This window comes from Colossoma macropomum, unplaced genomic scaffold (assembly GCF_904425465.1).
Source record: "Colossoma macropomum unplaced genomic scaffold, Colossoma_macropomum, whole genome shotgun sequence".
NCBI classification, from domain to species: domain Eukaryota; kingdom Metazoa; phylum Chordata; class Actinopteri; order Characiformes; family Serrasalmidae; genus Colossoma; species Colossoma macropomum.
The window spans coordinates 17,553,992-17,680,243 of NW_023494800.1; the positions used below are offsets into that span (position 1 = coordinate 17,553,992).

Here is a 126,252-nt window from a genome sequence, read left to right on the forward strand (position 1 = left end):
TACAACAGACAGGAATGGATAAGTTGGTCTCAGGAAGAAACATGTAAAAGAAATAAATATGAAAAAGGGAAAGAGGTTAACTCTATCTCAACCCCCTCACATCTGTACAATTTTTTGTTGAGTTTATTGTAGTGGTACAAAAATAATATCACGCGACCACTTTAAACATTCGCTCATCTTCCTCTTCGCTTTGCCTGCTCCCTGTACTGCTTGAATATTGGCAGCTTTTGTCCTTTAAGTTAAAATAAGGCTGTCCTTTGATGAATTTGGATGATTCTGCTAGAATAATACAGAATACTACAATGTGTAATGACTGTCACTAGTGAAAAGCACATGATTGTCTATTAAAACATAAGCCATGATCCAGAACTACACTGTCCAGTTGCCACACTAATACAAACCAGCTTGCAAATCCCAAATTGAAGCTTACTTGCATGAACACCTAACGTAGGTTCATTAACAAGCACAACTAGTCATCTGCTTTACAAACAGTGCAGGGGATGCTCTGAACAAAGTGAATGCTGTCAAGCTGATCACAGAATAAATGAATGTACCAGTAGAGTCCTGCATATTCAAGAAGAACCTGTTCTACAATCTGGGACAACAAAAAACTCAAAGCACACAGCAAATGCATCCCTATTTTGTCGGCAGAGTTGCTGCTTATCTGGTAATTGCCACTACTCCAACTAGCACTGAACATTAATTTTTCTGTGGTGATGATGACAATGATGGTTATGGTGGTGGTAATGGAGGTCATATAAATAAAGTCAAACTATTAGCAGTCTGTTTGAGTATTTCTTTTGTGAATTGCCAGAGTATGAGACATGTATTATCATACTGTATGGCATACAATACCTTGGATTATTCAACTGGAGTCCCAATGAGTGACATCACAGCAATGTCAGTATGAGCTGTTCATTTTAAATAGTCATACCTTTGTGCTTACATCATTTTTGTCAGGACACCTCTCTCTTCTTTTCATTTACGTCAAATGGACAAATATTAGTGGTCTAAAAGAAAAAAATATATCACATTATCTTAAACAATATATTTTTATGGTCCATAAAGTCTTTATGTTCAGATTATCTTAACAATAATAGATAATTCATAATAAAATTCACCACAATATTCACTACAATATCTTTAACAGACTTTTCACAGTTTTTTGACAAATATTTCAGTGTTTCTTTTTAATAGAAATCCGTGATTTCTATTAAAAACAGATTTCTGTGTGGACAGAAGGAGAGTCGGGAGTTTAGTACAGTTGTTAAGAGCTGTTTTTAGGTTTGGATCAATATAGGGCACTGACAAACACCTACACTGCATCTTGTTAGCCAGCTGTATTTACTTTTATTTTTTGCCTTCACAAACTTCTCTCTGAATGTTGATTTGTACATCATTTTTCAATATGTGCCTTCATTCTGTTTACATAACTCTTTTTCATAGTACATAAAATGCATTTTCTGTCTGGAGGAAGTCTCAGTTAAACTATGTATGTTCTTTTCTTCAATAACATTGATAGAATATATTTTGATGTAAATGTGTATTATTTACAAATCTGGAAGCAAACTGCGTTTTCCTCTTCAAAGATGAGCAAGCAATTCAACATTTATACTTTTGTTTTTATTGTTTAAAGGCTATTTTTACTGTTTTTTATATGAAGAAAGCAGTTGTTGTGCTGTCTTTTACATTGGCAAGGCTGTCTTTGTGAAGAGATGTGAATTGTTTTTACAGCAGGGTTTCTCAACCCTCCCCTTTCACCCATCATTGTTCACTAGCAGCTCAACACAAAGTCACAATTTTACTCACAGAAATCAACAGTATTGTAGTTAATCTGATTACATAGTTATGAGGAATTTTTTTGTGTATATATTAATTAAACTAATATTAATTAAACTGGTGGGATGGCCACTAGAGGGCCGGTGGAAAGAGGCTGCAGACATTACTAATACACAGAATTGCTGTACTTTTACTGAAAAGGCCCAGTAGCTGGACTGTAAAGTTTTTTTTTCTGAATGAACTGATGGATTGTACATAAATAGAAATGACCTAAATATTCCTTCTTTACAAACCTGTGAAGACAGCACAGACATTGTTTGAGGTCATTTATTTGAACATAAACATAGATGCAGAAGAATTTACTTATTTTATTTTTTAGTTTACTAAGGAAATTGGGATAGTCATGAAAATTGTACTGTATGTCAGTGGCTTTCCTCTCTCCCTCTCTCTACTCTCTTCTCCCTCTGATCATAATCTGTGCATGAAGGACAGTGCCACTATAGTCACAGCTCTAATGACAAATGAGATCAAAAGAGAGAGAGGGAGAGAGAGAGAGAGAGAGAGGCAAAGAAGGACGATGAGAGAACGCTTGCACACGTGGGAGAAAGAGCAGCTCAGCTGCACTGGAAATTATTAGTGGACGTGTGGAGGACAGACAAGGACGAGAGACTGAGGCAGTAAAGCAGCACTGCACATAGCGCCTGTTCTCTGGTAAGTGACTTCAGAGTCATGCACTCACCTTTAAAGGAAAGCTGTTACACACTGGGCAGTCATATGAAGGAACATAATAAATACTTATAAATGTCCATATTCAGTTTATTATGTTCATATGAATATCATGTTCAGTATTTTTAACAAGCTATTGTAAGATCATATGGCTTAATTTGTATTAGTTTGCTACCTATGGTCAAGAAGAATGTATTGTATAGACAAAAAAGGAACACAATCTGTATTGAATTCTGTTGAATATTCTAAATCAGTGTGTTCAGGTTTGTGTAAATGCCATGTTCAGTACAGTAACCAGACATTCTAAGATTTGCTCATATGTCAGTTGGAAGTTGTCAAGTTGTAAAGTCTGTACAAGTACAGTCAGGTGCACAAATTTGGGCAGCCCTGGTCAAATGACATGTTTTGTTGATTGTCAAGTGAAAATAAGTAAACATCCTCTACAGAGAACATACTTCTGCAAAATGTATTGCACAATTACTGTTTACACTGTTTATGCTGAACATGTTTGGAAGAAAAAATAAACATAAGATGTGGCCCACACAAACGTCATGGCACATTGTTTTATGTTTTTTCCCCAATTTACTAAATTTTGCAAATAAATATTTGCAGCTAAATCCCATACTTACGTTTGTTCCCTGTAAAGAAAGTGTTAACTTATTTTCACTTAGAAAATCAACAAAACGTCATTTGACCAGGGGTGTTCAAACTTTTGCATGTAACCATAGATAAAATGGACATAATGTCCGCTTAGATGGTAATAAGCTGGCCTCTATTTCTTTATATATTTTGTATAGAGATTAGGTGTTTCCTAGGTTTGCTAAGGTAAGTGTCTGTGTGAGGAGTTCATTAGTACAAAGATAAGATTAGCTTTGAATTAAGCTGCTTGCTCTGGTGATTCAGGCTAGCGGTGCCATCAGAGAATTAGGTCACATCGTCACTGGGAGTACCGAGCTTGTTTACCTAGTAACAGTAATAATGAGGGATCACTGTAAATTTAAACTGCTTGAGTTCACAGCATGCATGGCACCACAACTCATAGTACCAGTACTACACTGACATAATGTACAATTTCATATATACAGTACATCATTATTGCGGGTACAAGTAATACAATCCCTGAGTCAATGTATTGTTTTCGTAGTTAGCCCCTTGAGGTTGATATGTTGTTTGTGAGGCACCAGGCTTGGCACATAGCCCATGTAGCTCTACAGGTCTTCACACTATGTATTTGTGCTGTCCTTACAGAACTCAGCAGTGAAGCAGTGAGGATGTCCAGGGACCAGCTGGACTCGGTGGCAAGCCATATGGAGAGTCTGCTGTCGGTGGCTGTACAGCTGCAGGCACAGTGTCAGGAGCAGAGTGTGCAGCTGGCTGCTCTGACTGCCCAGCTGAGGGAGGAGGCCCAAAACCTCCGCCAGCAAACGTCACTGGCTGAGCAGGACATGGCCGAGATACATAAAACCCTGGAAGAGCTGATGGACACTAAGATGGCATTTGAGGCCAAAGAGAGGCAAGCCCGCAAGCTTAGCAAGCAGCTATAAGCTATGTCATGGAGAACACCAAAGGTAGAGGTCAGCCTGTTTTAGGGGATTTTAACAAGAAGAAGCTACAGAACAAGAAGAAGGTACAGAATAAGACACTTAAGTCAGGGGTGTCCATCTTCAGTCCTGGAGGACCAGTGTCTGGCACAGTTTGGTGATTTTCATGCTTAGAGACACCTGATTCAATTATTCAGGACCACAATTAGACACCCCTGCATTAAGTTAATGTTTAAAAGAGCTCAGTGGAAAAATATTCATCTTGAATTAGAAATTCATGACAAGCTTGAACGTTTGTTTTTTGTATATGACACAATGCTTGAATAATTGTGTTGTACTGTATCATCATGACTGGTGGATAAAACTCTAGCTTATTATACAGTACCTGATGGTGAATGTTTACACAGTGGGCACTGAACTGTTATCATTTCCATTCAGTTTTGTTTACAGGTATTCCAATAAATCAGAACAAGGGTGCCTTCAGCACCGAATAAACAGGACCTGTGTTTTTATTTTGGGTTATTTCTCTTGGTCATGTGTTGCAAAGCACCAGAATACAGACATTCTTAAGAGATTAGAGGTAAACAAGCAATATCAGTATACAGTGACTGGGCTGATATGTAATATAACTGAAGAGTATTCTCATTTCCACTGTATGAAGTCATGGTGGCCAGTTATTCTATAGGCAATGTTCTATCCAGTCATAGGTACGTTACATCACTTTTGGTGGGCAGTATTGTTTGAATTCCAAGTAAAATCCTCTTGGATAGAATTAACAGTCTTTATATTGACCTTCTAATTAGTCCCAAAGCAAACAAGACAAAACAAAACTTAAACAATTTAATACAAATGTCAGTTATAAAGGAACATTTTAGCGTTTAAATAATTGAGCCCTTGCGACAAAAAAAAACAGTATATGTGACATTTTCTGTAAAAATCATATGTGGCATTGTATAATGCCCTTAATTTAAAATGAAGGGGACATTAAATAAATAAATATAAGTAAATAAAGCATAGCTGGCTTTTTAATGTAAAAGATTGTACAAAATAAAACAGAAAACATAACTGATTATCCAAAAGGGTGGAATAATTAATATATGTTGTTTTGTTGGAGTGGCTCAACTATAATTATATTACTTTCTTTATGGGAAGAACACTTCTTGAGCATGTACAGCTCTCCAGAATTATTAGCACCCTTGGTAAAGTGTTTTCAGTTTGATCCTACTCTGGAAACAGGAGCAATCCAATCTTTTAGTTAATTAAAATGTTAAAAGAAAAAATATTCATATTTTTAAAAATAAATGTTTTTCCCCCTCAAACAAGGTTAAAATTATTGGCACCACTGCATTTACTTTGTACACTCACCCTTTGTCAGGATAACACTAAGTCTTCACTAGTAATGCTGTTTGATATGGGAGAACGCAAAAGACCACAACATATCTAGATTTTCAGGTTTTGGTTCTCACTTGTAGACTTTCATTTCAAAGTCCAGATATGGCCACTGAAAGCTTGTTTCTTTGGCTAGTGAACCAGTTTTGTGTGAATCTGAAATTATGCTTTGGCTCATTGTCCAGCCACGGCCCATTCTTTGCTTCCTGGCAGAGGCAGTCAGGTTCTGACTTTTCACTGGGCATTTGGAAGTTTAGCAGACCAATAACATCACTGATCCACCACCATACTTCACAATAGGGGCATGATCTTCAGTCTTTGTAAACCAAACCACCTCGGTAGAGATCATACAGTGTCCTGTGTGCTTAAAAAAGGTTCAAATAATAATGGGGAAATATGTACATTTTACTCACATTCATATTGAAGAAGTATTTATGAGCAAGATGTTTATTTTCTTATAACATTTGTTTTTCTTTGAGTAATTTTAGCTCATATTTCATATTTTCAGTGTAAGATCAATCTGACATGGCCATTGTGCTGCATTTGGGCATGTCTGTGTTGTGGCCGTAAAACATGTCTTTCTACAAATACTGTTTACAGCTGGGAAAGTTATTGATCACAGTGCACTCACCACTTCATTATTATAGCTTTCAAAATAGCTTCCCAGAAAAACCTTATTTTATGTTCAGATGAACGTGGAGTGACTGGAAATTGCCACCTCACTGATCACAGCATCCGACAGACGTCTTGTCAGTCTGCGATGATATGTGGCAGATGATACAGTGTGGCTGTGAGGTGGTTTCAGAGGGTGCGAGACGGGCGATGGAAGAAGGGTTCAGTCTCCGCACGACTCCATTCAGCGTCCTCGCCCGCAGCCTGCCGTCTCTGCACCACCACCACTGCCATGATTAGCATCCAGAAGAAGAAGCTCACCCACACAGACCTCTGAGGAGAGAGAAGTGCAGCAGTCTGGACTAATAAGATAATAGAAACGTCTAAAGATGGAACATGATGGAACCCTTAAACTCTAAGGGCCCACACTTCAGTTCTTCACCCTCATAATTACATAACTTAGATATTAGTTTCATAGTGGTTACTGAATAATGTCAAGATTAAAAACTGTATAATAAGCCTGTAGTTTAAAAAGTTAAACTGTTTTGTCTCTAATATTCTTTGGTATTAGGGGTGCTTTCTGGAGTTTTCTCATGTTTACAGAGCTTCCCCAGGAGCTGTTTTCAACATGAACTGCTCCTCGTTTGTGTATGATAAGAAAGCTCCTTTACTCCTTTTCATTCATGGCTGACAAATATTTTATCACTGTCCAAAGAAAAACAAGTATCTCTAAAAGGGAAACTTTACAAAAGAGGGCAAAAATGTTCTTTACTTTAATTGTAAGTTAACATAAAGACATTTTATCCCAAGCTATTTTGGAGCAATTCTGTTGGTCTATTCATCATGAAATTTTCACACTGTGTAAATGCCAGCTGCTGGGTTCAGATGATGGAGAAAAATAAAAATCAACAAAAATGGAGATACATGTTTTTCTTTGGACAGCGACAATTTGTTATCAAACATGTTGACTCTGAGGTTTGATGCTGTGTGTGGTATGGAGTGATACCTCAGCACTGTACAGTCCTGTGTAAAACTGGTTTCCTGTGTTGGGACTGGCCCACGTCTTATTCTGTGCTTCCTCACAACTGAAAAGAAAACATATACATCAGTGATATGAACTGATTTGATTTCTTCATCAGATCAGTGTTGAAGTTAATACATTGTCTGAATGTTCATGCTACAGAATTACCAATTTTCAAACTGGTTCTGTATAGAACTATATACAACACATTCTCCATCAATCTAAGCTACTAAGCTGAACTCAGAGCTAAGGTTTCATATACTGCAGTTGGCTCCAGACACCGTCCCATCATCAATAAAAAAAGTTATTCTTAGGACAGGGAAAATATTTATTATGTAGTGTATAGCAGAAGTGTTGAACAAGGGTAAGAGAAAAGCAGGCCTGCCTAATTGTTGTGGTTTATAACGTAATAGTGGCATCAAAAGCTGACTTATGTATGATAGTTGACGTTGTAATTAAAAGTTCAACTTTTAGGGGGACATCCACCCCTTTTAGTAGGCTAGCTACACACCTGACATATAACAGTTTGTTCCTAGATACACGTACAACATGAAATCAGGCAAGGAACAAGAAAAGTCAACCATCATAAAGCTATAATAAAATCATTTAAAACACTTACGAACAATTTGGCTCACTTTCCCTTTTCAAAGAATACCTTTCAAATAATTCAGTGATACAAGTTCCCGCAATTTTAAGTCTTTCTGTAAGTCTGCTTGCTTTCTTAATTGGCTTCATACAGTAAGTATGTTAAGGAGATACACATGAGAGTGTAGACTAAAATTCCCAGTTCTTTTTTGATAGATAAAATTACCTAAATAAGAAGGTATTAACCAATTATGGCTTTATATATTAATGTGTACCAATAAATAAGCCAACATGTAGTTAATAAGAGCAAAACTACTTTTTAAAAAAAACCCTTCCACTTAATAATGAATCTTAGGGCACCTCGATAAACAGCGCATAAGGTGTGTATTAAATACATAGGAACATGCATGTAAATAACAATTAGCATTATAATCATTCAAAAGAGGAAGAGGACAACTAACAAGACGGATGGAGACGATCAAAGGAATCATGAACAAGCCATGAATAAACCTAAAGATCCAAACAAACAACAGGATATTCTGGACTCACTTGCTAATGGATGGAACATTGTGGAGGACAGAGAGACACAGGCTGTCTCTCCCGATTCTCAGAACACAGCCTGACACCAAGAGGAAAAACAGCAGGAGTCCACAGATCCCCAGAGACACGTTCAGCAACACACTTCCCCTAAAAAACAGGCAGACGCAACAAAAAACCTGTTTTTCTGCTGCATAACAGTCAAATGAAAAAATGTAAATTAAACAAATGTGATTTATCTCAAAAACAACAAGTTTGCATCTGACATGCAGGCTATACTAAATAACCTAAGAAGTTCTCATTGGCCTTTTTGCACTGATCTCTTCTTGAGCAATCACCTTTTCACTTCATCCTCCACACAGCTTGAGTAGATCCAGTAGAGAATCAGGGAGATGCAGTAAATAGCCATGCACACTGAGATGGCTGAGACAAAGTAGCAGAGCGAGGTAGAACTGGAGTTTTCTAGTATCAGGGAATTGCTAGATGTGTTGTAGTGGACACTGCCATAGAGGATGCACTGTCCAGCAAAGTGGCCCTACAAAACAGCATGTTACATCTGATTTTCACATAGTAGTACACTATAGCAAACAAAATTATATTATTGCATACAAATAGAGATATATATGAATATACGGTAAACTGTTTCTTTCAGTGTAAATTTAATTGGGAAATAATAAATCCTTTTTCACTGCAGTGCTCTCTCTCTCTCTCTCTCTCTCTCTCTCTCTCTCTCTCTCTCTCTTTCTCTCTCTCTGTCTGTCTGTCTGTCTTTCTGCTGTTACTAAGTAAGAGGGAGGGGAGTTTTTCTGCAGTTGCTTCATCATCTGACTCCAATAAAGTCTAATGTGGAACCGTATGTTAGTCACATGATCAAAACCAGATTAGGACATTTTTGCTTTCTGGCTTTGTTAAGATTTTCTCTAGAGAAAAAAAGTAATTAATAATATTTAGTTTAAGGTCTCATCATTTAGTAATAATATTTATATTTTCTAATATAAATATTATTATGATGAGAGTGAGCCTAATCAGACACTAAATAGTTATTTTTCAGAAATAAGAAAAAAGTCTCACACTGATTTCAAACAGGACTCAATCATGTCTAGGAGAAGCAAGACAGATAGAGAAGTGATATCATTTTGAATATTTCTTTCCTCTGGGTACATCAACATTGTTCAAAGTAAAAAAAAAAATAAAAAAAAAATTCAGTTTATTGTTGTTAATCAAAATCTGAATCAGTACAATCAATAAGCCTGTCCAATATGACATTTGAAAGACATAATGATAACACATCTACTCACAATATGAAAATCTCAAAAGTGATAAGACTATGATTCTTTAAAATAGTATGTTAGACAAGATAGCGCAATGATTCTTCAAAAACTTTGAGAAAAAGATACTATGGGAATTTCTACAGGATTAGAGATTCACAGTAAATTCAAAAATTACTACAGTTCACTACAGGATACTACACGAGTTTTATAGATTACTATAAGTCTGTACTACAGGAATATTATGCAGTGAAAATGTTATAGATTACTATGTAAGTATTGCAAAGCATGTAGCATTACATATAGTATTTTGCTATAAAATAGATCTTTTCTGTAAAGGAATAAATCTTTAAAAATAAAACCTAACTGTCTCAGCTAGTTTTGAAGAATGGATCATCAAGTTCGACAGATCACAGCTTGATTCCTTTTTTAGATGTTTCTAGATGTCAGATGTTTCTCCTTGAAGCTTGAGTTTTAGTCTGAGTAGAGAACATTAACATAAAAGGAACCTTGTTGGTCAGAATGGAAGTTCAGGTGTGCAGTCCTACCTGCGTGAAGGTGAGCGAGGCAGCGGTGATTATGCCGCAGATGAAGCAGCCTGCGTGCAGTACAAGCTCCAGTGTCAGCAGCCACGACAGCCCCATCACGACCATGTTCTCAGTGAGGCGAGCCACGGAGAAAAGGCACACATTCCGGAGGAAAACAGCCACACGGTGACTGTCACAACACGGCCTGTAACGCCAGCCCTGTCTCCAGCAACAATGTTGCTTTTCACAAATGGTGCGCAGTTGGGGAAATGCAGCAGCATAGCTATTACTGCAAGAATGCATTGAGTCCAGGCAAAACAAATGCCTTGTCTGTGGATAATAATCTCAGCCCATTTAAATGAGTGACAAACACCACGGACACTTTCCCAATTCCACTTTCCACCTCTGAGTTGTAAAACTTCTGCTACTGTTCATGTGGAAAGTGGAAGTCCAGTTTTCCACTGCATGACAACCTTACAACCACTAACAAGGTTTACAGACATGACAGAGACGCCCACCCCCACTCTTATAGCACAGAGCTTTAAAACGACCTCGGAAATAGTCAAAGGAATAGTTCACCAAAAAAACAAATTTACACAATTATTCCTTTAATCAGGATATAGTTGATCAGCCAAAATATGGTGTCTGGTGTTTGCTTCTTTAGTTTTGCACCTGTGGTACGAGGCTAATGAAGCTGAAAACTAATGAAAATCACTTTGGGTGACATATACATTGCAACTCCAGTTCAAAACTAAGGAAGCAAATTTTAAACAACATATGTGTCTTGGCCCATTAGGTATGGTTGGGGTAAGGGCAGAAATTTTTTGGGAAAGCATACCTTTAACTGGTCTCAAATGAAAAAGCATTCAAACACAACTCAGTCAGAAATGTTTACGAGGATGGAAGTGAATTATATACTATTGTCATCATATCTTCATCAGTATAATGTTGATTTTACATCTATATATACTGAAAAAACTTCCATGAAATCAGAGCCTTACTCTCCGCCGTGTTGTCTCCAGCCCAGTAGATGGCGCTGTGAAGTCTGCAGGCCGTAGCAGGAAAAGGCTGAAAGCCTGTTTAGCAGAGAGGGATCCGTTTAGAGCTTTTCGTACACTTTTCTACGCTGAACCTTAAGTGTGAAATTAAAATGCTTCCGTTTTACATGTTTTAAGCACAGATGAAAGACACACGTTCGAAATCGTGTTTTACTGTCTATGCGGATTTACACAGATCTCTGTACCATGGCTGTGATGTGTTTAAATACAGTGGTCGTTACATTCCTGTGGTCTGTGTTGTGTGTAACAGGTAAGTTGTAACGTTATTCCAGATCACAGCAGCATAAAGCTAACGCGCATATTTGAACAGGACCTTTATTAATTATGCATGTTTCCGGGTATCTCATAGCCGATGACAATATGGTGATGATTCCTGGTGGAAATATGAAGATGGGAACCAATGCTGCCGATGGCCGAGACGGTGAATCACCGTCTCGAGCTGTGACAGTAGCCTCATTCATGATGGACAAATATCCTGTGACTAACTCCGATTTCAGGTGATTACTGCTGTCTTTAAAGGGTAACTTTGCAATGAGGAGAATGGACCATACAAATGACCAGTCATGTGATTTTGTTCTCGTTTTGTTGATTATAGCCTTTCTAGAGGCAACATTCCTTTAAGTTCATCCACTCTGAGCTACACTGTTGGCCCAACAGTTTGCAGACCCCTCCTCATTCAACAAGGGTATTAAATAAGGAGTTTATACCCCATTTGCTGCAGTAACAACCGCTTCTCTTCTGAGAAGATTTTACACTAAATAGTGTTGACTGTTTTGCTGTGAGGATTTGATTGCATTTAGACTCAAGAGCATTAGTGAGGTCAGGTACTGATGTTGGATGATTAGTTCTGGATCAGAAATGTCACTCCAACTCATCCCAAAGGTATTGGATGGGGCTCCAGAGAAAGCAGTTCCACAGCTCCACAACCCAATCTGCTAATTAGAAGATGGTTCCCCAAAGTGTTTCATAGCCCAAAGACCACAGTGTGGTGACAGTGATAATCTCTTTTCATTCTAACAGAGCAGATGATCAAAACATTGAGAAAGTTTTTGGGCAACTAAACTAAATGCAGAGCATTATTTATAGTTTTCTCTTTTGTCTCCAGGGAATTTGTCAGGTTGAAAAAATATAAAACAGAGGCTGAAACATTTGGCTGGAGCTTTGTGTTCCAGGACTTTGTGTCTGATGAGCTGAAAAGCAAGATTACTCAGAGAATTGAGGTATGAACACAATGTCAAATTCTGAGTTTGAAATGTAAAATCTGTTTTCATTTAAACAAAGTTCTCATTTTCCTTTTGTTCCTAGTCTGCACCCTGGTGGTTGCCAGTTGAGAAGGCATTTTGGAGACAGGTCATTTGCTCATTTCTTCATACATGCATAAATCATCGTAAATTGTATATTTAATAGATATTAAGAGTGATTCGAGTATTGAAGTCTGACTGGCTACAGTCTTTTCTGATTGATTCTAGCCCAGTGGGCCAGGTTCTGGTATCAAAGAACGGCTAAATTCTCCTGTGGTCCAAGTGAGCTGGAACGATGCACAAGCCTATTGTAAATGGAAGAAGAAGAGGCTGCCCACAGAAGAGGAGTGGGAAATAGCTGCCCGTGGAGGACTTGATGGTAAATCAAGAGTTTCCCTAGATGAGTGCTTGTTCTTCATTAACACTGCTTTCATATTATTTGGAAAAAAAAAAACAGTAATACAAATGTATTTTTCAGGAAGGACATACCCTTGGGGTAACAAATTTCAGCCGAATCGCACCAACTTATGGCAGGTCAGTGTTATGTAAAATTTGTAAAATATTGTTCTTTTTTTCAATCTTGATATATATTTTCTCACTTTTATGTTTATGGTAAACTTCTTGTCTAAACGAATCCCTTAAAACCTTAAAGGGCCTCTGTGAAGACTCTCATTTCAATTCCTTTCTCTGATAAGTACATAACTTACATATTAGATTCATAGTAGTAACTTTGTGCTTAAAGTCTGAAGTCTAAAGCGTCTATATGATGTTGGATGGGGATGTCGTTATTACAGGGATCATTTCCAGATGTGGACAGAGCAGAGGATGGATATCATGGCGTAGCTCCTGTTACTGCATTTCCTCCACAGAATAATTATGGTACACAGCATGTACATCTACTTTTATATGAACACAAAAGTTAAAGTAAAGTACAATATAAAGAGAACCTTTTGCCAGCAGTAAAAATGAGGTTTTCTGTCATTCTATCACAGTGTAACTTGTTACTCTTGTGTTGTCTCATATTATACCAGGATTTTACGACATGCTGGGTAATGTGTGGGAGTGGACCTCCACACCTTTCCGTTCTGCTCAAACCATGTATGTGCTGCGTGGTGCATCCTGGATAGATACAGCTGATGGATCAGCCAATCACAGGGCACGTGTTACCACCCGGTCAGTTATAACTTCCTCTTATGAATTGTCTCTCAGACACATTATTTATTACAAATGATCTGCAGTACTGTGCAAAAGTCTTAGGCCATCAGAGAAAATTATATGTAAAAATATGGGAAGTAAGTATTTATTTGTTCAAAAAGTTACACAAATAACTATATAAACTACATAAAATATATAAATATATGTTTTACTGTATTCTAATGTTATATATTGTTAATACAATACTGTACTTCCTCTTTGTCCTTTAACGACAAAAAAAAATTTGCTTTTTCACTCTGTTGTGCCTGTCTTGGTTTTTCCTGTAGAATGGGGAACACACCAGATTCAGCATCAGACAACCTGGGCTTTCGCTGTGCTTCAGACTATAGTTCCAAGCAAAAGAAGAACAAAAGGAAAACTGAGCTGTGAGGACCAAACAGTTAAAAACATGGTCAGTCATGCGCTGTTGCTTTAATAATGCATATCTCCTGTGGAGACCAGGACTAGACGTTGCTTAGCGGAATTCTTTCCTCTTAACACTGTGAAAATAAAGACAAGTTTTTAACATATACTTTCTTTCTTAGGATTTTTTTGTCCATTTTGTTATGTAATAGCACTATACATTCATACAGGAATTGCTCTAATATTACTACACATTCTTATTTTACTGATCATATGGTAGACATGCACTGTGCATATCTGTTTCTTGTTATTTGAAGTTTTTGTAGTTGCGGCATTTAAAGTAATTTAAAGTAGACCGAATATACTAACGTGGCTAATAATGTACAGGATTTAGTAGCCACTGATCAGCATGATGTCGTTGGCTTTATGCTAATAGTTGGCTATATAATTTCCTTCACTGTTAGCATTAGTAGCATTTTTGACTGACTGGCCTGCAATGATTTTCAGGCTTTAAAAGTATTTTGTGTGAGTTGGTGCCCCCTAGTGGCTGAGCAGTGTATTTCAATACAATATCCTCTGTCATGTTAACCAGAAATTCCACTGATTGTTCAAAATCTCTGCATCATTTAATCGTTGTGATGTAAACAAAGTGTTTTCTTGTAAAATGGTACATAGTAGAGAAATGTACCACCTCAGATTTATTTACAATGGTAGCGATAGAAACCAGGGATCTTAGTGTCTGCAAAGCAAATATTTGCCATCAAAAGCAACGAGTGAACCTAAACAAGTCATCTTTGCTTTTATATGTATATATAGTCTTTATTTTAGTCCCATCATCACTACTGTGAACAATTCTAACTCTGCACGTTTCTCTAGAATGGAACATTTAACATTAAACCACGCTGAGTGACTTTGTTTACATCTTAACTATATATTGCTGCAGAAATTTGGAAAAATCTGTGTGAGTCCCCCTTTAACTTAACCCAGCCTAGGGTAGTTCTAGTCCTACCACTGCAACGTTTGTATGAAATCACTTTAGATCTGTTTGTCATTCTCTGATTGCTGATTTCTTCTTTGAAATCTGCTGCATGTATTGTTCTGTCTTATCATAGTCTTGAGGTAATGGTGCATTCTGATTTGTCCTGATAGGATACTACAGTCATGTTAAGACAGATTGTGTCATAAAGTCCTCAGGGCCATTTCATTCTCTTCAGCAGCGATAGACAGCAGGATGAATTTGGGAGTGTTCTCAAACAGGGCTGCTCTGTTCTGAGTCTGTCCTTTCTTCACCCAGTGGCCATAGATCTTAAAGGCACAGGCGTCAATCATCTTCCGCACTGGTTTGATGGCATACGGGTCACTGCAAATCACTTCCTTGCTGACAGGTTTGACGCGACGGTAGTTGCAGTAGATGCGCATAGTGGCCAGTACGGTCAAGCAGATAACCTGTGAAATCACACAGTGGTCATTTGAAACCGTAATGAAATAAAAACAATGTAGAAACACTGGAATTTTTAGTATTAGTCAGTATTAGTCTGTACCAGGGGTGTCCAATCTTGGTCCTGGAGATCTACCACCCTGCACAGCTTAGATCCACCACTAATCAAACACACCTGATCCAATTACTGAAGGCCTTCAGGAGCATCTGGATATGAGAGGAGGTATGTTGGATCTGAGCTTTCCAGGGTGGTAAATCTCCAGGACCAGGACTGAGCACCCATGGTCTATACCAAAGGTAGAGAAGCAAGTGAGTCTGAATGCAGATTGTGTTCATGATCCTTAAAACTGCTCTGCATAATTTTCAAGTAGTGGTTTTTACTTGACTGATGGAACATTCAAAAACATCTCAGTGGCAGAACATGCTTATGCAATATAAGGAAAAGTTAAAAGTGATCAGCTTTCTCTTTTTCCTTCCTACCTTAAACTTCCTATAAGGACTGAAGTGGCGGACCTCTGCGACCTCATACTGCTGAAAGAAGGGATGATTCAGAGCATCTGTGGCTGTGTAGCGACTCTGTGGATCTACCACCAGTAACCTGGCAATCTGTGAGAACACTGTGTTACAGGACCATCAGCATATCGAATTGCAATAGGCTATTCTTAGCACCTAAGAAAAGTGCCACATCATATTGCTGATTCAGAATTTACCATTCAGCCGCTGAGACGTACCAGGTCTTTCACGGTGTCTGAGCGGTCGTCCCACTCTGGAGAGCTGAAGTCGTATTTCCCAGCCAGAATCATTCGCAGCATCAGCATCTGCTTCCTGTGCCAGAATGGAGGCGACCCAGCCAACAGAGTGTACATAATCACCCCAGCGCTCCAGCTAAAAGAGAGGTGTCAGGAAGTTCAGCTACCATCTACAAAACTTCTAGAAAACTTCTCTAAGTGATGGTCTGACCAAAGATACACAAATTTCCACCTATCACAAATATACTCAATCAGCCAAGACATGTTTGGTTTCCAAAGTTTGATCCTTTAGTTATGCACAGAAGCTAGGAGGCTAATGTAGCTTTCAAGTATGGAAGCTTATGGTCACCAGTTAGCATTGTGCATGCCTCAATCAGTACACGCCTGCCTCAAAACATGTCACTATTATTCTCAAACAGAAGTGATATGTGAACAATTTGGCAATTGCTGCTCTCTAGAAAAATGGACAAGTATGAAAAACGTATGGACAAAATTGAAGCCTCAAGATGGCTGCTACTACTGTTTGTAGCTAGACCATGTGGCATACTTTTTAAGATGACAGTTAAGGCCTTGTAGCTCAAGTGCAAAACTAAAGAAGCTGTCTTCAGACACCATAAATGTCTTGACTGAACAGCTACATTCGATGGTAAAGTTATGTAAATTTGATTTTTCCCTATTGTCTAAAACCTCTGACATGTTGGGGGATGTATATTTGTTCCCAGGGTCCTGTGTTCAGCTCTTTATATAATACATCATATACAATTTAATAGGGAACCTAAGAAAAGGTTCCCATGGTAATTTTTAACACCATGGCCATGGTCACATGATCATTAAAGGTCACATGAAGAACGCACTGTCCTTCAGCTAAGTTAGCCTCAGTGAGCTAATTAGCTAAGCAAAACGGGTAATTCATATTTTTTGGGAAGTCAGAGTGTAGAATACATAAACTTTGTGAATAATTGTTTTGTCTGGTTTATTGTAGCTCTTAGCTTGCTAACCGGAAAGTTAGCAGAACAAAATAACAAATTTGAGCTGAGGGCAAATTAACAAGCGCAAGTTAAGAGTAAGTTAAAAACAGTATTAAAACAGGGTAGAGGGTAGATGTTCTCACCGAAGATGTGCTCAAAGACTGTATTATTAGGATGAATACAAACTTTTGTAATACTCTACGCTGATAAAAAAGACAGTTCTTTTTAGTAAAGAAAGTGGTTCTATATAGAACCATGAACCATCAGTGCGCTTAAATTGTTTTTTGCTCCGTGAAATTGTTCTTCAGATTGATGGAGAATGTGTTGTATATGGGTTCTATATAAAATCCTTTTGAAAAGGGTTCTACATAGCACCAAAAATGGTTCTTCTATTGTTATGACGTCAAGCTTGTAGCAATGAAAGAACCTATTTTGGTGCTATATATAAAACATTTAAAAAATGTTCTATATAGAACCATATACAACACATTCTCCATCTGTAGAATGATTTCATGACGAAAAGAACCCTTTAAGCATGCAAATGGTTCTTTGAGTGTTCATGGTTCTATATACAACCATTGTCTTCACTAAAGAACGCTTGAAGAACGATCTTTTTTTAAGAGTGTACAATGTTGTTAACATGGTGAAGTTCAAATAAAATTATCCCTGAAAACATATAAATGCTATCTAATAGATTCTCATATTTGTTTGCAGAAATGTTCATTAAGAGTGTGTTATAACATCTATTTGGGATCTATTTGAAAGCAGCGTGAAAATAAACACGATATTTTATTTACTAAACATATAACATTTGTATATTTGTAAATATACTAGAGGTGTGGATGTTACTCTAATTTTCATGTCGAGGAAATATGATTGAGGTAACATGGGAACATACAGCTATTTCCTATTAACATTTCAGTGAGGGAACATAGGACCCTAGGAATATAGGGCTGTTCCAAAAATTACAAAGAGGGAACATGGAGCTTGGGGAACAGTGGGCCCTGGAAAAACACAGGGCAATTTTCTAGAAATTCCAATGAGAAAATGAAGGGCCTGAAGATCATAGGACACTGGGAACATAGGGATGACGCCATATGTTATACTATTACATATGTACATTTATTTCTTTTGGTACTGCCATGGCTGCCATTGTTTAAAGAGCTTTGTATTACTCCAAAGGGATTGACTGATGGCATTGTCTAAAGATCTTTACATCACTTCAAAAGGCTTTGTACACTTACAGGTCAACAGCAAGCCCGTAGCCTGCATGTTTGGGATCCATGGAGCACTCAATGATCTCAGGAGCTAAGAAGCCTGGGGTCCCGCAAACCTCTGAGGACAGGCAAAATTAAATATTCATAACATTTTATACTTTAGCCACCCACACACTGAAACTAAGAATATTTTGGCTAAGCTGGTTAGATATCTAGAAATATTATGCTCCATCTTTCTTTAACAACAACTGGTTGAGGATTGCCAGTGCCTTCTGATATGTTATCAGAAAGACTCACCATTCATCCTCTGTCCTGGCTCTATCTGGACAGAGAAGCCGAAGTCTGTCAGCTTAATGTGCATATCATCATCCAGCAGGATGTTCTCTGGCTTCAGGTCCCTGTGGACTATGTTTTGGGCATGCAGGAACTGCACCACCTCCAGAAGAGCATGCATGATCTTACTGTGAATGACAGACATTAATGAAATATTGAACTGAAATATTGAACTGTAATAATTTGAAGTACAGGCTTGTAACTTCCTCAACTGATCACAATAATTTAAACCACTGCCACATGACGACAGCAGGTAGGGCAATGAAAAACCAATGAAAACATCAGTGTCTTTCACTGAAGGACAGAGACAGAACTTGAGGAGCAATTCCACTGATTTTTCTGCATTATTCAATTTTTAAGATGTAAACAAAATCAGTCAGTGGTTTGCTGTGAAATGTGCCATTGTAGAGAAACTTAATGAGTCAGAATTGTTCACAGTGGTGGTGATAGGAATCAGACATTTGAAGATTTAAGTGCCTATGAAAGCTACTCCACAGACAGTTACCTGAAACTGTTACAAATACGCTGCCTGAGTCATTGTTTTGAGATAATGTTCTATCCTAAACCGTATTTTTTAACATGTTCATGGTGGAGGCGTACACACAAAGCATTGTAAGGTAAAATAGTACCCAAAGAGTTCTTCATCTTTACCATTAGCAACATATTACATAAAAAAGTCAGAAAACATATAGGTTCACTAGTTGTTTTGGATAGCAAATAAAATGGCTATATTTGTAGTCAGCATGAACCCTGGTTCCTATCACCACCACTATAAATAAATTTGAATCAGTAGTTTTCTCTACAGTAAACCATTTCACATCTAGCCACTCTCAATGACTTTGTTTACATCTCAACATGGAGTTATGCAGAAATGTAGAAAATGTGATGGTATTCCACTTTAATTTAGTCCCTACTGAGTGTCTGCATTCCAAACAACCAGGCCCAGAAAGACTTTTGTTTCTGATCTCTGAGTCTGTAATGAACTGTTTAGGGGTGTGAATATATTCTTTAATTACTTGTATGTATTTGGAGACTGCTAAAATACTGTTACAAATGGCAGAAAATGAACTGGTGAATGATTTGAGGTGATATCTGACCGTGTCTCTTTCTCACTCAGAGTCACTTTCTCTGTGAGGTAATCAAACAATTCTCCTTTCTTCATCCTGCCAAAGAGGAGTACAAAACACACCATCAATGTGAGGAAAACAGTCATGCAGAGAATATGGATGCTAAATCGTTTTAAATCTGCTCATGTGGGGACACCAACTATGTGTGCGCTTAACATGGAGAAAACATATGGGAGAAGTCATGTGGAAGGACTCCCAGTAGCTGTGAGTACACTGGAAGGGAGAATGAGAGGAGAAACTTTTCTAAGAACTAGTAACTAGATCTGTGCTATTTGTGGCTAAGGACAAGTGATAGTTGTGGATACCATGTCCCCCCTGTGGGTGCAACAGAGAGGAGGAGGGAAGGGTGAGATTTTTGTATGCACGTTGCTTTGGAAATGAAGACTATGTTGGTTCTCCAGCAGACTCCCTGGCATAAGGCTGGTGTTTGGGCAGTATGAATAGCTAAGCTCTTATTAGTATGCTAGTATGTCCACAAGCACAATACAGGGAATACCAAAACATTTATAAAAGCCCAGACCTAGTGGAGATTCTGAAACTGAAAGCGCAGTGTACGCTGACCCAACATCCCACAACAAACACTAACTTTCTATTGCTGGCATTACATTCTGATACTGTTCCAAAATAAGAACTAGCAAGAACCAATGTGAATGAGGGAGAACACTCTAGAGCAGTGTGAAAGAAACAGAATATTCTAGGACAGCAAGATTGGGGATGAACATTATAATAACTCCCAACAGTCACACCAAGCTAATGTTTGGGTTGGTCGGTGTTTGTTGGAGAAAATTGGGTGCACTAGGCCCTAGAAACGTGCGGGGAGAGAGGAGTAAGATACTCACAAGTCAAAAACTAAAAAGAAGAAGGCCTTCGACTCAAAGCAGTCCTTCAGCTGTACTATGAGGAAAAAAATAGAGAAAATCATTAGTACAGACTCTTGGTCATGTATTTTGTCAAATACTCATAGAATAACATGCAGTTTGGGAGGAGGACCATGCAGGGTTGCCACCTTTACAACAAAGCAAAACCCGGACCCTCCTAGGCCCCAAATACACATTTAAATTAAAAATTCCACTAGACACACCCCTAATGTTTCTTCCAGCTGTCCTTTGTTTTTGGCTTTGCTGCTGTCAGCAATAGCTTGTTTTTCAAAATATAAGCTCACCAAGGTTTTGTTGAATTGAAACACAAACAAGTAGCATATTGATTATTAATCATCCCTCTGATAATGGTTAATTCCAAGATACACTAATGTTAGTTCTCCAGCTGATGCAATCTTCTTTGCCATTGGGTTTGTTTTTTATTTTTTGTTGTTTTTTTTTTTGTTGTTTTTTTTTAGTAAGAATTTTAATAAATGTTGGCTGGACAAACAGTGTCAGATGTTGAATGTTCTTCATTTTAAACAAACACTGTGACTTTTGGTAGCTCTCTTTATGATTGGCCATTGCACAAAAAAGGCTAACAATTTAAAATGACCCAGTAGGCGTAAAAATGCCAGTGTAAGAGAAGAAGTGGGGTGTGACAAATGAACTGACAAACATGACTTTATTACTTGTTTTTTTTCCCCACACAATTGGGGAAACACAAAAATAGACAAATGCCATTTGAAACCGTACACATGGTGCATAGCCTGAAAACTGTCTGGGTGAAAATTGGATAGATGGCAACCTTAGGACAATGCCAGAAACTCCACCTCTTCCAATCAAGCATCCTATAGATTTCCCATTTCTACCTGCTCTTTCCTGTGACAAAGTTTTTGCACCCCCTATCACCCTGTCTTCTCTATGTTCCTCAGCCCTGTCTGTGACTTCTACCTCTGTCCAACAAAAGTGGTTCAGCCTTCTAGCTTAAAGCAGAAGCCTCCCAGAACTCCAGTCCCATATGTTGAAGGCCTGTTTATATTTTTTTCCTAATTGACACTGAATGTACAGTAGTCTTCAGGATGTACGCATTTTTTTAAACAAAAAAACAGTTTGCACATCTAGAAAAAACACTGACTGACTTTAGCACGCTTGGTTTTATTTGATTCATTTTCTCTGTTTGCAGATATGATGGTCTGGGATAGTCATACTTATGTTCTTTTGTCCAGAGACTTTTTGGAGAATGTCAATCTCTTTAACGGTGGCCTCTTGAATCTCTTGTATCTCCTGAGGGGTCATTTTGTCTGATGGTGTGATGTCTATGATCTTTACTGCATACTCCTGGCTGGTTCGCTTATCCACACAGCGACGAACCACACTGCTCACCCCTCTGAGACAAAACACAAAGAGTAGGCCCCATGACAAAGGACTGTGCGTTCGCTTGTACTTTTTCAATTTAAGCTATAGACGACTGATTGAAGGCAAACTTGTGCCTCTTTTTCTTTCCTGTGCCATAAACATTTACCTTCCAAGGATCTCTTTGGGTTCATATTTGTCATAGAACTCCTGTCCACCCACCCATTCTGAGGTCTCTTCTTCTTTAGTCATTCTGAAGGCTCAGAGAGGCTGGGCTGAGGATGGGAGCACATGATAAACATGATAAACACAGTACATACATTAACACAATCAGTTGGACGGTAGTCAACAGATCACAGATATGACAGAAAATTTATTTACTGTAGTGGTCAGTGGCACGTGGGCACACTACAATGTGACTGTAAAATGTTGTAGGGGAATTAAGCGTGGAGTGCTTTTAGATTATGAGGATCTTCATGCAAAAGTTCAAGGCTTCAGGGTCCTACCTTTTTATTTTGTTTTTAAAGGATATTATAGCCAACCATGCCTTTTCAGGATATCAGTCAGCAATATATCAATCAAAAAAGATATAGATGATCTAGTCTAATCTTAAAGTTGAATTCATCAGTTCCACCTATTAAAAAATGTTGGGAAGTAAAAGTCATTCAGAGTAGTTTGATGTGACATGGTTTATTGTAGAGAAACTTACAGACTCAGATGTTCTTTACAGTGGGGGTGATAGGAACCAGGGGCTGCGATGTATTCAACACAAATACAGATACTGTACTGTACTGTATTGTACAAAACAATCACTGAACCCTGAATGTGTCTTCTGAGTTTGATGATGGTTAAATATTAGTAAATCAAAAAAAAAAAAAAATCTTTGGGTACTATTTTATCTACATGGTATATACCCCTGCAATACCCCTGGATTTTAAGCCATTACTTAATGGCATAACATTCTCTCAAAACTGCTGTAAAAACAATGTCTTAGACCTCAAGTAACATTCACAAACATTTTGCATAATGTGTAAAATTGGTGGTATTACACCTACTGACAAGAGTGACTGCAAGAACTGATTTCCTATATTGTCATACAAATGACTTACCTACAACTACTGGTTCTTCTGTACGTCTTGCGCTTCCTAAAGAGCTTGTCTGAGCCCAGTGTAATGCTGTGAAGCTACTGTGGACATCTGCTCGGCCAAAATCATGTCCTTTCTGAGGCTTTCAAAGCTGTCCCATTCTTCGTTGTCCCAGTAACTAAAATTCTGCTCAAAAAAGCATAAAAGTAAGTCCTTTCTTTGTTGATTCTTCACACTGCCTTTCAATGCTACACCATTGCACAACTGGCATCGAGAAGTGTTTGCTAAAAATAAGCTGGCAAAGTTATTTGAGTAAGGGCAGCCTTCAGGGGCACAGGCAGGCTTTACATTCAGTTCCCAACTGCAGAGACAGAGCGGGAGTTATAAACGGAGAACAGTCTTAATTGAACTGTATTAGCATGATTGTTCAGTATGGTGTTTTTCTAAATGGTCGTGTTAGTGCTGATAATACAGTGAATGCAGGCCTCTCTCCCAGCAAGCCAAACAGAAAAAACCTGTATGGCATATTTACAGGGTGATATATAATAAGCCTGCATAAATGCATCAAGGTTATGTCTGCTGGTGTTAGGTTGTGATGATTTTCTCACGTCATGCCCAGTCCTATCTTATAAATGTGTCTGTGCATGTGTGTCCTAGATACAGTCTAAATCATTCACATCGTTTCACCCTGGAGGAACAGGTGACGTCCTTTTGTGACGCCACATATGATGAGCTTGAGAGCGCACATGCTGCTGCCTACTGTCAGAGAGCTGGAAAAACAAGTTTGTCTGCATTTAGTTCCATCCCTCTCAAGTCAAGTCTCGCTTGTTTGGTCTGGGGCATTTTGTTACTGAGGCTTCTGCGAAGTAATGGAGGCTCTTGATTCTTTTTCTACCCCAAAAAGCAGATCAGACACCCTGGCTACTTTCCGAGACCTGCTGCAGACATCTCTGCCCATCGAGCAGATACATCTGCGAATTACCAGGGAGGATGATTCAGATCCATGTCATGTTTCCCCTGAGGAAGAAGCAGACTTCCAGGACATTGACACTACAGAACTGACCGCTCTGGATGAAGAACAGGAGCAGTTAGAAGAGGTCAATGATAGTTCCAGTATGACAGATCAAGCTGATGGGATAGAGCAGTTGACCCTGGACTCTGAGCCAGATTCATCTTTGAACAAGCCTGTCCGGTCATACGTTGATGAAACTTTACCGGACCTGCTCAGAGGCGAAAAACCCCTCTGCAGACGTGTGTCCAGCCCTATGTCAAACACGGTGAGTGAGAAAGTGTAAATGTTTATGATCGTTGAGCTTTAGAGTCACTGAAAAAAGGAACACATTCATCTTAATGCACTGATTTGTAAGGCACGGTCAGTCATTCTTTCACTAATTCATTCATCACCTGGAAACTATGCAAACCGACAAGCAGATCTGATAGGGAATTCATTTCTTGCCTGTAACAATAGAGCACCTTTGTTCATGATAATGTGTATGGAAATTTTACAGCCAGGCCCAGAATGACATAATCAGTCTGTTTTATGCTGGTACATCTTTGTCAGATGGGGATCTAAATTTTAGCTAAGAAAGTAAATGGTGCAAACCATAGAAATGAAATTTTCAGTTACAACAGTCTGAACACTGTTGAAGCTTCCAAATTTACTGTTAATTCTTCAGTCCATATGGGCCATATATGACAACTAAGCTACATAGGCAGCCCATTTTGAATTCATTGTTTTTGTGAGAAAGCAACATATTTACACATGTCTACACCTATTCAGCCTACAGCAGTTTTGTGACCATCCCCCCCCGCCCCACCCCTAGATTATAAATAATATACTGTAATGTTTTATTTATGGTCATGTCTTTTTGTCTGCCTGAGACTGTGATCATGTTTCAAATGATAATTTTTAGATTTTGAGTTATAATTTAAATATAGCAACATTCACTATGTCAGCCAGTTTTCTCAGTCATTATGGAATCATCTACAGCTCTGTTTCTCTTTCTGGACACATAAAAAATTTGTTCATTGTTTGCAGTGTATTACAAATTAGTTGAAATTGTAAATTAATATCATCAAAACAGACTTATGTCATGTATTTATCTTTATTATTATTATTATTATTATTAAACACAGTTATCCCAAACTTTCGAACACTAGTATATAAACATAGCTGTGTATTAGCTTCTGAAAAATTCATTTTGGTCTGTGTATTTGTCTTTCTTTATGGTGTCTGAGGAGATAAGAGGAAAAGTTAAATCAGTTAAATATTTTGACTTCCGAAGTCTTCCGAAGTAGTAGGCTGTAGGTCATGTGATTTCAGTCATTGTATGTATTGTATGTAAACGTATGCAGTTCAGCAGGTGTGATCTTCTTGAATTCGGTTTCTCAAAGTTCGGCTGGAGCAACAAGATTCCACTAATGGAATCTGGAATTACGAGGTGTCAGCTGGCACACACATTTGACAGCACACTCTCTGGGCTGACACAGAACAAGTCCAACCATAAAGTAAATTACACTGTAATTCAGGAATCACAATTTTTAGTATAGGAATAAGTTTCATTTGTGGCTTGAAGACCCTCACTGTATCTTTTGTGTTGCCATGTGTTTGTATGTTGTCTGTTTGTGGCTATATGGCCTGAAATATGGTTTCACATTCACACAAATGTGTAAGGTGAACAGTTAAAATTTGGCTACATATGGTACACCAAACAGTGAAGACTGAATATTTACATGTATGTGATGGCTCTTTCTGCGGGACGGTAGCTGAAGCAGGTGTGCAGGGAGGTGGAGCTGTCTCGGCGCAGGAGTCTGAGGCTGAAGGCTCAGGTGGATAAACTGCAGGAGCAGAGTCAGGATGGACTGGCCTGGAATCAGCAAAAAAATCGGGTGAGACTCAATTTGGGCACTATGCACTATATTCTTGTGTACACTGTGTACTTCACTGTTTAGTGTCTGGAGTTTTACATGGTCAATTTTATATTTAACAAGATTAGAGTTTATTGGGTACAATTATATTTAATTATATTTAAAAGTACACTGAATATACAGGTGTGATTAGAGGAACTAAAGTCAGGGGGAAACAAGTATTCAGGCACTTTTTGTTACTACAGTGCAAAATTCACTTCATATTTACACACATGATATATTTTGATTGTGTACATTTAAATATAAACAAAAAGTATGTATTTAGGAGAATAAACAAAGCTATATTTAGCCAATATATGAAGCCACTAGAATAAAATATACACAGTTGTAAATGTGAAAAATAAAAATAAATCTAGCTATACACATTAATGCTGCAAAAATAAAGATGTTCTTGGTCAAATTGCACTGTGTGTCATTATAAAAGATTTGGGAAAATTTCAGTAGCAATCATGGTGAAGGTGAAGGAGCTTACTGAAAATCTCAGGGACAACAGTAATAAACACTCAAATGGAAAAAGCTGCAGAGCCATAGCCAAGACCTTAAACATCCCTGTCTATACAACTGGTTTGATATTTTGCAAATGGAAAGTTTGGTGTACCATACAAGATTTCTCGCAGACTAATGATAAGGAAGGTAAGAGAGAAGCCAGCAGTGACCCAAAAGGAGTTGCAGGATGACCTGCAAGCAGCAGGAACAACAGTAAAAAATGTTTCTGCTGAAAAAGCGCAGAAATGCACATCTAAAATTTGCACCTAAGCATTGAGACAAATCAGAACTATTTTGGAACAATGTGCTCTGATCAGGCAAAACAAAAATATATTTCAGTTTACCAGTTTATTTCACCATACCCACAGTGAAGCATGGAGGTGGGAGCATCATGATATAGGGTTGCTTCTCTGCAAACAGTGCAGGGGCTTTACACATCATCAAAGGAAACGTGACTGGAGCAATTTACCGGGACACAAAAAAAACAAATCTGGTTTCAACAAGAAACTGACACAAACATACAGCCAGAATAATCTGAGCCTGGTTTCTAAAAAAGGTGAAGGTGCTTGCATGGCCTAGCCAATCTTCTGACCCGAATCACAGTAATAATTTATAGAGGATTTTAAAAAGGCAAGTATTCATATATATAACAAAGTACTAATGTTATTCACTTGTGGTGTCTGAATCCTTTTTTTGTTTTTTAAACATATTCTTGTTTATGCTTATGAATACTTTTGAGTTAAAAGGCATTAAGTAAATGTGAAGTGGATATATGCACTGGAAGTATATTAAATAACAACAACAAAAGTGTATGAATACTTGTTTCCCCTCACTGCATTAACACAGTAGGGGAATATATACAATAATACATGTAGGTTCTTTAAGTCTGAAAACAACTCAAGACCTATATTTTGGCCAAAAAATAACACAAACTTGTTTTTGAAAATTATTCAATTCGATCTATTATAGCATCTTATTATCTTATTATAAAATCTATACACCTCCACTTCGATGCCTCAGTGCATTCTGACATCCTAATTGTTACCTAATTACTTTGTAGGTGACGGAGGAGATTCAGTCCATTGTACAGCTACTGCTGCCTCTGACTGATTTGGGGCAGACAGCTGATCCAGTCCCTCAGGGCAGCCCACTGGACACTGCGCTGCTGCAGCTGCAGAATGTGGCCCGCACACTCGCGCTCAACCACACAGCTCACGTGAGTCTTCATCATGCCCACCAGCTCAGCTCCAGCCACAAGTCTGAATAAAGATTCGGAAACAAATCTTGATGAAACTCACTTTCATTCACAGAGACAGTCCAGAGATGGGAAGACAGACAATGATGGAACTATATTACAGCAAGCTCTTCGAGACAGAGATGATGCTCTAGCAAAGTGAGTACTTTTTTGTGGTCAGTAAATAGAGCGTAATGAAAAAATCTGAAAAAAACAGGACAATGATATTTTGATGAGTGTTCCCTGAATTTCATTTTGTGGCATAAATGTTCATGATAGGAAAAAAGCAATGGAGTCAGAGCTCCTGAAAAGCAAGACAGAACTGATGACACTGAACAATCAGCTGCTGGAGGCAGTGCAGCGACGGCTGGAGATGGCCATCGAGCTGGAGGCCTGGAAGGTGGGTCTGAATTACTTCGCCTGTAACTTCTAACGCCTAAAATAACTGAAACTTTGTTTATGTGGAGCCAGATTTTACACTGGAGATGTGCTACTTCATGAGCCAGCTGTCTGAATGACCACGATTCATGCAATTTAAAGCCTAGTAATAATCAGGGTACACAAAAGGTAAATGCATTCTAATACAGTTACAGAAAAAAGGCAGTAATCAGATTGCATATACATTTTAACAATAGAGTGATTACCAGCAGGACTACAATAAAACCACTCTTGCATAACAATCCCAATTTTCCACACGGTGTAAATTCAACATAGCCATAGAAGCAGCCAAGCTGACCAGACAGTTGTGTCCCAAAAACTTGTAACGAAAACGAAAAGAGTAGTCTGCTTCATCACGTATGGTGTGCATTTCCAAAAACAGCTCAAAGTGGGCTACAGACCCAACTGAACTTTTTGCCTTTGTTGTGAGGAGAATAGGATACAGTTGTGTGCAAATGTTTGAGCACCCTGGCCAAATGACATGCTTTGTTGATTCTTTTAAGGGAAAATAAGTTAACACATCCTCTACAGAGAACACACTTCTGCACATTTGCACAATGACTGGTTATTTGGTTATTTGTCGAAATTGTGCAATTGTGGATGTGTTATCTTTTCACAAACAAAACATGTAATTTGACCGTGTTCAAACTTTTGCATACAACTGTATTTTTGTCACTTGAATGTGGTAAAAGCAAAAAGAAAAATAAATATATAAATACAAAAATGCAGTGTGTCCACTGTGCATTGTTATATTTCACCTATGATATCATTTTGTTTAAAAATGCAGCTTTTCTGTGTACCTTGTTAAAAAACGTCTTATTGAAATTTGTTTTAATTCATCTTTCTATATTTTTATAACTTCAAAAACACACATAATCCAAAAGTAACTGAAATTAATTAGATCACATTGCTTTAATAAAATAATCCATTGAAATGAGCTACAGGTTAAATCTTTAAACAGGTAATCAGAAATCTGTACTGGAATACAGTTTTAAAGTAATCCCCCAGAACTGTTAGTAATGCTGAAAGTATGCACTGCACTGCATAGACTGAGTTTTTGAAGTTCATAAACAGCTGTGACACTCTGGACAGACCAGTAAAAACACCTTCTGATGATATATCAAACAGTGGGAGGAAGTTCTGAAAAACAACTGCTTTTGGGGTCTGTAAGCTCTCAGACACATGGTGTCTAAATAATTTACAGACATGATATTAGAAAAAAATAGACCTTAATATTACACCCTGTTAATGGACAGCTATCAAACAATATGTAAAAAATCAGTTACGGGATTTTAAGGTTTTGAAAATAATTGCTGTCCTTTACATTGTGCACACATTTCATAATGAACGGACCAATAGAAATGGTTGGAATAAATACTCACTTCATTAACATACATTAAATGCAAGAACACGTTTAGCTTCTCCTATAAGGTTGAGATTTCTAATGTTTTTACAGTAACAATATATTAATTCTCACATAAAGCTCAATAGAATGAATGTTTCATTTTTATAGGGAGGTTACAAACAACAACAAACAATTTATGGTATGAATTAAAGGGTATAGAGCAGCTGGTAGGACTAGCTGTGTCTCTACAGGACTTTAGAACCTGGAGCCAGAATGACCATCTGGAAGGTGTTCAGGTTCCAACACTGTTCTTTAGACCTGACAAGCTTAGAGCTTAATTATGCTCTTCTGTCTTTTCCTGCTAATTAGGATGGGGAAAAAAATCTGACAGCTACCTCAATCTCTCAGGGAACGTGGCCAGTTAATATCTTGTGCAGAGAACAGTGTAGCTAAATTTGACTGTTACACTGTAACTACAAGTCTTTCTGACAGGATGATGTGCAGGCCATCCTTCACCACCAGCTCCAGAATCAGCAGCAGGCCGAACAGGCCCAGAAGAAGGCCAAAGGATTCAGTGTGCTCCGGCGCTCCAAACAGGCCAGCCCAGCCCAGCCTCCAGCCCCCAGCCGAGCACCCACTTCCATCTCCCAGTCCCCCAATACACCTGTAGCCCAGCGCTGGAAAGAACGACTGCGGCGAGGACGCATCAGTCAGCAAACATCCAGTTCCGTTGAGCAGCCAGCCAACAACAGTTCCTTTGAGCCTGATTCTCCAAGCAGCTTCAGCAAGGAGGACAGATTTCAAATAGTCTCTCTAGACTGAGGTTAAAAGTTTACCATCTCCCACAAAGGCTAACACTAATTTCTAAGCAGCTATTGCTAGGTCAGACAAGCTTAAAGAATAGTGGCAAATATTATCCCATTCAAACTATTTGAAATATTGTACTGCACAACTTACTTATTTTCCAAATATAGCCTGGCAGATTGCTGACAATGACTTTGCCACCACACTAATGTTAGCTTGTGGGTTATTTGAGCCTTACTACATAACACTGACATAACCTATATGGCTATAAAGCAAATTGTCTTGGCGGATGTCATATGCTGTCATTGTCTGTCAAATGACAAATTATGTCTAGTGATATAACAGTGTTATAAGTTAGCATTACTATTAACTGTCATATGTCATATTTTGTCATGATGTAATATTTTTCTAAAACCTGAAACAGCAGCTATGAAAACACATTTTTGGGCAGAGCATATAAAGTCTATAATCAGAAAGCCCTTGATGACATAAGTAATTTCAGTTCTTGTTTTGGAACTGTGCAATTCATCTACAATTATGAACTATTTTGTTGCTTACTGGCACCTTTGCAAAGAATCCTCCTTTTACAAAAATGTAATATACTTTTTGTTTTGGATCATAAATCTTTTTTATCTGTACAAACACATATGAATACATGCTGCAATCCTTAGTGAAGTGTAAATACACATACAGCAATCTCTAAATGAAGCATAAATGAAGGGAGACCCTGAATGATCTGAGAACTTGGACATTTATTTAGCTGGACAGGTATACAGAGAAAACGTCTTGCATGCATTGTAAACACATTCACACAAACTGATCAGGTTTTATGAGATAACAGTGGACACACACATAATTATAACAGATACACTTCAGCCACTGAGAGGAGCACTTGTGCATGTTTAGAGTTTGGCCCCAAGTATCGCTGTTTGCAACAACAGGTTTTTTTTGTGCAATCACATCCCACCTAATGGCTACACTGGGTCGACTGTATACAGATGTATTAGCCACCAGTAAGCCACTGAAACCAAGTGTTCTTTGAAGTCCAAGGTCCTCAGAATCAGACAAATTAAATTAATCCTACAATGAAACATGAGTTTACATTCTGTTTGTGCTACACTCCATCACAAGCAAAATAATGTTCACTAAGACTGTGCAAATTTGTAAGTTGTAACTTTTTATTTTAGTAGATATAAATACATATTAAAGTACTGAGAGTACTGTATACCAAATACTGTTTGTAACCATCATCAATTGACACCTATATAATTGATCATTCATAGACGACAAAAAAGCAACAAAAAACTTTATTATATTAACCAATTAGTTAAACTAAATAACACAATTCATTGACTACAGTGTATTAAAAGTAATGACACTGGGACATTACTCAGGAAGTGCCTACATACAATCAAATATGAGTTCCAATCCTTGACATTCTAGGCAAAAAAAAAGATATTTTTAAAAAATTCGATGTCTAGGATAATTATCCTATATTATCCTGCATTAGACTTTGAAATACAAACGTATGACAGGATATTCAGTCATAGAAGGACACAAAGAAACATTCTATTAAATCTGCTTGGAGAAACCGTCCATGGACCTGCTAACTTTCCAAGGCAAACCATCTTTTGTCTCTAAGACACCCAAAAAGGCCTAAAAAAGTCATTATACCTCTCTGATAAAAGTATCTGGCAATACACAATGCATTTGCACTGTTTTAAACATAAACTTTAGTAGTTTAAGAAACATATTTCTGAAAAATACATATTCACATGTGCATTTATACACACAAACACTCTTGCAACACAACCCATCCTCACAGACACAAGGACCACTATATATAGCATGATACTCATGTTCTACCATATACAGTTAATATCATCAGCAAGTGGGCAGCTCTGTAATTGATTAAAACACTTGCTTTGGAGTTTAATTCTGCAGCATATTTCATAATCCTAAAATACCACTGTCACACATATACATATAGAACAGAAGATTCATGTTATGACATCATAGTCATAAAATATAAATATTTACCTCTTATTAGTATCCAATAGTAATAATTCATGAATATGTTTAATATAGTAATACAAAATACCATTCAGTCACAAAGTACAGACAGACACATCCACGGTTAACAAAGGCGGCCACATAAGACAGGGCTATTGAACCTGATGAACAGAGGTTTTCAGAGTTTAATACCCGGCAGCATAGCTCTTTAGCATATAAGCTATTATAGTTATACACGTCAGTTTTGGTTAAACATCCACCACAACACAACTACATGCCACTCACGTGAATATACAAATTAATAAACAAGAAAACACAACAACTGACACCTCTATAAACCCTTATTAAAAGCTCTGAAAAACCTACTAACAACAATGTGGGATATAATTGGTATATATCTTCTATACTGTAGTTAAAACATGATTAAATACTATCTGATAACACTGGCAAAAAAAAACTTGATCCCTTTGGGGCTGAATTTAAAATTACAAACAACACAAGATGTCCACTCAGGTCAACCATGAGTGCTACCAAAGGAAGTATTATGGAACTGGTTGTCTATTAAAGTGATATGGTTATATTAATCTTATAGAATGTACTTGTGTAAGACAGTGTGAAGTACATGTACGCTTAAGAACAGTGCCAAAAGCCAGGCCCATATTGCATAGGCTTCTTTGGACTTCCATGAGAATAGAGAAAGGATGTCTGCTGGAGAATGCGGATTGACAAGTGCACATCCTACCACAGATCCACCCCCCCCAAAAAAAGCAAGGGCCATCTAGGTGACCCAAAAATCATAAACAGCCATCTGATACATAGCATCAATTTTGAACATTAGAAACAATACTTGAGGGCAAAGCAAAATCTAGAAACCCACAAAAGCAAAATGCCATTTCAATGTATTAGACTGAGAACTGTTTTAGAGAAAAATCAAACTATTCATTATCAGTGAACGCTGAGACAGTGCAACTAAAGACCTAAAAATAAATTAGCACACCATTATAACATATATGTAACTACAAACAACCATATAAAGGTCAAGTTGTGCATTAGAAGGTAACGGACAAGGCCTGATTATAAAAAAACAAGGTTAGTTTGGTCCATGCCCTCAAAACTCTTCACTGTCTGTATACCACTGCGCCCACCTGGATGAGTTAGCTCAGAGGACTAGGACTGCAGGAAAGTGATAACAGAGCTGATGAAGTCCAGAGGCTTGTCAGCGTGGATCCAGTGACTAGCATCAGGTATATACTGGATATCTGCACTTGGAAAGAGTCGCTGAATCTCTGGGTAATCCTCAGAGCTAAAAGGAAACAGAAAGAAACAGAGAACAAAAGACGACTTTCAGATATTTTAATTACATTTTAGAATGTAAATATACATAAGGAAACTGAATTATTCCATTAGATATTTGCTATGAAATAGCAAAACCACAACTGGATCAAGAACTTTTTGGATCAAAAGTTATCAAGGGTAGAAAATACTTGAAACATTGTGCTTACATATTATTTTGGATCATTTTATTTAGACCTTCAAAAAATCTGATTTTTTTTTTCGTTTTCTCTTCTCAATCAGTTGAGATGCTAATTTATTGTTTTTACTAAAACATCTAACCAAATTAATGTCAATATCACATGTAACTGCCTACAACTATGTAGTATCACTCATTAAATCACCACACCAGACACGACCAAACCGACAACACGGACAATACTAAAAAAAAATTTCTTTCTTTTAAGATTAGTTTTTACTTTCATATATTTGAGTACATTTAAATGTGGATACTTCACTTTCTCTCAAGCATATATTTAGTTCCATACTTCCAACTTTACTTGAATTAATGCTGATATCGTACCTGTGCTTTCACTTAAGTCCAGTTATTCTGTACTATTCTGTACTATTTCCTGGCTGTTCTTACCTGATGTATGCTGAGCTACTACCACCCAGGAAGAGTGTGGGACCTTCATAGGTGCTGTTAAATTCAGGAAAACCCATGAGGTCTTCCAGGTGATTTGATATGGCTTCTAAATTTACTCTCCAAGCATAATGTCCATTCTGCTCCACCAAATTTGTGAGGAGGAACTGTCGGACTGAATGTTCCTGTGTGCAAGCCAAAATAAAGACACATTTAGTAATTACCCTTGTCCCTAAAAAAACATAACCCACATGGATATTAACTCTGCTGTATGATTATATGTTACAGAGAAAATAACATACCAAATGTACTATTTTTAAGCTTACGGCTAAATATAACTTTGAACTTTGATGTGACAGACACAAAATAGAAAAAAGGAGGACCTGGCCACTGCCATCCATAACCTTACCTTCATGTATACTATGCCAACAACAGGTCAAATTTAGTGGACATGCAAATTGAGAAAAACATCAACTACAAACTTGATGTAAAATGCTCACTTTAACATGCTTTCGTAGTTGATCTTCAGCCATTCTTCTTGCTGTAGAGCGTGGGATGTCAGTGGCTATGTTCACCTCCTTCATAGCCTCAATATAGGCACGAAAATTGGTGCGTACTGACGTTGGAGCAGGGCTGATGTCTACCACAATGAGACGCTCAACTAAACTGGGCTGCAAATAACAAAAACACTTTAAGTACAGAGAACAGCAACTAGTGCTTGTTTCCACACATTTTCATAAACACATAAAATTAAATTGAGCAAAATAGTACAACTCCAAAAATAGTACAACTCCATTCTTTGAAATGAAAAAAAAGAAAAAAAAACCTACAAAACACAATACCTGTGACAAAGCCGTAGCCATAGCGACTTTTCCTCCCATGCTGTGACCAATTAGGACACATTTTCCAATGTGCAGCTGGTTAAGCAGATGCTTCAGATCAGTGATCATTGCTTCATACGTCAAAACTGGACTGTGTGTGCTCTTTCCATGGTTACGAGCATCTATGGTCAGCACCTGACTGGACAAAGTACAGTTAGAACACTAGCACAGATACCGACTGAGCTCTACTGTATACTGAGAATACAGAATGACATTCCTATAAGAGTTACTCAAAATGACATTTTTCAGATTAAGATATATTTCAGGCCTAATTATCCATTATGTCAACAACCCATGCAATACACAGTTTTAGTTTATAGCATATTAATCTTTGTTCAACACATGCCACACTTCACCATCCCAGCCTGAGTAATAGCACATGATCAGTAAAGCATAGGATCTGCAGTGAATATTAATACCACAGAATCACAAAAAGACGTTAAATAAATAGTTTGTAAGAAAGTATGCAAATCTCCCATACCTTCCGGCCTGTCCTCTGTACCAGGGACTTGGCTATAGAATGAAAGTTTGATTTGCTCCCAAATAAACCGTGTAGAAAGACCAGAGGTGTGCTGTCCCCTTTCCCATCAAACACGTCATACGTCAAGTTTACAGGGCTGGAAGAGAGCATTCACTATCAGTATGGTAAATACAGGTATGAGGAGTAAACCAGCTCAGCCTACATTTGAGATTAATAAGAACTGTTATAGACTTTTTATAGCCTGGTTATAAGCTCAAAATATGTGAAACACAAATAAGGGTACATACATAAGGTTATCGACCTCTCAAAACTGTCACTGCAGTTTTTTAAACAAAAGGCTCGCTAAATAAATAAATGTCACACTGACTAACGTTATAGCGTAGGCCGACTAGCTAGCATACACCTTCAATTCTCTGTAAACAGCTAAGATTGGCCATACAGCCAAAGAGAATTAGCAGGGTTAGCAGGCTACAGTCTAATATCATGTACGTTATTTCACACGCAGTTAGTGTGTTTAAAAGCAAACTATATTTAATTTAAAAAAAAAAACACTGTTCCTCTGAATGGCCCACCCAGAAAGAGCAAGAGGGGGTCAACACCTGGTAGAGTTAGCAGCGCTGTCACGTCGAACAGAGTCTAGCCGAGACACTCCGCTACAAAAACACTGAGCTCCGACTACAGACAACCACTGCGGCTGTCCGCATAACAGTCCTCTCATGAACCTGCGACACAGGACGCTCATTGTAGCATCTAACACACTTCAGTCAGGAGAAACCATTCATTCGAGTCCACGGCTTGTTTCAAAGGTCGTGATGTTCGGCTAACACGCAGGAGAGACGACGCTAACGTCCAGCTGGTTCCTACGTCATGACGCCGTGCGTACAAACAACTTTGCACTAGGGCTGTTCGATTCCAGAAATGCCAGAGTCGACTCCAAGTGCGATTCCAAATGATGCGAATCGATGGAGTCGGTACCAAGAGTAGTCGAGGGATCCGGACATTCACTTTCAATTAAATAAATATAAATCTAATGATAACAAATTTGACCTTAACAAGAACATCCTTTGGGTGGGAAAACACAGTGCAAAACTCTGTTAATCTAGTTATACGTATTTTATGAAAAGACATTTATTCTCATACAAGCTGACTAGAAAGTGATCGCAAACAAAGTGCGGGCAAATCTGAACGTCACTGTGTGGAATCGAATCCAAATCTTTCATCAAGAATCGACTCTTTTTCCGATCGACTACATTGCACTCTCCCGAGTAAAACGTTACGTGCTTAGTATAGCCTAATCCAGAAACCTGAAGATAACCTAAAGCAACGACCAAACAATACTGCTTGACCTAAAAACTACAGAAGTATTTACCATGAATAAAGTCTGAGATAAACAACTATCGCCACAGTCGTTTTCAGTGATCACCAACATAACCACGCAATGGCGCCAAAGACCACAAATGTGATATTTCCTAATGTTCCCCAACATTTTGATCTATATGGTGTATTTGTCACAGTTTTATTAGCCATTCAGATATCAAATCAGCTTAGGTTAACAATTGCATGAGGCAAGCATTTTTTAAATTATTTTTATGCTACCTTCTTTTCATCCCATGCTGCTCTCTCTCTCTCTCTCTCTCTCTCTCAAAACAGCTTTTCATGGTACTGTAGGCCTATTTCTCAACTTGTGCTTATCACTCACACTCACATTCCCATATTGACTTTTTTATTCATACTCTCAAGATTTGGTGATTTTATTTATTTAACAAAGCAAATAAAACACTATGTCACGTAGAAAGTCTGCAAGCACTGAATAGGCCAAGTGTTGGCTTGGGAACAAGAACAAATGTCAATCTTGCTGTGAAATTTGATCTAGTTCTGACACACATTGTAGTTTGAAGTTAACAGTCAATAAATTCCACTGTATATTGTGTTGACATTATAGATAGATTTAGTATATAGTGATGAATCCAAACCCCAACGAACCAGGGGACTCGATCTGTTGTTTGGACAAATGAAGTTTATTCGTTGTGCGCACAGGTTCCAGACAGCCAGCCAGCCCATAAGACAATGGACTGTCACAGTTTTATAGCTGGACTGATGCCAAGATTAGACTCAGCCTATACATGACAAGTGACAGGTGTGACAGACATGACCATATAAGGAGAAACACAACAATAGGCAGCCTAAAATACAACTTTAGCACCTTCACATACAACACAGCACATTTCACAACAATACATTCCTTCAATAGAGTATTTGTGTAGTCTGTCAGCCTACCTGCTTTTGTTGCAGCATGATTTTAAAGAAGGGATGGAGCCAGTGACCGTGTGACAGATCATTTTTAAAAATAATTTTTAAATGCTCCAGTGTTTTCTTTAAATCTGAGGCACACTGCCTTGCCTTTAAATTTAGTGACAAGATATTCTTCACACTAGTGCCTCTAAATCTCCTCTTGTCCATGTGTCACTAGTGCCTGTTACACTCTATTAGCTCATGACTGCTACGTGATGTCACATCAGCATTGCAATCTGTGACAGTAGAGTGTCGAGCTGAGTAAAGGGTCATTTTTAACATCTTATTTTATAATCTTACACTATATCTTTTTATACTAAAAGTACTTTAAAAATAATATGTCTAAAAATAAGAAGTAAAAAAATAAGTATAAAAATATGTATATGTAAAAGTGCGTGTTCTTAGGCCTTTATGGTGGGCCAAATTGAGTATCCTTACAGGCCAGTTTTGACTGCGGACCCCACTTTGGTTTAGTTCTATGCATCAATATTGTGAACAGTAAATGTGTCTGAGTACAAATGAGCCTATTTAGAGAACACAAGGCACTCTCGTATCACAGACTTTTTCATTGCTTTCAAAGGCCACTTTAGTTTATTACCAACACTAACACATTTAACACGTTTTCTGTAATAGGCTGAAAGTGTGCCAGATATTGACACAGTAACCCAGTGAGAGACCTGCAGCTCCTCTGCTCGTTGTGTGAAGGCCGCTTTATCACTGCTCACCTATTCTCATTTGAACGTAGTGCTGCTAATTATGTAAGCATTCTAAAGGGCAGTGGTTGATTATGGGAGATTTTTAAAGTGCTAAAATGGCATTTAAGTGACATTTAACATTTTGTTTTTTTATTTGTATATTAAGCAATGAATTTAATCCCAGAAATAATGGGGTGAGGAGTATAATGCTATTGTGTAAACCAGGATTCTTATTCACATATGTCACATAGACCACACTCTGCCATTTATCTATGTAAAAAAAAAATAATAATAATAATAAAAAAGCAAACTGAAATATAACTTGAGACAGACTTTATCTGACAGGATTAATGTCATGATGATTAAAATTGAATATCTTTTACCAGCTTTTGCTAAGAGTTGTTGTAGGCTACTAAACTGACACTAAACTAAGAGGAGAGCTGTTGCATGACGGTTTTATTTTTTATCTCACTCTGTTACTATCTACTAGGAAATCCATGTTGTGTTGCGTAACTTGCTGTTTTATCAGACAGACACTAGCTTGTAGCATCATAAAGTTAGCTAAGCAAATAATCTAACAGCCAATGTGGTATCGGTCACATGATGGTGAGTTTCATTTCAGCCACTTCCCTTGAAGAGCATAAAGGTTTCATCCATACAACAGGATCAAACCAAAATGCAAAACACCACGACAGAAATTATTAAACACCTTAAACAGCTTATTAGACACATCAGTCTGTCAAATCAAGACACAAAGTAAAGTAGAGTTACATTACTTGTCGGCTAATGTTCATAAACATGTCCTGAGGGTTTGAAGATCAGATAACACAGGAGCTCAGCAGGAGTCATATTTTATAAAATGTGTGCCTTTGTCCAAGGATGGTATTTATTTTAATACTGTACGGTGCTCATTACTCATTCACAGGCCAGCATTATCAAGTAAATGACTGTACTGTAGCAGATAGAAATCATATTTCAGGTAAACCAAGAGAGAGGAAGAGTAGTGGAGAAGGTCATAGCAATTTTAAACATGATAGACTTACTGATAGACTTACTGATGCTACAATCCTTTTGTCTTTGAGGGCCAAAGTGCAATGTGGTGGCCTGAGGGCAAAAAGACGTTTTTAAAAATGTATTTTATACCATTACATGGGATGGCACAGTGACGCAGTGGGTAGCGCTGTAACCTCACACTGAAAAGGGCTGGGGTTTGACTCCCTGGCCAGGTGAGCAGGGTCCTTTCTTTGCAGAGTTTTTCCTACAGTCCAAAGACATGCAGTCAGGTGAATTGGACACACTAAATTGCCCATAGTTGTGAGTGTGTGATTGTCTATGTCTGTGTGTCTGCCCTGCGATAGACTGGTGGCCTGTCCAGGGTATTTCCTGCCTTCTACCCATTGACTGCTGGGATAGGCTCCAGCACCTTCTGTGACCCAGAAGGATAATGTTACACTATTTTTCAACTTTTTACATTTTTTTAAATTAATTTTAAAAACACTTAAAATATGTATAATTTTAAAATAAGAATATAACTGTTTATATTTAGTGAAGGTTTCAGCAGGCCACATCAAATGTCATCACTGGTTGTGTTTGGCCCGCAGGTCCCACGTTGAGCAGCCCATGCAGAAAGATCTACAACAAATTTTAAAACAGCGATTGACACATACACCACCTAAATTCTGTATATTAATGTGTAGATTAATTATGCATTCTGGATGCCCAATGCAATGTAAGGGTAATAAAGTTTAAAGAAAGTCATGGAAGGACAGTGAAATCCTTAGTCCTAATTGTACTCAAAAGGGTCTGAAAGCACTGCTATTTAAAAATATATTTAAAAAAAAACAAACCTAAGTGCATGTTGGGTAATCAGTTACCTTCTAACACTTTTGTAGGTGTTAACCTCTTAAGATTATTAGCAGGGGTCTCATTCAGTTGCACATTGTACTTTCAACCTTTGTGTACACACTTGTTTGTATTTTGCACATTTCAGCAAAAAATTCTGTAAAGAGTTGTGAAGGACTTGCAAGTGAACAAGACTGAACTGGTGGATTTTAGAGATTAACAAGTCTGTTTATGATGGACACAGTTTTAATTCAGTAGTGTCAACAATTTCATTTACATACTTGCATACATAGTGCATACACTGAGTTACATTTTAATATCTGCATGTGGAGTAAAATAAAATATCAATCTAGAATCTGATATCTGATCTGATGCTGTTTTTGAGAAGGCATTATGTACACTGAACTAACCACACTGCCTAGAGAAAGTCTTACATATATATTCTGTAACCTAAACAACCAATAATATAATCTATAATCCTTGTAACTTGACTCTGGATGTGGACCTGGATCCTCTGAATCATTCAGGACCTTCTCCATTTACAGACTAGACCATGTAAACATTGGAGCCTACTATATACCATATTGTTAAAAAGAGTCCCTTTAACACTGACATTTCAGCAGCCAAGTTTAAATAAAGGCTTTGAATAAACGTAGGCCCTTATTAATTTTCTTGGGTTATCTTATTTACACTGTGTGACAAATTTAAAGCTGTTTTATTTTAGAACGATGCCCTGCGATGGACTGGCGTATCAGGGTATCCTGCCTACTGCCCAATGACAGCTGGGATAGGCTCCAGCACCCCACCGTGACCCAGAAGGATAAGCGGTTTAGATGATGTATGTATGTATGTATTTTAGAATGAAATCCCTTCACAGGATCATAAAAGACTCTGTTATTTATTATGTTGCTGAAAGGACAATAACACTAGTCAATCTTTATGGGCATCCGCATGTGAACTGATAAAACATAAGTACAAGTTGGAAAAAAATCACCCAGGTATTGTGTGACTATACTTTATTCTTGCTGGACTATTTCCTCTAAGCCTACATCCTGTTTCTTTCCTTTCTTTTTTCTTGCATATTTATATCATTTCTTTTATTATATATTTGTATATAATTATATAGTACTAAATATATAGGCACAGTGCGTAGTGCTGTCACCTCACACCAAGAAGGGCCTGGGTTCGATTCCCTGGGCAGGCAACCAGGGTTCTTTCCTTGTGGAGTTTGCAGGTTCTGTTTGTGTCTGTGCTGGTTTCCTCAGGCAAATTGAAATACTAAATTGCCCATGGGTGTGAATGTATATGTCTGTGTGTCTTCCCTGTGTGATATATATATATATATATATATATATATATATATATATATATATATATATATATATATATATATATATATATATATATATATATATATATAACCAAAATATTTAATCTCTTAATATTTGAGCACAAAAATTTAAAAATATTTTCTGCACTATGTATGTGGTAAGGCACTGATAAGTTTACATGCCCAGATGATGTACCTCACAACAACTGAATCTTGAGGAACACCACACAACTTTGTTTCTCTGATACAGTGTCAATGCTGTCAAATATCTGCATGATATGCCTGAAATGACTAAAGTTACCCTTCGTGAAGGCTGACCCAATTTTCAAAGAGATTCGCAGTTTCAAATCCTCTAGAATCCAAGAGGAAAGGAATAGATTACTGTTATCATTGTTTAGTCATAAGCTATTTGCTGATAAAAATTTATAGCACTTATCCCATCTTCAGATAAGGCATTCATTGCCCTTGTTCTAGTGTGAAAAGGACTAAGAGGACACGTACACATTTTGAAATCTATAGATAGAATGTCATTGTATGCTGTAGCATTAAGATTTCCCTTCATTGGAACCAAGGAGCCCAGCCCAAACCGTTAAAAACAGCCCTAAAAGCATGAAAAACAGGCTGCTCAGCTGTCATTGTCACCATGGAGACCCAATTAATGAAGCTCCTGATGAACAATTGTTGCACTGATGTTTGGAACTCAGTAGTAAGTGTTGCAACCGAGGACAGATCATTTTTATGTGCTACATTCCTCGGCACTTAGCGGTCCTGTTCTGTGAGCTTGTGTCGTCTACCGCTTAACAGCTGAGCTGTTGTCGCTCCTAGATGTTTCCAGTTGACAATGCTAGCACGTACAGTTTACCAGGGCAGCTTAAGCAAGGTAAAAATGAGACAAACTGACGTGTTGGAAGGGTGGCATGCTATAAACAAACTCACACTGAAAGTCACTAAGCTCTTTAATATGACCCGTTCTACTGCCACTGTTTGTCTCTGTAGATTGCATGGCAATGTATATAGTAGCAACAGCAAGAAAATGAATTTCAGTGTGCATCCCCAGTGTGAACGTCTGCTATCTTGTTCAGGTTAAATGACTGGGGACAGTGAGTGCCAAGGCACAATCTAACTGGCAAATCAGATTGCAAGAATCAAGTAGCCAATCATGTTGCAGTATTCAAGTAGTTAATTAGAGGACTGGACACAATTGGCCAATCAGATTGCAAGATTTAAAAGCCAGTCAGATTGCAAAATAAATTGAAATAGCCAATCCAAGTCCTGGATCCACTTTGCCAATCATAAATAGCCAATCCCAGCCCTGGATCAAGTTTCCCAATCATAAATAGCCAATCCCAGCCCTGGATCAAGTTTGCCAATCATAAATAGCCAATCCCAGCCCTGGATTTAGTTTGCCAATTACAAATAGCCAATCCCAGCCTTAAATTCAGTTTTCCAATCATAATACTGGATTCAGCTAGCAAATCATCTCCAAAATAGCAACTTTTCAGGAAAAGGCAAAAATGGGGTTCTTAACCTGGGGGTCACAAGGGTGGTGCTGTATATCTCATAAAATACAGACAAATAATTTCGACAAATGGCTGGCAAAAAAGTCATATCATAAATATCATATCATAAAAAATGGATTTGTTTCCAGTCGTGTTAAAACTCACCTGATTTTTGCTCCACTGCTGTGATGAAAATAGCAAGACATCAGTCCGGGATCTCGGCTTTAAGTTGATTATGAATGTCTGTTGAAAATTTTTTTTTGGACGGTGACAAAATAGGCCATGTGCTAAATTACCGCTCTAGATAAACTTTTGTGTCTTTTCAGAGTATAAGCAAATATGGGAAGGCAAAATGTCACTTTTGTGTAATACTGATGACACTGTATACAGACGGACCTGCACTACATACTGGGAGCAGTACTAATGGCAGATTCACACTATTGTATTCATATTCTTTTAGTTTCCCCTGGCAAATGCTGACCTTTTCTTTACTTCCTCAGGAACACCCACTACAACTGAAATTACCTTAGAAACCATCATATCACCACAGTTGTCAGATGACCTGTCTAAAACTTGACAGCTTGGAAATGACTTCTACATTTCTTGTTGCCTTTGCTTTAGGATATGTTGTTTATTTAGTGGCGATGGTGTTTAGATGTTGTGAAGAAAAACTCCGCAGATACTGAGTTGCTAGCAAAAGATTTATTACATAGTAAAACAGCATCATATCAAGCACTATAGAGCACCTGAGAGAGGATCCGTGCCAATTCTAAATGTCCTCCCCGGAACAGACTGACCAACAGCATATATATATGGTTCTTGTTGAAACAGGAGACAGAGCATATGGTTCTTTTTAAAATGATCTCATCTATCTGGACCTAAGAAAAGAAGTAGGGAGAAAGTAAGAGGCCCCCTTCCTCTGGACCTTTAAATTAAGGGGCTTTAAACCCAGAGGCCCCCCTGGTTCACATTCCTATCCCCTGCACAAACAGAGCACACAGGGCACTCCTAGATACTTGGAACTTCAGACATCAGCTTATATTCAATGTTAAGAGTGTTTTTGCCTTCTTTTATAAAACTACTTTTCCAAATACACTTCAGATACAAAACTAGAATGACTTGTAACAAGCTAATCTCAGAAATTAGGTTTGCTTATCTTGTACTCTTCAACTGCATATGTTTGTTTTTATGTGGAAAACCTGTGTTGCTGTGCAGATCTCTGCTTTATTTACTGACCATGAACATTTGTGTAAAAACCAAGTAATTATACTAAAAATGCTACACAAGTGAATTATGGTGATAATATGTAGATTAAAGTTTACAGTTACACAAAGCAGAGTGGGATTTGTTTGCTTTAAAAGTGGCTCCTCCATCTTTAAGAAGTGGAAAACAGGGCGTGAGGCCCAGGTGTATTGTCTCTATGGTAACTCTGCTTAAGAAAGGTGTGTTCAGTCTGTTTCTGTGAGCAACAGGATCCAAGCATATATTAACTCACAACTGAATAAAACTGTCCGCTACATCCTGAGTGACTGAGACTCTCTATCCATAGTATATTAAATATGAATGCCCATAATGAGCAATAAAATGCAATGAGGCCACTGATGATCTCATATGTTTATTTCCTGCCATTGAGTGTAACAGACATAGACTTATGTAGTCAAGTAGACAAGAGTTTATTTAAAAGTGCACAAACAAAATGAAAAAAATCTGAAAATTATGAATATGACAGAGTAATAAAAACCACACACTGTTTTACCTGATATAGAGCTTTTTGCCTGAATAATTTGATGGCTGTATTTTGAAATTATGTCCAAACTAAAAAAATAACAAAAATGGAGATTTGGCTTTGTTTCATCACACACATATATACTGTGGTATACAAATGTTGGGTCATCACTAGTCAAACTACATGTTTTGTTGGTTTTCTAAGTGAAAATAAGTTAACATATCCTCTACAGATTATTTACTGAATGTAACATATTGTAAAAAAATAATGGCACAGTTTTATATTTTATGTTTTTTTTTCCCCAATATGTTATAGATGTAAATAGAAATTTGTTCCCTGAAGAGAATGTATTCAACAACAAGCATACATGCAGGCACACACAAACACATATACACATACACACACACACAGCTCTCTCTTTCTTTCTCTCTCACTTTAATTTGTCTGCCACCTCCTATAGCAAACAGTTCTACTTTTCGAACCTTTGTATGCTAAGACATTTTGCAGTGTGTATTCTGTATACCACCCAGCATTTTGTCTTCTTTGTTGTTATTAGGGACAAAGTAAATAATGTCAGCGGTTACAACACTACACACAGAGTTTGAAATATATCTTAAAAGCCTACTTAATTTAATATTGAGTTTAACTGCTTCTGCTAAAAACAAACAATTCAGTGAAATGACACACAACTAACTATTGCATAGTTTGTACCTTTTGTATTTAAAATTGAAATGTAAAATGTTAACACATGCACAAGCAAAATCCTTACAGTTTAAATAAAAAAAACAAACACTGAAACACAGTCCCGCATAAAGTGTTATCTAAAAGCATATGGAAGAAGAAAAGAAGAGTAAAGTAGGGCTCAGACATAGGATCTCAGTTCCTGTCCCTGCTCAGATTTTCATAAACAAATACATGTAAAAGGGGATCTCTTCCTTTTACCTCACCGCATGAGTCATGAGTTAGAAGCCAGTGGACACACCATACATTTATACAAGTATAAAACTTAAATTTTTTACTCAATGTATTTTTTTTCAGAACAAATATGATTGTTAACTAAATGTTTACATATACAATGAAATATATTTAAAAACCTGCACAAAATAACCTTGTAGTCCTTGTATATAAAAAGGTTTATATTACACTAAAAGGTGCAGACAATTTCAGTCAATATAACAATAAAACATCATAAAAAGACAACTATTTTAAGCCAAACGTTTTTAGAAGGACACTAAACAAACACAGCAAACAGAGCGCAAAGCAAATATTGACAGCATAACAAGGCCCTTCATTTCGGAGTCTTCTCAGAAGTTTCTTGAAATTATGAAACCACACTCACATTTTGACCTATGAAATGATAAAATCTTCTTTTTGAGCATTTTCAGACGTAGTCCTTCCTGTCGTAGCCGCTGGTGGAGCGTGGAGCAGAGTAGCCCAATTTTGCAGGCTTGTACCTCTTCTCCCGTGGGGGGCAGGTGCAGCACAGTAAGGCTCCTCCAATGATGAGCAGGGCAGCAGCCGCAAAGCCAAGGTACAGCGACGCTCCGAGCTCTCTGCGCTGACTGCTAAGAAGTGTAGGGTTGTAGAAGTCCTGGATGATGGTGTTGCTTGACCAGGAAACGGGGATGAGCTGGAGGATGCCAGCAAGGATGAATAAAATCCCGGAGACGATCATGACTTTGGCCTTCGAGGCTTCGTCCTCGATGCAGTTGGTACACTTGGCTCCCATGATGGAGATCATCACAGCCAGCACAGCCAGGATAATGGAGATGATGACCATGGCTCGGGCAGCCTGCATGTCCTGAGGAAGAGCCAGCATGGAGTCGTACACCTTACACTGCATCTGCCCAGTGCTCTGCACTGCACAGGTCATCCAGATACCCTCCCAGATGACCTGGGCTGTGACTATGTTAGCACCGATAAAAGCTGTGACCCTCCACATAGGCAGAGCACAGGCGACAATACTAATGATCCATCCCACTAGACCCAGGGCAATGCCCCCAATCTCCATTCCCATCGACATGGTGCTGTCTTCCTGTGGATGCTCTGGCCCTGAAAATGCAAAAGCAAAGAGGCTCAATTCAAAAAGAGCACCTGAAAATGTCTTCACAAGGAAAACATGTTTTCTTTTTTTTTTTTACCAGAATTCTCCTTTTCCTTGCTATTTTGGCCAAGCGATTGCTGTCTCCACCCTTTGTGTAGCTATATGATGTGGTGATGCTGTGGAAACAAGCTCCTTTTATATTTCCAATGCGACAGGTGAGGGAGGTGGAGATGATGACATCATGAAGCAGAAGGGCAGGAGTCTGTAGATTGTCTATACAAAGCAACACCTGCCTCCTCTCTGCTAAGAAACACAATGAGGAAGTGTTGCTCACATAAACCAGTACTGTTGGATGAAACTGACTCTGCTGCTAAACACTGAGTTGGAAATGAAAGGTACATTCCAGGAACTAGTAGGGTATGAAATCAAATAAAGCCATACCCTGTGTTTGCTTGAACTGGAGACTTTGAATCTATGAACAGTTCACACGTGTCACCCTAGAACTGGTGTAAGTAAAAATGAAGTGCTGAAATGCTCATAGTTCTATAATCAGATCAGACACAAACTGTCTATACTTCTCTGGCCTTAGTGGAGGAAAACAGTGGAAGAAATGTTGTTTTGGCATTTCCCTCAACAAAGAAATTTCAATGAAAAGTGATCACACCTAGTTAAGGGCTCTGTCACATCAGCTATATGTAAAAAGCTGTTCCTGCTGGAATGAAAGATGTTCCTGTTGCACCGAAACTTTGAATTTCCAAATAGATAATTTTACTGTATGTTAATTCTTAAGTAAGTTAATGTAATGACATTTTATTCCAAGTAATGGTGGATCAGTCATGAAATGTTCACAGAATTTAAAACTGGAAAAAAGGAGAATTTCCAAGGTTTTTATATGACAATGATGACCGTTTCCAGCTGTAGTTCTGTAGGATAATCAGAACAAATACGAAAGGAAAGCCAGCCCACCTTCAACCCCCTTACCCCCGCCCCTAATACACACAAATAGTGGACAGGTGTTACTTCAGCCACCATTTGTTTCCAAAACACATTTTAGTTAAATTAGTTCGGGGTTTTAATGACTGTGGTCACACTGCTGTCTTAAAAACGAGGCTCTGAGAGCTTCTGATAGAGTGACTTCATTTATGAGAACGCAATGTTTAACTGTAACTAACAATGGAACATAACAATAAAATCCAAATTTAACCCCTTAAATGGCCAGTGCCCACCAGCAAGCCTAAAGTTTTATTACACACTTCTATAACCTAAGAACAGCTCAACTAAATTGCAGTGAAGTCCCTATAGTTATGGAATAATAAGCCTTAGTATATACTAACCTGGCATATTAAGGGGTTAAAGGCATTAAATTCAGTGTGTGACTGAATTGTTAAGTAGCTGAGAACATCATATATATAATGTTCTCTCTTTCATATGTTTTAAATTGACACGACATTTTAGAGAAATTGTATACTTTTGAAACAAGACAGCATTTCATTACCCCTTTATTAATCTGAAAATGGAAATGCTCAAATATAGTATATGCATTTATTGTGATATATTGATCATGATATATTACACTGCAGATCTGCTGGTAAATGAGTTTGTATGATATAAAAATGAAATATAGACACGTTATAATATAATAAAAACTGCAGGTTGATGTTCAGCGATATTTCAACATCATTTCATGATTGAATAATGACTCTTACTTTAAAAACCTATTAAGAGAATTTACTCTTTTTTACAGTGGATTGTAATCACAATGACACAAGTAGCAGATCAGAGAAAATAATCAAATATGACAAGTGAAAACATCTTGTGACACTGTAACACCAAACATAAGAGTGAATACATTCAAAATAGTCAGTCTAAATTCTACTTCAACTGACCTACTCTAAATTTATACAAAGATATACAGTGCAACCATATCTTAAACAGTACACTGTAAAAATGACTCAACTTAAAAAGAAAACACTTCAAATAATAAGTTAAGAGGATGTAAAACAGATTAATGTTCTGTTAATTTACTATCAGAAACTATGTGAATTATTTTTTCGAATGTATATCGCTTTTTTCATCAAATATTGTACCAAGATTGGAGTGGTAGCAGCTACTGATTTGATTAGGAAACAAAAAAAGAGAGTCTTCAGAATAGGAATAAATATTCACTTCAAAGTGTCCTTGAGAATGTCTGTGTATTGGGCTGTAATAGCCAAACTCCAGGTAAAACATTCCCAGCTTTGGTCACCTGAGCTCACATGGCTAGACTGTCCTTCCCCCGAGGCAGCAGACAAAAAAATAACCAGAACAATGCTGAAATGCTGTTGTGATGTTTTCAAACATAGTCTCTCCTGGTGTACGAGCTGGGGGCCATTGAACGGTTGGTTGAATAAGCCATTCGAGTTGGCGGGTTGTACTTTGTGTCGCTTTCTCTTGGTGGACAGCTGCAGCACAAAATGGAGCCTCCTATCAGCAGCATGGCTGCAGCAGCCCAGCCCAGATACAGTGAGGCTCCTATTTCCATCTTCTGGGACTCAGGCACGAGCGGACTGTAGAATTCCACAACTATGGTATTGGCCGACCAGGACACGGGAATGAGTTGTGTGATAGAGGCAGTTATAAAGGTGACACCAGAAGCAATCATCACACGGGCTTTCGACCCCTCATCCTCGATGCAGTTAGTGCACTTGGCCCCCACCATGGAGAGTAGAAGTGCCAGGACGCCCAGGACAATGGCCACTACTGTCAGCGCCCGAGCTGCCTGAAGGTCCTGAGGAAGAGCCAGCATGGAATCATAGAACTTACACTGCATCTGTCCAGTGCTCTGCACCACACAGCTCATCCAGATGCCCTCCCAGTACACCTGAGCCGTGATGATGTTGGTTCCAATGAATGCGGTGACCCTCCACATAGGAAGAGCACAGCACACGATGGAGAGAATCCATCCAAGAACCGAGAGAGTTATTCCAACTATCTCAAGGCCTAATGCAGACATAGTTTTTCAGTTTCTCTGCGATAGTTTGAAAGAAAGAAAGTTCTCTTCTGCCTCTGAAAGGCTCACCACTTCACGTCAGTGGTGTTGAAGTCTCAAGTGTAGTCCTGGTGCGTGCTTAAGTATGTTTGAAGGCATCCACTATGTCATGTCGCACTCAAACAAGGCGGTCTGTTCTGGCTCAGTGGAACTGCCCTCTGTAATCTTTATAATGTTTAGAGAAATGAAGGTTGACCTACCTACGATCTGACATCAGATGATAAGGTGCGATCCCGACATTGGCTGGCCTTCCTCATAAATAGAGTGCAGATCTCTTAATTACCTTTTCGCCCATTGTACAGTTTCAACATGTCTTGTTTATTGAAACCAACTGAAGAATAATGAATGGCCAAGGCTGGGCTTGTAACTTGATGTTAATGGTTAGCAAACAGAAAGGGTGGTAGTATTGCAAAGCAGGACATATTATGGGAAATTACTGACAGCAGCCCTGACAGTGGATAAACATTGTCCATCCCAGACAGGATGCGCCTTTAAGATGTAACAAATCACAAAGACATGTTTATGACATGTACCACAGTTTCGTGTTTGTGCGTTTTAACCTAATATAAAACTCATTGTTTGTTATTTAACAACTAGTAATTCTAGTCTAAGTGTAGATCAAGAGAGCATTTAATAGATCATAAAAACTAGCAGTATAATGAATATGTTTCTATGAATAGCAGTATTGGCCCATATTCATGAAGCTCCTCAGAGTAGGAGTACTGATCTAGGATCTGTCCCTGTCAGTAAAGTCACAGTAAATAAGAGGGAAATCTGAATCCAAGCCATTATGTGCAAGTTTCTCTTTACATTGAATGCCTTACTTAAATGAGTTGGATGCTATTAATGGTGAGCATTATGAGCTATTTTTATTCTGAAACAGTGTGCTCACAAAGAACAGTGTGCTTTTATTAATGAAAGAAATATCAGATATTATTGCAAACACAATTTGCAGTTTATATACAGTCTGCAGTAAAATATATTTAGGAATAATTATCAGCCAGCTTATAGTTCTTAATGACAATTCAGTGAACAGATCAATGCCTTGCAATATTGTGAACATGTACATAATTTTAAGGGCCCTTTCATTTTTTTTTTTTTCTCAGAGGTCCACTTATGATGTTTGTGTGGGTTTAAGTACTAAGTCGTTTCAATTCAATTCATTTTTACAAGACCATCTTCCAACCTAATTCTTTGCCTTAGAAATAAACAGGCTGTTTTTGATTGTATGCCTTTAATATGCCTAAATGATCTTTGTTCTGAGTGGCCACCCTGTATTGTGCCTCATTAAAAAAAGCAGTCCAGGCTGAAATGCTCCTTATAACTTCAGCATGAATGGGTGGAGCTAAACTGTTGCTGGCTGAAAAGATGTGCATGCATTTAAATGCATCAGATTTCATCACATCACAAAAACAATTAATTTAAAATGTGCTGTTCTGGCAGCTTGGTTTCCATGTATGGACTGGGGAGCAGACTGTACATTTTAAAACTATGTTTCATTTAAAAAAAAGTGTGGAACAGTAATAATTTTACATACAACTTCAAATACACATACGCGGACAGAAAACCTTTTGAAAACTTCTTAGAACTATATTTGCAGGAAAACAAACAATACAAATTTCATTTTCTCCATAAAATGCTGAAATTATTGACATTACAGTCATCGCCCATTCAGTAGGATACACACCCAAATCGGTGTACCAGCGACACAACCTAAAGCTTTCACTTAAAATAACAGTGGTAAGACAATTATGTTTGCAACAGGTGAATTTAGCATAACCGAGCTTGAATCATAAATTAAACATGCATGTTTTGGCACTAACAATTCATTATCTTGATGTGCTTATAGATGTATTGCACCCAGTAAGCTTACAGAAAGAAACTCAAGAACAGCCTCTTTCTTATTTATTTTCTAATGTTTGATGTTCTCACTTTTAAACTATACACCAATTTATCATGTATAATATCTGATAACATTCAGGTTCTGTGTACTACAAATTTGTTTTAATTGCCTAGAGACAGATACAATTGTAATTGTAATCAAATCGTTTGTTTGCATTGTTCATTGAGTGCTTGTCATTGTAACAATGTAAATACAGATTATACAGCACAAAAAAGAGGCTTAGAGCAGGTCCAAAACAACAGGAGGCTGAAAGCTTTAATATGTGTTCCTATTGTGTTCCACTGTGCTAGAAAAAGTCTACATAATAACAGTCTTTTAGATAATATTACTGTTGAAAGGTACAATTAGTATTTTGTGTATTTACTGTAAATCACATAAAGCTACTTCACAGCACAGAGGTCCTAGAAATGGGACCCAGGACCAGTTTTACTTCTAAATTAAAATGATTCCTTTTTCAGCAGTCTTGGTCGTGTCTTATACTTCTATCTGCTTTTGTATCCAGGAAACACCAATAAACAAACTTTGACATTCTAACAAAACATGTACAAGACACTAATAATGATAAATATAGAGAAAGAGCAAGAGAGAGAGAGTTCATATACAATTGTGGCAAAAAGAGAGCACTGAAAGGTTTAAAGTTTTGTATGATGAAGAAAAACTCTGTATAATTTGTTCTGATTGACTTTAAATTATAGAAATTTTGTATAATTACACCTTGGACGAACATCAAACAGTAGCCGTTTTAATCACATTTTTATTCAAATATGAGTCCTGCATGACCATAACACAGACTGATATGGATTAAGTGATAAAAACTTGCTTTTTAGCCGTATGCATTGATAGATTTGAAACGTTTCTTAAAAAGCTAAGCCACTTAAAAGAATATCACACCAACTTTCCAACATATCTGCATTATATTCTGCCTTAAGATGGAAACAAAGTCATTCAGAATGATTTTAAATGTGTGAGTAAAATTTTTAAAAAATGTGAAAAAAAGTTAAAATCCATTCATGGTGTAGAGATAAACACAGGTAAATGCAGAATACCCCCCTTTTTAGACTGACCAGTAGTTTACCATTATCACCATTACACATAAAAACTCAATACACTTTTAGGTTCACCAGTTGTTTTGGATAGTAGATAAAATAGCTATATTTGTGTTGTAGACATTGGGACCCCTGGCTCCTATAACCACCACTGTAAAGCAATTTGAGTGGGTAAGTTTCTGTACAATGAACCATTTCACATCAAACTCCTCTAACTTCACAGAAACTGAGAAAATAATTAAAATCGGTGGATTCCCCCTCTAAACACAGCCAACCTTTGACTTTTGAATGCCCGTGTTTACCATACATCCACTGCTGATAACGAGCTAGGCGCTGTTTAGTGACATCAGATCGAAGTCTGATAGCGCGTCCCTCCCATAGAGCACAGTCTCTGCTCAGTTTCTGTTCCGTCATCCAAAGCTGGAAGAAACAGCCGGGCGAGTTTCTGTTTGGACTGCTGGTCTGCTCAGATGCCATGTCGCTCCTGCGCATGCGTACGTGTTCGATACTCTCCGCAACGCGCGTGCAGTGAGCGGGCTAGATATGCAGAGAGGCAGTAATACCGGCTGTGCGCGGAGCAGGTAGAGTACACAAACAGTGAGGGTGTGTCTGTGTGTGTGTGTGAGCGCTGAAGGCGATAGTGTACCTGACAGAGTAGGAAAAAGTGTGACCAGTCTGGGGTTAACAGTTACAGCTGTTCTCCAGTCAGTGTAAAAGACCGGCCACAACCTTGCTGTTTCCAAAGAGAGAGAGAAACATGGCCGTCAGTGGCCTCCGGTCGACACACGTTGGCGCTCAAGTACAAAAAGTGTACAATAAACAGTACTGGACAAACGGTAGTGAGGGCTGAATACTGAATACACTGTCCTGAATGTGTTCAGTAATGTATTCCATTACAATACATAAAAAGTGACGTGTTCAGAATTATATAGGGCCAACCCCATTTCTTATTTTTACCCCCTTTGTTTTCGTGTGTCACCTTGCCCCTTGGGATGAAGTTAAGGGGTAGTGGTTGAAATCTTCCCCTATAAAATGGGACAACCCTCAAATAAAGAACATTACTTCATTAACAGGCTACTAGCGCTGCTCTGTAGGCGACCCTGCCAGTCTGCAGTGATAGCAGAGGAGGGTAAAGTTCAGCAACCTCACTGCTGGTCTTTAGTTAAATTTAGGGAATCATATGCCTTCAAAGAGGGGGATACGACAATTATTTGGTATTGCCCATCTCCAATTTTTTGGTGATATAAGGCTGAAGCTGCTATTCGCCAGCTTCTTGTTCAAATTTTCCTGTTCCACCTTAAATGGGGCAGCAGTTCTGACACCTAAGCTGCCAGAATGGAACTGCTGCACCATTTAAGGTGGAACAGGAAATTTAGCTAGCTAGCTACCAAGACATCAGTGTACTGCTAGTGATTTTTTATACTTGTTATGAAGAAACAAACATCAGGACACCCTGCCCCAGGTGTGAACGTGCAAAATGGAGGGGTAAAGGCTAAGTGGTAGGGGCAAGAGGTGAAATGGGATTGGGCCTTTGAATACATTTACAACCCTGCAACAACCCTGCAGAAAACAGATCATGAAAACCATTAGGATTAAAACCTGATGTTTTGCTTTTTTCATTGGAACTGGCTTAATGGTTACCATTACAGACTACTAGTTTCCTGTAGGACACCTTCAGATTCCATTAGGAAACCATCAGATGCCTCTGGAACCAGTTTCAGAACAACTGTTAAACCATTAGAATCCTTTACACTGTGATATCAACCCATCAGGAAAACACAAAATACTAAAGACTATTGGACACCATTAGGAACCAACAGAAACCTTTAACGGCGTACGTGTTCGATACTCTCCGCAACGCGCGTGCAGTGAGCGGGGTAGATATGCAGAGAGGCAGTAATACTGGCTGTGCGCGGAGCAGGTAGAGTGCACAAACAGTGAGGGTGTGTCTGTGTGTGTGTGTGAGCGGTGAAGGCGATAGTGTACCTGACAGAGTAGGAAAAAGTGTGACCAGTCTGGGGTTGATAGTTACAGTTGTTCTCCAGTCAGTGTAAAAGACCGGCCACAACCTTGCTGTTTCTACAGAACAACTGTTAAACCATTAGAATCCTTAACACTGTGATATCAACCCATAAGGAAAACACAAAATACTATTAAAGACTATTGGACACCATTAGGAACCAACAGAAACCTTTAACGGTTTCTATAATTTGTTTCAGCAGGGAATACATCTCAGAATCAGATTTATTGGAAAAGTATGTTGAAAACACACAAGGAATTTGGTTCCAGTCTTTGGTATCTCTAGGATTAAATGCAATATATAATGTACAAATAATTTACCAACAATACACAACATACAATCTACACAGTATACAAGCAATATGCAGACTATATACAGACAAGTAATATACAGACAACTGACATATTATTTATAGACAATACACAATATACAAGCAACATATAGATTATGTAGGGACATGTTGTGGTCCAGCAGTTGATATTACTGGTCAGCTATTTATGAAGGTGATGGCATGAGGAAAGAAACTGTTCCGTATCTGGCAGTCTTAGTACCATATTTTACCATAGCTTTGAGATATGGTTTTGCCACATAATTTTCAAAATGACTTTATAATTCAATTATTAAGTCATTCAGAGTGGTTTGATGTGAAATCCTCCATTGTAGAGAAACTTACAGAGTCAAAACTGTATAGCATTTAATTTTTTTTTTTATAAATTACTTATTCAAGAAATGTTTTGGCATGTTAGTAGTAGGTTATGTGTTCTCCAGTATTTATAGCACTTGGTTCATTTTGCTGACTCTGATTGGAAGGGGAGGGACTAGGAACCGCCCCAGGGTTGTGTGTTTATATGTGTGTATGTGTAGAGAGAGAGAGAGAGAGAGAGAGAGAGAGAGAGAGAGAGAGAGAGAGAGCGCTGTAAGAGACGTAAGCTGGGTTAGAGAATAAGTTGCTAGAAAAGAGAAAAACTTCATTTGTGTATGGCGTGGCTTTGGCTGGCAACAGACGGGAACCATGAAAGCAGTGTCTCTTTTAATAGCAGTGAGTGCTACAAGATATTCATGGCAGAGTGATACATGCAGGGTGTTGTAAGTCAAAATAGTCACCAAAGAAAACTCACCACTATTTTAACATTATCATATAAAACCTGGTCACTGGTAGTTTTGGATAGTAAATGAAATGGCTGTATTTGTGTCTGTGGTAGACATTGTAATCTCCAGTTCCTATGACCACCACTGTAAAGAAATCTCTTTTTCTAGAATATTTTACACCAAAACCCTCTCAGTGACTTAGTTTTCATCTGTGTGATTAAATTCTGAAGAAATTTTGAAAAATCGATGTAAATCCCCTTTTATTTTTTTATTATTCATTTTGGATAATAAATAAAATGGCTATATTTGAATTGTATAAATCACAAACCCTGGTTTCTGTGACCTCCACTTTAAAGAAATCAGAGTCAGTAAGTTTCTCTACAGTGCACTATTTCACATCAAACCACTCTGAATGACTGTTTACATATAAACAATTCAATTATGCAGAAATTTTGAAAACAGTGAAATTCCCCTTTAAATGAGTAGACCAACAATTTTCTTTTTTCTTGTTTGTTTGTTTACATTTTGAATGCTTCCATCGTAAGATGCATCAGACAAATTGTCAGGACAGCAAAGTTGCTTTTTAAACTCTCATAAATACTTTGACTGCAATTGATCAATTTTTTACAACAGTTTTGAGATTATTTCCATGTTTGGATCAAACATGATAAAGATCTTATTACTGGAGTGGGACTGTTTTACTGCTCTGTGAATATTCTCTTTCATGTTCTCAGGTGCAGGACTGCAGGTATCTGAAGCTAGTGAGCAAATATAGCCAGGATACTAGCTGTGAAGAATATTTTCAGTGAATTTTTTTAACATAATTCACACAGTAATCTGAGGACGTGCTCTTGATGAAGAGGTTTACGCTTGCAGTTACAAGACTCTTTTAATATTTTCAAACAATGTGCCTGTGGAAGTCTATGGGACTACAGGAGGTTTTACTTCATGTCTTACGTTAGAAACACATGTACCGCAAAAGAAGCAGCAACATTATGTTTTAAAGCAGCCCTGTTGCTGTTCTTTTTCATCTGAAAAGTGAAAAAAAAAATCATGTAAAGTCTTTTGAGTCTAAAGGAATCAAGGCAGAACATCACACACTCCCTTCCCCCAGTAATTGGTGCATTACCGTGCAACTGCCGTTGAATTGGCTGGTATGTATTTGTCGTCATGTTGACTCCAGCAGTGTTACTCACTTTACAGTCTCATTGGTCTGAATTCACTGTTTAACATTCAGTGGCAAACCATGACTATTAGAGCTAGGCCTTTATTTTGGGATATAAATGTCAAAGCGCTGTCAAAACATGAAGAAAAAATCCCACCTCTGCGATGACTTCTGCTGGTGTTCCTAGTAGGTTGTTAGCACTAAGCTAAAGGCAATTTGCATGAAGTTTTTTGGACATTCAAGAATAAACACAGATAGTTCAAGTTTCTTGAGGACAAGAGGTTTTACTTGAAGCTTGTGACAGGCATATTAGCATATATTTTACCTCGTAGCATCGACTCAGTAAAGAGACTGCCATACAGCTGCCACTACTGTGTTCCGTTTCTATCAAACCCATTGATTAGGCTGCTACTCGTCAGTCAGTGACGTATATAGGACTTCCAGAAAGCCAAGAGTGACTTTTTTTCTCAGGAAATTGGTCCCACTTGGAAATCAAAACATGATTGGTTCATTTGTCACTTTGTTATTATGCTGATGGTTAACCTGAATTTGGCCTTCTTTTCAAATCTTGAAGTCCTAACCAATAGAAAAGCTTGCTTACCTATAAATACCTAGTTGCCACGGAGAAAAACAGATCCTGATTGTTACTTTTTTTGCTGGATGTTTTCATCCACACCCTAAAAAATGAAACCTGCAGAGTTTAAATACAAGTATAATTCTATTGAATGAAAATACATTTATTTTCTAGTTCCCTGAAACAATTAGGCCTTCTCTGAAAGCCTATAAGGCCCTATGGGATCCCCTCTGCTAACACTTGATTCAGTGTATCAGTTAATGATAAAGACTCCTGATTAGAATTGGGAAGACAGCAGATTTTCTACTCAAAGTAAACTATACTGATCTCAAATCTTTATCATACTCTCTGAATATGTTTTATTCTCATCTAGTTTTCCAGATACTCGTATCAATATGGGATGTATTTTGTCTTTATCATAATATCTGTGTCCATGCCACCTGTCCTTTTTCCACTTTGTAGTAATTTGTAGGGTCTGCAAAGTTGTTAAATAGGGTAAATTTATCTGAAACCTATTACAAAGCACAATAAATGTTGATCAGCAATTAAAAAGGGTGAGGTAGTGATTTATCAGAGCATAACACTGTCATTGTAATAACAATAGTGCGCTCCAAGAAAATTAGGCCCAATTGAAAGATAAGATGTCATGCAAATGCTTGTTCAGACATGTAGAGAAAACTGTTCCTGCTGGTTTACACAGGAATTATGATAGTATTATACTATTATATTACCTGAAAAGGAATACGCCTAGGTGTATGAGTTTGTTTTGGCTTGGCACTTGGAACTGTCCTAAAATGTCTATGCTAGTGGCATGATTTCCACAACATTTAGCACAGTTGTGTAGAAGTATGTAAAAGGAATTAAAAGTTCCTCTATGGATTAGTTGCATAGCCATAACATCTGTTCAGAAAACAAACAGCATCTCTGACTGGCCTCTCAAAAAGAAGGAACTGAGTAAATGTCAGTAGGTTGTAGTATGGTGAGTGGTGAATGTATTGTTGAGGCATGCACTCCTAAAACAGATGTGTTGACAACAACATATTGATGTGTAAACACATCTGGGTGTCCATTTAAAGAAATGATTTACTGAAAATGTACTCCAAATGTAAATAATGAACCATGACATGTTTAGTTTCTGAAGTTTGCTTCCTTAGTTTTGCACTGGAGCTATGAGGCTAGTGTAGAAGTCTGTCACCTCTATAGATTCTGGGAGACACAGACTTAGATACCTTGTTAGCTCAGTCAGCCTCAGACATACAGTACAAAACTAAAGAAGCAAACATGTCTTGGCATAAGTACATTTCGGGTAAATTAGATTTTTTGCAGAACCATTTCATTTTCATAATAAACAGATAATACAAAATGTTTTTGCCTTTAAAATCTCCCTTTCAGAGGGCTATTATATGAAATGGCTATGAATTTGCCTCATTCACCAATATCCTCCTAAGTTTCTTCTTAAATTTGTTCTTGAGAAAGGTTCAAAGAAAAAGTCTATGTCAGATTCATGACATTCTTGAACTGCAGAATTGTTCACACCTTTGTGCTCTTGAGTGTGTTTAGATTCTAAATAAGAAAACATTTGTGAATGCCAGAATCTTTCTAAAAACTATGTAAGTGGGCTGTAAGAAGAAAATTCTTCTTAAGAACAGTTGGTGAATGAGACTCATTGTTTTATGACAGTTCTGTGATAAGGCTTTGGCCTAAAACTTTTTAAAAATCCATTCATAACAGAGTGGTACATGCAGGGTGACCTAAGGCAAAATAGTTTCCAAAGAAACCTTTTTTTTTTTAATTTACCACTATTTTACCATTTTCAACATTACAGGTCAAAAAAATAGACCTAATGACCCCAGGCTCCTATGCCAGTGCTGCAAAGAAGCTGTGTCTCACAGGCAAGGATGCAGCCAAGGAAGGCTGCATTTTTCAGCCATTACATTCCTGAAGGCTGTCCCGTTTCATAGGATCCTTTGAATGAAGCCGAAAAATACAGTCTTCTTTTCTGAGAACCTGAAGGATGCGGCTGGTGTATCCTTCAGGCGCAGCCCAAAATACATCCCCAATTCCAAAAAAGTTGGGACGCTGTGTAAAATGTAAATGAATGTGAATAAAAACAGAATGCAATGATTTACAAATCTCATAGACCCATATTTTATTCAAAATAAAACACAGAACACATATCAGATGTTGAAAGTGAGACATTTTACCATATCCTGAAAAACATTAACTCGTTTAGAACTTGATGGCAGCAATGCATCTCAAAAAAGTTGGGACAGGGGCAACAACAGGCTGGAAAAGTAAGTGGTAATAATAATAAAATAAAAAAAAAAAACAGCTGGAGGAGCAATTTGCAACTAACTCACATGACTGGATATAAAAAGAGCATTTTAGAGAGGCAGAGTCTCTCAGAAGCTAAGACAGGCAGAGGTTCACCAGTCTGCGAAAAACTGTGTCTAAAAATTGTGGAACAATTTCATAAAAATGTTCCTCAACTTAAAATTGCAAAGACTATGGATATCCACCCATCTACATTACATAATATAATCAAAAGTCAATAATGGATGCTCGTGACCTTCGGCCCTCAGGCGGCACTACACTGAAAACAGGCATGATTCTGTACAAGAAATCACTGCATGGGCTCGGGAACACTTCCAGAAATCATTGTCTGTGAACACAGATCGCCATGCAATCCGCAAAAGCAAGTGAAAGCTGTATCATGCAAAGAAGAAACTATATATAAACAGGATCCAGAAGCGCCGCCAACTTCTCTGGGCCCAAGCTCATTTAAAATTGACTGAGGCAAAATGGAAAAGTGTCCTGTGGTCCAGTGAATCAAAATTTGAAATAAAATCTAAAGACCTCCCAGCTTGTTATTAGCACACAGTTCAAAAGCCAGCATCCATGATAGTATGGTGGAACATTAGTGCACATGGCATAAGGGTCTTGCACATCTGTGAAGGCAACATTAATGCTGAACAAAATATACAGGTTTTGGCAACATATGCTGCCATCTAGACAATGTCTTTTTCAGGGAAGGCCTTGCATATTTCAGCAAGACAATGCTAAACCACATACTGCATCCATCACAACAGCATGGCTTCGCAGAAGAAGAGTCGGGGTGCTGAACTGGCCTACCTGCAGTCCAGACCTTTACCAACAGAAAACATTTGGCACATCATGAAATGAAAAATACAGCAAAGAGGCCCAGGACTGTTGAGCAGCTAGAATCCTACATCAGACAAAAAATGGGACAACATTCCTCTCCCAAAACTCCAGTAATTGGTCTCCTCACTTCCCAGACGGTTACAGACTGTTGTTAAAAGAAGAGGGGATGCTACACCATGGTAGACAATAGTAGCTCTGTTCCAACTTTTTTGAGATGCGTTGCTGCCATCAAGTTCTAAATGAATTAATGTTTTTCATGAAATGGTAAAATGTCTCACTTTCAACATCTGATATGTGTTCTGTGGTCTATTGTGAATAAAATATGGATCTATGAGATTTGCAAATCATTGCATTTTGCTTTTATTTACATTCATTTACATTTTACACAGTGTCCAAACTTTTTTGGAATTGGGGTTGTAGTTTGAAAAATGGCAGAAAAAGCCACAAATGCCAAGATGCTGTGATGCCAGACTTTGTGATGAAATGTGAAATTTTATGTATATGTGCATGCAGTTACACCAGAGAGGTCTCCAAATCGCCCAAATAGTGAAGGTTTAACAATTGAATTATGGTGTATTTGTCTTTTTTCATTTTATTTACGCTGTTCTCTTTGTTTTTATTGTATTTTTTTATTCAGTTATTTTACATTTATTTTCTTGTTTATTACTGTTACTGTTGAATTTTATCACTTGTTTATGAAGCAGTTAGAGCTGACACTAGTATAATGTGCTATAAGTAAAAGTTTATCATTACTGTTATTATTTGTAGTGTCCTGCTACTGGTTCGTGCTGCTGTAGAGGCTCAGGAGATGTGACCATGCAGAGGGCCATGCATAGAGGCTCATGAGAGTCACTCGCTCCCTGTAAAAAGTGACATTTATATTGTTCATGTCTCTTTTCATTAGTTTAAAGGTATGTGTACATATTTATTGTGTTTTTCTGTGTTGGAGGGTGTGGATGTTTTGTTTTGGGAATTGGTCACCACATGGTTGAAGTCTAAAGCTTGCGGTGACCTCCCTTGTAAGTTCGGTGCTTTGTATGTGTATTTCTTATGGTGTTTCAAAAAAAGGAGCACTACTTGCAGCAGAAACATGACCTCCTATGTGTTTTGCTCTACACCGATGCCACAATATTAGTAATCCAAGCAGTGTTCAGATTTGTTTACCAAGACATGTTCTATTTATGTCCGTGTCATAACGTACAACATGAAGGTGAATGTTGAACTGATTTGATCTGTATTATCAATCAAATGCTGACGAATATTCACATGCTTTGGTGTCAACCATTTTAGGATAACAACAACAGTACTACAACCACACCCACTATGATAAATCATTCGCTCTTCGGTATTAAGAAAGAAATCCTCGGAAATAGTCTAGGACCTTGTATGACTGGATCTTGAAACTCTCTGTTCAGTCAGGAACACACCTCGAGCCAACATTTACCTGTCGCATATTCGCAAACTGGTTCAACCACCTCAGGCGTGTACCGTTTTTTTTCCACCTGTTCCTTCCCCACAAAGTCCACCACACAAGCTTGAACTAATACAAAGAAAATGGGTGGCATGCAAATGTGACCATTAGCTTTGAATTCATTTCCTGAGTGTGTAAAAATTGCTGCCTTGTTAATCATTACATTACGACATCATTGAGCTGCATGAAGGCAAAAACAGAAAATGCTACACATTCTGAGAGTGTGATTACCTAGTTTCTGACTTTCCTGGATCTGCTTATGCTTTGTCATCCAACTCTAGCCTTCTCTTTTAAGCCATGTTGTACACTTTTATTAACTTTTTTAACCCTATTAACAAAGTCACACCGTCACACTGACCATTTATATAATGTCAGGAACATATAATGGACATTAATGGGGGAAACTATAAGTCTTTTCCACACTGATGTCAAGAGAGTTAAGTTATATGTCTCCTGACTTTATGAAAATGAGGAGTGCAGTTGTCCCAGGGCAAAGATGTAATTAGAATACCTTGTGAAAAAACTAGCAGTTCAACATATAGTTCAGTATGTGTTGCTTTTGTGAAATATGTCCCCAGTATCTGAACTATAAAAATAAGACACTGTATTCTGAACTAAGAAACAAAGTCACAACAAAGACACTACTTCTTACTACCTGCTGTTTTCTTTAGCACACTGCATAAAGCCAGTTCTTCAGCTAATGGCTCCACCTGTTCACACTGGCACCCTTTCAAGCAGACCTGGGAAGAAAGACTTAACCTTCTGAAAAGAGCTCTCAACTTGAGAATAACAGGTCGATCTTGAAAAATGATTTGAAATGCTTCTTACGCAATCAGCTACACAGGACAGTAGCAAAGAAAAATCGCTTAGATATAGTTTCGTGTAATCACTGATACACCAAAAAATTGATTGCAAACTAGGAAGACAACAAGGAGTACTATATCCATCCTTCTTGCAGTTGATGACAGCTGCACACCACTTGGTTATATTATTTCCCCAAAACCACTCCCTCACTTGACAAACTGTACAGCATCGTGTACTTTCCATATGGAATATCAGTCATTTTCTGGTAATTTCCTTCATTTAAGTGAAAACAAATAGTACCTATCAAATGTATCAAAAACATTTGTTAAAATCAAAGCATGACGTATGTGTATCTACAAATTTGATTTTTGAAGCAAAACCATCACCAGTTCAGGAGGATGTGACTATATAAGGCCAAATTCTGTTTTTGTTTGTGAGACGTAGACATGGTGAGTCACAATCTCATAGGAGACAGTCCTCAGAGGAACAAGATGAAACAACCAAACCAGCAGAGCAGGTTATGAGGTAGTGCCTGTGTCACAAGCCCCACCCCCCAGCAGGTTCTCTTATAGAGACTGCTTTCACACTGTGTGCTGTATTTGTGCAAGAAGACCACAAAGAGCCACTTCAACAGCAAGAGAAGCAACAAAAGGCGTCAGAAACAAGATGGTGTCTGTTGGGCTACAGATGCTGGGCGCTGCCCTTGGCATCATCGGCTGGATCGGTGTTATCATCACCTGCGCTCTTCCTATGTGGAGGGTCACAGCCTTCATTGGCAGCAACATCGTCACTTCGCAGATAACATGGGAAGGCATCTGGATGAGCTGCGTGGTGCAGAGCACTGGGCAGATGCAGTGTAAGGTCTACGACTCCATGCTGGCCCTTAGCTCAGACCTCCAGGCCGCACGGGCCCTCACCATCATCTCCATTGTGGTGGGCCTCATGGGTATTTTCCTGGCTATGGCTGGAGGGAAATGCACCAACTGTGTGGAAGACGAGAGGTCCAAGGCAAAGGTTGCTGTGACAGCAGGCGTGGTTTTCATCATTTCCGGGGTGCTGTGCTTGATCCCTGTGTGCTGGACTGCCCAAACCATCATCCAGGACTTCTACAACCCTTTGCTGAACCAGGCACAGAAGAGGGAGCTGGGGGCGGCGCTGTTCATCGGCTGGGGGGCTGCTGCTCTGTTGATCATCGGAGGAGGTCTGCTGTGCTCTAGCTGCCCACCCAATGAGAAGGGCTCATACACAGCCAAATACAATGCTGCTCGTTCTCAAACCTCTGCCCCATCCACGAAGGACTACGTCTGAAAAGTTCTGGAGCCTCAAGAACTGATTATGCCCCCCATGTTTACTGTCTTATGTCCAGCAAGTACTGTCTCACTAATACTCTGAACAGACTTCATGAGGGCTTGATGGACAATTGCAAGAGCCAAAGTTACTGGTTTCTAACACACATATATTTACATTTTACCCAGAATATGATAAGGAACCACAATGAAAAGCTTTCTCCTTTGCTATAACTGGTAGTTTGTGGTATAAAAGTATGATCATATTTTATTGTCTTAGCACAGCTGCTGAGTCAAGTTTAGAAATGTAATTTTTCACTTTTGTTAAGCTTTAAGAATCTAATGGTTTTGTAAATAAATATTTTTTGTACAGTATACCTCATTCTTATTTTGCTTGTGTCAAAACATGGAAAAAAATAAATTCACATTTGTTATGTCTGACATATGTTTTTGTGTTTACTGGTTTTGGAAATGAAACAAGCTTGACTTTTGAACAGTAGTGTTGGATTGCTCAGTTTTTGTACTGAATTCAACTCTGTGGCTGTGAGGAAAATGTTTTCAAAGGGAGTCATCCTATCATGACAATCCAGTTCAGGCGTGGCTCAGTCAAGAAAACCTGTCACAGATCACATAACATGTAATTGCATATGTATGAGAAACAAAGCTCCAAGCCCATAGCTTTTATTAAAACTATTAAGCATTTTTTAACACTAAAGCAAACACTGCCAAGAAATATGTAAGTAGTATAATTTTTTAGTTTGGGAAGTAAACTTGTCAGCATTCGTAGTTCAGTTGAAATAAAAAAAAAAAATCATACCTGGATGGCACCTTTTGAACTTCACTGTTCACTGTTGGGTCATTTGCATTATTTATATTGTTTAAATCCTTAAATTACACAAAAACGATATTTTATACTATAACTATAAAAACAAGGAGTGAAGTTGTAAGAATTGAATGAAAGAAAGAAGAATGAAAAATCAATCACAGGGTTGATATCAAACAAGCTTTCTCACTTATCATCTGTAGGGATCTTTCCAATAAATTAATGAATCAATCAATTGATCGATCAATCAATCAAGTTCCAACCACAAAATACAGAATTTTTAAGAGTTCTTTTGGAGTGATTCCATAGAAGAACTTTTTTGGGTCTCTAAAGAACCAAAGGCATCAGTGGAATCAATGGGCCTGATGGAACCAAAAGGATGTTTGGAGAGACTCCATAGAAGACCCACTTTAGTTCCCTTAAGAACCTTTCAGTGGATGGTTCTCCAAAGAACTGTTTCTGTAAATAAAACGTATGAGGATAAAGAACCTTTTTAAAGTAATTAAAAGGTTTTTCCTGGAACCATACATCCAAGCTAAGAACTATTTAGGAGCCTTTATTTTTAAGAGTGTATACGAAACTACATGTATAAAATAATTGAAATCATCTGTTCCTGTTTCCAATTTAATTAAACATTAGCAGGTAGTTCATACGTCTTGGATTCTGCTAGAGGTCGCTCAGGTTGTATGCCTGAATAGGACTCACAGAACAATGGTTGAAACAGAGCTGTTCCACTATCAGATGACGAACTTTTCTTTTTGTTTGAATGTGCAGAGGAACCCCACCCTTAAAGCAGTAACTATAAAAACTCAGCTCATACCACTCAGACACATTTCCTAAACTTTCCCATGAAAGTCTGTAAGACCACCAATAACAATGGCATCCCAAGGCCTCCAGATCCTAGGTGTTATGCTCGCTATAGTGGGCTGGCTGGGGACGATCACTACCTGCGCGCTGCCTATGTGGAGGGTCACCGCTTTTGTTGGCGCCAACATTGTTACAGCCCAAATAATCTGGGAAGGTCTGTGGATGAACTGTGTGGTCCAGAGCACCGGGCAGATGCAGTGTAAGGTCTACGACTCCATGCTGGCTCTTCCTCAGGACCTGCAGGCGGCTCGAGCCATGGTCATCATCTCTGTCATAGTGGGAATCTTTGGTGTGCTGATGGCTGTGGTTGGAGGAAAGTGCACCAACTGCATGGAGGATGAGGCAGCAAAAGCCAAAGCCTGCATTGTCGCTGGTGTGATCTTCATTATCGCGGCCGTCCTCATCCTCATCCCTGTCAGCTGGTCTGCCAACACTGTAATCAGGGACTTCTACAACCCTCTGGTGAGTGAAGCCCAACGCCGAGAGCTAGGAGCTTCGCTCTATATTGGTTGGGGATCTGCAGCTCTCCTGTTGTTGGGCGGTGGGCTGCTATGCTGGAACTGCCCACCCAAGGAGCCTCGTCCCTACATGGCAGCCAAATTTGCCCCCGCCAGATCAGCATCCTCACCGATGAATTACGTGTGAGCGATAAATTGAATGTCCATAAGGACTGAAGTTGGAACTGACAAATTCTGAACTCTGAACAAAAGCAGGTTGATCCGATTATGTCTTTCTATATTTCTTTTAAGGTTATGCATTATTCTGTTATGTGATTACTGAATTTTGAACTTTTGATCTGTTCAATATCCATGAATGAATAAATTCTGTACATTGCATGTTGATTAAATGTATTATTCATTTCAAACGTCTAATGATTAAAAGCTAATGAAACAGAGTATTTAAGTGATTGAGTGTTTCATCCCTATATGATTAAATAATAGCTGAAATGTTTTCTAAGTAATCCTGAGTACTTCTGTGATGTTTATGGCAAAGACAAACCACAAATGATTCTACACATTCAACCAAAGAAATGCAAGAAAACAATTGGTAAGATATTAATGGTCACTAGAGAAGCACCGATCATGATTTTTTTTTGTGGCTGATGCAGATTTCTTTACAGGCAAATTGGCCAATGGCATATTTTTATTAGCCTGTTTTAATCGAAAGCTCACACTGTTTGGGGTAAATAAACACATGAAACACATTAGTATTTTTCCAGTTCTTTTTATTAGCCAAACAGGCAATATAAACAGCACTATTCGCTCTTTAAAGGGCCAAACTGGCTTAAAACTTTTCAGTTTGAAAGCAGATGCCTATTTAAGTAACATGGGTCAAATAAAATCATACATCGAAAGTAAAGGGCAACTAGCTATTTAGCACAATGAGTCAGGCATAATTATGCTACAGCATTTTGATACAGGTGTAGCAGCAGCAGTCAAAGCCAGAATGAGCACACTTACAAGCCTTGCATTATTTACATCAAAAAACTGTAACACAGATCTACCAAAATAAACACAATGAACTGGCTGACTGCTAATTTTGTGTTTTGAGCAAATATCTGCCAATTCCAACTGTGCATCTCTAATGGTCACCTAACTAATATAAAAGGTAGTGCTGGAAAAACCCTGCTACAGTGCATAAAGTCATAACAATGGCACTTCAGTGCTTTTTGAAACTGTAGGACATACAATTCTATGTTGCACTATTACATTACATTCTATTTGGGGTTTTAGGGTCATTATACAATAAACAACCCAAAACAGACTACTAGCCTGCCACATTCCCACCTTTAAGTGACAAACTGCACTTACATCAATGCTCAACATGCATGCCTAACAGAAATAAAAAGGAGGTATGTCTTACTACTGCTGTTGTTGTGGGGTCATTTAACTATACTGTGAAATAGCACTCAATGTGTGCAATGAAAGAAAAAAAGTCTTGCAAATATATGCAAATAAAAATTTTTCTCATATGGCCAGTGCAGGTGGCCATCCTTCAGAGAGGCACTGTGAGCTCAGCAGAGGCTAATAGTTAACTTTAAAGAGTAGCTGAAAGGGATTTTCCATGCAGAGACACAACTGAGCGCAACTGCTTGCAGGTTCAAGAGGAATGAGGCCAGACATGATTTTTCTAGTCGTGTTAGCATCACAAAAGGAACAGTAGCAGCTGCACTAAAAGCACTGAGCTCATCTCAGGTTTTTCCATGAATCAGATGCTGTGCTCAAATGTCCCCTGAATCTCATCAGTCCACTATTACTAAGAAACATTCCACAATAATAAAGCTATCACTTGCTTAAATTAGGCAGAACATTAATTCAGACGCTTTTAATGGGTGTTTTGATGGCCAGGTTGATGGCCATTATTTCTATTTTCTCTTTTCTTTAGTGAAAACAGGATTTTGTAATGTATATACACCTACTGATTGACACTCACATAAATCATTTTTCAAAGGACTAAAAATATATGAACAGTTTCTTTTCAATGAATGAGGAATGAGTTTTTGAAAAAAATAACAGCTGACATATAATGGAAAACATGTTTTTTTCTATATGTCACCATCAACAACAACATACAAAAAAGACGTCTATAATGCGTTTTGGAACGAAACCCTTCATATCTAATTACACTATTTCCCCCTCATTGCAAAACTAGTTGATCAGGAACAACAAGTTTGGCGTCCAAAGTTGGCATACAAGGTACTTCTTTAGTTTTGCTGCAAAGCAAGGTCAAAATGATTAATCTTAGAAATCGTCCGGTGCCTTAATCAGGATACACAACATGAAATAACCCTAAGAACAGAGAAATATGATGAACCAAATTATCTGTGCACATGCGCTAAGTATACAGATAGTATGGACAGACCCTGCATGCTTTAAACATGGAGGGTGTGGTTCCATGCAAACTGTTACCATACTACAAATAAAAGGCAAAAAAATTATAATGATTCATAAACAAATCATTATGACCAAACTGGCTGCAGGTGAAGTTCAGAGAAGTGAAGCAAGACCAGTCTCTGGCAGTGTCTGAAAAGTTCAATGAAATGTCCTTTCCTGCTTTCCTTTATTCTGCCTGATCTGATAACCATGTGGAGCCACATGTACCCCATGTACTAATGAAACACAACTGCCACTGTTTCCAATTGTGTTGTCAGGAGACTTATGGAGTAAAATAGTGAATGGCTCTTTTTAATGATTAAACCCTCACCTAAGAACTACACCATTTCAGCCAGTAGAGTGACTTTGTTATATAAACTGAAAACTTAATGAAAACAGTTTATAGCCTACTATAATTGTCATTTTTTCATTGACAGTCAAACACTGCAGACTCATATTAAGGTGTTTTTATAGACTGTAGGTAAACATGTGGATGACTGGCAATCCCACTGAAAGAAAAAGGCACAAACTAAAAAATAATAAAAAAAAAAAACTAAAAAAAAAAATTAAACAGAATGAACTGTGCTGCCTTTAAACAACTGATCTATGTAAAACTGACAAAAATTAAACATTTTGGACATTTCAATGAAAATTTATTTTGAAAAAAATTCCATACAGGGAAAGGCCAGTAATTGAACAATATGTCACAGTGCATGACTGTGTCCAAACTGCTGAATGAAACTTCCTTTCCCACCTGCTGTCCTTGATTTTGTGTGATCTATGAGTGCAGCTCATGGCTGCGCTAAACATATCAGCAGTTGTATATGTATATGAATCCACATAGCTGATCAGGCAATATAAAGGCCAGCATACAGGAAAGGAACTTTCGTTCAATGATTCAGACACAGGCCATATGTTTAACTAATGCCTCCGTGCTCACGCCATTGTGTTTAATTCAGTGTGACTGGATGAACAGATGGACATCAATCAAGCGTGCTTATTAGAATAACAGACAACGCCCAGGCAGTTTCAGATCTGATCAGTTAATTTAGCTGGATTTTGAGTAGCCTTTAATTACAGTTCTATCTCGTTTAAGCATTCAAACTTGTCTAATGTAACTTTCAAGTTTAGTATCACACAAACATCGGAAAGAGTTTGCATATGTTCCCTTAGACTTCAACACTAGTTGAATCTCAAATAGCTCCCTATCCTCTATGGAGCGCACTGCATAGGTCATGCAGCATTCTCAACCTTTTCTACCCCAAGGCCCACCTGTTTATAACTTGAGAATTAAGGCCTGAAAGAGATCAGATTGTCCATTCCGGTAGTCAGTAGATTTGCAAAATCTGCAGTTATGTTAAAGAAAATATAACATAAAACGTTAAAAAAGCATGCGCTATAGTAATATTAAAAAAGGGGGACAATGAAAAGAAAAAAAAAATGAAATGTACAATGTAGGTGCAAACTATGATCTGGAGCTGCAGTCCATCATATTTTCACTGAAAATACTCCATTGGCTTTCCCAAAAAGAGGAATCATTTGGTCTGTTTAGTTTGAGGGTTTTAGCACTTCATCTGAAATAGCCAAACCACACTAACTACACTCCACTTTTGGATTAGCGCTGTCACAATCAACAAAAATAACCAACCTTACTTTATATGTGCCTCTTTGTTGTTGGTTTATCAGTTTGAGTTTAACCACTCAGGTCGCTGATGCTGATTTTTAATTGTCAAGTTAATAATTTTTTTCCCTAATGCTTTTATGACATAAAGTGACGTTACTGGTCCACTACGAACTGCTGCCTCCCCCTAAGTACAGGCCCGTGGACTACTAGGGGGTGCTTCACGGCCCACTGGTGGTCTGCAGTTCACAGGTTGAGAAACCCCGTGCTAGGGTACATCGGTTGTATGCTACTTACTGCGGTGAATTGAGGGATTGTTTGAGTGCACTGGATCTTCCGCACTGTTTTCGGACACCACTACCAAATGGTGGAACCCCAAAATAGTGCACTATATAGTGGACAGAGCACAGTTTTGGACACAGCCTGTGGCAGGGGTGCGCAATCCTTGTAGTGGAGATCTACCACCCTGTAGAGTTTAGCTCCAACCTTAATCTAACACACCTTATCCAGGTAATGAAGGTCTTCAGGAGCATCTGACAATTAGAGCCAGGTGTGCTAAATCTGAATTCTCAAGGGTGGTAGATCTCCAGGACCAGGATTGAGCAACCCTGGTCTATGGCTTCTACGCCCACCTAATGCACTAAATGTTAGATAGAGAGTTGTGCAGCTAATGGTTGAATATAACTGGTTTTCTATTAATTTATGAAGCACTATTTAAGTGTAGAAGATGTTATCTCATACCTACATAGTGCACTACATACGGAGTAATGAGCTGTTTGAGATTCAGCCTTTGTGTTGGGCTGAAAAACTTAGAATTGAAGAATGGGAATAAAGGTGAAGGGGTGTGGCCTTTAATTACTTCTAACTGAAGACAACACGTGACGCAATTAGCCTTAATTATCAGCCACCAGGCCTGATTAGGAGGTCAGGCCTATATATGCAGCCAAAGCAGCACAGCCCTTCACACGTATAGCTTTTTCTTCCACATCAGTACCAACATCCACTACCAGAGAGTCGTGATGGCGGGTTCAGGGTTGCAGGTTCTTGGACTAGCTCTCGCGCTGATCGGATGGATCTGCGACATCACGACGTGCGCGCTGCCCATGTGGAAGGTGACCGCGTTCATCGGGCAGAACATCGTGACCGCGCAGACCTTCTGGGAGGGCCTGTGGATGAACTGCGTGCTGCAGAGCACGGGGCAGGCGCAGTGCAAGGTCTACGACTCCATGCTGGCGCTCCCCCGGGACCTCCAGGCCGCTCGCGCGCTTGTCATTATTTCCATCCTGCTCGCGCTTGTCGGGCTCGCGCTCGCGGTGGTCGGCGGCGACTGCACGAACTGCGTGGAAGACGACTCGGCCAAAGCGAAGGTGTCGGTGACGGCCGGTGTGTGCCTCGTGGTGGCGGGCGTGCTATGCCTCATCCCGGTGTCCTGGTCGGCCAACTCGGTCATCACGGACTTCTACAACCCGCAGGTGGCGGACGCGCAGAGGCGCGAGCTGGGGGCGTCTCTTTTCATCGGCTGGGGTGCCGCCGCCCTGCTGCTCCTCGGGGGCGCGCTGCTCTGCTGCCGCTGCCCCAAGGCTGAGTACCGCGGGTACTCTGCCAAATACACTGCGCCCAGGTCAGCCGCCAACAGCACTGGAGCTTATGTGTAGGCCTGAACCCCTCAGCCTGGATTGGAACTGACTCTCCTCCAGGGTGCTGTAGGAAGAGACTTGATTGACTAATGTATTTTAAATTATTTTACCTAATAAATTATGCTGTCTTGCATTGTCCTTACATTGCCCTGTCTTGAGTAATTTTATTATCTAGTTTCTCAGTTGTCAGTGTCCTCTAGGACAAGTTAGAGGAAATGACAGAACAATTTAGCTGCGTTTACAATACAGCATGGCATTTTTATTAGGAAAGTTATGGTCCTGCAGATGGTGTCAGCCTGTGCCCCGTGATTTGCTGGAGCACTGATCCCATAGGCTGGGGTTAATATCTACTTTTCATATTCTGTTAGTTTGCTTATTCACCTCTGCACTTGCAATAACGGTGTTGCAGTTGATCATCTTGGTTCAAAGTTGGAGTACCTGGGCCTGTCTTCATAAAGCTTAGTAAAACTTTGATCTAGAATCTATTAGGTCTTCACAAGAGAAGAATGTGATCCAAGATTAGTTATGTTAAATGTGGCGCTTGCTTTAGGTATACCGTCTTTTCTCAGGAAGGTCTAGTTTTAAGTATAGACTTGTGTGCTACACTTATAGTTCAAGGGTTCTTTAAAGAAAATGGTTGTGTATAGAACTCTCATGCTTAATTGGTCCTTCAGATTGGAGTGTTCTATGTGGACCCTTTTTTTGAAAGGTGGTACTAAGTGTTCTATTACAAGCTTGTCAAACAAAAAAACCCTTTTTGGTGCTATATAGAGCCACAACACTCCAATCTAAAGAACCATTTTAAGTATGAAATGGTTCTATATAGAACCATCTTAAGGGTCTAGGTTGTGCAGCCTTTTGTTGCTTATTTTGTCTGAACATAAGTGAAACATTTGCATTAATCTGCTCAGTGCCTGAAATAAATTGGAGGAAACATTGAAGCCAAACATTTTAGCAAACAAACTAGAAGTGATGGATTCATGGTCTGTTTTTAACAATTACACATTGTGAAAGTTATCACACTCATCTAACTCACCCAATCACTTGTAAGATTTTAATAAATTCAGTGTCAGATGAGAAACACTAATCTCTGCAGTGCAGTAACCCTCCAGGTCTCCTTAGTCTTCTGCAATGTTTTTTTAAAGCATCTATATAATGTTTATTTACATAAATCATAGTGTGAGCCAATATATTGCGTTTAAGTAAACCATTAAAAACCATACCCCATCCCTAAAACCCCTCTTCCAACCTGGGAAGGTGACATTACAGCACTCTAGAAAACTTGTGGGTTGCTCCTGTTAGGTGGAAGGCATGTTTCTTTCTAGTATTATTTTGGCCCATACATGTGTCGCCAGGGTGTTAATTATCTCCTCACTGTTTAGGATTACTGTTACTAGATTTCAGGCTGACTCAGTCATCTGGATAATATCATACATCAAAAAAACAAGATGGCACAAGTGCCTCAATGATTTCACATTTCATTCCATATTCTCATGGTTCATTCCATATATTCAGTTTCCAATCATTATATATAATTTCCTAAATGACATGCCATTTTATATATATATGTATATATATATATAGTTGTATATATTTCTACTCAAGAGGCTCTTGGGAAACTGGGGAAGTACTGTTATTGAAAAATGTAAATCTTAAGGTCAAACAGCATGAGCTATAAACTGCAGACTAGATAGGTACATATTAATTCTCATAAATTTTTATGAGCTCTTCGCTGGAAATATGGGAAGTGCATATTAAAAAAAATACCTTCCAAGGTGTATTTTCAGAATATCCATATTTAAATAAACTAATTGCAAAAAAAGTTGTTGCTCACACTAGTAAGTAATGGTATGTGTAGATAAAGCTCATTAATGAAAGTCAATGTAGTAAACATGCATGCTTCCCCTTGGCAGTCACCAGGAAACAACTCGCTGTCTGTGCAAACAAAAATTAAAGGGAGAATTTGAATTTGTTTTCCTACAGCACAGACAGGGTAAACTGCTCTTTGAATAGGCTACTGCTAACCCATCTTTGTGTAACACTGAGAGTAGAATTTTGATACCTGCCCTGTAGGTGAACAATGAAGTCTTTTCTTTCTGCTCTATTCCCACTCTCTCAGTGCTGCTCTTGCGTTCCCTCTTTCTAGTGCACACATACTTGCTTGCCCAAAACGTTCCTCTCTCTCTCTTATTTACACTTTTACACATTCTCTCTCTCTCTCTCTCTCTCTCTCTCTCTCTCTCTCTCTCTCTCTCTCTCTCACTCTCTCTCTGTCTCTCTCTCTCTCTCTCTCTCTCTCTCTCTCTCTCTCTCTCTCTCTGAGAACAAAGAATCAAGCCAAGCAGGAAATTTGACCTGAGTCCTAAAAAAAAAGGTAATCTCCACCCCTTCCTGCTCCATCGCTTTTCAAAACATCTGTGAGGTACACCACGGTGATTATTTTCTAGCAATTTGCACTGCTGTTTGAATTGATCTCATGCATCAATAATATGGTGAAAACTGAAGAACTTGGCTGACGTGTTTGTGGAAGATGGGCAGACAACTCTTGGCAGTCAGCCTGGCTATCATAGGCTTCCTGGGCACCATCCTAATATGTATTCTGCCCATGTGGAAAGTGTCGGCCTTCGTGGGAGCAAACATCGTGACAGCGCAGGTGTTCTGGGAAGGCTTGTGGATGGACTGTGTGATGCAGAGCACTGGGCAGATGCAATGTAAGGCATTTGACTCTGTTTTGGCTCTCTCTCAAGATCTCCAGGCCACTCGAGCCTTGATCTCAGTCTCAATCGCTGTTGGTGTAGTCAGCATTGGTTTAACAGTCGTCGGGGCCAGATGTACTAACTTCTACCGTGAGGACCGTCACGCCAAAGCCAAGATTGGAATACTAGCCGGGGTGGGCTACATCATTGCAGGGCTACTGTGTCTGATAGCTGTTAGCTGGTCAGCATACACCATCATTGTAGGCTTCTACAATCCTCTAGCTACAACAGTGAGTAGAGGAGAACTGGGGGCCTCTATCTATGTAGGATGGGTGGCTGGTTTCCTCCTCGTTCTGGGAGGCAGCATATTCATCAGCTCATACTCCAACAGCTGCTGATCATTTGAACAGAAGGATTTTCTTCAAGCTATGAAAGAAGTGGATGGAAATGCCCCCTCAACTTTTTGTAGGCCTAGCTGCTTTATGGACGTAGTGCTGGAAAATGTAAAGCGGCTTTATCATTTCACTGTTTCATTGAAGGGTACTAGAACAATAAACATAGTCATGTTCATATTGCAACATACTGAAATGAACTGAGGGTTTACAGAAAAGGACTGTTAGCTGTTTCTGTTTCAAGCAAAACAGCTGTAATAGCTTGTTGGACTTTCAACAGAATTATAATCATTTGTGTTGGAACATTATATTCGTTTATGTGGACTAAAGTGTTTTGGTGTTTTGTGGTAATAAATGAATGCCAGATTTGAAATGAATTAAATCAAAATTAAGAAAGGTGCATTGCTAGTGAGTGATTAAGAGCCAAATATTAGAGGCCTTAGTAAAACATATCCAAAGGGTAGTTGTGCTGGCTAGAAGGACACAATATAAATAAGTAGTGATTCAAACTAGCAATTTATTATAACTTACAAAGGTCTCACCAGATGCCAAATGCACTTTTGCAGTAAAGTGCAAAACAAATTTAATATTTTGTGAGATCAGCAGTTTTATCTGACTCTATATATACTCTTTATCACTGAAACAGCATGTAAATGTGGAGAAAGTAGGATTGTACAATAAAAATAATTACAGTAAGCAGACATTCATGTCATTATTTGGTATTTTAAAGTTCCTCAATTATTCAGTTAACATTAGGATACACTAAAGTATAACCAGTAGTATAGCTGACAAATTAGTCTGTATTACACTGACAACATAAAACACCTAACCCAGCTTTCCACACACAAACTAATCACAATCCTAAAAGACTGAAAAGACTAAAGCGAAAAGTTCTGCAATATATTATAAAGGGCTCATATCACATAAAACCCCAAATTTCCTTGATTTTTTCAAATAAAATAGTGCAAAATGGTACACAAAAACTGTTAATTCCATATAGTCCATATATGTAAACTAAGCAACAAAAACAAGTCATTTTGAATGAACTGTTTCTGTGATGTACATTTACATGTGTTTACATGTATTTACATATTTAGTCTACAGCAATTTAGTACCGCCCATTAACGCTGAAGTCATATGGAGTGTTTCAGCTTGTACTTTTTGAATGAGATGCAATGCAAGGTAGCCAATTAGAACACAGCTCATTTACATACATCAGTCTTAAAGGCAGAGTAGCAAAAACGGCCTTTTTAAATCTAAGGGATAAAGAGAAATCATGACTGTTTTGGTACATAAAACCACATAAATGTTTAAAAAGGACCTCAGGAGAGAAAAATTAAATGTAGGATATAGTCCCTTTGTATCAACATGAATTTTTGGTGAAGCTTGTTGACTTGTATTGTAACAGGGATAAAAGTAAAGAAAGGTCAATGTGTTGATGTGTTTTTTTTTTTTATGTGGGATCTCATCTGCCTACACAGAGGATGCATTTTAGTGAAAAGTGTAAATGGAATCCAGCCAAAGTTTATCTAGATACGATCCGGACATGAAGCACATGTTAAAGCAGGGTTAAATGGGCTCTTTAAGACTAAACTTGTTTTCCAATCCCAATATGCAGTTTATTATGAAACTTATTTTCCAATCACTATCTACAATATATTATAAATTACATATAAACTAAACATGTTTTTCAATCTCTGTTTAGTGTATAATTAGTCCACAGTTAGAATCTATGGTCGGAAACCGAACAGCAAAGAGAGTATTAGCTCTAATCCTGGGCTCTACCTAAATTATATTGTTAAATGAATGAGTGTTTAAACTGGACCTAAAGCTGCCTGATAAGGGGAAGAATGTTTGTAAACATCCCAAAAAGTTTGTACTTCTATGTAAAATAATCTGGCAAGTACTTCATAGCCAGAACACAGAGCCATGTCATGCCTTTATAGAGCTTTTGAAAAGTGCAGAACACTGACCATTTCAGAGCCGCAGCACCATCTGCTGAACAAAAACTCTCCTAGTCTGATTTGATTTGTAAACCCAGTTTCTATATTTCCTCAAGAACCATTAGCAAACTTAGTGCTAACGCCTACATTTCTCTCAGCAGACAACTTTGTGTGTTTATCGTAAACTTCCAAGCAATGTTGACATTTTACAAAACGAGTGAATGTGTATATGCCTGTGTGTGTGTATGTGTGCAAATAATGTAATTTTTCCATTGTCATCTGAAAAAGGACATGAGTTTTGCTTGACTTTTGGGTTGGTTGAGTTGCGATGACCTGGCAAAACATACAGTCTCCCCTGTCCAGCTTTACAACTAATTAACATCTATGTTCTATGTTCAAAGCGTTTCCTGAAGTCTATATATTAATTGTATTCACTGCATTGTGTTATTGTGAACAATATATCGTAATTGTTCCTAACTAGAACACAGTGAGTGCTTAAGTGCCAGTGAGCAATGAACAGTTATACTGGTTCCATCCATTATACAACAATTAAACCAGAGATTTAGAATACTGCATTGAATGTACTTGATTCAAATATGTGAGGGGAAGCAAGTATTCAGACATTTTTTTTTTTCAGTGCATGTATCTACAATCAACAAAAATGTATTCATAAACTTAATCAAAGATATGTTTAAAAAATGGTATTGATGAAAAATAAGTAATTTACTTAATAATATAAGTAATTAGCTTGTTGCAGCATTGTGGTTAAGTTTTGGCCTTTACCTCTTGGCAAATCTACAATTCCCAAGTTACAAGGGCCCCTCTGATCCCTCTGATGGACTCGCAATTTCAATATCTTCCATAAATTCTCAAGTCAGACGATTGGCAAGGTCACACAAACACCTTCACTTGTTTTAAAAGGCAACCAGCCTGTATGTTTGTGTAAGTTTCTTGTTGAAACGTCCATCTTCTTGGCTGAAGAGATTAAATTCTCTTCTAATTGCTCCATTCATGTGTCCTTTGATGATGTGTAATGCCCTAGCACTGTATATCATGATGCTCCCACCTCCGTACTTCACTGTGAGTATATTGTTTTTGAGATTGTACGTGCAGCCCTACTTTGTCCAAACGTGTCTGAATTATTGCCAAAGATTTCAAAGAGTTCAGTTTTTGTTTTGTCTGACCAGAGCACACTGAGCTTCATTCACCAACCGTTCTTTAGAAGAAATGTCTTCTTAAAACCCACTTATGCAATTTTCACTAAGCTTCGGACATTCACCAGTATTTTCATGTTGGGTATTTGTTCTCAGGTGAGAATACAATCTACACCACTCAAGAGCACAAAGGTGTGAACAATTCTGACGTAGACTTTTTCTTGAGACTTTTCTCAAGAACAAATTTAAGAAAAAACTTCAAATTATTACATCAAATTATTTTTTGAACATGTCTTTGTTTATGCTTATTATGAATACACACGTTTTTGTTATTTATAATGTTTATAGACAAATGTCTAAAAATCAAGCAAAAATGTCTGAATACTGTTGGCATTATTCATGTCATATATTTTATATATAGAGAAATCAAAATGTATTCATAAACTTAATCAAAGATATGTTTAAAAAATGATACTGATGAAAAATAAGTAATTTACTTAATAATATAAGTAATTAGCTCTATTTAGTTCTATTAGTTCTATTTATTTGTTGAGTTTAACATTCTGGAGAAAAAACATAAAAATATATAAAATGTGTCATAACTTTTGCACAGGCCACATTTTTCCCAATATGTTAAATTCAGTAAATAAACAGTAATTACGCTTTAAACGTGCAGACATTTGTTCTAAAGATGTGTTATTAATTTTTTACTTTTTGCTCAGTGCCGAAACGTTTGCGTATGACTGTAAATATGGGGTAAAGTTAAGGAAGCTTTGTTCTCTTGTTTGGAGCTTCCGGTGAGCCTTCTCAAAACTGGTTCGATTAACTTTTCTTAGAACATCTGTTGGTCAGCAACAAGAATCAAGTCCAACTGGATGAGCATAAAACTGGTTAAGTGACAAAGAAAAGTGCATGTCCTACATAGACTCCTCCCCCTCCTTTTTTATCTAAAGCATATAAGGTAAGTAAGCAAAAGTCACATTGCATACACTGAGAGAAGAACGGAGAAACATAACTTGGTTACTGCCGAAATTCCTCTTCTCAAAGCAAACGTGAAAATGGTGTCAAACAAGCGACAAATGTTGGGCCTCATTCTGGCACTGATTGGATTTGTGGGAACCATTGTTATTTGTGGTTTGCCAGCCTGGAAGGTGTCGGCTTTCATCGGGGCCAACATTGTAACTTTCCAGATCTTTTGGGAAGGCTTATGGATGAACTGTGTGGTTGATACTACAGGCCAGATGCAGTGTAAGGTTTATGACTCCCTCCTCGCTCTTCCTCAGGACCTACAAGCCGCTCGTGCCTTAGTGGTGATCGCACTAGTTGTTGGAATCTTTGGAATTGTCCTTGCAACCATTGGTGGGAAGTGCACCAACTTTGTAGAGGATGAGGGCTCTAAGGCTAAGGTTGCCATCGCTAGTGGCATCTTTTTCATCATCACAGGGCTTCTCGTTCTCATTCCAGTGTGCTGGACCACAGATGTCATCGTCAGGGATTTTTACAACCCGACCCTCACCGATGCCCAAAAGAGGGAACTGGGAGCTTGTATCTATATTGGTTGGGGATGTACTGCCATGCTCTTCCTGGGTGGAGGTCTTCTCTGCAGTTCATGCCCTCCAAAAGACGACACTCCTGGCAGTATCTACAATGTAAAATATTCTCAGCCTAGATCTGTGACCAGCGGCAAAGCTTATGTTTAAGAGGGATAATCAGTTAATGTTTGGTCATTTTGGTGGACTGGTAAATTGCTTAGGCAATGGACAATTTAATCAAAGATGTTTAATGACTGCCATATGTCTGTTAACCTTAAGTCTGTCACTGGTGAGTAAGCTGAAGAAAGCATGCTTTGAGTTAGAAAGACTAAGCGGTTATAGAAGATTGTACATTTATGTGGGCTTTTTTTTGGTTGGCCGAGAACGAATATACTCACAATATGGCAAAATCATTCAATTCGAAGCTATTTAATATAGATCTTGTGATATTTATTTACTTGGTAAATTACTAGGTTGCATCTTATTACATAATTACTAAAGATTCTTCACTTAATTACTGATGTCTTTAAAGATGCTTTGTGACTTCATATAAATGCACTGTAATTAGAAGTATTTTTTGTAAATTCTTTTTATTAAAACTGTTCATTTTTAAGCAAATGTTTCATTATATGTTAAAATGAAGTATGAAAAAGAGCTTTATCTTTATAGCTTTATAGTCTTCTCATATTAATAAATACTAAGACATGAACTGAATTGCACCTTTATGGCATAATCAGTAAATCATCATTTTCCAACTCATTGTTGTACCTTCTTTTTTTAAACTTCTATTTCAGAAATCAGTAGTGTGATTTTAAATGTTTCGTGTGACATAGCACACTTCATGTGGTCCCCTGTATATAACAATTAAACTTTTGGTGATAGTTAATTATCAACATTATGGTAAGAGTTAGATTTAGGAGTTGGTGTAAGTTTAGGGTTAAACTTAAGATTAGGCTTAGATTTAGGGTTAGGGTTAGATTTTATAGTATATATAACATTCAACTTAAAGTTCAGGGCCATTTAATTTATAAGACAGATGGAGTATCTACAAAGCATCTACAGAGGACTATCGAAATAAAGTCTTACCAAATTGTAATTCTCTGTAGAATTAATTGTTAACTGTTTATCCAGTTGACTGAGTCGGTTGGGTCAGTTTCAGCTACGTAATAAAACACAATCAGAGCAACTCGAGGACAAATTTAAACAAACAAGCTCCATTTGTGCAAGGCTTACTTAGCTAGCAGGTGGCAATTGACAATATCTAAATTAGGAGAAAAACTGGGTAAAAATCCAACAGCCCTTCCCCCCTCACTAGTAGCCACCCTGGCCCCAACTAACAGCTCATGGTCCACATTTATTGTCCACAAGTGAAACAAGAATCTGGTTTGGCTGGTAATGTGTAAGTTTAGACTGATGGAGGCATGGTTTGTGTAGAAGCATGCACCTCCTCTCTCATTCTTTTTCTCTTTAGCTTGGTATAAGTGCTTGATCAGCTAGTACCCACATGGATACTCTGCCTGTGACAGGAAAGGTGTGCTTGTGTGAGAGAACAGACGGAACTAAAGAAGATGCACAGTTTCAGTGACAGCTTGTGCCTGTGATAAGGAAAGAGAGAGAAAGATCGGTTCAGCAGAAAGGCGTCACTATACAAGGAAGGTATAAAAAGGCTTTAGGAAACTGTAGCTCAGTACAGCAGATAGGCAAAGCACCGTGCAAATAACTCTGAGGACACCTGCAGCTGTTTGCATACAGTGATCCAGAGAGAAATGGCTTCAATGCGCATGCAGATGTTGGGTAGTGTCCTTGCGCTGTTGGGCTGGGTGGGGGTTCTTCTGACCTGCATCATGCCAATGTGGCGAGTGACTGCCTTCGTAGGCATGACCATTGTCACCTCGGAGATCATGTGGGAGGGCATCTGGATGACCTGTATTGTACAGAGTACAGGTTATATTCAGTGCAAACCTTACGAATCCATGCTGGCACTCGGCACTGACCTGAAGGCTGCTCAGGTCCTCACAGTGGGATCCTTCCTGACTGGCGGACTGGGCCTCATCCTGGCCTTCATTGGAGGAAAGTGCACTCGCTTTCTAGACTACAGTGGTATGGCAAGAAAAGACAGAGTTGCCACTGCTGCTGGTGTCACACTGATCGTTGCTGGTCTGCTGTGCCTGATTCCTGTCTCCTGGTCTGCTATTGCTGTGGTCCAGGCATTCTACAACCCTCAGATGACCGATGCCCAGCGCAGGGAGATAGGAGCAGCTATCTACATCGGCTGTGGTGCTTCCATCCTGCTGTTCCTGGGCGGGGGCATGCTCTGTAGCACTTCTTGTGATGTAAAAGCAGAGGATGAGAGCCCTTCAGTCAAGTACGTGATTGTACGCTCATCCCGTGCTGGATCTAGCAACGGAAGTTCACAGCGAGGCAGGATCACCAAGCTGGCACAGAATAGAGCACCATCTGTGAGGTCTCAGTGGAGTAATGGAGAATCAGCCAATCAAAAGCAAGACAGACCAGCTTCTGCAGGATCCAAGCAGAGTAGGGCGTCAACCACAAAATCACAGCTTGATACAGCAGAGTCTGAGAAGAGTGAGGGGCCATTAACAAAGTCCCAGATGATTCACACAGACTCTGATCAAAGCCAGGCAACTTCTCACTTAAGTGAGTCAGCTTCAGCAAATCCCGAAAAGACTTACATCTGAGCTAAAACACCTTTAAAGTCATAACGTGTCTTAGGATGGATCTTGGACTATTCCAGATGAGGGAATAATTATTCACTTGGACATTCATTCTAACAAAGCACTGTCAATTAATATATAAAACAGAAGGAATTCCACAACTGGAGTCAAGAAACAGCAGTACTAGAGAGTAATGTCTCTATGATTTACATGGCAGTGAGCCCTTTGGAAGAATCTGTCAAGCCACTAAGAAAGACAATTTAACAGTCACAGTTGAACAGTCCAGTGGAAAAGGCACTTAAAAAAAAAACAAGCTTATATAATCCAGCTGAAATAAATACCTGATAATAGCAAGCCTAACATTCAGCTCAGAGATGGACATGTTTTATTAAATGGATTACCTTTAATAGGCTAAAACGTTGAACAGATTTAGGTCAAGTAACAATTTGCAAAATAATATAACACTTAGCTTATTTAGACAACATTTCAGGGTGATATGTTTCTTGATGCATAGCAGGCAAATACTGTGAGTGTTGTCTGTGTCATAAAATGTATATATAATTGTAGAAAAGCATCTGTATATGTAATAGTTTTTGTTTTGAATTAAGCTCACATATTGACACATAGCTTTGAATTAAGCTCACTTATAGACACAACTTAGACTACTGTGAGATAAAACACTAATTTTCTGCCTTTACAGACCAAAATGCTGACTCTGAAATGGAAAAAGAGCTCTCGCTATGGCCACTAGCTACTTCCAAGCTAAGTTAAGATAGACAATGTTTGGACTGTAAAGCCCCTTTGTCTTCTTCCTCCTCTATTATCGGTTCATGATAAATTGGGCCCCAGGAGTGAAAGAGTGTCCCAGGCCAAACCGGTTCAACAGAGAGTGAACCTGCGGAAGTGGTTTGCGTTTCGTGAGGACTTTGAGTATTCAAAAAGATTCAAAAAGAGTTTCACTGCATCAGATGTTTACTTTGTGAACATTGGCACACAATGTTTTCATAGTACTGTGTGTTTCAATATTCACAGCTCAATACAATCATCTGTGAAGATGTTTGATCTTTACTGTCTGAACACATTACAAATAAAATACTCTTTTTAAAAAATAAAGTTGTACTTTTTAGCTCTTTGTTTGATCTTGTTCCATCATCCAAAATACTACTTTTGTTAAGCAGGTTCTGAAACAGGGATTGAGAACTTTTTGCCTTTTGTTTTTTGAACACATTTTTAACAATTTCAAGAGGGAGAACAAGATACTGTTTTGAACTGTTGAAAAATGCACCCACATGTAGAAGAAAGAGATAAAAGATAATGTATTCAGCTAAAATCTTTCCTGTGCAGAAAGCTCTACTACCACAGTAGGTGCTTTTTAAAACCAGTTTTTGTTACAATAAGCGTCTTACAAAAAGAATTTTTTGGGGGAAGGCTTACTGTGGCTTTCTCCAGATATAAGTTCATTCAGATGTAGAAAACAGTAGCTTGGCAGATCTAATTATCTCTGCTTTGTACTTCCTCAAACATCACATTCCTTATTTGACTAAAATCATTATGGTTGACTGATTTAGAATCAGTAAAAGCAGCATGACTGACAAACAAAACCCTCATCAAAAACTACATTTTTTTGTAGTCGCTCCCATCTAGTGGTGGGAAAAAGCCTACCAACCTACAGTTTTGTTGACTCTGTCAAAGAGGCTATTGACCTCTTTCTTTGTGAATGCTGGTTTAAAACCTTGTACACCTAATGTTTTGCAGGCAGAAGAGCGCATATTTTCTAAATATTTCAACATGCATTAATTGATTGAAATGGAAATACAGCTGCCGGACAAATTCATGGAAACATCAGTCAATATATGGAGAAACAAATACTGATAAGCCTTTCGGTTTTACATCACATTTCATATTTCTAGTCAGATAGTCAGAATGTTTGAGAAGAATAGGCCCACTATCATATTAATCTGGGAGCAAGCAATGTAGGCTGAGGACTCCTTTTAGCTTCTTCAGAAGAAAAATGCACCAGATGCAAAAGAAAATAAAAGATTACTTATTCAGCTAAAATACTTCCTGTGCAAAAAGCCTTACCACCACATTATGTGCTTTTTAAAACTCACTTTTGTTACAATAACAGTTTTATAGTAAGTCCAGGGCTTATTATAAATGCCATCAATGGGAAGCTATGATTTAAAATTAATTCTGTGCTCATTTAGACAATCATGAAAGTTGTTTTCACCTGTCCCGGTTATTAGCTCAACTTGACTTCTAGCCTGTTCCTACTTTCTTTGTAAGAGGCAGTTAGAATCTTGCAAACCGTCTCTACCAACACTTCCAACACTCAAAATATTTTATCAAAGAAAACATAATTATATTACCATTGAATTATTACCAGATGCTTTCAACAGAATTTTAATTCATGCAAAACATCCTTGGCATTGCAAGAATGAAAAAAAAAACTACAATTAAGTATGTAAAGTTTTGTAGCACTGCTGTTATTTGGACATCCCAGTGTTTGCCCACTTTTCTGCTTTTAAACCAATTCCTCTGCAGAACTCTTCTGAAACTGGGGACTCTTTAATAAGTTCTCTGATACAGATAGACAGTTCCTGGTATATACCCACTCTCATGTTCAGACACAGCCCTTTCCCACTTCTCCACTTCATTGACAGTTACACGACTCCACCTCTTTTCTTCCTCCATCATTCTCACCATGCGTTCCATCTCTTTCTTGTAATCTTGATTATCTGCATTCCCTCTTGTAGTCATGCATACGTAACCTCCTGTCACGAGGAGAAATGCATTTTAAGAAACTCAGAGCATGACATCATTCACGCACTTGTAGATACTTAAATGCATGGTATACATGCAATGTCTGAGATACTTTATTAAACAGTTTAAGTGCAACATTACCTGAGGATAGGCTTAGTGTGGACTCACCTGGCTTTGTGGCCTGCCAGAGCTCCCTGATGACTCCCACTGGCACCTGACCAACACTCAGAGCTCCGACGATTACAACAATGTCATATGACTCTGAAACAAATGAATTTAATTTTAAAAACTGCCAGTTATCTACAACAATGTGCATACATTTACATGGATAATTTCTTCAGGTGCTTTTAGGTGAATCTTATATCACTGCCACATTTTAACACATGGTTACTGTTTATTTGCTGAATTTAACATGCTGGAAAAAATCAATCATAAAATTTGGCCTGTAGAAAGGCTGGGACACATCTTATGTGTTTTATTTTTACCAATATGTTACACTGTTTACTGTACAGGATTTGTTAACTTATTTTTTTAGAAAATCAATTAGAAAATCACTGGTCACTGTACTTTGACCAGGGGTGCCAAACCTCTGCATATTACTATATATAGTTATATCTACAATAATACATGTACAGTGCAGGATAAATGAATTACCAACATTCCAATAGTGTAACTGGGATATTGTTAATTCCAAATAAAGACTAAGTAAAGAAAAAACATGTTATCACCATTTTGCACTGGCAAGGTGTCCTGTCCCAGCATGCACTGCTTAAGCTCCTGATAGAGTCCCGTTTTCCTGGCCAGATCCAACATTCCCTCACTTCCATCCACTCCAACAAACTGACAGAACCCCATTCTCCTCAGCTTCAGCAAAGACACCATCAGAAGGAATACTTTCTGTTAGCTTGGATATTGTGTACGTGAAATTAATAAAAATAAAAGCCCTAACTTATAATTACCTAAAAGCTTTTATCTAAATAATTATCTAAAAAGTTGTGCTTACATGTGCAGAGACCAACCCTGTCCCACAAGCCACATCCAAAATAATAGCTCTTCCTTTATCACCCTTGAAGAATGAAGCGATGCATTCTGCAGCCAAAAGAGGAGCACGGTAGTCCAACACTGCCACATCCTTTAAAAGCAATTTCAAGCAGCTGTAATGATGAACATCCCAAATCTTGTGCTATTGATGCACCTTTATCTGAGTTACCTGTTCATAGTTCTCAGCCCAGGTGTTGTAGAACCCAAGCTTATCCTCCGGCGCAGCGTTTTTATGAGCTGAAAGAATTTTATTCTTTACTTCTGCAAAGCTTTTGTTGTCTGCCATTACTGTGAGAAAAACAAGAATATACTTCAATCAGCCAAAACATTTAAAATCACTTCTTTGTTTCTACACTCATTGCCCATTTCACCAGCAGAGAAACGGACTAAGTAAGTGGAGCTGATAAAATGGGCAAACAGTGTAGATACAAGAAGGTATTTTTAATGTTATGACTGATCTGGGTAAATGATTTTCTTCTTTAAAGAAACAGAAGAAGAATGAACACTGACGTCAGAGACTAAGAACGCCTTCTCAGACTCTTTATCAGTTAAAATGAAATTTCCATTGTAATACTACCTTTCAAAGACATTTAGTAAGAAAAATGGGGTATTTTATGAAAAAAAGTAAAAAAAAAAAAAAAAAAACAACGGTTTCAAAAACCTTAAACCTACTTTTCTGTCTTTTTGGACATCGGAACCCCGAGACAAAACAGATCGCTCGCCGGTCCAAAAGTCACCTCAGCTACTGAAGTCCCCGTTATTCCCTCTTTGACCTGTAGAGCGCTCTAACATTAAGTTAGCTATCTTGCTAACTGTTTAGCCAAACAAGTTAAATCACGGCGATACGTAAAATAGCCACCCAAATGCCTTTGTTTTTACCGATATGATACCAGCAAGCGTAATTTCTGACACTTATGTTTACCTGCCATTTATTTATGGTTATTTAATGTAGCGGGAAAGGCAAAAGGCAGACCTCTGGTTGAATAACAACAGATACTTCGGGAGCAGACTCCAGCTTTCATTGTTGTCTTTTTGAGCTTTTTGAGGAGAGACTGGAAACTTTACTCTGGTGATTTGGTCTGGTTAAACATCAACTGGAGGACTGAGGTAACTTAGTTATCTTCCATAATTGTCCAGGAACTGCTGAAGTTCATTGTCTTTAACAAAACTTACAAAAAGTCGACTGGCTAGCATCGCAAGCTAGTTGGCTGCTCTAAATGGTTATCGACTAGCTTATGTTGATATCAACTACCTAACCTAGCTAGGTTGGTTAACATTAGTTTACAGGCGCTTTTCCGGACTTTCAGATTTTAGTGCGGAGAGAAAAATAAGAAGCTCTAATATGTGGCCTGTCTGTTAGTTTATATGTGCCACTTGACATTTACAGTGTACTGCTAGCTGTTTGCTAATATGCTGAGCAGTAAATAGTGTCTGCTGAGGTAGCAAGCTGGCTAAGGCAGAGTTTAGCTAGGAAGCAAACGTAGCGTTAACTCATCTACCTACCTACCTAGCTAGTAGTTTCATAAAATTGTCAGCTAGCTAGCTACTATAGATGGAGATTTCATTAGCTAGCTAGCTAAAGATCTAAAGAGACTAACTTACAGGACCAACGCTGTAATGTAATAAAATGTATTGTAGGTTGTACAGCAGTTATGCAAGGAATTGAACATACCCGTGATTCCTGTGGTTGTCTTATCGTTTAGAGTTATTTATTCATCTGAAGCTATGAAATGGTCATATTGTCTAGCCGTACGTTAAATGCAACGAGTAGGTCAGTTGCACATGGGGAGAGTGCTTTTGCACAAGCTTGAAAAAAGCTTATTTTTATGATATTTTACTCGATTGTATGTAATAGTATTTGTTGCCTGATGGTGGAGTGCTTATTCAATCTACAGAAAGCTGATTGTTTTATATCTGTTTAGGTTCATTTAAAGCTCAAAATGTCGATTTTGGGGCTTAAAAAGAAACAACCTAAGACTTTCAAAGTCAAAGTCATTACAATGGATGCTGAAATGGAGTTCAGTTGTGAGGTAATTATTAATAATACCATTATTACTGTTATTCCTTTTGAACTCATACCATCTCCATCCTTCATTTTATCAAGGCTTTTTACAAATAAAATAAAAGTTCACATAGTCAACTGATTGTCATACCTGATAGTCAATTGTTATTAACAGGTGAAATGGAAAGGAAAGGACTTGTTTGATTTAGTGTGCCGGACGATCGGTCTAAGGGAAACTTGGTTCTTCGGACTTAGATACACCGTGAAAGACACTCATGCTTGGCTTAAGCCTGACAAACGGGTAAGTGTAGTATTGATAGCTCTACTTAAATTATATGAACTTAATTTTGTTACTCAGGCTTTTACTAGACACGTAGTCAGAACATCCTAGGCTATATTGTAATATAGTGGTTTTAGCAAATAATTGCATCAAATCAAATTACATTTACATAGTTGTGAAGATGAGTGGAAATATTGGTGTGTAGCCCCCTTGTAGTACCTAAATATAAAATATGTATGTGTATATGTACAAAAACACATTAGACTTTAAATATACACATTAATATACACCAGTATTGGACCATTTCTAATGTACTGTTTTTGTAACAGTAATACAGGTTCTGAAATAAAAGCTATGACATGTGTAGCTGTACACATTTCCATATAGGCAGTTAGTGAGTCTGAGGTAGATAAATTAAATGCAGGGTACATGGCAGTAGAATGGCAAAGTTTTTAATTAATTTTGCTAAAGAAGCCATTAATTTGACTTCTTGTTCTTTCCTTCTGCCTAGGTTTTGGATCAAGAAGTTCCAAAGGACTCTCCTATAACATTTCATTTTCTTGCCAAATTCTTCCCTGAAAAAGTGGAGGAGGAGCTTGTTCAGGAAATCACTCAGCACCTGTTTTTCTTACAAGTGAGGGGGAGTTGGATAAATGGATATTATTCTGCTGTTTTTTGTGTTTACTGTTGGTATTAATCTTTTGTTCTCTATGCCTCTGCATGCATGAATGTTGTTTTCTCCTAATACTGTCCTCAGTGTTTTGAAATAATGTTTCACAGTGTTCTTTGTCTCATCAAGGTAAAGAAACAGATACTAGATGAAGAGATATTTTGCTCTCCAGAGGCCTCAGTCCTTCTGGCATCATATGCTGTTCAAGCCAAGGTCAGTTTCCATAATGCAGTGATAAAAATAGCTCTACTCTGACTTACTGTCACTCATTGTCACACTATGAATCAGTCCCACTGTTCAACAGTTCTAACAGCTTCAGTTTGTGCCCTTCTTCTGCATACTTGTTCTTATGCAGTATGGGGATTATGACCCAAACTTCCACAAGCCAGGCTTCTTGGCCCAAGATGAACTCTTGCCTAAAAGAGTAAGTAATTGTGGGTTTATTTAAAGAAACTGAACTGCAGAATTTAATTGTGCTGGTACCTCTGCATTGTTGCAAATTTGCAAATCTGTTCGATCTTTCTGGGCCTCTCCCTCCAGGTGCTGATGCAGTATCAGATGACACCAGAGATGTGGGAGGAGAAGATCACAGCTTGGTATGCTGAACACAGAAACATAGCAAGGTAAAGCAGCCTATCTGGATTGTTAGGCTGTATCTTAATTGACCATACATTCACACCCACCGCTCTGACTCACATAATTAAGCTTTTAGTGTGGTACCCTCATACTGAGTGCTTTTGCAATTTTGTCTTCAGGGATGAAGCTGAAATGGAGTATCTGAAAATAGCACAGGATCTTGACATGTATGGGGTTAGCTATTTCCCCATCACAGTAAGTCAGTAAACTTTCTCAATGCTGTCTGTCATTTCACTGTTGTTTTGAATATATTCATGGTAATGGTAACCTATAAGTTTATTATAATTTAAGGTTGTTCAATTCGCTCTGATGTTGTCTAGCAAAATAAAAGAGATAAGGAGCTCCTTCTTGGCGTCGATGCACAGGGACTTCACATCTACAGCCCAAACAGCAAACTGAACCCAAACAAGTCTTTCCCCTGGAGTGGCATCCGCAACATCTCCTACAGTGAGAAAGAGGTGTCAAAACATCAAAACATTTTAAAAATGTGAATTTCAAACCTTTTCTCCTGCAAAGCAGCATCCCTAATGCAGCTAATTTAACTTGATAAGTGACCAGTTAACTTTTGTTTCTTTAAAGCTGACAAGTAAAAGGAAACGCACCTATAGTTTAAAAAGTTTGTAGCTGTATGTGCATTCCTTGAAAATCCCAGTGTAGCTATCTATGATATTCTGTGTCTCTCACACAAAAATCTCATTCATGTGTTCTGTTAATAGTTTACTATTAAGCCATTGGACAAAAAGAAGGACGTATTTAAATTCTACTCCTCACAACTCCGAGTCAATAAGCTGGTAAGTTAGTATTCCTTTAACACATCATGTCTTCCTGTATTTCACAGTGGTTTTACTGTGTGTATACAGTGGTCTTGAGTTGGCTAATCTCTTTGCATTAGATTTTACAGCTTTGCATTGGAAACCATGATCTTTTCATGAGGAGGAGGAAAGTGGACTCCATTGAGGTGCAGCAGATGAAGGCTCAGGCCAAAGAGGAGAAAGCCAGGAAAAAGGTCTGCTTTAAAAAATATCAAAGCTTACATCTTGAGCTTTGTTTTTTACCCTGCTTATTTGATTAAAATCTGATTAGTGTCTTTTGATAAATCACTTGTCATGTACATTTTCCTTTGGGGTGTGCGTTGTTTCAGATGGAACGTCAGATACTGGCACGGGAAAAGCAGTTGAGAGAGGATGCAGAACGGGCTAAAGAGGAGATGGAACGCCGTCTATTTCAGCTGCAGGACGAGGCTCGTATGGCTAATGAGGCATTGGTGAGACACTTTGCAGCTAGGGAAAAGAATCATACTTAATTGCACTGCTGCTTTATCTGTGTAAAAATCTATATATATATATATATATATATATATATATATATATATATATATATGTGTGAGTACATCAGAGGTAACTCACTGTCTGTATCTCTAGCTGCGTTCTGAGGAAACAGCCGACCTGCTGGCAGAAAAGGCTCAGATTGCAGAGGAAGAGGCCAAGCTGCTGGCTCACAAAGCAGCAGAGGCTGAGCAGGAGAGACAGAGGCTGGAGGTTACAGCCCTCAAGACCAAAGAGGAGCACAGACTGATGGAGCAGAAAATGAGGGAGGCAGAGCAGCTGGCTGTGAAACTGGTGGAGCAGTCAGAGAGGAGGTTTGAATTCAGAATGTCCTCGGAAATTGGCGTCTATCTGACACAGGGGGTGCGTGGCTGTGAATGACAGTTTGTCTGAGTTATGTTTTGTTTCTTTCAGGTCTAAGGAGGCAGACCACCTAAAACAGGACCTGAACGAGGCCAAAGATGCAGAACGCAGAGCCAAGCAAAAGCTCCTTGAGATCACCAAAACAACATACCCAGTAAAGCTGACATTCACACAATCATTAGATTAGATTTTTTTTTTTTTATTGAAGTATTCCCAGTGATCCAAATGTTACAGTCAAGTAGGGGTGCAGATCTCTGATCTTACAACACTCCAATTTAATTATATTTCTTTGGGAACTATTTACATGAGAGTGGAATGTAAGAAGAATACACCAATAGAATTTTATTTTGACCAATAATGAGTGCATACCTTATTGAATATTATTTTAACTGAGCTGAGGCAGTTAAATTGCCACTTTTACACTATTTAGAAAATGCTGTAAATTGAAATGTCACTGTGTTGTGTTCAGTTGATAGCTGCATACTCCAGCCCCCCTCCACCACCTGGTCCTGAAAATATGGAAATGCAGCTTGAGATGGCAACCTCACATCGGCTGGACTTCAAAGACCCTGACATGAAGAGATTGTCCATGGAGATAGAACGTGAACGGTATATTTTTGCTGTTATGTGATATGTAATATGTTTCGTAATATGTTTTGCAGTTCACTCGAAATTCACATCCCTTGTGTCTTATGTTGGCTTGCTTTTGGTAAAGGTTTGGCATGAGATTGTTGCAGACGTAGAGTTATCATTTATTTGTGATAAATAATATAGCTGTTGGCTTGAGACTCTGCTAATACTGGATTGTCACATACATGCTGTATATATGAGATGAAGTGAGTGGGTGTGCATGCCTTTGTGTGCCTCAGACTGGAGTACATGGAAAAGAGCAAGCACCTGCAGGATCAGCTGAAGGAACTGAAGTCTGAGATTGAGTCTCTGAAGCTGGAGGAGCAGCAGCAGGCAGGCATCTACAGCCTGAGGGGCTATGCTGAGCCTCCCTACATTCCCCACAGCAATGTAAGAGACACATAACACATAAGACTGCACAACCAAAAGGTTTCATTACAAATGATGTCTCAGAGGGTCCAGTCAAATTAAGAGGGATTCTGTGCAAATGGTATCATCTGTTTTTATCCATCAGAAAACACCCTTGAATCAGTTTCATTTTTCTTGTAAATCTGGTTGGACTGGTTTTCTGTTTTAAGAAAAGTTATCGCAATATCCTGAAGTGGCTGATCACCATGTGAATTTATCTCTAAATAGTGAAGAGCTATTACTATTGTTTTGCTCTACTCTTATGTCCTACTGCATAATTACACTTGATTCCATGGTAATTACATTCTATTTCCAACATTTTTCCATTTGTTTCGTTGTCAAGCAGTGCAGCACTGTGATGAAAATATACAAGATGTTTTCTCTTAATGCAAATAAAACTGTATGCACAGGTATTAAATTCACATTATAAAATATTCTCTCATCTACTTAGAGAGAAAACACAAATTTGGTATAGTTTGAAAGTTTAGACCCTGCACTTTAAACAGAATTTCTCCACTTGCTTCAGTGAACTTAATTATTAATTAATTAATATTGTGTTATGCTGTTCGTTTATTATTGCTAGAAGTAGAAGATAGAAATAGAAAGAGTTTCTGTCTCTACATATTTGGGGCTTCTTACACCCATTCAGTGACAGACTACTGAATTCATAATTACTGTAGTACTGTATCGGACGTCACGTGCATACAGAACATAATATGCTTGGGTTAAATCCTTCAGAGTAAGGTGGCTATTTTCACATTTAGTTTTGACAGCAGCTCTTAAAGGAATGGTTCTGCAAAAAATTTAATTTGCACAGTTTTCCACTTTCCCTAGTTGTATGCGAATGGCCGAGACATGGCTGAAGTCCAGATTTTGCTCCTTTAGTTAGAACTGGAGTGGAGAAACACTAAAACTCAGTCACCAAGATGGCCCAAATAATTTCTGTAAAAAAGCATTACCAAAACTTTCAACCCACTCAAACATATTCAGGCCCTCATTACCATCACACAGACTTGCGAGTATGGTCTAAGACAGTGGTTCCCAACCCATTCCTCTGGGCCCCCAACATGATCTACATTTTAGTTCATCCTTCTATGTTGCAAGATGGGTTGGAGCAAAAATGCGGACCATATGGCAGACCAGGTTGGCTACCATTGGTTTAAGACACATGATGACTATATAATATAATATAATATAATATATAATAAAACAAACAAAATTGTGGGCAGCCACTTTAGATAACAGAGGCTGTATTCTCATACCACGTTAGAATTAGGAATGCTGATCTGAAATAAGTATTTGTGACACTAACTGTCAAATGGTTGCCTGTATGTAGCTGGGGAGTTTGTTGATTTTTATAGCTCACACTAAGTCATACTGTGTTTTAAACCACTTCAACACAAGTCAAAACAACCTTAATAAACCTGTATTGGTGATGCATTTTTACAAAATGTTTTGGTCTATTTGGGTGACTTGAGTTCTAGTGTTGGTTAGCAACATTTGCCTTGTAGTTCCAGTAAATGTGGGCAAAACGTTGGCTGCAGACATGTCTTGGCTGTTTGTCTAATTTGATTTTTTGCTGAACTGTTCCTTTAAGAACTGGTTAAATAAATTAGGGGTTAAAGGAAACATCTGTTTTCAGTTTGTGTCATTATGGAATATCACTAGAGACTATAACAATGTACATTTGGTCTTTTGCAGCGGAACTCTGCCTACATGGCTCAGATGGCCTTCTTTGAGGAGGTGTGAATGGACAGAAATACTACTGTATAAGGGGAAGGAGGGAGCAAGAGAAATCATCACTACAGTGTGACGCATTCACCAGAGCATGTAACCCAACAATGTCCAGCACACACCCTTGCACAAAAAGCTTTGGAATTAAGTGCTAAGTGCTATTAATATGTTATGGATAGGTATAACAATAGAAACGAATCTTATGCACAGATCAAAACAAGTTTTAATGTAGCCACCAACAGCTTGTGCCTTTAAGCATTTCTTACAGGTTTGCAATGCCAAAAATATTATGTCTGTAAGGCTGGTAGAGTTGCTTAGATATGTTGAAAAAAGGGATGGATTTGAAATATCTAGAAACAGAATTCAAAATTTTGACTTAAGCTTAGCCTTTGGTACATTACGTTTAGCCCGATTTGAACCCCTATTTGCCCCTTCAGACAAATTTTCACAATCTGAAGCGATTTCCCAGGTCAGGAGCTTGATCAGAAGCGATTTAGAGCATGAATGATCGGATAGTGTTAGAGGGGACACAAGTCCATCTTTAGCCTCTGCCTCATTCATATTTAAATTAGCACAGGGTTCATATCTAAATTACTGCCAGGTGTTTACCTTAATTGGTGCATTTCAAATAATTTTCAGCGTCTGTAATTTTCATTATAGAATTTGTTTTAGTACTTGATATGTTTTTTGTTTTTTTTTTCTTTTCTCCAACCAAACGTTTTTTTTGTTGTCCTACACTAGTGCCCTTTATCATGTCCATGGCTGAGAATGGGATGCATGTATGACATCGAAGCCTATGTACTGTTTGTGATTAAAGTCCAAGCATTTTACTGTGATGGCGTAAAATGCACAGTGTATTCCTGGTATAACACTGCTCAGTGAACAGTCCTGATGCACTACCATTTTGGCAGCTCAGATCCTGCTTTACTGTCCATATTCCTCACTCAGTGGGCATGTAAACCGGCACTCTATGCCTGTTTGCAGGAAAGGAAAAACATATGCCAATATACATTAGCATACTGTTGTACTTTGTGAGATAACTTTGCCTTTTAAACCTTTTATGAATTTTAGACCCTTAGAGTACTTCTTTATGGTTTTATTTTTCCTGTTCACTGCTGTGGATAAGTCTGATCTGACATAACCGAGCTGTCTGGCCCAGTTGTAAGTGTGTTTAATAGAGACTGTCTTTGATGCTCTAGCTGGCAACTATATTTATATTTTAGCATACTGTTGGTGTGGAGTTTAGTAGAACAGTTCAGATATTGTTTTAATTGTTTTGTTTTGTTGTTTTGCTTTAACTGGTTAGCCATGCAAAAATCCCCAAGCACACCAAGAGATAAATTAGAGAGAAACTCACAGGGCTTCAATATTCCAAACACTAAGTGTGCTCATGTATTTTGGAATATAAGCGCACCCCCAACAATGTTTCACCCAATTATAAGGCAGTTGTATATTTCAACAGTTTAAACTGTTCTGTCTCCAGAATGTGTCATGAAGTGTGAAGTGAGGTAGTCTTGTATTTCCACTTGTAAAGGGATAGTAGTTTTAATTCTGTTTGAATGTGTCGATCATGTAAAGCAGTGACCACGTTTACATGTGTAATATTCTCAGAATAATGATGTTTATTCTGGTTAAGATTGGTTTGTTTGTTTGTTTTTAATGAGACATTTTGTTTGAGTCCTTAACTCAAGTATTCTTTTTTTATTACGTGGTTAACTGAAAATTATGCCTAATATCTGTCACATAGCAAATAGAGCTAACCCCCCCCCCACATGATTATGATTATTGACAGGTAAAAAATTTGCTGATCTTGATGATGTATTTGAATTAGCAGCACCTTGCAAATTCACTGTTCTTACAAGTGGTAAGATTTTTACATACTTTCAATTTCAAAATGTTAAACGCTAAATATCATTCATTCTTTTATTGTTTTTCTGTGGTGTTTACATGGGCAGCATGGAGTTGGTATTTAATGTGATGGTGTAAATGTGGTCATAAATTAGAGTGACAGGGGATGTTTAATGTTTAGTATTCACACAGCCTATTGGCTATTTCCAAAGTAAGAAAACTGTTCAGATTTGGACAATTCTTCATTATTAACACTTTTTGTTGCATAATTATCATGATGTCTTAGTGTTTAGTGAGAAACATTCCTGTGTTAATAGTAGATTACCATATGCACGCTATGCACACTATCTTTAGATGTCTTAAGAACATTTTACAGCAGAAGGCAACTATTCATGTTTTAATGAAATGTGCCAATCTCTGGCCTTGTACCAAATGCTAATTATCATTACGCATACCACCAAGTTCTTTTGTTTGCTGCTCACTAAGTGCCTTATTTTGGGGGAAATATCAACATATTTTAACCTCTTGAACACTAAAAGTGCTTCTGGAGATTGAAAGACACTCCATGTAAGTCTTTGTCAGAAGTGAGTTACAGTATTATGGCTTTTTGTTTGGAACTTGAGCTACAGTTACACTTACTGACATGGAGACCTCTTATGCATTGTGACATATAAACTAATTTGCTAATAAAAAGGCAACTTTTTGCAATTACTTTGCATGTCTGAATGGTTACCTGTTGGTCTATACCAGGGGTGAGAACCCTTAATCTCATACAATGCATGTGCAGAAGTGTCCAGATACTCCTTCTAATTAGTGAATTCAGCTACATTTCTGACAGGTGTTCAATTTCACACACATAGAGCATATAAAATCTCCATAGAAAACCGTTGGTAATAGAACGGGATGCTCTGGAACAGCAACACATGAGCCTAAAGTCACTATGCCCACTGCCAAGTGTCAGCTAAAGGGGTATAAAGCCCCCCAGCAGTGAGCTGTGGAGCAGTAGAACTGCATTCTCTGGAGTGATGCCGCTTCATCCAGTACCTTTTGGATGATTTGGAGTGGTGTTTGTGGTTCAGAGCTAACCGCTCCACATCAGTAGCTGACCTCACTAATGCTCTTCTGGCAGTCGAATCATTACAGCAGTGTTCAGAAGCAGAGTAGAAGCTGTTACTGCAGCAAAATGGGGACAAACTCCCTATTAATACCTGTGGTTTTAGAATAAATGTTGGATAAGCAGATGTCTTAAAACTTTTACACATACAGTGTACTTCAGTCTTTCTTCAGAGCAAGAGTTTCCCAAACTTTTTGTCTTGGGGAGCCAGAGTGCAATGTTTGTGGTGGGTTCAGAGCCAAAAAGACAAAATGATATCCAAATGACGAAAGTGGTTAGGTTTCAAACTGAGCTTTTAAAAATCTATTTTACTCTATATTTTGTTAATAAGATAAAATGCCATTTTAAAATGAAAATAAGAATTATATAATAAGTTATATGCAGTGTAAAAATGTCTCCTTAGGAGTGGACAAATCAAATGGCTGACTTTGGCATGTGGACCACATTGTGTGCCCTGCTGCTTTGGGTTTAACTCAAGCCAAACTAAACATATGTCTCCATTATTCAGATCTTCCTGAATACCATAATTAACATTCTAAACTTAACTCTTTAGATTAATTTAGACACCACTACTCTAGAGACAGATAGTGTTACTGAAGTTTACTGGACAAGCTGTCCTGCTTGTATAGGCCACTGAAATATATTTTTGGCAATATTTGGTTCCATATTTTGTTATGTGCATGTCACTAAGAGATGTTTTGAGATGCCACTGGAAAGTGTGGAAAATTTCCACTCTCCACCTGAAGATGGCAGAATTTGGCAATTCATGTTTGCATGGCCTGTGTAGATTTCATGGTGCCTTCTTTTTCCTTGGAACCACAGCACAGCTCATTTGAACAATCAGGTGTCACAAAATTCCAAAAGCCGTGTTGTGATAAAATATTAAATCTTAAATGTGCATGTTTTGAAATGTAAATTGGTTTCCTTTGCAGCAATAACGCACAGATAAATTAGTATAAATATTATTTACACCATTTGTCTATTCGGTTCTCACAGTATATCAGTCCAAAAGGTAGTAGGAGCCATATCCCTATGTATGGTAATGTAATTACTATTTACTAATTACAATTCCATTCAAGTTACTGTGTAAATTGTTTTAGATTTAAATTGTTTTAAAGCAAAGAGCAGAGAAACTCAGATCTTTGTTAATAGTTTTGCCCTGCAAGATTCAGCACTTTAGTTAAGCAGCAGGCCGTATTATACACTCAGCTTACTTGTCATGTCCATTGGTTTTAATAACTGAATTATTATGACAGTGTATCTGTATATATAAAACCATTCAGTAGGTTCATGTTCAGAAATATTCACTCATTCATTCATTCATTTATTTCATGCTTATTTGTTATATTAATTCTCAATGTGCTTTTCTCATGTTTGTGAATCAGTTTTTTCCCAGTAATGGTGTTTAGGGATACTGTAAATTTTTAGGATGCAACTGAGACTTTTATAACTTTGCTTTTTAATGTATATGCAAGTGCAGCAATAATCTGTCAGTTAAGGCCTTTACAACTGCTTGTTAAGTGAAATGGAGCTGTTTCATTTTTACATGCATTACCCTCTATCAGGGTCATCTGGTGAACTTTAAGGAAGTAAACTTTGTTAATCCTTGTTTTGTGTATTAATTTTTATTTGAGGTTCAGTAAGAAAGCTTGTTACATTCATTGCCATTTAGTAGAACTTTACTGTTAGAGTATTAATTTCTGTTGGTATCAAGAAGTTCCATGGCAGGACATAACTGACCTCTCCATGCTCAACAAATGCATTCAACACCAGCAAACTGTGACTTTTCACATGCACACAAAATACATATCATTTGGACTGAATCACATACTTTAAATTTAGCTATTTTGACAAAATATTGTGAACAACATTTTTTGTAAAGCTTGTCTGACCAAGCAATAGTAGCTATAAAAGAACACATTTGTGGGTGTAGCCTAGATAGTAAGTTCTTGTCTGAGTGTGTGAGGAGAGTGCAGTTAGGCTTTGAATTTTTCATTCAGTTACTTTTGTTCCAAGGAACAATGTGTAGGTTCACTAAAGCATCACAAAGTATGCCAATTGTCAGTGACTGGCTGCTCCATTAAATCAATGAAAGCAGAGGCTAGTTGTTATTTTGACAAAACTCTCTTTCCAATTCATTTCTAGTGTCTCTGGATAGCTCTAAAAGTATAGCTCGTGAGTCACTCAAGTGATTTTACTCCCTTTTCTTCAGATAGAAGGTCAGTGTGCCTCTTCCAGCTTCCATGTGGCTCATGAGTTGAATGCAGATCATCCTGCATTGATGTGCCCCAGGTCCCACATCGCCTCTGTCAGCTTGTTAAACACTGGCAGCATTGCTGTCACTCCTGCGGCGTTACAGTGCCTTTTTAAATAGACCTGCCCCACTAAGGACTGTGGGATGTTCATTTGTTTTTTCGGGTAGCAGTCGGAGGTGAAGGTACTGATGGAACAGGAAGGGAATGTGAGTGGATCAGTAAACCTGAGGGTGATGCACTTTTTGAACATTACTTTCTGTGAATGCATGTACCGTAGATAGTAACTCTTGATTATGCCCAGTTACAGTGTCATGTTATCATTGCCATTAATTTCCATTACATATGTCATAATTGATGTTATGGTGGGTAACTGGAATACACTTAGCAGAAATTAGCATGTGACATACAACATTGTGAAAAAGTCAGAGACCACCCCTTTAATTTTTTTTTTAATTTCCAGTGAAGGCTACCATTAGGAACGTTTATTTTTCAGCATCTGGACCAAAATCAAACAACTAAACAAGTCTCTACACCTATATGTAATATTTTTTTCAGTATTTACTGTGTCCACTCAACCTCCTTTCTTTTCAGAATTCTCGCTTTAATTTCTTCTTAGAAATCTGTACGGATGTTTTTCCTCACCTTAGAAACTGGTTTGCATTTTCTGCTTCTCACAATCCAAGTAATCCCAAACACATTCACTGATGATGAGGATTGGACTCTGGGGTGGTCAGTCCATTGTTCTGAGAACACCAGAAGTACTTTTGATTTGCAAACCTTTTATGTTTTTATGTTTCCTTTTCTGAGTAATGGCTTCTAGACAGCTACACATCCTTTCAGACTCATAGTGTTGAGTTGTCTTTTCACAGTGGAAGGATGGACAGAAACACTTGTGGATTTTTGAAAGCAGGAGTGGAGCTCGATTTTCTCCTCACTCTCAAAGATGAAAGCTTAATGTACTGATATTCTTGATGGTTTGCCAGGTCCTGCACGGTTGTTAGGAGTCAGGTTTTCACTATATCATTTTTTGTGGATTATTGTATATCTAATCACCTCAGGAATATCTCTTGAAAAATGAATAGCTTTTATTTAATGGCTGTTTTGGCTCGAATTCAAAAGTATGAAGGGCAGCCTCTTTTTGACCTCTTTGGACTTTTGCACAGTACTGTAAGCTGTCGTGACATCAAACATTATGCCATTTGCCATGACAATTACCAGTAATGGTAATGTGACAATTATGTTACTGGACAAAATATGTCATGACAACTCATGACAGCATGTGATATCTGCTGTGACATGTTATGACAAGGTTAAGTCAAGTGAATAGCTTGACATAGCGAGAAGTAAATTGCTACTCACTAGATTATGTTGTTTCTGAAAATGTTTCATTGTTGTGTTATTGACTAGAGACAGTGATGAGTGCTGGTTCTTAGCTCTGAGTTATGCGTTTGCTCTGTCTAAGGAGAATATCTGCAGGTGTTTGCAGAGAACTTAATGAGTTGTTAATTATCGCCATAATTATCATCATCACCCGATTGAGCTAGAGAACTGATGTTCTGCGTTACAGTAACTAATACTCCAAATCAAGCGTACACTCAGTGGACATGCATCTTAAATAACTAATCATGGAGAGATTTGGGGTCAAGCACTTTGGGAGTTGAACCAGCAAACTCTCATTAATTTTCCCATTTCTCCAGTCGTGAAACCATCTGCTTTTCACTATCTTTATCAGTTATTAATTGAGGAAATTATAGGCATCATTTTGGACTCCATGCTTTTTCAGGGAGTATCACAACTCATGAGGTGTTCCAAAAAGATGGAAATGTTCATTTATAGTTTCGCTCTTTGGATAAAATTTGATGAGGAAGAGAACAGCAGACTGACTGGATTTATGATGGTCCACATGACGCATTTGCCCCTCACCCAATTTCTTCTATTTTCGCTAATTTGTCACATTTAAATGTTTCAGTCCATCCAATTGTAATTATAAGATAAAGACAACATGAGTAAAGACAAAATGCAGCTTTTAAATGATCATTCCATTTACTGAAGATAGTAATTTATTCCAAGCCTATATCACCCATGTGAAAAGGTAATTGCCCCACCTGCTGTGTATTGTTCCCTCAGTTTTAAATGTGTAGTGTAATCTGACACAACTGCATGCAGAGTCACAGGCCGGAGCAATGTCATGAGACCTTCTAGCCTGCTTCACATTGCCAGACAGGTTCTAGTCAAGTGATGTTTAGATTCAACAGGTCTGGCAGTAGTCATGCTTGGGTGTGCATAGTGAAATTGAACCCAACAGTCAACTGAATTTGGTTAACTGGTTGATTTAGTAGCTAAGGGGCTGTTATTTTTCCACACAGGGCCAGGTAGGGCTGAACAGCATTTTTCCTACAATAAATGAAGTCATCATTTAAAAACAGCTTTTTGTGCTTACTTGTCTAATATTAAAAGTAGTTTGATGATCTGAAACATTTAAGTCTGACAAATATGCAAAAATAGAAGAAACTGGGAAGGGGACAAATACTTTTTCACAGCACTGTATATCTCCTTCTGAATCTGGAGACATAAAAGCTTTCCCTGCCTTTTTGATGTACTGGTTATGGGCTGGAAGAAGGAAATATCACCTTAGAATCTTAGACTCTTCATCTCTTTTCCCCCTCCACAGCTTTGGAGCTGCTCTTAGCATTCACACAGTGCATGTTCAATTTTCCCATGAATGTAAGGAAAGGAGATAAGGCACAGGTGGAAGTAGATAGATTCTGTCAAATGTTTCTCATGTAATCGCATTGCTTGACTTAATAATTAATGTCAAAAACCTATTTATAAGAAAAAAGAGTTGTTCTTATTGTTAACTCTCAAGGACAAATGTATCATTCAGGCTAGTCTCCTTCCTTCTATAGTAAAACATTTCTGTTTTTCGTGTAATCACTGCACAAGACGAAGAAATTAGTCAGTGTCAGTAGAGTTCCGTAGCTGCTGCTGGTGCTTCCTGAGCTAAGCGTTCCTTGGAGGGTGTCTGAAAACAAGACAACATTTTGCATCATTTCCATGCTACTGTCAAAAATAAATGAGATGCAATGAAGTGTAAATGTGCAGTAATTTGATTTTAAAGTCTGTTTTAGGAACTGTGTAAGTAGAAACAGTTATGGTGAATTCTTAGTATGAAGTCGGCAATTGTTTTCCTTGTTTCTATGGATCTCAGTGGTAAAGACCATGCTGCCATAATATATTCGATACTGTTAGGATATCACATTTGCCAGGATACAGAATTAGAACAATGGCTTTTCTTTAAGTGTATACGCAGCAGTGTGAAGTGTAATTGGAACTTGTAATCGATTTAACTATGCCTTAGTTATCCATAGTGATTAGCATAACATCTGCCAGAGCTGAGCGTCTCAGTTAATTACCAGTCATTTCTCATGCTGCGCTTGTAAATGTCTTGAGGCACAGAAGAGCTAAGTACTGAATGGATGAAGAGTTAGGGCTGTGTCCAGTGATGACTGTGTTTGCCTTGTATATCTGAATGGACTGTAAAGAACCCCACTGTTTAGTTTTCTCTACGATTTGTGATTTCACATTTGTGTGCTATTGTGTTACACTTGTGTGAACAATGTGAGGGGTCTTAACAGAGAGCTTTGAGGTACCTCGTGTGCAGTCGTGCCAAAATGCTTTCAAAATCTTCGTTTACCGCAACCAAATTCAGTATTTTCAGTAACACTGCATCACATGCCATTCAAATTAACAGTAATAAGATACAACCAAGTAATGAGATGCAACCTTGCCAGGAAGAAAGCAGTAAGTCATTCATCACACTCACACATGCAGTTTTTGCACTTGCCTGAAACCAGACTGAAAAGTTATAAATATTTCTATGAAAGAATATCTTGTCAAGATCATTGGAGGTTAAACAGACATTAAATGGGATGGTTGATTCTACTTACAAAGGTGTTACCAAAATTTCCTGTCCTTGCATATTTGACAATACAAATTTGAGGTTTCTCTCAGTAGTGAGAACACTGGAACACTGGAATACAGGAACACTTCACTTTTGCTTGGCTCATTTTTTCAAAACTACACTGAGAAGTAAATGAGATTTTGTGGATAGCAGTGTTATAGAATGCTTGGATTAGGAGTGAGGGGTGTCAAGGAAAAAGACATCAAAAAACACATATGATAAGAAAAGTGAAGCTAGACAGATCTAGCTTGCTTGGAAGAGTGCAATCTTGGTTTGTGGAGGCTGTGTGACTGAGCCGTGATTGTAGGCCTGATCGCTGAATCATTCCAGCACAGTCATGCGACAGCACCAGCACCACTGTCTCTGACTCATTTGCTATGCGCTGCATCTCTGTGAAGCCTTTATCATTACATGGAAAGACTTCTAATGCTTTAACCCAGTTAATGTTTCAGCAGCAGGGCTTTGAAAAGGATCACATTGAAACATTGGGTTTATGATCAGTAAATAAGCATCAGCTTCATTTATCTGGTGGAAAATAGTCAGCACTGAAATGTTCTGCATATACACTCCGAAATATCAAGGTGCTAAAAGGTGAAGCCATAGAAAAAACATTTTAGTTCCCCCCCCAAAAAAAATCAATGGGTAGAAGTGTTTTTGTAAATGAGATGTAAAGGAAAGTATAGATGGAAAAATGGGTTACAGTTTAAGGAACCTTCATGTGATGTAAAGGTTAAAAGGTTTTCTTAGAACCATATGTCCAAGCCAAGAACTATTTATGAAGCTTTACTCTTAAATGTATATCAACTTTAAGGGGAAGTTCATTTATACAAGTGATCTATTTATTCATGTTCAGAAGTTTGTAGATGCCTCCTCATCTAAAATTAATGTATTAAAAGTGAGATTGTAGCCTCTTTGCTGCAGGAACAGTCTCTTTTCTGGGAAGACTTTACACTAAATGTTGAAAATTGCTGTGAAGATTTGAATGTATTCAGCCACAATAGCATTAGTGATGTCAGTTGCTGATGTTGGATGATTAGTTCTGGATCACAAACAACACTCCAACTCATCGCGAAGGTATTGGATGGTGCTGCACTAGTACAGAAAACACAGTTCCACTGCTTCGCAGCCAAATGCTGGCAGGGCTTTATACCCATGTATCCTATACTTGGCATTGGGCATGGTGACCTGGCAGTGGTTTTTTAGGAAGATTATACAAACTATGTGTGTGCAATTGAACCCTGTATCAGCAATGAGTGTGCCTTAAAGGAATTCACTAATTAGAAGGTGTGTCTGGATACTTCTGGACATACAGGGTCAGTTTCCCATACAGGGATTAAGCCTAGTACCAGCATTTTGATTGGAGACTCTCATTTGCAAGGAAAATGCAGTCCAGGACTAGACTTAAACCCTGTCTGGGAAACAAACCCATAGTGTTTACAAGGTAGATTAGGCCTGGATTGCAGCACCTCCAAACCATCCAGTGCTGAAATAATGTAATTTTACTGAGGGGGTGAAAAGAGACACTAGGCAAAACGTGGAGTGGAGTGCTTTATTCCCTGATTGTCCCACTGCTGCGAGCTGATAAGTGCTGCTGAACTTAGCAAAACCTCTCAGGCCCTTAGCTTGAACCCTATCAGTATGCTGCAGTTAGGCTATAACATACTGTTGTTTTAGATTGCACTACACATTTTAAACTATGGGAACAATACACTGTGTATTTTTGCTTGTCATCCATTGCGTAACTGGGTTCATGGTGTTGGGTGGAGTTTAAGGGTCATTATCTATCAGTCTTTAGTGTATATTTGTTGCCTGACTGATTTGATGACTAAGCTGGCACTTTTTATGCGCCTGGAAGGCACTGTAAACAGCGAGCACATTGGCATGGTGGGTGCATTCATTGTGATGCAGATCAGGAGTATTTCAAAACAGATGACTCGAAAAAAAAACAGCTGCCCAACTCAGAAAGCCACAAATCTTGCAGTCCTATTAGTAGCTGTTTGTCAGAGTGCTAAAGTGCAAGACTGCTACACCAGCAACAATTTCAATCAGTCACCCATGAGAGATTTACAATATGTTGTGTATTGTTATAGCAATGTCGAAAGAAGTCTGTTTAGGTTCTCTGCTGTTATGTTGTTGAAATATGGGGGAGATTGAATGTTATATGGGCCGGCTCATGATTCACAAGAGTGGAGATATTGCAGGAATGTTAGGATATTTCTAAAAACAATGACCGCATATACACTCTTAAAAATAAAGGTGTCAAAAGGGGATCTTTCAGCAGTGCCATAGAAGAACAACTTTAGATTCCCTCCAGAGGCTGCTGATGGAGGATTCTGTAAAGAACTATTTTTACAAAAGAGAAATGTGAGTTTTAAGAACCTTTTTAAAGTTTGAGAAACCTCCACTTAATTTAAAGTTTTCCTAGAACGTGCACTACTATGCAGGAGTCCGAGAGCCTTCATTTATTTAACTTCCAGTAAAAATGGCCATTAAGCCACAAGTTATTCATTTGTCAGGTCATGTGTCAGGAAAAAAGCAGAAAACATACACTTAACAAGGAATTAAATAGAAATCTCAAAAACTAAATATAATATCATTTTTCAGCATTAAGTGTGCCTACGTTTCACTCTCATTACAGCTTTCATTCTTTTCAGGAGACTTGTTTTTAGTTTTTCCGAGAAATATGCCGGAACATTTTTCCTCCAAAGTTTAGTCTTAGAAGTTGGTTGCATTTTCTGCTTCTTACAACCCCGAACACTATCATTGATTTGAGATCTGGAGCATAAAAAAGAAAGAAACTAATAAATAGCCTAAATACAACGAACACTAAATAATATTCATAAACAATACAAAATGAAATGAAATAACAGTAAAAGAATTTAAATGAATTAAGTCATTCTAAAGAGTTACGAAGCAACCTATCATGTGAACAACACACAAATTCTCGTAGCTTACAGAGATGGCAGAGCCCTCAGTCTGACGGCCACAGCTGCCCAGGAAAACACCAAAAATAACCATTCTGAGGTTTAATTCTTGCTTTGTGTTTACTGGGAATAAATGTTTGGTAAAGATACTTCACAGTGAGCCTGATGACCATGACTGACATGTTATTTCAGCAGAGGCTAATGTATTTGTGAATAGACCATGTCAGTTATTGTATGTCGGTTCACCTTGACAGAACTGCGTGGGCGGGAGCAGGACAAATGATTCCAATTTTCTGCGGGAGCGAAATGAAATCTTGCAGGAGCGAGACTAAAAAAAACAGTCCAACGCAGACTTCTAGCTTGGACTCTGGGGTGGTCAGTCCACTGATCTGAGAACACCAGCATCTTCTTTGTTTGATTCGCAATATTTTTTTCTTTTTTGTTTATTTCCTTGACTTCTTGACAGCTACACATACTTTCAGACCTATGGCGTTGAGTTGTCTCCTCACAGTGGAAGGATGGACAGAAACACCTGTGGATTTTTTCAAAACTCTAGCAAGAAAAAGGCTTGATTTTCTTCTTTCTCTCAAACATGAAAGCTCTTCATCTGATATTAACTTTTTCTGGTGGTCTACCAGAGTCCCATTTTCTCAGTATATTTTAATATATAGGATTTTTAACTCCTGATTTAGAATCTTCTGTTTTATTTTGACTTCAGCCTTATGCAAGTAGAATATCGTATGTCTAGTCTCCTCTGAAAAATCTTATCTGAAAACTGAATATCTTCTATTTAAAGGCTGTTTTGACTGGAAATTAAATAGCTTGCCACTGACTTTTGCATAATGTCCAAGCAAAGAACCATTCAGGAACCTATATTGTACAAGATATACAGGCTATTTACGACATACAACATTTATCATTTGTTGACATGCAAGGCCTTTGTCATGCTCTGCTATATAGGCTTGCATCGTCATACAAAAAGGTAGATACAGCAATAAGACTTTTGTCTGGCTCACTCTGGTCCAGGCAGGTTCATTTTGGGTCTCCTTAATGTTCTCTGCTTCTCCCTCAGTGTTGAAATTTGGATCTGAATAATTCATGCTTTTGTGTATTTGCCTGACAGCAACATGGCAAGTGACTCATGGATCTCTAATACATTAGAGTTTGTAAGCGCAAAGATTTGTGCTGCTTTTAAGTTTTGGAAAATGTCTCTGCGACTTTCGACCAGATTTGAATAAGGTTTTAGGGGATTATTATTTGATTTGAATTACAAAGAAGTCAATTTTAGCTACATATCAATTGGTCATCACTGGTTTAGCTGTACTATTTTATTTTTAAATAATATCCAATGCGTTAAAATCCATATTTGCAATGAGCCATGGCAATTTAAATGTCAGTCACATGAAAGCATCTGTTAGTTGACAGTCAGTGGTAAGTTGCTCTGTGTTTCATGTGTCTGTTTAAATCAGATGGGGTGAGTCTGGGTCAGTCCGGTCCAGACAGGTTCAGTTTGGGTCTCCTTAATCTTCCCTCTGTCTCCCTTTTGGGATTTCAGAATTATTCATGCTTTTTTTATTTTCTTTTTTTCCTGTCAGACGGCAGCACGACCGAACAATAGCCTAAATGACTCATTAATCTCTGTGTTAGATGTCTGTGACTCACAGAGCATAAACTCTCTTTAAACTTTCCACTTAGCTTTAATCAGTCAGACTACAGTGCACAGTTGTTCTGTCCTTTATGCAGAGATGTCTGCAAATGTAATGGACAGATCAGGATATCATTCTTCAATTGCATTAAGGAGCCCTTCCTTTTCTTCATCACTTCGCAAAATTCATTTATAGGCAGTTTTCCAGACAATAAAGCAAAGGGCTTTAACCAGTTAAAGTCACCTGGCCTTTGGGCCCACACTTCAGTTTCTCCCCATAACTACATAACTTACATTCTTGCTTCATAGCAGTTACTGAATAATTTATACTAGTTGCTGAATTATAAATCTTAAGCATGGCTGTAACTCACTACAAGCAAAAGGTTTCTTAAGTTTCAAATGTTTCACTGTTCCTTTGAAGCATTACTCCAATAATGAAATTCAGTATGGAAACAGAGATGTCCTGATAATGTAGTGGCTGAGTGTTGTTTTCTCTGCTAAAAAGCTTAGCAAAACTACTCAGCAGTGATGCAACTGGTTCACTGGAGCTTGGAACAGCTGTGGTCTGCACAGAGATTTAAAGGTGACTTTCACTTTTCAGTGGCACTGATGAGAACCAGGGGTCACAATGTCTCCAACACAAAAATAACCATTTTATTTAATATTCAAAACAATCAGTGAACCTACATGTCTTCTAAGTGTTTGTATGTGCTGTTGATGGTGGTAAACCTGAAAAAACATTTTCTGTGGATACTGCCTTACATGTCCTGCATGTACCTCTCCTCTGTAAACGGGCTTAAAAGAACCTTTTGGCAAAAACCTTCAAAACAATGTCTCAGGTATTAGGCAGCGTCTTTGTAACCATTTCATGTAACAGCTTTCTAAGGCAGGCTTTAGAGGCATAAAATGCTTCGGACGTCTGGTTATCTCCACCATCGTGAATTATTCTGAATTGGTAAATTTCTCTAGGATTGTTCATTTCACATCAAACCACTCTGAATTACTTTGTTCACATCTTTATGATTTAATTATACATACGTTTAGAAAGATCAGTAGAATTCCCCTTTAGATCTGCATGACACACTATACTAGTAGCCAGTAGCGCAAGTGGGTACCCAGTAACTGAGAAAAGTAGAACAAGCTCACACACAAACAGAAATGTGTGAAAAGTGTTAAATTAATTTAAATGAAAATAAGGTCACTAAAATCAAAACCAATGTGACAGTGTTTAGTGTGTGTAGACACACACACACACAGTGCTATGCAAAAGTGAAAGGCACCAGAGGAAAATAACATTTACAAATCTACTGATCTGGACAACAAGCATTTATTGGGTCAGAAAAACGTTAATGTTGAAATGAAGTCCAGTATGTCTTCCTCAAGGAGTGGTTCTTTGTGTTAAATCAAGTGTGCTGGTAATGCAGTTTAACAAATCCATATGGTGCTCACATCCAGGTCACATCTGGAATCAAACTTTGTTCTTCAAGCTAGCTCACAAGATAAATTCTCCTTTTCAAAATAAGACATTTCTGTTGCTTTTTATTGTATTTATGGTTGTTTGCACCTATTCTATACTATGTTAGTGTTTTTAGAAGTTATAACACACTTATTGCCAGGATAAAGGGTTTTAAACAACGCTTAGAAACCTAAGCTTTTTGCACAATACTGAGTATACTACAATGTTCAGTATAATATATAGTGTGGTTTATAATCTGTATTCTTCAACATGTATTTTTAACATGTATTTATTTACATAGAATAGTACAGAGTATTTATATAGAATTTTAGATTTAGGTTGGATCTAAACTATGCAGGAAAGTAGATCTCCAGGTGGGGTGCTGGTGACCACTAGTATATAGTACACAGCCTTCAGTATGTATTTTCAGCTGAAAGTAAATTAAGAAATAAACCAGTTCACATTGTGAAAGAGTAACAGCAGTTTATAGAAAAATAGAGGGATGGGAAATGAATGAATGCGATGGCAAACATTTCAGTATGTTTGATGTGAAGTAGATCACATTACTACAGAATGGACTATGCTAAAATGTCACAGCCGAGACACAGCCCTGATCTTAAAAATGGTAAAGGGGTTATAGGGGTTATGCTGACTAGGGAATTAACGTGAGAGGCCTCATGAAAGGTTGGATAAATTGCCCCCTCAGCACCACTGAGAAGAGTTCATCTTGACTTAGCTAACATTATCTCAGCTCATCTATTTGTGTAGCAAAAACAAAAGCTAAAAGCTGCCTTCGAAGACTGAATCCACCACCGTAGATGTGGTGCAGTGTAAGTATATTTATTCTGCATCTGAAAAGCTGTCAAGGGTAAGATCTCCTTCAGTCATTTATGGCAAAGCTTTTAAATGTCAGCCATTATAAATAAGTCAGGAGTCAAGTCTTTTATTTATCTCCTACTGTAAGCAGTGTTGTACCTGGCAGTCTGTTTACTACTGTCTTTGTTCCAGGTGATAGCAAGAATAGGCCTCGTATGATCAATTACTTTGTGCTTTGTGGTTTTAACCAGAGTGGTGACCTTGAGCGTGTATATTTCAAAAAGCTGCATGCTCTCAAACTGAGTATGAGCAGATGGAGCTCTGATCAACACAGAAAATCATGGCTCAGTTTTTCAGTGATTTCCAGTCACAAAAAAAGTTTGTGGATGCTTCGAAAAAAACGTGCCTTTCCTGAAATTCACTGTTATTTCAGGCACTTATATTTCTAGATGTTCAAGAATGACACTCAGTATGTACTTAGTTCTTTACAATGCCTACTAAAGACTGTGCTTTAGTACATGAATGGAAACAGAGGCCATGAGGTCTTCTCTGCTGCTGATAGATACCAGCCTCCATCAGCAGGAGGGCATTCATCATGCTGAAGCCTGCTGTCAGAGCACAGATTCACCCCTACATCCCCACAGCTGGCCCAGCAATGGACGCAAGGAGACATGACCAGCCTCCTTTAAGATCTGCTTATCAGGATAGCAGGATGGTCAATAGAGAAATCAGTGTGCTTGTTGGGTTCCAGATTAAAGGCAAGGCAGTAATGAATAGCACCTACAGGAGTGTAGTGTTTCACAACAGGCTTATGGGTCATTAGAAGACCCTTCACTGTTTTTTCTGTTTTCAGATACTAAGACAATGAGGTTTGTCTCAGTTATGGTAGTCATAATTCATTTTCAGTGCCTTGTTTTTACTTCAGCTAAAGTACTGAATAAAGGGTGTGAATGCCTCAGTTTTTCCCTGGCCAGTGTTGTGACAGGTGTAATGTAGCGTTGCAAATGGTAGGTCAGCAGCAGACTGTTTGGGTTTTGCCTCCATGACCAGCATGCAGAGTCCTTCTCGGGCGCACAATACTGTGCAAAAGTCAGAAACCACCTTTCTTTTTATTTTATTTACATTAAGTACGAGTTATTTATGTTATATTTCTGGAGATATTGCTGATGAAATATAGACAATAATGCCCACGCATAAGATAGGAAAAAGTAAAACAAATTGTCACCATCAGACAAACATCTTTCCCCTATCTCATCTTAAAGAGAGGACAAAATCAAGCTCCTCTCTTGCTTCAGATATGAAAAAAATGTTTCTGTCTATCCTTCCACTGTGAGAAGAAACTCAACGCTATGAGTCTGAAAGGATGTCTGATGGACTGACTGCTCCAGAGTCCAGACCTCAACATTACTGAAAGTGTTTGAGATTACTTGGACTGAAAGAAGCAGAAAATGCAACCAACTTCTAAGACTGAACTTTGGGGATGTGAAAACATAAAAAACATCCTTGCTGATTCCTGTAAAAAACTGAAACAAGTCTCCAAAAAAAAGGATGCTGTAAAAAAATAAAAAATAAAGCTGTTTTTTAAAAAAAGTACTGTATGTATTTACTTGTTCAGACTTTTGTATATATTTCTGTTAAATATATGTTTTCTTTTTTTTTCTTCCTGATGCTGAAAAATGCATAACTTGCAAAATATCCTTGAATGAATAAACTTCAGTGGAAATCAAATAAATAAAATGAGAACACTTTGATTTTTACACAGCAATGTATACCTAGACACATTTTCTTTGAAGCAACTCCGTTGAAGAAACACTTTTGGTTCTCTTAAAAACATTTGAGTGAGTGGTTCTTTAAAAACTTTGCAACCACTCAGTTGAAAAAGTTCTTTAGAGAACCAGAAGTTATTCTTTTGTGGCATTGCTGCAAAGAACCCTTTTTGGCACCTTAATGAAAATACACTATATTGGCAAAAGTATTCACTCACCCATGCAAATCGTTGAATTTAGGTGTTCCAATTGCTTCCAGCTGTATACAACCAAGCACCTAGGCATGCAGACTGCTTCTACAAATTTGTGAAAGAATGGGTCGCTCTCAGGAGCTCAGTGAATTCCAGCATGGTACCGTGATAGGATCCCACCTGTGCAAGTCCAGTCATGAAATTTCGTTGCAGTGGTATTATAACAAAGGGGAAGTGATTGGGAACGACAGCAACTCAGCCATGAAGTGGTAGGCCATGTAAAATGACAGAGCGGGGTCAGCGGATGCTGAGGCACATAGTGCGCAGAGGTCGCCAACTTTCTGCAGAGTCAATCACTACAGACCTCCAAACTTCATGTGGCCTTCAGATTAGCTCAAGAACAGTGCGTAGAGAACTTCATGGAATGGGTTTCCATGGCTGAGCAGCTGCATCCAGGCCTTACATTACCAAGCGCTGGCTGGCCTGCATCTCAACCAACAGAACACCTTTGGGATGAATTAGAGCGGAGACTGCGAGCCAGGCCTTCTCGTAGAAAACATCAGTGTCTAAATATACTCCTAAACCTTGTGGAAAGCCTTCCCAGAAGAGTTGAAGCTGTTATAGCTGCAAAGGGTGGGCCAACATCATATTAAACCCTATGGATTAAGAATGGCATGTCACTCAAGTTCATATGCGTGTGAAGGCAGACGAGTGAGTACTTTTGGCAATATAGTGTAGTTAGTCATCAGTGGTTAAATTAGCATTTAAGTGAGGGGTCTCTACTTCTCTAGTAAGTGCCAACAATGTGGGAACAATATTGTACAAATTTTGTGTGAGGCTTTTATACATCACTGTTGCTGGAACAAATTTTTCAGTTTTTGACAAAATTTGAAAATGCCTGTTGCCCTTTACGTTGTATATAAATTTCATGATGAATGGACCAAATGAAATAACCCAAAATGACTTGGAAAATAGTCTGGTTCCATTGACTTACATTGAAATTAAAGTAGGTTTTTTCCTTCTCCTGTAAAGTTATCATTTTGGAGATGCAAGGTTTTTTTTCCTACAGCAGAGATATACTTCTCAACACTGAGATCATGGAAATGTGATTATAGTAGCAAACATCATAACTTACTATTAAGTTGCAACAAATCCATTCATATTAAATGAAATATGAAGTTCTTATGATGACATGAGAACTGAGCTTCCTCAGTGGTGATAGTTTCATATGGCTTTGCAAACTAGGCCAGCTTTCCATGTGATAAAAGGGGTCTAATAAATTAATTCATGTAGCGAGTTAAAACACCTTTGAAAAAAAATGATAAGAATGTGCAAAAGCCACAAAAAACTAACAATCACTGAGTGTTACACTGGGAGTGGGTGACTGGGGAAGAGTATCTATCCAGGGGATATCTGTTGGCTTGGTTTATCACATTGAAAAGCTAAATGGATTTTTTTGAAGATTGTATTAGAAATGATTTACATTTCCATCAAATTATAGTAGCAGAGCTGAGCTCCTCTTACTGTTCACATAAACCTAAAGGTGCTCCTTCATGTGGAGTTCTCAGCACTGATCATGGAACAGTGATTAAAACAGGAAGCATCATAATCACATCAGTTGGCTATCAAATGTGATAAAAATTTTCCTCATAAAAAGGTCTACTGTATGAAGACATTTAATTTCATTTCTCATTCTTTTTCTGGATATGCAAGCCAGTCTAGCTTTCTAGAATCTCAAAAATAAAGGTGCAATAAAGGGGTTCTTTTAAGCAATGTCATTGAAGAACCACTTTAATTTCCCCAAAGAGTCTTTGTTGGAGAGACATTTTTGAAAATGAGATGTTTGAGTGTGAAGAACCATTTGAAAGTTTAAAGGCCCTCTACATAATGGGAAAGTTGTGCACCAGTTAAATGTTAATACATCTAAGACATAAGATGTTTAGGAATATTTGTTTGTAAAAGTGTACAGTACTGTGCAAAACTCAGAGACGAACTTTCCATTACTTATTTTTACAGTCAAAATGGCCGTTAAGTACAAGTTATTCATTTTAGGAGATATTTCTGAGATGAAATACTTCACGTCCACAGAGAAGGAGAAAGTCAAAGGAAAATAAGTGGAAAAAACAGGAGTTCCTAAAAGTGGATTTATTAAAAGATGTAAAGAAAATGGGATTCCTAACGACTACGCAAAACCTGAAACCTGGCCACTAAACTGTCACCAACATAGAATAAACAGCACTTAAAGCTTTCATCTTTGAGAGATGAGGGAATATCAAGCCCCACTCTTCCTTTAGATCTGAAAAAATCCACAGGTGCTTCTGTCCATCCTTCCACTGTGAGAAGACAATTCAACACTAAGGGTCTGAAAGGATGTGTAGCTGTCACCTATTACTAAGAAAAGAAAACAGACAAAAACTAAGAAAAGTTGCAAATCAAACAAACAAGCTGCTGGAGTTCCCAGAACAATGGACTGACTACCTCAGAGTCCAGACCTCAACATCTCTGAATGTGTTTGGAAATATTTGGATTGTGAGAAGCAGAAAATGCAACCAACTTCTAAGACTGAACTTTGGAGGTGTGCTAAAATATCCCTGCAGATTTCTATAAAGAACTGAAAGCAAGCCCCCTGAAAAGAACGGAAGCTGCAATAAAGGGAAAGAATGGACACAGTGAATACTGAAAAAATGATTAATATATTTAGTTGTTGAGGCTTTTGTGTAATTGTCTGTTTTCCTGATGCTGAAAAATGAATGACTTAATAACTATTTTGACTGATATTAAATAAATAAGGAGTGGTCTTAAGGAGTGACTTTTGAACAGTACTGTGTGTCTTCTTATCTGGTACTTTGGAAGCCTTGAGCTGGAACAGCACTTACTGGCTCCATTAAATGTATACAAAACATGAATAGTAAAAAATAGGTTGTATTACTGTTCTCCCTTTACAGCAAGGTCCTTCATATGCCACTGGCATTGATTCAAGTGCTGGTTGAGCTGTCATGCTGAAGCAGATGGAAGCGATTAGTAGCTGATGTGAAGCACCTCTGATGATATGACGCACTGAAGCGTGTTTGGCAATCACCCACCCAACATTAATCTCTCCAGCGGTGTTTGATTATGATGTGATCCTTATGGCTGGGACGCACACATTAGTCTACTGTATCGCAGGGAATTGTTCTGAGTGGGAAATGCCCAATAAAATGAGCTTCCTGCAGCAGCTGCTAGAGCTGGATCGTCAGCCTGCTGATGTGTGGAGCAATTACCTAATGATGGTAGCTGTGACTACTGGGGCTTCGATGGGCTTTTTTAAATGACCCCTCATTAGTGACCATACAAGAGTGAAGAGATGGGTGAGTCCAGGTCTGGTCTGGGGAAGTTTTCCTTCATATACAATCATCAAGTATCAAACAAGCAAATTAGTGAACACCACATGATAAATATTACTGAAAAACAAATTTTGCTCACTTTTTAAAACAGTTACAAGGACTATCTAAACATGAATAAAGTTTCAAAACATACCACTTACTCTGCACTCTATACAGGCCCTAAATGGAATTTAAGCTGCAAAATCAGGCTTTTTTGAAGTCACTACTATACCCACCTATTCAGCCTACAGCACTTTGGCTCCACCCATTTACACTATAGTTATAAGGAGTGTTTCAGCCTGGACTGCTTTTAAATGAGGCACAGTATAAGACAGCCAATCAGAAGAGAGAACCTTTAAATTCATCAGCCGAAGGCACAGTAACAAAAATAGATAGATTTCATTCGAAGGGATAAAGAGAAATTGGAAAATGGTCATGAAAATGAACGATGACTATTTATGGTACATTAACCTACACAAATGCTATAAGTAGATCTCTGGGAAATGTAAAATAGAAAAGAAAAGAAAAGAAAAGGCACAAAATTGAATCGTTAAGATTTATTAACCTGCAAATATTGTGCTTCAGGGTTCTGTACTGAAACATGTTGCCACAGATTTTGCACAAAGCCATACACAGCATTTCATACAATCAATGTAAACAGTTGTAATATATGGAGTTTTGTGGGATTTTAAAAGAATTCAGTAATGAAATAATGCTGTGATGCACATCTCACATAAAATAAGTTGAAACAAATTTAAATATGCACCAATTGATTTATTGTCAGGAAGGTTGTGCCTATCTGGATTTTCTAGCTTGTCTTATTTTACAGTCCAGATGAATTAATATGTTTGTTGAATTAAATATTGATCTAATCCTGAGCCACATTTCCAAGTGATGCTCTGCTTTTTTAGTGGATACTAGAGCTGAAGTATATTTGTCCCTGATGAACAATTGACTTGAAGGCTTGTCAGTTTCTTCTTTTCTGTGAATCCAAGAGCAGCTCAAGTGTGTTTATGGCAAAATGTTCCTGGATGGGCTTTGATGATGTAAGCTGGCTCTCTCTGGAGAAAGTCAAAATTTACTTGAACTACTTGTAATCGAAGTGAAGATACCTTTAAAAAAGATATCTTAGTAAAACTGCTAGTAGATGATGAAGGACGATGCTGAATATTGAATGTTGTTCATATGTGGGCTATATGACGGCAGGGTTAAAGTCAAAGTGAATCGGATATCATTGTGCATTTGTCAAAGAAGCTGCTGGTATTCTCAGAACAATGGACTGACCACCCCAGAGTCCAAACCTCAACATCACTGAAATGAATAACTTAATAACCATTTTGACCGGACAAGGTACAAAAAATGATTTCAGATTGTCTTTAATTGTAATTTTTATTATTATTAGAAAGTGGCAGTTTATAGCTTGTCAGCTTTACCTCAGAGAATAATGTTGGAACATTCATATTACACAAAACATATCATCACTTATGTAACAAAATGAAGGCTTCACAGCAAAAAAAAAAGTAATTTTGGACCTATTATCTATTCATTGTGAACTGTATACACAATGTAAAAGGCAGCTGGAATGTTTAAATGGTGAAAAAAAAAAAAGAAATAGACAAAAATGAAAGAGAGAAAAAATGAGCTGAACCAGATGTTTAACCTACAAACTGAAAATATGTCAACATTAAATACATGAACTGTGTTGTCATTAAGTAATTGATTTTTGGAAAATGGATTACAATTAGTCAAAACAAACATTTCATTTAATGAATTGTATTTATTTTGATTCAAGAAAACTGCATTCAACAAAAGCTTATAGTACACTGTAATGTTTTAGTTTTGTTCAGTGAGTAATTACATTTAATGTTGAGTCCCTCTAAACTCATATTACTCTATTTGACTGAGAGGAAATGTGTAGCACAATAGATGTCAGTTAATATTCAGAAAAACATTCTCTAGTTTTGGTTTGTTGTAATTGTTTTCCTAATTCCTAAGAGGATAAAGAATGACCGGACATCTATCTTGCCATTTTGCTCTTTCTGCAGCATCATCATCATTTCTCTTCACTGTTCCTCCTCCTCTGATCATTGCTGTTTTGTCTTCTTTCTGAGGGCCTCTCTGTGCCTCTCTGCTTTTGTTTTTCTGCTCAATCCTTCCAAATCCTCACACAGCTGAGGGCTTAGCATATCATCTTGGCTTGGTTGCTTCATCATGTTTGCCGATTAGAGAGTAAAAACATGGAGCCAGATGCTGCTCTCATTGTCCTTATGGTGGGAATTCATCAGAGGCTAGCCTATCATGTTTATGAGGGCAGAAAGACACCACTTTTTGGACACTCTGAAAGGTGCCAGAAAGGGTTCTTGGGAGCGATACAGTAAAAGAACAAATTTTGGTTCTCTGATGAACTTTTCAACAAATAAAACCTTTTTTTTTTAAACTTAAAGGAACCTCAACATATTGTAGAGTTTAAGTCCAAGCTAAGAACCATTTAGGAGTGTACACACATATACACACACACAGTGCAGGTGATTTCTTCAAGTAATTTTGTTATTCATTTCATTTAAGATTTTTAATTTAAGTCAGTGATGATATAGCCCATGTAATGTAAATGATCCAGCATTATTCTCTGAGGTAAAACTGACAAACTAGACATATCTGCTTGCTAAACAAATGAAATCCAAACCCATAAATGTCTTCAGTATTCAGTTTATGAAATTAAGCAAAACTGTTAATTTGTTCAGTTGTTTTTTTGTTTGTTTAACCAAAGCTGCAGTCAGTCAACCATGTAAGCCCAAAAGAGCAATCTTAAGAGTTGGTATGTGTAGCTAGCATTAGCCGAGCCATTTGAAAAGCCCCTCCGGTTTTACAGATGCCATACTGTATGTAATAATAATGAGAAAGTTTCTCATAATTATGACTTACTGTGACTTACTATCTCATAATAATCAATAGTATGTCATAATAATGAGAAAATGTTCTTATTGTGTATAAGAACATTCTACTTCATTTATAATACATTCTACTTCAATCAAAATACAGATAATTATTTGAGCAATGCCTTTACTAAAGAACAAATGAAGTAACATCTTTTTAAAGTCTGTAAGGTTAATTTTGGATCCTCATCTGGATTAATAGCTGTAATAATGTTCTGAGATTAAAACTGAATATGAAAATGATGGTCCTGATTTAAAATTAGAAAATATATCCAGGACCAACATGGTGATAATCGGGGCTCAATGTAAGGCGGGATGCAATGGGAAACATGACAAAAACCATCCTCCTAATAAAATGACCAGATTATGACTGGATTATTATCAACAGAAAGAATTCAATCTCAACAGGCAGAGATGACCTGGTACCAATAATCAAAAATTCTGTTTTTTAGCATTTAACTTACGAAAATTTGAGTTCAACGAATTCATAAACTTCTGAATACATAACAACAGCATGGATGGTGGGAATGATTCTATGGGTTTGAGGCTAAGCTAGATATTTGTGTCATCAGTATAGCGATGGAGATTGAGGCCAAGGGGCAGTATATAGATGATAAATAGCAGGGGACCAAGAACAGAGCCTTGGAGAACTCCCTGAGTAACTGGAGCAATAATTGATTTGTGCCTCCCAACAGTAATAAAATGATAAATGTTAAATAGGATGTGAACCAAAATAACACAATGCCAGAGAGGCCAATACTAGAAAGTCGTGAAATGAGAATATAATGATTAACCGTATCGAAGGCTGCAGTAAGATCAAGCATGAGTATGATAGATAAACGGCCAGAGTCAGAGGATAGGAGTTGATCATTAAGTACACGGATGGGAGCTGTCTCAGTACTTATTGCTTATTGCTTATTACTCAGGACAGCTTTTGAGCAGGCTTTAGGCTGGAGATTTTTGCTAGAACTGGCAATCACTGTACTAAATGCTAAAAATACAGCAAGATTTGTGGACTGAAGAAAAACAGGTATGATGACCAGCATGAACCAATAAGAGAAGTTTGAAGTTAATAAAATGTGGATTATATTAATATTTAGTGAAGTAGAAGGTAAAAATAATATCAAAAGGCAGTGCTGCCAGCTGCATCTCCAGAATGAGAATTGCTAACTAACTTAGTGACATTTGCTGTGCAAAAAAAAATATGTATCTCCAAAATATTAACTGTACAGGAGAAAAACGTTCTTGAATTTTAATGTAAGTTAATGGAACAAGGCTATATTCCAATTGTTTTTGAAGTATTTTTATTTGTCCTTTCATCATGAATTTTTCACGGAATGTAAAGGACAGGTGTGTTCAAATGATGTAGAAAGATCAAAAATGAAGATACATGTTTTCTTTTGGACAGCGATGATATTCTAAATATTATTGGTAGCTGCTATGGAAAGTTTTGTTAGAGAGCCTAACATACTGATTAAATAAGTAACATGCTGAAAAGCACCTAGCCCCCCTGAAAACTCCACCACTTGTGATGAAAGTCGTGGATCAATATCTGCAGCAGTAGTGAACTTGAAGAAATCACCACACAGATACACCCAATACATGTTGTTTAGCAAGTAACACAGAAAAGGGCATCCTGCTCTGTCTTACTCTGCCTCCACACTGGCACGTTCATATATCTGTGTACACCCCATTTCTCACTGTGGGGCGGCTGTATTTAGCGCTGACCTCTGGGGTGGCCTCTCTACCTGTGGCCTATTTCCAGGTGGTCCACGTGATTCAGCAGGCAGTGTCGATCTGATTAAAGCTGGAGACCCACAGGTCCCTCTGAGCCGTAGGCAAGCTCTCTGTTTTCACTTCCTACCAAACCTCCTGTCCCTGTAATTAGTGAGCATAGCTGCTGGGTGTGTGTGTGTGTGTGAGACGGAGAGAGAGAGAGAGAGAGAGAGAGAGAGAGAGAGAGAGAGAGAGAGAGAGAGAGAGAGAGAGAGAGAGAGAGAGAGAGAGAGAGAGAGAGAGAGAGAGAGAGAGAGAGAGAGTCAGGAGCAGATGACTGAAAAAGTACCACCTTAAGGCTTTCACTGCTTTTGAATATTACGCGCATCAGCACATATTTGATTTCACAAAAAATATGAGCTATCAAATCTGTGTCAGGCATAATTTATCAGACTTTCTTTGATATACAGTCTTAAATAAAGGTGCCAACAAAGGTTCTTTGTGACAATGACAAAGAAGAACTGCTTTTGGTTCTCTAGTTTGCCAGTAAAAGAATCAAGATGTGTGAATGTGAAGAAAGTCTGTGGGACTTCAAAGGGCCCATATTGTGGGTTAATGTTCCTCACTTATTATACATAAAAAAGCGTTATTGTTTTTGTGATGTCAGGTACTTGTCTATTCCACCTACATCAGTTTAGCCTTGCCCACTTCATGGTGAAGCAATATGGAGTGTTTTAGCCAGTTTTTGAGTGAGGCACAATACAGGGCAGCCAATCAGAACAGAGGTTGTTTATATGTATACCACTCTTAAAGATAAAGTTACAAAGCTAGTCTGTTTTATTCTAAGCGATATAGAGAGGTTGGAAAAAGGTCATCTAAAATGAATTAAGACTGTTTTGAGTACATAAAACCGAACAAAAGTAGACCTCAGGTGAAAAATGCACCATGCAAGATGTTGTAGGTGGAGTTCTATGGTGAACTGTTTTGATGGGAGGGTTCTTGTAATGTTACAGAGAAACAAAAGTGGCCAATCGTCTGTTTAGCTGTCATGTAAAAGGGAGGTACCCTATCCATATTTAGCATGTCCTTGATTTCACAGCATCACTAATGCTGTAATGAATCAAAACATCGCCCACAGGTCTACGCTAGAATTTCTCTCTCGCTCTCTCTCTCTCTCTCTCTCTCTCTCTGTCTCTCTGTCTGTTGCATGTTAACTCTCATCTGTCCTTTCTTCACTCTCTGCATATATTCCCTGATCACTCTTCCCCATTTCCCATTCCTCATTTGAATGATCTGACCCTCACTCTCTCACTCCTCTGTATGTAGCTCCACTCCTATTTGTTCTCCTTATCTGTTTCACTCCTAATTGCATCTTCCTCAATACACCCTTTCCATCCTACTAGCTGACTCAGTGGTCGTACCCTCCCTCCATATTTGCATTTATTTTTCAAAATACGTGTCAGTAAAATATTGAAAAATATGTACATATATTTTACATGTATGTAAATGTTACACATCATATATGCATATATTTAAATATATTAGCATATATCTGCTTATATTGGTATATGTTTAAATGTAAAAATGGCACTTTTGAACATATTTTATATTAAATCTATATGGTATTTGCTCTTATCCAGATTACTGTTTATTCATGTTGCAGATGTAAGGGATTGTAGTGTTTTGTAGTTTTGTCCAAGGACTCTTATTGGTATAGCAGTGCCTTTCTTGCCTATACAGGGAATTGAACACTAGTATATTATATTTTAGATATTACATTGTATACTACAATGGGAAATGGGGGACCAGTGTCAGGAGGCTTCAGCCTACATACAATAATTTAAATAAAAACTAGATTAACAAAGTATGCCTACATTTAGAGCTACTGTACTGTCATTATATCTAATGGCAAATAATCAATAAAGTAATACTCAAAACAACAATATTAGTGACAAGAATATACCATAGTGTTATACCAAACAGGCCAGGTAAATATCAGTAAGCTGTTAGCAGCACCTTATAGTTGTTTTCAAGCCTTTTTGACAACCCAAAATGCAAGCTCCGCCCCCTCAACTCCTCCTCAAACGCACAAAGACAACCAGATTTACAAAAGAGCATTGCTGACTATCAGTACACAAAACAATTTATTTTGCCTCTATTTGATTCAAAATGTATACTTATGGCAATATTGTTAGGCACCTGACAGCTCCTTAGCAACTCATTCACTCTGAATGATATTTTATAGACTATAAACAGGTATAAAGAGGTTCTTCTCTGAGGTAACTGAATTGTCTCAAAAACAGAAAACAGTGATTTATAAATATTCTTTGACCTGTATTTGAATGAAAACAGTACAAGGGCAAGATGCTTAATGTATTATTTTACTAACTTCATTGTTTTGCCAACCAAAAAAGTTGGGACAGGGGAATGTTAGAATATTTTGACAAACCATTGTTAATAAACTCCATCAGTTGCTGCATCCACAAATGCAAGTCTATGTCAACAGTATCCAGAAATGCTGCTGACTTCTCCAGGCTAAACCTCATCTGTAACGGACTGATGCTCAGTGGAAACAAGTTTTGCAGTCTAATGAGTCCACCTTTCAGATTGTGGAAATAATGGACATTGTGTTCTTTGGACCAAAGAAGAGGAGTACCATCCAGATTGTTACCAGCATAAAGTGCAAAAGCCAGGGTCTGTCATGGTATGGAAGGCTATTAATAGGTATCTTGCACATCTGTGAAGGCACCATTAGCACTGAACACATTTTGAGCAACATATTCTGCCTTCTGGATGATGTCCTTTTCAGGGACACCCACAATTATTTCAACATGACAAGGCCAAGCCACATTCTGCAAAACACAACAATGAAAGACCCGTATGGTTGCACAGCCAAAGACTTGTATAACAGAAGATCGGTGACAAATTCTGCTTTCCAAACTGGATCAGTTTGTCTTTAGACCTCAAATGTTGTTAAAAGGAAAGGTGATGTAACACAGTGGTAAAATGCTCTTATCACAGTTTTTTGGAATGTGTTGCAGACATTAGATTTGGAAAAAGTGTATATTTACAAAAAACAATGAAGTTAACAAATATTGTGGGTTTTTTAAGTGTTCAAATCAATACAGGTAAAACAAAATGTACTAATCCCTGCTTTCTGTTTTTATTAGCTTTTTGTGTACTGTTCCAAGTTTTTTGTAATTGGGTTTGTATGTAAACCAAAGTATAGGCTATGTGCTCTTTGTAACAATTTTTCTGTGTGTGGAAATACATCACACATTTTGACATATATTGCACAATGATTTTAAATTCATATATATGAAGACATAGGTAGTCTTTTTTCTGTTTGTTCTGTTTCTCTTATTCTCTCTCTCTCTCTCTCTCTCCTATTAATTATGTTTGTTTTGTCTGTTTGTCTTGGTCCCATCACATCTCATCAGTGTTACATCAATAAGTTGTGTGTTCAGAGTTTCTTAGCCCCTTCCTGCCAGGACCATGCTACAGCCCTTCAACAGCTTTGATCCCACTCACTCTCGCCTCATTGTTCTAAAAATCAAAGCATTTCACCACTGGTCTCCTCTCTGTTCTCCCTCTAAACAGCTTGAAAGAAAGGATGGCGAGATAAAAGGGCTGAGGTGAAGTGCCCGGGCTAACTGCCCCCATTAATGAGAGTTTAATCTCAACAAACGCTTGTCGTCTTCCAGAGGCTGCACAAACATTTGCTCTACACTTAGTCAATACTCCAGTCCTCCAGCCTGATTTATGTAGTATATAATAGGTCTTCTGCTGTAAAGATCATGCTTGGGGCTGATTGCTGTGAGAACCTGACTTAATAATTGGAGTGAAAGTGAATTGAATGGCTGCCTTTATTCCCCAGGGCACTCATTCAGTTGCAGTGCGGTTCTGCTCAGGGCAAAAGACCAGCCTGAGTACCTCTATTCTCTAATGGCTCGCCCACTGAACACTCTGTCATAAATGGAGCAGTAAGTCAGAAATCTAAAAGCATGCCAGCTTGGTCTATATAATCTGCTAGCAGACTGTAGATCACCTAATTGAACCTAATTTAAACTAATTGAACACAATTACCTTTACATGTGCAGTGCAGTTAATACCTTAATTACATCAGGCCATTAATTTTTGACATTTATGCCTAGAGTCATTTTTTTTACATTTGATTTACATGACATAATTTTTTGTAATTCCGCAAGCACATGTTTAATAAAGTAGTTACGAAATGAGTTACATAATTACATTCACATTACACGACTTGACAGGTTCCTGTTATAAAAAGGTGCGCTTGTTTCAATGTCAAAGACGACAAGAATAGGCAAAAAAGTAAGGCATATTGTTTCTTTCTGCAAAAAAGATGCAAAACAATAACTGTTCTTCAGTGGTGAACCATGACTGTTAGTGCTAGGCCTTCCATTACAACAAAAAACTTCTACAATAATGATAATATCTAATAGCACTACACTATGTGTTTTTAGTGGTATGTTAGTGCTGTTAGTGCACGTAAACATTGGTTGGCTGTTCTACATTAAACATGGACATTTGAAGCTTGTAAAAACCCTTTATGTTTTGTTTGAAACTTGAAACATGTAGTTTACCTTCTAGGTAGCAATCTTGTCAGTGATTCTTTCAGCAAAGAGTCACCTCATTCTAACAACTGACTGCAACCCATTGGTCAGAGACACCTTTAACACCCTTTATAGTCAGAGACACATCTGCAACTTCCAGAAGACCTTTTTGTATCGCTAAATTGGTCCCATTTACTGTGGATCAAAACATGATTTGTTGATTTAATGGCCAGTTTCTAATTTTGTTGGGAGTTAATTTTAGGCCTTCTGTCCAGCTCTTGACCAATGGGGAAGCTCACTTGGCTATATCTACATAGACAGAAAACAATTCTGATTGGACAGTTTTCCATTAAACATGTCAAGATTTTAACCCTTTTGTTTTCAACCAACACTAAATGACACAAGAATAGTGATATGATACTTACAGAGTTTAAACACAACAAGCATGGTGTTCCTATTAAATGACAATTAACAAAAATCAAGTATCAGTTCCCAGAAATCTCCTATGCTTTTCATCAAATTCAAACCATGATAAGATACCTTTTCTTCTGTTTGCGAACACAAAAGCAATAACGATAACGAAAGTTCACTTTCTTTAGATTCTAAAGAATTGCTCTCCTTGTTTCAGTGAGTTACGAGTGAGCAAACCAGTTTTTTTAAAAAAACAGACGTTTCAAAGTCTATACGTCGTGGGGCAATTAGGAGGCTTAACTAAAGTAAAATGCTAACGGAAAGCTATTATGATGCTTGGTCATTTTTTTCCAGCGTGTTCCTTCTAAGAACATAAACCAGAGATAACAATGTGTAATACTGCAGTGAGAAGTTAATGCAATCTGTCAAAACCTGGACCTGTCAGACTCTCAGACATCAAGGTGACTTTACCCTGAAATAGCGCCCCCTCTCTCTTTACTCGTCCGCTCCTGTACCTGTTTAACCGGGTGTTGGGCCCTGCTGGATGTTAATTACGACTTGTCCCATCAAAGCCTCGGTCAGTGCGTGCAGCTGTCACAGAGATGAAGGAGCTGACCTTTTGAATGCAGCTCGAAGTTCAACATCATTGGTTCATAACAGGTGACCCAAGTAATACACACTGAACCAACAGTAGGGGGTGGCACTGTATGGCAATAGATTTTCTCTCACTTATTGCCATA

The 126,252-nt window shown here is 38.0% G+C and overlaps 15 protein-coding genes across 17 annotated transcripts; 9 read left to right on the forward strand and 6 right to left on the reverse strand.

Annotated features, from left to right (window-relative positions):
- Positions 1–5,134: 5,134 nt before the first annotated feature.
- Positions 5,135–11,054, reverse strand: tmem179bb (transmembrane protein 179Bb). Its single transcript, XM_036587858.1, has 5 exons — positions 10,007–11,054; positions 8,529–8,725; positions 8,203–8,340; positions 7,054–7,132; positions 5,135–6,380 (listed from the first exon to the last, which is right to left on the reverse strand). The coding sequence occupies exons 1-5, from the start codon at positions 10,286–10,288 to the stop codon at positions 6,237–6,239; spliced, it is 840 nt and encodes a 279-aa protein (XP_036443751.1). The 5' UTR covers positions 10,289–11,054; the 3' UTR covers positions 5,135–6,236.
- Positions 11,016–16,017, forward strand: sumf2 (sulfatase modifying factor 2). 2 transcript variants are annotated; one of them, XM_036587857.1, is made up of 10 exons: positions 11,016–11,293; positions 11,393–11,540; positions 12,149–12,263; positions 12,349–12,393; positions 12,513–12,663; positions 12,763–12,818; positions 13,079–13,163; positions 13,316–13,457; positions 13,766–13,890; positions 15,777–16,017. In XM_036587857.1, the coding sequence occupies exons 1-9, from the start codon at positions 11,203–11,205 to the stop codon at positions 13,866–13,868; spliced, it is 936 nt and encodes a 311-aa protein (XP_036443750.1). In that variant the 5' UTR covers positions 11,016–11,202; the 3' UTR covers positions 13,869–13,890; positions 15,777–16,017. The 2 variants fall into 2 exon arrangements, with proteins under 2 accessions (XP_036443750.1, XP_036443748.1); XM_036587855.1 differs by lacking the exon at positions 15,777–16,017 and having other exon boundaries at positions 13,766–14,008.
- Positions 13,896–23,267, reverse strand: phkg1b (phosphorylase kinase, gamma 1b (muscle)). The gene is made up of 10 exons (XM_036587854.1): positions 22,996–23,267; positions 22,056–22,161; positions 21,742–21,920; positions 20,513–20,567; positions 19,644–19,709; positions 18,511–18,674; positions 18,241–18,331; positions 16,011–16,164; positions 15,760–15,885; positions 13,896–15,287 (listed from the first exon to the last, which is right to left on the reverse strand). Exons 2-10 carry the CDS (start codon positions 22,136–22,138, stop codon positions 15,021–15,023), a joined length of 1,185 nt encoding a protein of 394 aa, XP_036443747.1. The 5' UTR covers positions 22,139–22,161; positions 22,996–23,267; the 3' UTR covers positions 13,896–15,020.
- A 350-nt stretch (positions 23,268–23,617) lies between these two features.
- bicdl2l (bicaudal-D-related protein 2-like) lies at positions 23,618–30,224 on the forward strand. Its single transcript, XM_036588921.1, has 6 exons — positions 23,618–24,248; positions 25,738–25,860; positions 27,446–27,601; positions 27,696–27,778; positions 27,899–28,019; positions 29,895–30,224. Exons 1-6 carry the CDS (start codon positions 23,841–23,843, stop codon positions 30,222–30,224), a joined length of 1,221 nt encoding a protein of 406 aa, XP_036444814.1. The 5' UTR covers positions 23,618–23,840.
- A 712-nt stretch (positions 30,225–30,936) lies between these two features.
- On the reverse strand, positions 30,937–36,349 carry abhd11 (abhydrolase domain containing 11). Its single transcript, XM_036588490.1, has 6 exons — positions 36,096–36,349; positions 35,497–35,632; positions 34,977–35,150; positions 34,635–34,805; positions 34,138–34,319; positions 30,937–33,522 (listed from the first exon to the last, which is right to left on the reverse strand). The coding sequence occupies exons 1-6, from the start codon at positions 36,236–36,238 to the stop codon at positions 33,387–33,389; spliced, it is 942 nt and encodes a 313-aa protein (XP_036444383.1). The 5' UTR covers positions 36,239–36,349; the 3' UTR covers positions 30,937–33,386.
- An 8,831-nt stretch (positions 36,350–45,180) lies between these two features.
- cldnh (claudin h) lies at positions 45,181–47,234 on the reverse strand. The gene is made up of 2 exons (XM_036587867.1): positions 47,022–47,234; positions 45,181–46,932 (listed from the first exon to the last, which is right to left on the reverse strand). Exon 2 carries the CDS (start codon positions 46,901–46,903, stop codon positions 46,262–46,264), a length of 642 nt encoding a protein of 213 aa, XP_036443760.1. The 5' UTR covers positions 46,904–46,932; positions 47,022–47,234; the 3' UTR covers positions 45,181–46,261.
- Positions 47,235–48,452: 1,218 nt separating this feature from the next.
- On the reverse strand, positions 48,453–50,217 carry cldnc (claudin c). The gene has a single exon (XM_036587866.1). The coding sequence runs from the start codon at positions 49,914–49,916 to the stop codon at positions 49,257–49,259; it is 660 nt and encodes a 219-aa protein (XP_036443759.1). The 5' UTR covers positions 49,917–50,217; the 3' UTR covers positions 48,453–49,256.
- Positions 50,218–63,782: 13,565 nt separating this feature from the next.
- Positions 63,783–64,917, forward strand: cldnb (claudin b). Its single transcript, XM_036588615.1, has one exon. It carries the CDS (start codon positions 63,853–63,855, stop codon positions 64,492–64,494), a length of 642 nt encoding a protein of 213 aa, XP_036444508.1. The 5' UTR covers positions 63,783–63,852; the 3' UTR covers positions 64,495–64,917.
- A 1,216-nt stretch (positions 64,918–66,133) lies between these two features.
- LOC118820454 (claudin-4) lies at positions 66,134–67,003 on the forward strand. Its single transcript, XM_036588811.1, has one exon. The coding sequence runs from the start codon at positions 66,172–66,174 to the stop codon at positions 66,805–66,807; it is 636 nt and encodes a 211-aa protein (XP_036444704.1). The 5' UTR covers positions 66,134–66,171; the 3' UTR covers positions 66,808–67,003.
- A 4,634-nt stretch (positions 67,004–71,637) lies between these two features.
- Positions 71,638–72,435, forward strand: LOC118820172 (claudin-like protein ZF-A89). The gene has a single exon (XM_036588333.1). The coding sequence runs from the start codon at positions 71,676–71,678 to the stop codon at positions 72,309–72,311; it is 636 nt and encodes a 211-aa protein (XP_036444226.1). The 5' UTR covers positions 71,638–71,675; the 3' UTR covers positions 72,312–72,435.
- A 2,137-nt stretch (positions 72,436–74,572) lies between these two features.
- LOC118820173 (claudin-like protein ZF-A89) lies at positions 74,573–76,077 on the forward strand. The gene has a single exon (XM_036588334.1). It carries the CDS (start codon positions 74,824–74,826, stop codon positions 75,385–75,387), a length of 564 nt encoding a protein of 187 aa, XP_036444227.1. The 5' UTR covers positions 74,573–74,823; the 3' UTR covers positions 75,388–76,077.
- Positions 76,078–79,434: 3,357 nt separating this feature from the next.
- Positions 79,435–80,670, forward strand: LOC118819647 (claudin-like protein ZF-A89). Its single transcript, XM_036587460.1, has one exon. The coding sequence runs from the start codon at positions 79,537–79,539 to the stop codon at positions 80,176–80,178; it is 642 nt and encodes a 213-aa protein (XP_036443353.1). The 5' UTR covers positions 79,435–79,536; the 3' UTR covers positions 80,179–80,670.
- Positions 80,671–80,724: 54 nt separating this feature from the next.
- On the forward strand, positions 80,725–82,900 carry zgc:136892 (uncharacterized protein LOC678612 homolog). Its single transcript, XM_036587457.1, has one exon. The coding sequence runs from the start codon at positions 81,777–81,779 to the stop codon at positions 82,707–82,709; it is 933 nt and encodes a 310-aa protein (XP_036443350.1). The 5' UTR covers positions 80,725–81,776; the 3' UTR covers positions 82,710–82,900.
- A 16-nt stretch (positions 82,901–82,916) lies between these two features.
- mettl27 (methyltransferase like 27) lies at positions 82,917–88,377 on the reverse strand. 2 transcript variants are annotated; one of them, XM_036587459.1, is made up of 6 exons: positions 88,162–88,377; positions 86,659–86,777; positions 86,452–86,580; positions 86,177–86,312; positions 85,617–85,709; positions 82,917–85,459 (listed from the first exon to the last, which is right to left on the reverse strand). In XM_036587459.1, exons 2-6 carry the CDS (start codon positions 86,773–86,775, stop codon positions 85,254–85,256), a joined length of 681 nt encoding a protein of 226 aa, XP_036443352.1. In that variant the 5' UTR covers positions 86,776–86,777; positions 88,162–88,377; the 3' UTR covers positions 82,917–85,253. The 2 variants fall into 2 exon arrangements, with proteins under 2 accessions (XP_036443352.1, XP_036443351.1); XM_036587458.1 differs by lacking the exon at positions 88,162–88,377 and adding an exon at positions 87,162–87,301.
- Positions 87,279–97,097, forward strand: nf2b (neurofibromin 2b (merlin)). The gene is made up of 17 exons (XM_036587456.1): positions 87,279–87,596; positions 88,412–88,519; positions 88,667–88,792; positions 89,283–89,405; positions 89,571–89,654; positions 89,797–89,865; positions 89,982–90,064; positions 90,197–90,272; positions 90,398–90,535; positions 90,794–90,868; positions 90,970–91,083; positions 91,219–91,341; positions 91,499–91,716; positions 91,817–91,919; positions 92,235–92,374; positions 92,635–92,785; positions 94,505–97,097. Exons 2-17 carry the CDS (start codon positions 88,430–88,432, stop codon positions 94,550–94,552), a joined length of 1,761 nt encoding a protein of 586 aa, XP_036443349.1. The 5' UTR covers positions 87,279–87,596; positions 88,412–88,429; the 3' UTR covers positions 94,553–97,097.
- Positions 97,098–126,252: the final 29,155 nt, after the last annotated feature.

Coding starts and splice junctions, on each gene's coding strand:
- cldnh (XM_036587867.1), bottom strand. CDS start 46,903: ATGTCGATGGGAATGGAGATTGGGGGCATTGCCCTGGGTCTAGTGGGA.
- cldnc (XM_036587866.1), bottom strand. CDS start 49,916: ATGTCTGCATTAGGCCTTGAGATAGTTGGAATAACTCTCTCGGTTCTT.
- cldnb (XM_036588615.1), top strand. CDS start 63,853: ATGGTGTCTGTTGGGCTACAGATGCTGGGCGCTGCCCTTGGCATCATC.
- LOC118820454 (XM_036588811.1), top strand. CDS start 66,172: ATGGCATCCCAAGGCCTCCAGATCCTAGGTGTTATGCTCGCTATAGTG.
- mettl27 (XM_036587459.1), bottom strand. CDS start 86,775: ATGGCAGACAACAAAAGCTTTGCAGAAGTAAAGAATAAAATTCTTTCA. Junction 86,581..86,658: donor GGGCTGAGAACTATGAACAG/GTAACTCAGATA, acceptor TTGCTTTTAAAG/GATGTGGCAGTGTTGGACTA. Junction 86,313..86,451: donor CAGGGTTGGTCTCTGCACAT/GTAAGCACAACT, acceptor TCTTTGCTGAAG/CTGAGGAGAATGGGGTTCTG.
- phkg1b (XM_036587854.1), bottom strand. CDS start 22,138: ATGACTAAAGAAGAAGAGACCTCAGAATGGGTGGGTGGACAGGAGTTC. Junction 19,710..20,512: donor TTCTTTTTAGTTTTTGACTT/GTGAGTATCTTA, acceptor CCTCTTTGGCAG/GATGAAGAAAGGAGAATTGT. Junction 18,675..19,643: donor CTGAGTGAGAAAGAGACACG/GTCAGATATCAC, acceptor TGTCATTCACAG/TAAGATCATGCATGCTCTTC.
- tmem179bb (XM_036587858.1), bottom strand. CDS start 10,288: ATGCATTCTTGCAGTAATAGCTATGCTGCTGCATTTCCCCAACTGCGC. Junction 8,726..10,006: donor CCTCGCTCACCTTCACGCAG/GTAGGACTGCAC, acceptor GCTGTTTTGTAG/GGCCACTTTGCTGGACAGTG. Junction 8,341..8,528: donor GTGGAGGATGAAGTGAAAAG/GTGATTGCTCAA, acceptor CCTGTTTTTTAG/GGGAAGTGTGTTGCTGAACG.
- LOC118820172 (XM_036588333.1), top strand. CDS start 71,676: ATGGCGGGTTCAGGGTTGCAGGTTCTTGGACTAGCTCTCGCGCTGATC.
- nf2b (XM_036587456.1), top strand. CDS start 88,430: ATGTCGATTTTGGGGCTTAAAAAGAAACAACCTAAGACTTTCAAAGTC. Junction 89,866..89,981: donor ATGAACTCTTGCCTAAAAGA/GTAAGTAATTGT, acceptor CTCTCCCTCCAG/GTGCTGATGCAGTATCAGAT. Junction 91,717..91,816: donor GTGGAGCAGTCAGAGAGGAG/GTTTGAATTCAG, acceptor TGTTTCTTTCAG/GTCTAAGGAGGCAGACCACC.
- LOC118820173 (XM_036588334.1), top strand. CDS start 74,824: ATGGGCAGACAACTCTTGGCAGTCAGCCTGGCTATCATAGGCTTCCTG.
- LOC118819647 (XM_036587460.1), top strand. CDS start 79,537: ATGGTGTCAAACAAGCGACAAATGTTGGGCCTCATTCTGGCACTGATT.
- abhd11 (XM_036588490.1), bottom strand. CDS start 36,238: ATGAGCGTCCTGTGTCGCAGGTTCATGAGAGGACTGTTATGCGGACAG. Junction 35,633..36,095: donor AGCGCTGCTAACTCTACCAG/GTGTTGACCCCC, acceptor GCTCTCTTCCAG/CCCTGTAAACTTGACGTATG. Junction 35,151..35,496: donor TACAGAGGACAGGCCGGAAG/GTATGGGAGATT, acceptor TTGTCCAGTCAG/GTGCTGACCATAGATGCTCG.
- zgc:136892 (XM_036587457.1), top strand. CDS start 81,777: ATGGCTTCAATGCGCATGCAGATGTTGGGTAGTGTCCTTGCGCTGTTG.
- bicdl2l (XM_036588921.1), top strand. CDS start 23,841: ATGGAGGCTCTTGATTCTTTTTCTACCCCAAAAAGCAGATCAGACACC. Junction 25,861..27,445: donor GGAATCAGCAAAAAAATCGG/GTGAGACTCAAT, acceptor ATTACTTTGTAG/GTGACGGAGGAGATTCAGTC. Junction 28,020..29,894: donor TCGAGCTGGAGGCCTGGAAG/GTGGGTCTGAAT, acceptor TCTTTCTGACAG/GATGATGTGCAGGCCATCCT.
- sumf2 (XM_036587857.1), top strand. CDS start 11,203: ATGCGGATTTACACAGATCTCTGTACCATGGCTGTGATGTGTTTAAAT. Junction 12,264..12,348: donor AGATTACTCAGAGAATTGAG/GTATGAACACAA, acceptor TTTTGTTCCTAG/TCTGCACCCTGGTGGTTGCC. Junction 12,664..12,762: donor TGCCCGTGGAGGACTTGATG/GTAAATCAAGAG, acceptor TGTATTTTTCAG/GAAGGACATACCCTTGGGGT.